Source organism: Populus alba, chromosome 5 (assembly GCF_005239225.2).
Source record: "Populus alba chromosome 5, ASM523922v2, whole genome shotgun sequence".
Classification (NCBI taxonomy): Eukaryota; Viridiplantae; Streptophyta; class Magnoliopsida; order Malpighiales; family Salicaceae; genus Populus; species Populus alba.
Genome location: NC_133288.1, coordinates 7,853,928 through 7,996,950, shown reverse-complemented (window position 1 = coordinate 7,996,950; position 143,023 = coordinate 7,853,928). Strand labels below are relative to the sequence as shown.

Genomic DNA, 143,023 nt, shown 5'->3' with positions numbered 1-143,023 from the left:
ATCATGCTCACTCCATTATTACTTGCGGCATGATTAGGTAATGGATTTGAATTGATGCTGGGCATGTCTTCGAAGGATACCCACCCCCTTTTGATAAGCTCTAACAATCTCCTTTTAAAGGCGTAGCAGGTTTCAATTCCATGCCCCGGATTGCCGGCATGGTATTCGCAAGTTAGTTCGAGCTTGTACCATATGGGAAAGGGTGGTTGGATTGGCGGTAGAAGAACCGGAGCTATTTGTCCAATGCTCAACAGTTTAGCATACAAGTCTTTTAAAGGCATGGGTAGTAGAGGTAATTGTTCTGAAGTGTATCTTGTAAATGGCCTTTGGTGGTTGTTTTAGTTGTTTGATTGATGATTGGGGTTAAAAGGTTTGGTAAGGTTTATGTGATGGGTAGGCATTTGTGGGTTTTGGTGATGCACTTTTTTGCCTTTGTACCCGCCTTCCAAATTGTTGACGTCACCTTCTCTTTTCCTTCCCATAAAACCTTTCTTCTCTAAAGGCTCCGCTATGCGCCCAGCTTTAATTCCTTGCTCTATTCTTTCTGCCACACGTACAACATCGTAGAAATGTTGAGATGAGCTACCCATTAAATGCTCATAGTAGGGTGCCTTGAATGTATTGGCGAACAAAGTCACCATCTCCGTTTCTATCAAAGGGGGTTGCACATGCGTGGCCTCGTCCCTCCATCTTTGCGCATAAGCCCTTACTGATTCTTGGCTTTTCTTTTCCATTGACATAAGGCTTGTTCGATCTGGAGCAATTTCCAAATTGAACTTGTATTGCTTAAGGAAAGCCTCCACTAAATCCTTCCATTTCTTAATCCTGGCATTATCCAGCCTCATATACCAGCTTAGTGCAGAGCCCGATAGACTGTCTTGGAAAAAGTAGATCAGCAGCTTATCGTCATGAATCACCTCAGCCATCTTATTGCAATAAGATCGAAGGTGAGTGTTTGGGCATTCCAACCCAGTGTACCTTATGAACTCCGGTATCCTAAAGTCTTTTGGTACCGTGATGTTTGGTACCAAACATACTTTAGATGCTCGCATGGGGTCAAAACAGTCATTTCCTTCAACTGCTCTCAACCTTTCTTCCAAAGCTGATATCTTGTCGTCGTTCATAAAACCGGTGGACCTATTATCGGAAGGCCCATCTGCGGTTAAATCTACAGTGATGTGAGCTTGAGGGGGCTGAATGGGAATGGCAGGTGCAAAGTGCTGCCCCGTCACTGAATCTGCCCCCAAGTTCTGAGATAACCCCGGGGCATGAGCTGGTGGTGCTCCTATAGGTGGTTGGGTGGACGCTCCCTCCCCGTTCTTGGCTCTTAAAAGTTGCTCTAGCAGATTGGTCATTCGGGCAACTTCATTCTTTACGGATTCCAATTCACTTTGGTAGCGGGATTCTAGGATGGCCCTCTCTTCATTCTCCATTCTTGATCTTAGCCTAGTGTGGTGGACTTTGGAAGGGGGACCTATGTTTCACGATCTGGAACTGGAACAATGTAAATGAATAAATGGTAAAGAACAATGCATGATGCATATGTAATGTGAGTTTGCTTTTTTCAAAAAATCGATTGATGGCCGGCATTTCTTCTTGTGTAATGGGCATGGACTCTTTTTGTCACATTTATTATCAGGAGTAGTTTTGCTCATGTTGCTGCTTTGGTAGGCTTATCCTTACTCTATAGGAGATTTTCTTCCAAAAAAGATGGGTCAAGGCCCCTTTTCATTCATAATATTGGCTAATACAGTCTCTTGAAGGAGGATAAACAAAAAGGAACAAAATACATCAATCTTCATCTTCATCCATATCTCTAGCCACTGGTAGGAAAGCAAGGCCTCGATTCTCAATTTTTTCTAAGAATGCATCTGTCTCAGCCAAGCTTTGTCGATAACGAAAGATGTCTCTCCCCACCCTTCGAGCATTGGCTCTAATGATCCATGCATGAATAGCAGCTTCATCCATTTGCTCGTCTACTTTGGCCATCTTCTCCATAAGCAACATGTTGTTCCGATTCAATGTATTGTTGTTGGTGTCGATCTGTTCTTTATGTTTTTCTGAAGCTTTCAACCTTTCGGTCAACTGCTTTACCTTTTCTCGTTCTTTGTCAAACTTCACCTTCAACATCCTAATTTCATTTTTCTTAGCTACCAAATCTGCCTTATCAAGCTCCTCTTCTTTCCCCTTTCTTTCAAACTCTTGCAGCTCAACTAGCCTACTTTCCATCATCACATATTTCTTGTTTAACTCATCATACCTCTCATTTCGGTCTAACAACTCTGCTTGAACATGCAAGAATTTGTCCTGATTGAACCCAACATTCTCTTGATAGTCGTTGAAGTCGGCTTTCAATGCTTCCAATTCAGAGCTGCTTTGCATCGAATCCAAAATTAGTCTTCCTCTTTCTTTCTCGGACTCTTCTATTACATCCTTTGCTTTGCTCAACTGCAGCTCCAACATCACTATCTTCGCATCTCTAGATTCCACAAATGCGTATTTTCACCCCTATTAAGCCAATATGGCGGTTGTAGGGTTGATATGAGTATTTTCATATTCCACAAATGCAGCAGCAGCTTCTAGACTTATAACCCCTATTAAGCTTGGAAATAACACGAGACCATATATTCCCAAAGCAATTAACCTGTCTCTTTCTAGCATGGACCCGTATTGTTCCTTCTTCTTTTCTAGTTCAACCTCTAGAGATTTCCATTTTAAGCCGCTGCCATTCTTTTCTAAAAATCTGCTCAAATGTGGAATCTTCAACAACTTTGACAACTCAGGAATCACCTTGTCATTTCTCAAAGGAAAATAAACCCTGTGCAGATGTTTGGGAAACTCTGTCAACATTCCATACTCCTCTATAGTGGGACACAAATCCACATTTCCAAAGGAAAAACATCTGTAATCGGGATCCCAAAAGTTTATCAAGGCTTTGATTGTTGGGTTCAATACTTCTATCTTTGCAATTTCTAGCAATCGCCCATATTTTCCGGAAAATGCCGTCTCATCAATGTTCTGGCTATGGACCAATATTCTCTTCTCACATGCTACGCAATTCAGGTCTTTAACTACTGGAAGCTTCCTTGCATCAACTCTAGAGCAATCTCCCTCTGATAATTGTGACAATTCAGAGTTCTGCCCATATTCCACAGTAGTAAATTTGGTAATGATAGCCATCTTATCGTTTTTTTTTGTTAAAAGACCTGAAAATCGGATGCTTTATGGTTAGGATTATGTTTTATGCAAAACACGTTTATGCTTGACAAGGGTAGGTTGGCTATTCAGTCTCTAAAAAGGGTCTCTTGTTGTCCCAGTGATCGCCCTCGTGGAGGCAATATGGGGGCTTGTAGACAACGAGATGGCACGTGTACCAACCATTACCAGTCTAAGCACTCAGCGAAGAGTTGGGGTTTACACAAACTTAAACCTTGACTAAAAGTCGTAAGGTAAGCTGCTAGTCCCCCACTTAACTTAAAGTTTTTCAGTACAAACTCTCATATAAATGATGCATGACACAATCTATAATGCATGAACAAATATATACAAATTTAAAGCATATGAGCAAATAAAAAAATAAAACACATAAATCCAACAAAAAAAAAACTAGACAAAACAATGCTTAGTCCACAAGGTCCCCAGTGGAGTCGCCATTCTGTCGCACGTGTGCGGCGGCGCGGCGATCATCCACTACCAACCCTTCATGATGGTGTGGTGTGTCTATTTGGCGTGAAAAATATGGTGAGACAAGGAGTTCTTTGTCTCTAAGCTAAAAAATGGACTGGGAGTCGCCACCTAGTATTCTGGTTACTAGAAACCCTAACTGGTCTCAGAGATGGGGTACGGAGACTGGTTGCGTAAAGGGAAGGTGTTAGCACCCCAACTACGCCCTACCTAAGGTAGGCTGCATTGTTTTGTCTAATAAAATCTAAGTCACGTTGTGGTTTCCTATTGTCTAGGATATGCATTACATGTAATGTCATACCCCGGGTTCTATTGTCCAAACAAAAAAAGAATTAAATATCCGGAATACGCATTACGTGTAATGTCATACCCCAGGTTTTATTGTCCAAAAAAAAAAAAGAACTAAATATCCGGAATATACATTACGTGTAATGTCATACCCCAGGTTTTATTGTCCAAAAAAAAAATTAAATATCTGGAATATGCATTACGTGTAATGTCATACCCCAGGTTTTATTGTCTAAAAAATAAGAATTAAATATCCGGAATATGCATTACGTGTAATGTCATACTCCAGGTTTTATTGTCCAAAAAATAAAATTTTTGTTGTTTTTGAAATATTGGCCAATATTCTCTTGACTTTAATAAACTGGTTATTAAAGCCAAAATGCATGCTAAAATATATTTTTTTTGTGTATGAAAAATACAATATGAATTTTTAGCTTTGAGACACCTGGCCGTATGCACAAAAACATTTTTTTCTCTTTTTTTTTAATTTTTTTTGTATTTTTGTGAAAGTTTTTGACGAAAACCGGGTATTTGAAAATCAGATTTTTGTATTTTTAACAACATAAAAACAAATATCACCCAATATTAATCAAAATGACATAAAAATTACGCGGAAAAATTATAAAATGCTGAAACAAATATTTTTGATTTTTTTTTTTTGAAATGGGCCGGGTCAGGCCCAAATACATGGGTTGGGCCGAACCTGGCCCAAATGCATGGGCTGGTTACTGTGCACATAGTAACCGGGTTACTGTGCGCACAGTAACTAGAGAATTAATTAGTGTGTATAGTAACCGGGGTTACTGTGCACACAGTAACCCGTGAATTAATTAGCCAGTTACTGTGCACAGCACAGTAACTAGCTAATTAATCTTCATCTGGTGCAGAACGTAAACATTCTGCATGCAGATGAAGCCGAAGCCGAAGCAAAAAAATGGCAGTGGAGAAAGTTACCTGGAACGGTGGCGACGCTGGCGGCAACGAAGGCGGCGGAGGCGTCGGCGGCTGTCCTCTTTCTTTCTCTCCTCTGTTTCTGTTCACCGTCACCTTGGGTCAGTTTTTCTCCGTTATTCCCTCTCTCTGTTCTGCTCCTCTTCTTCCTCTTCGGTTCTGCTGTGGCGGTGGCAGTGTCGATGGTGCAGGATGGCGGTGGCAGCTGTTGTTGCTCTTCTTCTCCAGTACTCCTTTCTTGTCCCTTCCCTTTCTCTTCTCTGTTTCAGTGGCTGGTTTTCCCTTTCTTCCTCTGTCTTCTTCTTCAGTTTCCCTCCTCTTTTCTACAACCCCTCTCTCACGTTGTTCTCATCTTTTTCTTCTCCCTTTCGGTCCCTCTTCAAAAAGCTTAGTTCTCTCTCTCCCTCACGGTTTTCTTTCAACAATACTGCCAGCCCTCCCCTCTGTTTTTTTTTTCTCCCCTTTTCTCCTGCTGTTCTTCCTCCATTTATAGCCCGTGATCATGTGTGTTTCTTTTTTTTCATCGTGGGGTCATGCGGCGGCTGGTTGGGCGTGGTTGTCCAGGCGTGCCTCCCTCAGTTTTGGCGGTGCGGTAGGCGGTCGGCCAATGTCTTCGGTCGGTGGGCTAGAGGGACCGGCGGTCGGTGGGCTGGAGGGACCAACGCCATTAAATATACATCTTTTTTCCTTCTTTACTGCTGTATGTTAGGCGGGGAAGAAAGGGGAACAGTGCCGTTCAAAACGGCACCGTTTAGCCCTTTTCTGTTTTTTTTTTTTTTTTTAAGTATGACACGGTGTCGTTTTGGATAAAACGCGCCGTTTCATTTAAAAATGGCGCCAGAACGCGCTAAATTCCAAATCAGCCCTCAATCATCTTTTTCTTTTCAATTGCGTCCCTACCAATTTCGGTCCCTGCCCCCATAGTTGGCCGCGTTTTTCACTTTGGTCCTTGGCCTCTGATTTATGCAATTTAGCCCTTAATTGATCAATAAACTTCTAATTTCTTCAATTAGGCCCCTGAATCAATTCAATACAGCTCCCTCTATATTCGCGCCTTTTCCAAATTGGTCCCTGGTTTCGGATTTTCGCAATTAAGCCCCTAATTGGCCATTAAACTTCAAAATTCATGCAATTAAGCCCCTGATTTGGCCTAATAAATTCCTACAAAATATATTTTGGCCCCAGAACTTAAATTTCTTCTAATTAAAGCCCAAATTGATTTAAAAATCAATTTTTCTCGCAATCCAAACCCCTAAAAATCCCATTAAAAATCCAATCATGTCCATAAACCTCCAAATTTAGGCTTTTTCCTCAAAATTCAAATTTTCCTTCTAAATAGGACTCTCATCCTTCAAGAATATACTGCCAAAAATCCAATCTTTGTATTTTTAACCTCCTGGACTAATTTTCTGACCATTTTCTGAGCGCTTCCCCCCTTTGTTATTTTTCTAACCTCCTTTGGCTATTTATTTATTTGTTTTTTTTATTTGTTTTTTTGCGGGGGACCCAAAAATGGGTTACAACAAATTTAGTCTCTCTTTATTTTATTAATCTTAAATTAATCATTATTATTTATTTTAGATTTTTTATGCAAGATTAGTAGTCTGAAATAACAATTTTATATTTGGTTGATACTTAAATTTTTTCAAGTGTTTATTTTTAATAGATGTTTAGAAAATCATAAATTTACATTCAGTTTATCTTTACAGATTTTATTTTTATTAAATAAAAATATTTTAAGAAATAAAATAAAAATAATTATAGTACCAGAAAAAAAACATTGTAAACCTTAGCTTCATGTACTTTTATATTATTTTTCACAGTTGACACTCCATAATAAACAAAATGTGATATTTTTTTTTCTTCTCTCCTCTAATTACCTAAAATGAAATCAATTTCATGCCTGACGAGCCTAATCTCTTTGCCCATGAGATAGTTTAGACAAACACATAATACTACAAATGATACGTCTGAGAAGATTAAAGATCAATATAACATATTTTTAAATTAATGAAGGATAATAAATATCATAGGAGTACTCTTTTGTTCTTCATCGAAACAAGACATCGTGTTTTTCATGATCTTCACTAGGATGGTGGCAAGCACAGCATTCATGTGTACCAGACGCCATGGTAAGTAGTGATACACCCCATCAAATCTCTACAATCTAGATTCGCATCTAATTCAAGCATCTTCTATGTACATCGTTTCGTCCTCTTAACCTGTTGACATTAAATTAAATTAGCACTGAACTCGTTTATAGAACTGCTCTATATTATTTATTGAATCGTTTTTTTTTAATATCACAAAAATATTTAAGTTTTAGAGAATTAATTGATTTTGCTATTAAATTAAATTTAATGACTAACTTTGAAATCTTTTGATCCAGGTTTTTGCATCACATGAGATTAAAATATTAGCATGATAAAATTGATAAATATAAAAATAACCCGAATAATCAATTAAAAAGATTAAATAATAAAATTGAAAAAAAAAATAATTATTAACCTAACTTTTTATTTAAATTGTGTTTAAAATTAAATTATATAAAAGTTATATTAATATTAATCTAGTTTATATATACCTGCGTGTTGTGCTACGGATTGAATTAAATTTTGTTGCCTTTTTCAAACACTAACCAGCTAACGTTTTTCTAATTTTGTTACCATATGAACATTAAATTTTCTTGCCTTTTCAAACATTCCACCAGCAAGAACTCACGAAGAAAATAAATACTAACCAGCTAACTTTTTTAATTGTTTTATTAATGAAAGGTACCAGCTAACTTTAGCAGCTATGTAGTGGTCGCAACATAATAAAAAAGGTGAATTTAGGTAAACTATATTGAATGTGTGTTTAATTTTGAGGTTTTGTTATAATTAAATCGATTCAGATTAACATAATAATTATAAAATTCACTAATCAAGTTATATGCATAATCATAAGACGTTAATGTTGCTAGCTAGTTATAACCTTTTTTACTTTTTTTTAGCTGTTTTTCATTTGAGTTCTAGTTGATTTAACTAGGATGAAATACGAGATTAAATTAATAAGGTATTAGAGAATTAAAAATCAAATTGAAAGAAGATGAATTAGGCTGGGGTGAAATGAAATTTAGAACTTATTAATTGAAGATTATTGATTTGAGATTAAAACAAAATAAAAGAAAAGAAAAGGAATTGGTATATGGTATAAACGTGCTGACGTGTGAGCTGGACCCCTATTATTCGGTGGTGGATGTGACAACCTCCAATCTCCAGAATTGGTCATTTTTTTTATATCTGTAGATTCATGTCATTAAAGTTGTAGTCTCAAGTCAAAGCATGGCCAAAAAGGAATCTCGAAGTGGCTCTGACGATCATTTTTCTTTTTTTCTCCCTCATTTTTAATCCGAGTCCCTTAAGTTTTAATTCATTAGAAAACAAGAAATTCTAAGTATTTTGCATAAAATCTAGTTTCAACTGAAAGCTGGAATTTCCTGTGTTACTGAAGAATCTTATATAAGGCAATCAAACCAAAATACCAAATTAAAATTCCATCCCAACCAACTGCTAAAGGACATAATTGAAAAACAAAAGAATATGGTTATGAAAAAATGAGCCAAACAGTAAATCCAAAGTAAATTAAACATTTAAAATGCTTGGCGTATTAGTTTATTTCTTGTAATGGAACATTAAGTTGATTAATCAACGTTACCAACCTTGTAAGCATCGCCTACAATAACTTCATTATCGTGTCCAAGGGCGAGTCCGAGAGGCCAACCTCCAGTGGTAACCCAGTTCTCCACGATATTGTCAGCAACTGAGTCATTAATCGTGACTCGTTTAACCCACCCATCAGCACAGGTAGTGTAAATAACACCTGAATTGCTATCATATGCAATATCTTCGGGTCCAATCAACTGCTTGAAACCCACAAGCTCTGATCCTTGAAGCATGTGATCATTCTTCGTCGAAGCCTTCAATGGTGGCTGAGCCAGCTCGTGGATCGGCAAGTGAGCTGGTTCGAACGAGTCAAGTTGGAAAACGAGTGTAGCTACCAAGACAGGAGATAGAACCGTTAAAAGAACAGTAAGGAAAGGCCATGAGGTCTTTCTTGATGTGGGTTTCGGAGAAGATGATGAGCTTGCAGGTCTAGACTTCGTTGCCATAGCCAAGGGGGGTTGGATAATATTGTTATCTAGATACTGCAGCAAGCATTTAAATTATGAAACAAGTTAATTCCTTCTTGGCTGTAAGTAAAAATTTGAAATCCTTCGGAGATCCGTTTTTTCCTCTTTTTTTTTTTTTGTTTTACAGGCACGAAAACCACAATTAATATACTAATGCCAATTGAGGTACATCGGACTTTGAAAATTTGATTTCCTATAAATACAGGTATCCCGGAATTATTTCTTGTACATGAAGATGCAACGCCCAGAATAGCGACATCCTGGGCCTGTTCTGTTTTTTTTTATTGCTTCTGTTCGTGTTTACAAGAACTTGAAACATGCAACAACGACACACAAATAAACTATATAGCAAAAGCTTCGATAAAGCAATCCAATAATCAAGAAATATTTGTTTTGAACAGGTACAAAAATATCCACTTGATCGGTGATATATATCTATATATGGCCATTTTAATCTATGATGAATCTCACACTATTTGACTTGTAGTAGTTGCATCCTACTTTGAAGGTTTATTCAGGACAAGATCCACATGAAAATTGTAGACCAGGCAGTGAGTGCCAAGGCTGCAACTAAGTATGTCCACAAGAAGAGGACCGAGCACTCTTCTTGTCCCACATCAAACAACTGTGTCATGGTACCTGCACATATGAAGATTATTAGCAATTTTAGCAGCTAAAGTTAGCATCTCCAGATGACATAAAATGCGGTTGAATATCATTGATTACCAATATTCATGGCAGGTGGAAGGGTATACTGAATCATCAGAACATAGTGAAAGAGAGGGTCTGATGGGAGAAAACCAAGATGACCAGCTGCTTTAACAACCCACAGACCAATTGCAGGAAGTATAATGTATCGGACACAAATCACCCCAGCAACGATCCATGATTTGATTTTGGATGCGCGCAAGCCTTTTTATGTAGAATACATTATAGAAGCTTGTCAGAATGTGTTGCCATTTATGTTGGTTTGGAAATTTCGAGCAAGTACTTGAATTTTTTTTTTTACCTTCGGTTAGGTTGCCTCCCAATATGAGAGTTATACAAGGAATGGTTCCATCTCTGCAACGGAGTGTTTTCACTTTTAGATACCTGAAATTGTTGAATTTAAGCGGAACAATTGTAAGTCGAAAGATGGAAATTCATACCCAAGTAATTTGATGGAGTCTTGGATCACTCTTAGAGGGGCTTCTGAACCAATTATCAGGTTTCTCAAAAATGTAGTTGCTCCAAAGAGGAATCCCAAAATCTGAAGGAAGATGGACACAATTAAGCTTGTTAACCATCCAGTATATTTTGATGACCAAAGAGAAAGGTGTTTAGTTCTTGATAAAAAAAAAGTAGGTGAAATGTCGAGGAAACTCACTGCAGCTACAGTTGGGGGTTCCAAGAGCTCCTCTAAAATCTGATGAAGAAATCCTGTTAATTTAGTCCAGGATGATACATTCCCTTTTCCATGTTCTGATTCCTGGGAAACAATCTGAAACCAGAGAGATTCAGAAGTCCAGATATCAGGCCTGTAGATATTAGTGTGCATATAGGAATATAATAGGACAGACTACTGTAGAAGTACTAACAGCATGGCTTTCTGTATCTTCAGCAGACTTGGATGACGCGACAACTATTGCAACATTTTCTTGATGTTGTCCATTTAGCAGGTGAGTTTCCTGGCTAGCGTCTAAATCATTGTTGGGTGCTTTTGAGACCTCTACCACTGCTTGAAGTGCTTTTAACTTTGCAGCCGACCCTCGTATTAGATGGAATGTATAAGTCCAGATGAAGAAACCTCCTAGCTGCATTGGCAAACCAAAACAAAATGAGATTTTACAGAAAACATATGATTTCCTAATGCTTGGCCTCATGGCATTGTTGAGTAATTTCAACTCGAAGATTACCGCCATAGAGAAGGAAGCGTAAGAGAGTCCAACGGAGGAGCAGATGCTACTGTCACCAAATGGACTTCCGTCCTCATTACAGATTGCAGGGACAATTATGAGCAGAAGATTTCCCAAGTTTCCTATTTTAACAAGCACCAAAAGTGCACAACAATCAGGGTTTCAACAGTCCAAGTGCATGAATGCAACAAGTTCAACAGTCCAACCACAACTAACCTGATGAACATGTAGCAATAACAAGGCCCTCTAGGTAAGGCTTTGGTCTCAGTATTTTAACAAGTATCCATCCAAGAATGCCTCCAATTAAGAATGTGAATCCAATGTTAACAGGCATAAACCACCTGAGGAAATGACCAACCAAAGCAGAGCATGAATCAATTTTCCAGCTAAAAGAATCGCACCAATTGGTTCCAAAAGGTGCAGGATTACACCTAATGGCAGCATGTCAAAAGTGAAGAGCTTAAATTTCTGTTAGCCTACCATGAGATAATGTCTTCGAGAGTAACAGTTTTAGCCAGGCTAGCAAACATGAGAGAGGGTGTAAACACCATGAACACGAGCTACATTGGGAAAAAGAATTCTCGTTGTTGTAGAGGGAACAAAGAGCAACCTTAATAAAAACAATGAAATTCTTGATTCTTACCTTATTTAAGGATCTTCTAGCATCCTTAGGGAGAAGATTCAAATACTCAGTTGCCATCAAAGCTCCCAGGAAGCTGATAAGCAGGACTTGTATGATTGGCAAAGATGCCACCTCAAAAAGTGTCCAGAAACCCATCTTCTCTTTTCAAATTCGTTTCAAAAACTTCGCTGGAAAAGGATCAAAGATATGTAAAACGATTCCTTCTCTTCTATCTTCTTTCTTCTGTTGCAGGATTGTACTTCTGTGTCTATCTTGCTGCTTCTGCCCTTCCTTGTATTTTATCTGCTATAGAGAAACAGGAAGGAAAATCACGAGAAGGAACATGAGGAAAAGACAACAGAGAAAGCCCAGTTAAGACTAGCAAAACAAATTCAAAATGCAACAACAGAAATTTGTTGTGACACAATTATGAAAAGCTATATATCGAGCTTTCAAAACAAAACACAAAAAAAATAAAAATAAAAATAAAAACTGTGCATGTGAATCTAAAAGCCTAGCCAAGGGAGGAAAGAACCAAGAAGGTAACAACCCTTTGTCTTCATTAGAGGGTACAGATAGTACCACCATAAACCAGTTTTCCCTCTCTAATTTTGATGATCAAGGTAATTTTAGTTGAATTTTGCTTTTTTTACGGTGGCCATTCACATTCAAAATCATTGGATTCTCTCTCTTTCTCTCCCTTTATTTTTTTTTAACATGAACCAAAGATAGATAAAGTAGAAACAAACTGTAAGGGATGAAATAATTATTATACCTCCGAACAAATAAATAAATAAATTAAGAGTGCTATAATTATTTGGGGTCCCCTCGCATAATTATCTGGGGTCACTAGATGAGATCACCTGACACCACTTTATATATATATATATATATATATATATATATATATATAAAAAGAACGCTACCAAATTAGCTTTCTTATATATTTTCTTCCAGTTCTTTTGGTTAAACAATCGAGTCACGAATTTATTAATTCGGCCATTCGAAACTCTTTGTTGAGGCTGGCTGCATGTGCTCTTTCTACTCGAAAAAATATAAAATTTTTAAAAACTTATTTTTAATATTAACATATTAAAATAATTAAAAAAAAGCAAAAACACAATCTTAGTGCTGAAAGGAGTCACCAATCATAATATTCCTTGGTGTGACTTATTTTTGTGTTTTTTTTTTTTTTTTGTTCCCTCAATGAATAGATATCAATCACCTTATTCTTCCTCAAATAACACAATCTCATACTTAACAATTGAGAATTCTCATGCGACAATTGCATCCATCAATACTGTTCAGATAAATAAAAACATTAATTATTCGAGATCTAAAATAATACATGTTTGCAGAAAATAAGGCAACAAAAGAAGAGGAAAATAAGAATCAAGAATGGATAGACACCAAGTATCTGACATTGTAAGATAGAAAGCTCAACACGTTACGCCGGGAACCAGCATGATACAGAAAGAAAGACGCAAGGTTTCCATGGCTATCTACTGTATTTGAGATATATATAAAAGCTGACAGCTTTGATTGGGAAAAGGCCAAAATGATGGCAACTTGCAAGACGTCTAACTCTGACCGATTTCTTTTCTTATTCTTTGCCACACTTGTACATAATAAAATGGTTGAAATAACCAAAAATATATATAAAATACCATGTATGCACGAGCTGGGTTTAGATGATCGATATTCTTGGAAAAAATTTGTATAACTTGTTTTTTTTATATATATTTTGAAAGTATTTTATTTTATTTATTTTAAATTAATTTTCTTTTATGTTTTCATAAAACAAATTTTTAAAGAATAAATTAAAATATTATTTTTATATATTTATAAACAAAAAATATTTTAAAAAATAACAACTATCACATTCTCAAATCCTTCTTAATCCTACTATATAAGCATTGCTGGGAATATCAGAAATTGTTCAAAAACAATTAATTTCTAAAAATAAAAAAACAAAAGCTCAAATTCAATATTCTCTATAAGATATGCTCTCAACTCTATATGTGATTAAACAAAGTGTGCGAAAAGGGTATATATACTTCATCGAGACGGCGGAAAATATATGATACTACAAGACTAGAAGAGTCGAGATAGAGTTGGATTGGTTTAGAATAGACCAGAAGTGCTTCCACAACAACACAGAGGTAAAAGCGAAAAAGCACCACAATTAACCGAATCTCCACAGCATAAATGATATTAGCCAAGAAAAATTAGGGTTCAAGACAACACCGGAAAACAAAACCAAAGCTTTTGACCAATGGTTGTCTGAAACATGAATAAACACCAGTAGTTCCTCCGTCATTCACCAGAAAAGTAAACATGAAATGATGATACTGAGGCCAAAGGGTCACAGCAAGAACAAGACGGAGAAGGAAAGATACATGTCGAAGCAGGAATGTCAAATGAAAAGAGAGAGAGCGAGGGATCGACAAACTAACCTGCAATCAAGCCTGGGGTGTGAGTAGCGAGTGTAAGAGAAGATTGGCGAGGGAGACTCTGAGTATGAGAGATTGAGACTAAATGAGAGAGAAGCAAAATGCACTAAAATTGACAGGGGAGGTGTATGTGTATGGGAAAGCTTAAATCAAAGTCTATTAAGGGCAAGAAGAAGGAAGAAGCTTTTTTTCCACATGTGTGATGGCCAGAGAAAATCATCCGCTCCTTCTATTTATAGAAAAAACAAAATGGGAAAAGGAGCAAAAATCACATACCACAATAATGAGTGAGTTCATATATGGTGTGGCACTGCCTATTTGATTATTCTAGGGCAACTAAAATAATGAAAGGAGAAGATTGGTGTCATTGAATTCAGACATATCTCATCGTAGCATGACAATTTGAACTTGAATTATAGGCTTGACGGAGCCACCTTTTCTTTTATATTAGCACAGATAAATACTTAAAACAGGTTAGACGAAATTATTTTTTTTTTCCTCTCAGGATGAAATGGACTGGTGGAATGTTGAGCCTTTTAACAAGAACAATTTTTTTTAAAAAAAATTGAAGTCTTTTGACAAAAAAAAAATAAAAATGAAGAACACTATATGTATCGTATCATCAAGGAGAAGGGAAAGAGTTTTATCCTTGGGCCATCCAAGGATGGAACTTACCGTTGTATAGAATGAGCCCTTGCTAATATTATAAAAAAATACAATAATTTCATAAAAAAAGAGAGTAAGAACTGAAAAATATGTAATAGAATAATATCATAAATATATTTTAAAATCATTTAATTTAAATGAATTTAAAACAATATGTAATAATTTTGGAAATGTGGTTATGGTTACTTTTCAAAATACTTTTTGTTCCGAAATGCATCAAAATGATTTTTTAAAAAAAAAAAAAATTATTTTTGAGATCAGCGCAGTGCATCAAAACGATCCAAAACATATAAAAAATTATTTTTTTACAAAAAAAGTTAAATTTTTTGAGAACACGGACGTTCTTTATTCTCTCCTCTTCATTTCTTGGTGACTTTTTTTTTCTCTCAAACCGAGCGAGTGAAATATAAATAAAATAAAATTTTAAATCAAAACATAAAAAATACTCAAGAAACATATATAAAAAATGAAAGAAAAAAAAACTTTAAGGACTAAAATAATAAAAAAAAAAGATGAGAAAAGAGGCTGAATTTTTGTTTTAGTTTCATATTTGATCCTTAAAGTTTCAATTGGTCTGAATTATTAAAATTAATTTTTATTTTATCAAATCAAGAATTAACTCAATGTTGGAACTTGACATAGTAAGAAATATATATCAAGCCAATCAAAATAAAATGATGATGTTCAATCTCAAATCAATTCAATTTAAAAAATTAAATTAAAAATGATAATTAAGTGACCAAAAAATCTAAAGGACCATAAAACTATGATTCAAGATTGAGTCAGGATATACTATTTTCCCAATACTTTTGGATTTCCATCTATCCAGTCATGTAACATGAAATCTTTTACCCCCTTTGTAAGTTAGACTGGCCCTGACTAGACAATCCAATCTGGCAAGTTCCTTGTTAGATTGTGCTTTTTCTTACCTGGCGATGTCCTGCATCCGCGGGGATGGCTAACTATTAAGCTTGCGTGTTTATTTTTTTAGCCGTCTTTTAAGATTTTGACCAATTTTAGGGTTCAACTTTATTTGTGCTCTTGAAATTCTTTTTTCTTCATTTCAGAGCAAAGTGGTGTTTTTTAAAAAAGAATCTTGTCCTCGTCAACATTATAATATTCATATTTAATCCAAAGGATTTTATCAAGGACAGAACTAAAAAAACATGTAGTATTTAACTTAACCTAGATTAGTTCATTAAATTCCAAATGATGACGTCCCTCTAAAAGAATGACGCTAGAACTGCATGAGCTGTCTAATTAGTAATTTAATTAAGTAGTATTAGACTAATTAACCCCTCACGTCATTCAATACGATGAGAAGATTTCCCAAGTGGGCTTCGGAGCTTGACAATTACCCCTTTCTTGACGAATATATATATATATAAATATCATGGCAACTTGTTTGTAATCTTGTGACATGAAGTCATTGATCATGGAAATTAATCTATAAAACGATAGCTAAGGTAGAGAATTCATACATGTAAACCTTAGATTCATGAATTTGAAGCATTTAAGGACTGCTTCACCGTGCATTTTTTTTGTACTTATGCATAATATTGATTATGACATTAATTAGCTCTCAAATAACAAATTAAATTCGAATTTGCCTAATTCTAACCAAGAGACAATAATGGCTTCTTCAAGATTTGAACACGGGTTTTCCAACTTGGAGGTTATTTCAATTTGAAGAATTGAGTAATATTCGAATTTTTTTTATTATTATCTTTATTTATCAAATCGAAAAGATGATCAATGCATGATCTTGATGTGAGAAAATTTAATTGAAGCATGAATTTCTCGTTGAAAAAACATAAAATAAGAGGTCTTGCATTCAAATGCTTTCGGAAGTATTAACATGATTTCAATCCTTTTTTTTTTCTTGGGATGTGTAAACATTAATCCGCTTTATAAGACGACAATCTGTAATTTATATAAGAACAGAAACATTAATTAATTAGCTTTTGATAGACAAATTCAAGTTTGTCCTTCCAAACAATGAGTGAAATGTCTAAAGTCTACACCCATCATGTTCTTGGCTTGACATAGCAGTCGCCCTCCGTTTGTTTTTCTATCTCAAAGATCAGATGCCCACATGTTATATTTAAAATAATATTTATTTGACTTGTGCTTCATGTTAGAAAAAAAAATTAAATACATAAGCTTTTTCGATATATTTTATACCTACAAAAATCTTAAATATAAACTGAAAAGCTCATACACACATATAATTCAATAAACCAAGAATTATATATGTAAATAAATAAAAAGCAAAGTCATTAATAACAACTAAAAATAAAATTAAAAGAAAAAATCAAGAGATGAATATAAATTAAGATATTTGATCTCACAAAATAAATCAGTTGCGTTTAATGGATTTGTTCATTAAAATTAATTTTTTTATTAAATTAAAATATAATAAAAACATAAAAAAATAAAAGTAGAAAAAAAATAATATCGAATGATGATTTTTTTAATAAAAAAATATAGAATGATAAAATCAGAAAATAAAATAAGATAAAAAAAATGTTGACTCATGTTAACTTTTTATACTCATGATCCAGATTATTAGACTAAAAGCATTATACACAAAAAAATCATGAAACCCAATTTTCAGCAAATGAAACGAAGAACAGTGAAATTAAAAAGAAAAATAACTTTAACAAAAACAATTATTAAAAAAATGAGAACTACATTGTAAAAAATAATACATCATAAATTTAGATTGAATGATAAAATTAAAAATTAATAAAAATTTTACAAAAAAATCAAGCAATAAAAAAAGAGATTAAAGTTAAAATATCCATTACAAAAAAGATGATGAACCTGCTATTTATAGGGAAGAAGAGTGAAAAGAAAAAAGAAATTATGATCATCAAATCAGCCAACAACTGCCGACACATGTCTTACCATAAAAAAGAAGACACGGAGATGCATCCAACAACACTGTAAAGGGACAGTCTTGAAGGGTAAAATAATAATTTTATAATAATAATACACAGTAAAAACCACGGGCTATAGGTTTTAGTTAATAATCCGATGTTACTAAGAACTTCCGTCCAATAACGACAGAGAAAATGATGCCTTTGCATATTAGGCTGAGTAAAGCCCACGTACGTATATAAATATCTTTGATTTCTCTCAATAAATTTTAGTTATTGCTTGCAGTGCTTTGGTAACCTCTAAAGACTCTTTAAGATCCCGAGCTCAACATTTTAGATATTTAGGTGCATTAATAATTGATTTTTATTACAAATATGAACCAAAATCCATTATTATTAGTTTACAGGCAGTGCTATGCTGTTGTTCAAGTAAAACGAAATTTGAACGTAACAATCTTTTTTAAAACATAACAAAAAAACATTTAAATTATAGAGAATATCTTACATTGATATTAAACTTCGCTAAACGGATTAATTTTAAAATTTCTTTACTTGACTTCTTAACTAAAACTAATTTAAAATAAAATCATATAAAAATTATCTCAATGTGAATTAATTAACTTGACTTATTTAAAAGTAATCTGGATGGCCAATATAAAGCATAACTTGACTCTAAAAATACTAAAATGATATATATATTTTATTAATATTAAAACAACGACAAATTGAATCCAAACCAAACCTGATTTACTTATTTTATAGTGTTTAGAGAAAAAAAAACTATATTTATTGAAATCCTCTTGAAAAGAAGAACTCATTGACATAAAGATATTCTTTTTTGATATTCAAATTGTGGCTAACTAATAAGTACATTGTATTTTTGTGAATTTCTCCCTCCTCACTCTATTTCGGGGCTGAAAAATAAATAAGATAAACTTTTTTTTTCAGTTATTATTATTATTATTATTGTTGTTATTTTATACAATGGACAGCCCTGGTCCAGTCATGGTCATAGGAAAAATTAAAATTAATGAAAAAGGTGCAGATCTAGGCTGCAATAATGCACCGATATATGAACCTTCCCCAGTTAATTCAACTTTAAAATGGGGTTGTTGATTTCAAAACGACAACCCCAAGCCTATCAACGGACCCCAAGCCAAATTAAATTCCATGTGAAATCTGTGCATGCCATCACAGCACCGATGGAAGGAAGATTCCACCGAGAAAAAGAAATCAGTACTGATTTCTTAGATTTCTTTTTCTCGGTGGACTCTTATATGGTTTTTTTTAATATATATATATATATATATATATATAAATCAAGAATTAAAAAGTTAATGTTTATATCCAATAAAAATTATATATATTAATAAAAACATGTAAGATCTCGAAATAATTTTTAACATAAAAAAATAATAAAACAATGTTGCAATTGCTATATTTAAATAAAAATGTAAAGAAAAAGAAAACTAAAAACATAAAAAAAGGTATAAATAGATGGTGTCGAGTGATAGATATTCAAAGTGTAAAAATAACAAATAATATTTTTTTTCCACAAAAATTTTATAGAGATTATCAGGATTTTAGGCTGCATTCGTAAGTATCCTCCGTTGTCATAATGATTTTCTTTTTACTATATTTTTAAATCTAGCTATGTATGTCAGGTCAATAATGACCCATGAACTTGAACTCTGGACTATATTAAGTTTTAAAATAAAATAGGTGAGATTTGACTTAGTGTAATATTGTCCTTATGACTCAGTCAAAACCTATTTTGATTTAAAAAGAAATACAATGATGTCAATTTTTTTATATATAACAAATTACTAAAATGACAACGTATTGAGTTGATTCATTCAAATTAGATTAACTTGTCTAACCTTGATTTTTGAAGTTTGTTTTTTATTTAATGTAACGATTATAAAAATAGATATTTGCAAGAAAAATAACAAATACAATTATCAAAAAATATATATTTCTTCAACCTAAACTTCTTTTTTTAACCAATACATCTCTTGTTATTTGAACCAAAGCTTTTTTTTTTTTCTTGTATGCAATGTTTTTTAAATGAAAACCTATCATGATCTCAAAACCATATTTTTTAAAAAAAATAAAACAATATCTCAATTTTTTTTATAAGTGATTGAAGAAAAAAAATTATGATAAAATGACCTAAGAAACCCATAAAAAGAATTTAAAGAACATTAATTTTATAATATTATTTGAGAACCATGACAAAACTGAATAAAAAATTTAACATAATGTTAACCTTTTTCTTTCCTCATATTGCATTTCAATGAAAATTAAAAAAATAAAAAATAAATTAAAAGAGACTAAGCGTATTGGCCAACGATTTGGGCCAATGCTTCTACCTTAAGAGAATGAAGGATTGACGCTTGTGGACCTGCAAGACCGAGCTTGTGCGCCTAGCCTTTGAAATTTTTTTTTTACTTAAAGACATGTCATTCTACCTTTATTTTTAAAAACAATATTTGAATCCTAGCCTATTTTTATTTAAAAACACCAAGTGTATCCTATTAGAAAATCAATAAATCAATTTTTGACACAAAACACCATTCAAATTTTTTTAGCAATAGAAAGCTTTAAAACACCTCAATAACATTACTCTCGTTAAGAAACACACGTTGACATCAAATTTAGCTTTTTGGCTCATAAAATTTGGCTAACTAGTCTCTTTCTCTCTTATTCGTTGCTTTTTTATGACTTTCTCTTTTTTTTTTTCAAACTTAGAGACTTAAATATGAATAAAATGAAGTTTTGGATAGAAACGTAAAAATTCCAAACTAAAGGGAAAAAAAATAAAATTGAAAAAATCCCATAGGTAATCTTTTTTTGTTCTTAGATTACTTTGTTGAGCCGTATTTTGTTCATTATGATTTATTCAATTATAAAAAAAAAAGCATAGATTAAATTGTTTAGTTTATCATAACTAAATCATACTTGTGAGAACATATATATACAATGACAAACATGTAACCAACACAAATAAAAAAACATATATAAATATTCTAGCATGCATACCAAGTATAAATAAACTTGCATTTGATATCAAAATAACGTTATAGCATGCATACTAATTAAATAATATATCTATAATTAAATTAAAATATAGAAAGGTACTTGTTGATGTATTTTAAATAGTGAAGTTTTTATTGTTGTCAAGTATTGAATCTTTTGTCCTTAAATCTTTGTTGTTCCTCTATTGGCGCAAAAATTATTTGAAAGAAGTCTCTCAAGATTTCAACATTATCATCTTACTTTATATGCACTTTTAAATAAAATTTTTCAACCAAAATAGATGAACTTAATAATCTTTTAATAAAATGAACCTAAGCTCTAAATTTAAAAGAACTATCAAAGCTTGAAAAATAAGGAGAAAAACATTAAAATTTAAGGTAAGAAAGGGTATGTAGAATCATGAAAAACATCGTCTTGAACTATTCATTCACCCTGTATATAGTTGATTTTAAAAGCTAAAAAGTTGGATAATTAGTTATGATATTAACTAGAATTAACACTTGAGGTCTTGCCCCAGCGGTTGAAGTGACTTGTTCCCTTCCTCTGCATCCTGAGTTCAAACCTCACCGTGCATGCCTGTCACCTCCGCGATGCCTTACATGCTCACTGAGTTTGCAGGATGTTCAGTGAGCCGTGGGATTAGTCGTGGTGCGCGCAAGCTAGCCTGGACACCCGCGTAAATAAATAAATAAAAAAACTAGAATTAATTTTAATATTATCAATTTTTAATTAACTATCATAAACTCATAATAAAACCAGAATTAACTTTTCATATTATCAACTTTCAATTTTGGTAGCATGATAACTATAAGGGCATATTCTTATTAAGGATTAATTAAGGTTAATGTTTTTGTTGTAATTGAGTTTTTGCCGTAATTTTTATAACAGTGAACCTAATATTAAAATTCTTATATGTAAAAATTACCTAGTTTTTTTTTATAAAAATAATGTTAAATAAACTTATATGAACGCTTGGGAAAACAGAAAATGTTAAAAGATAAAGTAAACAAGTCCAAAGAGATTTGTGTGTTTTGATTTATTTAACAATAAAAACCAAAAATTAAAATAAGATCTTAACAAAAATATTAATAATCCGAGACAATGCCCGGGCCCTGCACCCAAGCCCTGAATGTAGCTGCCCTACAGAGGGGCACGATGCATAAGAAAGTGACCAAATGAGACCCCAGTCGGGTCACCAATAATGCAGAAAAGGTTCCAGAAACAACACTCCATCTACTTTATTGACCATACAATGCAGGCTCCGCTTGCGCACGTGATCAATAAATAGTAGACACGACAGTCTGGACCAGCCAAGCATTATTGCAATAATATTGGGTCCCTGACAGCGACATGTTCATGCAGCTACAAAGATTAGTCGTCGTGGCAAGCGTACTTGCCCAATATCTCCGGAACACTAATATATATATATATATATCTTCTCAGGAAATAAATGCTCATTAATTATTATTCATTGTAGTAATATAATTATAAAATTTATTGGAAAAAAACATTATATTATATTTTGGAGGCCAGGTTGTCTTTTTTATCAATATATAATTGTCTTTATTATATTATATAAAGTTAATTTTTTTCTACAGTAAAATTACTACTTCACCCCTAAAATAAAAAATGCAATATCTTTTACTCAGGAGTGTTTTAGTCATTTTATTTATTTTGAAACAATATAATTACTTTGATGTTATCAAAGACAAAAACAATATAACTCTCTCGTATGGGGTTTTTAGTTGTTTTGCATTAGTTTTATTGTAAAATTAGAGGTTGTACAATGATATGATAATAATTCACATATATTAAATATTATTTAAAAAAACTTGTTGGTTCATGCAAACAGTGTATACAACCTCACATTGTTCAATCAATGAATGTGAGGCAGTCCGACAATCAAAATCCATTTTCCAGTGTGACTTTTGAAAGATCTCAGCTCTCCTAACTTTATAAGATGACACATGTTCCAAAATTTATAATGGTTTTGTGTTAGCAACCATTCCCCCCCCTCCCTTCTCTAGATTTTTGCTCTAGCCTCTTAAAAATTTAAGTAGGCTAGGTTTTTTTTTTTATCTTGTTTTTTATGAATTTTTTTGTTGCTCTTGAAAATAACCTGGTTATATCAAGTATTTTTTTTATTGTTTTTTGTTAGGGTTTATTGGTTAATTATTTAAATTTATATTTTTTTCCCGATCTCTTCCTTTAATATTTGAAATGGTCTTTTTAAACAATTATGAGGTTAGAATTTTTTTTCCTATTTAATACCCCTTTATTTTTTTTTCCTTTTGAATTTAGTTTTTTTCATTTCTAATTATTTTATATGAGATAAATTTTTTAAATTGATTTTATTTATTTGTTTTCTATGTGATCTTCTGCTGATTTTGAAAATGACTTGAGTTTTCTTTCTATCTTTTTAATTGTTACTTTTTGTTGGATTTAATTTGGCTAACCAATATATAAATTGGTTATGAATTGAGTTTCTTGATTAAGCTCATGTTTAGTATTTAATAGGTCACTTGTTTGAGACCTTTGCCCAAGTTTAAAAGGTTCACTTGATTTTCTTGGTTTTCTCTTTCTTTCTTTAAAAATAATGTTTTGTTTTTTCTAGTTATATCATTCAACATAAATAACATTAACGATTAGGTTTTTTTATCTCAATCTTTATCTTCTTTCTATATGATTTTTTTTTAATTACTCATTTTTTTTCATTTCCCAAATTTGATTTGATTTGTCCATGTATCAACCTTAATTTAATCATTTAATATTGAGTTAATTGAGAATTAAGTTTCATAGTTATTTTTGTTTGACTCGGTTTGTGTGTTAGGCCAATTGACTTGGGTTTTTTTATCCTATTTTTGTTGACATTTTCAATTTTATCCTTCAATATTGTGTTGATTGATAATTAGACTTCATAATTTATTTTGATTTGTGGCTATAAGATTATTCGATCTCATGACCCGGGTCACATATTTGGTCGATTGACTCAAGTGATTTTTTGTGTCTTTTTTTATATCATCCTTCAACATAGAGTTGATTTGAAATTAAGCTTTATAATTTATTTTGATTTATTTTCTATGGGATTATCCATGTTTCATGATCCAGGTTCGGTCGGTTCACCTGGACAGACTTAGCTTATTTTTTTTAGTTGAATTTTATTTTTAATATTAAGTTGATTGAGAATGAGATTTAACAAACATTTCATTTCTAAGCAAAATACTTATTTTTTAATTTGTTTTTATAAGGTTATTAAAGTCTTGTAATTTAGACAACAAATTTGATAAGTTAATTGAAGTTGATCTAAGTTAATTTAATATGTTATTATTTTAGTATTTTATTAAAAAATAGTAATTTTAGATTTGACAAGTAAGTCAAATCAATCATGGGTATAATTCTTAATTTTATATGCTAAAAAAATACACTAACAAATTCTAAATATTTTTTTTATTTTTTTTGAAAAAAAAAAGAAAGAAGAAAGATCACAATATATATCAAAGACACAAATCTAGTGGCTGTCACTTCCGACAAAGCAAGTGTCCACTGATATGACAAAACATCATATTTTTAGTTGATGAGATTTGTAATATACTATGGATTATGCTATGCTTCCTTGCATATTTTTCAATTAGTTAGCAATTATTTTGGAATACAAGAGAATTATCGATGCATTCAATGACAAAAAAATGAAAATGTTTGGTTCGTAAAGACAAACGAAAATTGAGTGATTTTTTATACCTTGTTTATAAGAAGACATAATGGACAAATAATAACATAAAATTTTACTTCATATTTGTCCTTGTAAACTCATCAAAATTTCAAGCTATAAAATTCACTTATTACTATGGACCGTTCATCTTGCATGGATTATTTCTTTTTACCATTGGATTTAATTTAATAAAGAAAGTGAAATATACCAGTGAAAAAAAAAACAGAGAAACTTAACAAATAAAATAAAAATTATACATAGTTTCATTCTTATAAAATAATATATTATTTTATTTACTATATATTAAATACTTTTATTATTATCATTACCTCGGTCACCATCAATATCACAACTATTGGTGGTAGTGATAACATTTTTTCTAAATAAAATTATTATTATTGTTATTATTATTATTGCACAACTTTTCCACTACCCCACCCACTATCCTCTCATTTACTAATCCATTTTCACTATTACAATCATCTTTATTATTTTTACAGCCACCATTATCAACAAAATCAACTTTTTTACAAATCAAATTTTTTTATATAATTATTATTCATTTTAATATTAAAAATAGGGCACTAGAAATTCTAAATTTCACTCTAATTTCTTATTATTATTCCAAATATAATATTGAAATTAAAACATCATTTTACTTAAGAAGCATAAATAAAAGGGATGGCAATCATAAGCAATCCAAACAGAGCTATTTTTAAGGTGTGTTTGTTTAGTGTTAGTTTTTGTGTTTGCGGTGTAAAAAATGCAATTAGGTATTTTACAATAGACCAAACTGTATTTTATACTACGAGACCCATCTAAAAATTGAGTTTGAAACGCAGTTTTTGTGAAGCAATTTTTACATGTTTTTTTAATTGAGTTTTGTAAAACTTTATTTGTTTTGACATTTCAAAATCATTTTTTCAAAATTTTATTATTTTTTTCTTTACTTCAATTTTTTTTTTTGTATTTTCAGATCATTTTGATGTGCTAATATCAAAAAATTTAAAAAATATATAAAAAATTTATTTTGATGCATTTCCAAGTAAAAAATATTTTTGAAAAACAACCACTACCAAATATTTTATACATGTTTTTGCTATACATAAACTTTGACTATAATTTTTACCAAACACCTATTTAAATCCAACTAACCATATCTAACCAAATTTTTTTTAATTTTGTTTTAAAAAAACTACTTAAAAAACAAACATATTTTTAATACAGGGCAAACATTTTTAATCGCCAGTGATTCCAAAAGCCAAACCCAAAACATCGTCGAAAAAAATTAATAATAGGCCCACAGGTTCATTGATGGACCGCAACATAAACTGTTGAACGTCCTCTAAAATTTTTCAGGCCCAGAAAGATGGACGGTAAACCGTCGGCCAGCTATAGAAGGAGTCAAATTCCTGGCGGGCAACTTTCCAACAATAACAAAGCAAAACTAGAGCATGATGCGGCGAGGTACCGCAGCAACAATGAGAGTATCTGATTATGGATATTGCTTAAAGCAAACTAAATTCAACCACAAAAAAGATAAAGAGCTGAAAAGATTTCACAGAAACAAACCAATAGAGAATAAGATGTTTTGAGCTATAATGGAAGCTTGCGTTGACATTTCGACAGACATTTTCTTGTATGGAAGCTTGGATCTCATCAGAAGCCACTGCAACTCCACCGGCCACCGGGGGCATCTTCTGGATGCAGCTGAGCGGAAACCTCATCTACAGCAGAGCTCAGCTGTGTCAGTAAGAACTTGGCGGGTCCTCTGTTATCAAAACATGAAAACCAGAGAAATTTCAATGCAAATCGTGAACAAGAATGGAAAATAAAATAAAATAAAATAAGAGGAAGGTAACATGCAGCCTGCAGGAGCATTATAGGACAATTTACAGACTTGGAACACGAGCGCCCACACGCAGGCAACAAGTTCTTAGATGATGGGATGGCTGACTTATTTCTCTTCCCCTAGCCACAGCTACCACGAAGAACCATTTAAAAGTCTCAACTGTTACTAACCATGATTTACATCAATCATAAACGAGAGAGCAGACTCCCACCTCCAAAGCTTTATCCTCATCATATATGAACTTAGGCAGCTTCCTCATCAAATCTTTCCTGTGTCAGCTCCAGCTAGTGCCTTGCTTCTCTGCAATACAAGTAAACATCAAATCAGCCACACCTCACTTACCATTTTAATGCTAAAGGTTTTTAAGGAAAATTATTTTTGCTTACTTAATTTTATCTTTTATATTTAGTTTAGAAAATTAAATATTATGCTTGTTGAAAATAATATAATATGAGGCATAAACTATTAGTTAACCAATCTTTATATATATATATATATATATATATATATATATATATATATATAGAGAGAGAGAGAGAGAGAGAGAGAGAGATGTATAATAATTAATGTAAAAATTACAGCACAAGAATAAAAAACCTTATTTTTTAAATTCTCAAATATAATTTATATTATTTTTTATTATTGTAAAATCCATATACATTCTACATGGCATTGCACATTGCATATTATTGAACAACAACTTGTTTGTTTTTTGAGTTTTAAAAATATTTTTTAAAACATTAGTTTTATTTATTTATTTATAATTAATATATTTTTAATATTTTAAAAATATTTTAAAAAAACAATTATTATTATACTCTCAAATAATCTAAATAAACCTAGTGGCTGCTGATGGAATGCCCGGCGGATAGGAATGATGGTGCTACAATTAGAGAGGATCAAATAGGCAAAACCCCAATTGAGAATCCCAGATTTGGTGATTAGATGGTGACCACCAGGAGACCATGCTGTAATTTTAGACTAATAGCAAGCAACAGGCTTGTTCCTCTTGCTGATAACAGGGTTGGACCGACCACACCAAGCCCAGCCCGCAAGAAACATCCAACACCATACAAATCTAGAAAATGTGTTTGAGATAGTAGTAATATTTGTTTTTTAAAGTATTTTTTTATTGAAAATATTTAAAATAATATTTTTTTTATTGAATTTTTTTTTTACAACAATATATCAAAAAACAATAAAAAATAATTGTTTTAAAAACTCACGTGTTAAATACCTCCATAAACAACCCGGGAGCAGGTCATTACAGTAGCATGAGTGAAGCCCAAAAAGTCTACAAATACAGCACGTAATAAAGGATCTGATTTGGGCTTTTCAGTTGGAGATCCAACTCAATCTCCAGCCACTACTCACTCCTATCCAGTTTTGCAAGCAGGCCTATATCATCCTAGCATACCTATCCATGTGGAGCAAGGCCTTTCCTTTTTTTTTTAAAAAAAAAATAAAATAAAAATAAATAGCGATTAAAATCACCAAACATGAATGAGCCGCACAGCTGCCCGAAGATGGCATGGATTATTTGCTTTCGAGAAACTTGGATAATCCACTCTAGTGGCTATTGAAGTTTTTTTTAATATCGTTAAATTTATTTTGTTAAGATTTTTTTTAAAAGATATTGATGTTGTTATCATTAAACTTGTATTTCAAGAAAAAGCAAAAAAAAAATAAAAATTAAATACATACCAATCAATACAATTAAAAAGATTTTAATAATATCGCAAACATTGATTGAAATGACCCCACAAGTTATCCGAGAAGAATTAAGAGGTTTATTATGGACATAGCATGATGCTTGTTGTGGTGGATGAATCCACACATGGGTACCTTATCAACCTGTGCCGTTTTATTTGGACACATACATCTGGAATTTTTTTTATTAAAATGGATGTCTGGAACAACTTGTGTGTATTTCAATTAATTTTATAGGTCCTAAAATTAATGACCATATAAGCCTTCACTGGCCATCATATTAGTTGAAAGTTTGAAAAATATTATACCAACCAATTTTTCTAATGATAAACAAATACAAGAAAATTTAAAAATAATTTTCAGAAAATCATTTTTTATAAAACAAATAAACTTAATTATTATTTCTTAATAACTAATACCTTAATGTTGTTTTGCTATATTTATTATGTATTAATAATCACATACTTCATACTTCATATAGAATTTAAAGTTATGAGAATATTGCATGTCATTTTTAGTTATTTTGTTATTAATAGTACTTTAAAATGTAATTTTAATTAAATATTTTTTGAATTATTTTTTATTAAACAAAAAAATTTTTTAAAAAAATTTAACACGCTTTTTTTTTTTTTTTTTTTTTTTTAAATTATAACCGCAAAACCTCCATCAATACGAAATATTCATATCATGTGCTTCAAATGGTGTACAAGGCTTGATTCATTTGTTAGAGCCAACATATTAGACCGAGCAGCAAGATTGAACGGGACGCACTACACAGCCTTCGGGACACCATCTGACCAAAGATAATAACAACAACAATAATAATAATGTGTCGGGAGATGTGGATCCCCCAGAGAAGCATAAGTCAAAATAATGGACAGCCTTTTCTGGGACATTAATTAGTGTCCTCAATTCTACACATGGGGTTATTGCCACAAGATTTACAAGAAAACATAGAGATGGTTTGGGAGTAGGATTGTTTTTTAAATAATATTTTGTATTAAAATAAATATTAATAATATATTTTTTTATTTTTTAAAAATTATTTTTGATATTAGTATATTAAAATAATTTTAAAATATATTAATTTGAAGTTAATAAAAAAATAAAAAAATTTAAATTTTTTTTAAAAATATTTTTGAAACACAAAAACAAATAGTCTCTTTTCAAACAAGTATTTGTTTGATATATTTAGATAAACTTAATAATTTTTTTTTATAGGTATTATCCCAAAACCTAAACTTATAAATATGAAATATATCTCTTTCTTTAATAACTAAACTAAGTTGAATCATTTAAGATTGATTTTTTTTTTCCTGAATATTTTGAGACTAAACAAAATTCAAATGGCATTTTGGTGTTATAAATTTATTTTTCTTAATTATTTCCTTTCATTTTCACACTTTTATTTCTTTTTTCCAAAATTCATTTTTTAATATCAATCATCTAAGAAAAAAATTGTCGGTTCTCCTACTAACCACAAAAAAACTGCATTCATTCTATTTTTCTATTTTAATGGTACATATCTTCAAAGTAGTTTTTTTAAATTGAAATTAAATTATTTCATTTCAGATTTTGGACAAGTTATCCATCCGTATTGATATTATATTTACCAAAAAAAAAAAATCATTATTCCAAGTCATTAATTAATCGTAACCAATAGTTCAGATTTTCTCTTTCATGTATTGAAATATCAAAGATGATAAACTAATTAATTCTTCAGATGGAATCATTAAATGCTTTGCTTTACCCATGGTCGTGGTCTATTTAGGCTGATTTGATTATTTCAGGAAGAAGAGCGCGATGATTGCTCCCGAGACGGGTCCAAAAACTGAGTGGAATCGGACAAAAAGTAGCTGTGCACTATGGATGCACAGAAGCCATCGGTTAGTCCAATAAAAAAATCCAAGTTATCAACAATAAAAGGTGGTCAAAACATGATAATCTCAGCAGCTGTTTTGTTATCTCCATGGTAAATCAAACCGTGTTTGTTTGAATTGCCTTGGCTGCGCTGAACCTCCCTGGATCCAAAGTTCTTTAGCTATATATGCTCTCTGTTCTGACACAAGCTTTCATTTTCATTTCAGACAGAAGAACACATCGTTTTTATCTGGCCTTTTCACTCGTTTCTCCGCTCTTTTTACGTATCTTTCCACTGTTTTGGTCTTAAAATGAAAGTGTTGTTAGGCCTGTCCTTATGGACTGTTTATGGAGGCGTTGTAGTGGTTGGGGCAGCAAGTGAGAGTAGTGATACAACGAGGAAGCTTGATCAAACACCAACGTGGGCTGTTGCTGGTGTTTGTGCTGTTATCATCATCATTTCTATTCTCTTGGAAAAATTTCTTCACAAAGTCGGAACAGTAAGTTTTCTTTTGTGTCTTTAATGCTTTTCTTTAATTTTTCTGAGTTATACTTGATGTTCTTTTACTGTTTTGCCTTCTTCGTAGCAGAGTTTGTTGGATACTAACATCACCAAATTCTTTAACTTCCTGCTTCTTTAATTCGCTTCACTTCTTCTTCATTGTTGCTGTTTTTTTTTTTTTTTTTTTGGGGGGGGGGGTTGAAACCATTAATGCTATGTCTGTTTTATATTATTTAAAAAAGAATTAAGAACTCGGGGTGGGGGGGGGGGGTGAAACCATTAATGCTATGTCTGTTTTATATTATTTTAAAAAGAATTAAGAACTCTTTAAGTCATGAATAAAACTGTGCATATTTCTTTTCCATTTTTTTTTTGCCGCTTGAATCTTGTTCAATTTTCCCACTACTGCTATGATAAAAATGATTTTTTTTTGTTTTCCTTTAATCTTGTTTCTTCTAATGTATAATTGTTTTTCTTTCTGTCAAATTTATGATTTTTTTTTATTTGAGTCTTTAATTCTTAATTCCTAACTCGATGATTTTCTTCCTTTTTTTCTTTTCAATTCAGTGGCTTACAGAAAAGCATAAGAAAGCTTTGTTTGAAGCCTTGGAGAAGGTTAAAGCTGGTAAAGAACTAAGCTTTATTTACTAATGCTAATGATCATGATTCTCTCCTTTAGCCTTGACTTTTTTTCTTAATGCTTTTTTATGTACTCCTTTAGTGGGATTGTTATGAGGAAATTCTGAGTTTGGAATGATTATTGCAGAGCTGATGATTCTAGGGTTCATATCACTGCTCCTGACTTTTGCGCAGAGTTATATTGCAAAAATCTGTGTTCCCGAAGATGTTGTAGGCACCATGTTGCCTTGTAAGAAAGAAGGCAGTGAAAAAAGTAGCAGCACCGAAGCGGAACATCGCAGGGCACTTTTGTGGTTTGATCGTAGATTTCTAGCTGGTGCTGAGAGTGCAGTGAAATGCAAAGATGTAAGTGTATATGCTGCAAAACTTGTTCTTCATGGTTGATAATTTAAGATTTTCTAATCGCTAGCATGCAAGTTTTGTGTGCTGTAAATGTATCAGTAATAGTCTTGTATAAAAGAAGGGTTGGAAAGTGTTTGAATGACAACCAATTAAAAGCATCATTTTACTGGAAACAACTAAAAGAATGCTTTCTAAATAATTCCTTTTGGATAGTGGATGGTGGGGGAGTAGGTGCTGGCATGCCAAAGCTAAATTATATGATATTTGATGCTTTTATATGTATTTGCATAAGTTCACCTAGTTTAGTTGCATGATTAGAAGTGCCACAAAAAGAAGAAGAAAAACCCAATGCCAGCAAACATATGTGAGGCATGCCAAATTAGACACACAGGTTTTTTGGAATGAAATAGAGTTGTTCTGATGTTGAGAGTAACGTGAAATGCATTTTGATTCTTGCAATAAGATTTCCAGAAGTTAATTGGTTGGTATTTGATGCATTTTGAGATAATTACCTTCACAACTTAGGCCATGACATTTCAGAACTAACATTGAAGGAACAGAGTGATAAATATGGTAGAAAATGTGGGGGGAAGATGATCGAAGTGACACATTCTAGTGTTTAATGGGATTGATGATTGATGCTGTTGGGTATAGTGCAGAACTAACATTGAACAGGCTTTCTGGAACTAGTGATCTTAGAACATGCCAAGTTTGATTAAAAACAATGTACATGCTTTTGCGGGATCTTGAATAAATCTACAGCAACAGAAGAAGCTGCTCGCTGCTAAATGATATTAGCTCCTGGTATTGAAATTTAATGTTATCTAACATTTAGGCATCTTATAGGGAGCTGCATGATAAGTTGTGAGAATAGAAACCGTGGTTTATCCAATTCTGAAGATCCTTTTTTCCTTTTATGAAATATTTGAAGGTACCATTGCTTCATGCTTTTGAACAATAACTTAAGTGTTGTAACTAGATAACCATTCCACTAGTCAGTGCCATACTTCTGTAATCTTCTTGGTGTTGCTTGCTTTAGAGTAATTAATTTTTATACTAACTTTTATTTACTCACATTGATCTGGTAGGATCCTAAAATTTATCTTTGTTATTATGAGAGAATAACATTGAAACATGTCTTGCTCAAAATGATAACCGTTTTGATATTTTCCTGCAGGGGTATGAACAGCTCATATCTGTTGATGGATTGCATCAATTACACATCCTTGTATTCTTTCTAGCAATTTTTCATGTGTTATTTAGTGTTATTACCGTGACACTTGGGCGACTGAAGGTATGGAAATGTTCTTTTTATAATACTTTGTTTTGCTATGCCATTTTACAAACATCTAATTGCCTGAATTGGTTATGTGCGTTACTGGAAAATAAGATCTATAGTAATGACTAAACCAGGAAAAAAATTTAATGTCTAAATCTAGGTAGACAAGCCAGTTGACAAACTATCTTTCCCCTGACCTACAATGTGATGTACCAGGTCAAATTCTTAGCTAGTATTAATTAGTTACTTTTTACAGAGTCGTGCCTGGAAGCGGTGGGAGCTGGAGACTTTGTCACATGATTATGAGTTCTCAAATGGTATGCTGTCTTATCTTAAAAGGCTAGATTCCACCTTTATATTCTAGCTTTAACTTTTCTTCATTAAATCCAAACATCATATTTGCTTATCTGGGTTTGTATGCTATATTGGATGTTATCTTATGCATAGATCCTTCAAGATTCAGGCTTGCTCACGAGACATCTTTTGTGAGAGCACACACCAGTTTCTGGAGTAGAATTCCGTTCTTCTTTTACATTGTAAGAAATATATCAATTAACTAGCACCAAGTTCTTCCTCTTCCTTGTGTGTGTGTGTGTGTGTCTATATATATATGTTTGGTGTGTTCAGTAGCACTGTATGGTCTAAATTTGTCTGTATATATTGCAGGGATGCTTCTTTCAACAATTTTTCAGGTCTGTTAGCAGGTCTGACTACTTGACATTGCGTAATGGATTTATCGCAGTGAGTCTTCATACACACAGATTCATTTTTCAAGTGCTGCATTGCCACTTTATTTTTGACAGTGCCATGTTTATGTAGGTCCATTTAGCTCCTGGAAGTAAGTTTAACTTCCGTAAGTACCTCAAACGGTCATTGGAAGATGACTTCACGTTAGTTGTGGGAGTAAGGTAATGGTTCAACTCTCTCTCTCTCTCTTCATGTTATATTTCTTTGATTTTTCACAAGATTTCAAATATTTATATATCCTGATTTATTTTGATGTTTTGGCAGTCCTGTTCTGTGGGCATCCTTTGTTATTTTCTTGCTCCTGAATGTTTATGGTAAGTTCCTCTTCTTTGGAAATTTTTGGAGCATGAAGCACTTTCAAGTTGAATTTGAGGACAGTCTAATATGTTGACGTGCCGTGTCCCTTTCAGGATGGCAATCTTTGTTCTGGGCTTCAATAATACCTGTGATTGTAAGAAATCTATTCTCAGTGATCAATTTTCCTGGTTGAGAGCAAACATCATTGTTCTTACCATTCATTTTTACAGATTATCCTAGCAGTTGGGACAAAACTTCAGGTCATTATGATGAAGATGGCTCTTGAAATCAAGGACAGACATGCAGTAGTCCAAGGGATGCCACTTGTGCAAGGCTCAGACAGATATTTTTGGTTTGGTCGACCTCAGTTGCTTCTTCATCTTATCCATTTTGCTTTATTTCAGGTACTGTATGGCGTCCTCCACAGATACTAAACCTTACATAACCTATAATTACATCGGAATTGTTAGCTTAAGATTCTTTGAATATCAAGGTTCTTTGCTTTATTCATAGTAATTAACTGTAAGTATGCTAATTGCCATTTTCTTTATTTCATGGTGGGTGCAGAATGCATTCCAGATAACATATTTCTTGTGGATATGGGTAATTCACTCCTTTCAGCAACTCTGTTATGCAATAATGTATTGTCTGCTCCTGTTCTTTACTCCTTACATGTATGTTTACATTTGCAGTATTCATTTGGGTTGAAATCTTGCTTCCATGACAATTTCGATATTGTTATAGCCAAAGTTGCTTTGGGGTAAGCTTTTGTAATTTCAACAGATGGCCATTTCTAGTGATAAATCCATTACAAACATGTTACAAACATTAGAAATGAACTGATAGACTAAATTTCCATGACCTTGCAGGGTTGGAGCTCTATTTCTGTGCAGCTACATCACACTTCCTCTGTATGCCCTTGTAACTCAGGTACCTTCAACTCCCTCTGGTATCTTTAGAAGCTTGAGATGGAACAAACATAATCAAGTACAATCTTACAAAAGAAACTTCTAATTTCAAATTGTTTATTTGTTCCCAAAAGCAAGCCTTTGATCAACCAACAAATCATGTCCCCATTACTAGAAACGATGGTGTTTGTTTCAATATCACTCGAAACTTGAAAGATGCTGGAACTAAAATGCTTTCATCCCCTGAAAACCTGTATCGTTATTCGTAGATAAACTCTGTACCGTTATGTGCTAGTTCTGTTTCCCGACGCTTATTTCTCGAAGTTTTCTATGGTTTCCTGGAGACTAATCTTTATCATTGGCCGCCTCTCAGATGGGTTCGCGGATGAAGAAATCAGTCTTCGACGAACAAACATCCAAGGCTCTTAAGAAGTGGCACATGGCTGTGAAGAAGAGGCATGGGAAAGGAGGAAAGACTCCTGCTCGGATGTTGGGAGGTGTGAGCCCGACTGTGTCTACCGTCTCTTCCTCACGCACGTTGCAACGTTTCAAAACAACCGGGCACTCAACCCGGTCATCGTACTCTTATGATGATCAAGACGTGTCCGATTTAGAAGCTGAGGCATCGTCACCCACAACAGCAACTACCAGCTTAATCATAAGAGTGGATGATGATGATCATGATGATGTTCACCCAACTGAAGTTGACGAACCGCAATATGAGGAAGAAGAAACCAGAAATGAAGACGATTTCTCTTTTGTCAAGCCTGCCCCTCCAAAAGAACCGTAGTTTGCATAAACTGATGAATCATCCTCTTGTGTATCAATTTCTGAGGGAAAATTGTAGATTGGGATAGTGAGAATTTAATTGTTAAATAATATATTTATTTTGTTTTATTATTAAGGGTAGGATAATATTTTTAGCTTAGCCTATATATAATCTCTTTGATTTTGGTTAAACAATTTATTTTTAGCATAAACAAATTATGCTAAAAACAAATTAAGGAGAATTCTAATCTATTCTCATTTGGTTTGTGATAATTGAATTACTTTAATGTTAATTCCTTTCTTTCTTTTTGTATATTTATATAATTGATTGGTATTTTCTTCTTTCTTTAACTTGGCTTAAACCGACTAATATAGGATTTCCTGTCAATTTTAAATATATTAAAAAGAAGACAATAATATTATAAATTTAGTTTTGATATCATAAAATTTGTTAAATGAAAAATGAAAATATGATGTATTTATTTAATATGATGAATTAAAAATATATTAACTATTAAATTAAAAAAATATATAAAAATGTTAATTGAAAATTAAAATGAAAAGTTTATTTTTCATAAGTAAAAGATAAATACAAATACAAATATTTTTTTCTTATATATATATGTATATGAATTTGTTTATATAAATACATAATATAAATACAACTAATCTATTTTAAATATAAAAAAGAATAAAATCAAAGATAAAGTATAATAAAATTTAATCTCAATCAAATAATATTTTTTTTATCCTAACTTAAATTTAAATTTTAAATAACATATCGATTAATTAATAAATTTCATAGTTCTAGGAGTATAAAGGTTTAATTATATAATAAAATTATAAGAACTATCCAAAAGATCTATTATCATTTTAAAAAAAAATTAAATTAAACAATTTAAAAAATAAAAAAGTAGATATTAATTAAAAATCCAATTTAAAAAATAAAAAATATATATAAAAAAATGATTGAGTCTAGGCCCAGCCTAAAAGGCCAAAGCCTCTACATGTTCGCCTAGTTCCTTCTCTGTATTTTTTTTTAACGGGCAAATAACACATTATCCGTCCAAATATCTTTTTTAATTGATTGGATGATGAGTCGTCCATCTAGATAGACCACAAGTCATCCATTATTATTTTTTTTTGATAATTGAAAGTGACCAGAAAAACATGATTTGAGTTTTTGAATTAAAAAAATATATATTTTAATTGCTTTTCACTTTAAAAACATCCATGAAACCATTATAAAAACTTCAATAAATTTATTTTCAATAATAATAATAATAATAAAAACACACTCTCTACTCACTTTAAAAACTCAAACCCAACACACACACCAGTAAATTAAAAAAAAAAACATAAAATATTTAGGATTAGAATTAGCCAATTAAAAAAAAAAACATAAAATATTTAGGATTAGAATTAGCCAAGATGCACATCTCAAACATTTGGGTTACAAAATAATAATAATAATAATAATAATAATTTGCAATGCATCATTCATTTAAAAAATGAGTCATTTGTCATTGTTTTCTACGAGCTCTTAACCGTTTTTGGATTTATTAATGGATTTTTGTTATCTTATTAATCATTTAGATAAACTTTATTTTATTTTTTATAAAAAAAAAGACATGTAAACAATCCACTCAATATTATAAACACAAATTTAACATCAAAAGCCACTTTTAAACAACTAATCAACATACAAATTTAATCTTAAATTTTTAAATCTAGAAATTTAAGTCCTCTTACCACTCAAATTCAACAATAAAAATCTAGATTAGGTATCTATGAACAGTTTATGTGAAAACTTTCATTAGATGGTGATCATATTAGGTATTTTGACCGGATTCAATTTAGTTGATATTTTCTCTCTTCTTACTCTCTCTCTTTTATTTATGTTTATTATATATATTTATGGTGTTCACTTTTATTGTTTTTAATTCTCAGATTTAACAATAAAAATTAATTTAATTAAAATAAATTATTCAAATATAAATATAAGGATAAAGATTAAAATTATGAATGGTTTAAAAAAACATTTGTGAACAAAAAGTTTATTTGGTTATGTCTATGTTTCTATTCTTTCTGACCACAATTGTTTTTCTATCAAACAAATAAAATAATTAGAAACCAAAATTTATTTGCATTCAATTAATAATATGTAGACGAGCATCACGATCAAAATTAGAACCTTTAAAAAGGGAGACAGAGAAAGCCAAGAACTACCATAACCCGGCCCTTCCATAAACTGGCCAAAGTGTATTAAGCAAGGAGTCGGCCTGTGATGAAGATGGTTTGAAGGGTTTGTTTGGCACTGTGTTTTAAAAGTTTTTTAAAAAAATTTTAATTTTTTTTATTTTAAATTAATATATTTTTGATATTTTTTAAATTATTTTGATATACTGGTTTCAAAAATAATTTTTAAAAAATAAAAATAATTATTATTAATATATTTTATAAATAAAAAAATATTTTAAAAAACGATCACGTGTGGCTTTTAGGATCCGGTGTATACAGACGGTATCATGATGTTCACAGTTATCGTTCTCCTCGCTACCGTTGAAAATCAAACGAATGCGTCCAAGCAAAAAATTCCGTCCGAGTTTCCTTTATCCATAATTTACAGAGGGCGGGTTGCTAATATCTCGAAATCCCATTATGTTTAATATTTTTTATCATCACCGCCATATACCCATTGAGAGCTTGAGACTGAAATTGCCTACCAAACCTTGAGCTCTTGGAAGCCCTTCTTTTTGTTTCCATGGATATACATAGCTCGACAAGAACACAGGGAGAGGAGGAGAAGAATAAAAAAGAAAACGAAGAGGGGAGAAAATTGAACTAAGCACCGAACACGCATCTTTTATTTAAGATCGAAATTCTAATACATTTGCTTGTGCTGTGAGGCTTGCATGTGATAACATGATGAAGCCAACTAATTAAATTAAAAGTGATTTAGTCCGAGAGGCAAGTAGAGAGGTGGAAAAGCTCGCCCCGTGTTTTCTTCCTCCGGAGCTGGAGGTGGAGGAGGAACCCCCTGCTTCCCATTTCCTTTCTGCCTCCTGCTCACTCGATCTGCAAATTGATGCCGTTAAATCAGATTTCTTACAAAGCTCTTCTGTTGAGACTACAGACAAATTGCATGACCAACCCCGTGATATATATCAAGAAAGCTTAATTAATTTACAGCTTATATATCAAGAAATCAAGGATATTCTTCCCGATCGAGACCCACTAAGATTTGAAATCAAGGTATTGAAAACAAAAGTAGAAGGAGAGCAGCAGCAGCTTATTTATCAGAATATTCTTCCCGATCGAGACCCACTAAGATCCCACCTTTGCATTAATACAAAGGATAATTTTGTGAGGTGACTTGAGAAAGAACTATACATGATTGCAGGTCATTGAATGAATCTCGAAGAACTAACCTGCGTGGAAGATATAATATTGTCGTAAGAGAAATGCCGCGGCGGTGAGGATGAGGATCACGAAATAGTTGACGGTGAGGAAAAACATTGCTTCTTTTAGCTAGAAATCACGTTTGCTTGTGAATCCCAACCATCTTAGCTTGGTTTATATAGACAGGGAGTCATTAGGATTCACAGCACTTCTTTTAATTACTCGGACGTCACCCACATGTTCGGGTCGTACATGATTTTAAAAATATTTTTTTAAAAAATTAATTTTTATTTTATTTTTAAATTAATATTTTTTGTGTTTTTTAAATTATTTTTATGTACTGATATTAAAAATATTTTTTAATAAATAAAAATATATTATTTTGATATATTTTCAAACAAAAAATACTTTGAAAATCACTTCTACTATACTCTCAAATATATATATATATATATATATATAAACAAAATATAACTCAGTTCTCTCCACAATAAAACAATGTTTTTTCTTTGTTATTTATTTATTTATTAGTGTTGGTTTACACATGGCTTAATTGACCACCCAACTTTCATAAATTTTATAAAATTAATTGATTTTTATTAAATTAATACTTTTTATATTTAACTTTAAAATTAACCGTGTCAGAATTTAAATGATAAATTTCCTAGATTAATTTATCAAATAAATAAGGTTTAATTAGTATTGTCTTTTAAAAAAAAAATTAGCAAGGGCATATTACAATATCTATACTTAAAATATTATCGTTCATAATTAAAAAAATATTAATTTAAACTTTTTTAAAAAAAAATTCATAAAACATGTCTAAAAAGAAAAAAAAGCGCATCTAAGCAATATTTTTTCAAACTTTGCGGTCACACGCGTACGAGATTTTTAAGTGGCTGTTTGGTATTGTGGCTGCGGGTAAACCACAAATTTTTTTGTTTGGTAATATTTCCACCACAGTTTTTTAATGGTGGACCCCACCATTAATTATGGTTGCACCGCAGGTACCAAGAAGCAGCTCTCGGCTGCTTCTTGAAATGGAAAAATGGATGAACAGTGGAGCATGGCTCCACTGTTCATCCATTTTCTTCTAACAGTGGAGCATGGCTCCACTGTTCACATGAACAGTGGAGCCATGCTCCACTATTCACCCATTTTTTTCTATCAATAGTAAAATTGATCTGGTCGAACCGGTCCGGTTCAAAGTTAAAAATACATTGAATCAGGTTCGATCCAAGAAAATAATTTTTTTTTTATTTTTAATTGTGTTTTATTCAAAAAACTAGTGTTAAACATTATTTAATGACTATATAAATTAGACGGAGATCGCTTGATGACGCTGCATTTATAGAATTTGACTGCAATCTCAATTTCATACGTGATGGAATTGTAGATAATTTAATGGAATAATAAAAAATATTTTATATAAAATATGATTTATTTTATGATGTAATAGCAATAGTTAAATCCATAATATTTAAATTAAAAACCATCAATATTAATATATATTTTTTAAAATTATTTTATAACTTAAATTTCAAAAGCATTCTTAACCAAACACATTAGCGTGTTTGGCAGTGTGGTAGTGGTTGCTTTTCAAATAGCTTTTCGTGCCGAAATACATGCCAATGATGTTTTTTCATTTTTAAAAAATTATTTTTGACATCAGCACATCAAAACGATCCAAAAACTACAAACCGAACTTAATTTTAGCAAAATAAAAAAAAATAAATTTGAATTTGGGCAAAACACCGTTTGGAACGCAATGTCAAACGGTGTATTAAAACTACTTTTTCTTCAACCTTAATTTTAACTACAGTTTTAACCAAACACCTATTTTTTCAAACCAGCCTCAATTAAAAGTACTTTTTATAAAACAATTTTTTTCAAACCACAACCACAACAGCTACCACAATATCAAACAGACCCTAAAAAAGGTTGACATTAAGAAGCAACGACCACCTAGGTAGTGTGCTAACATCTTTTTCTTTTCTTTTCTTACCCAACTAATTCCTTTCAATCGTTAAGCTTAAATTAGCCTGGTAGGATTTTCCCATAAGTGAAAATCATAGGCATTTTTTGTTGGAATTTTAGGTTGGAATCTTACTTTTATCAAAATTATATTAAAGTTAAAAAAACTAATTAAAAAAAACTAATTTCTCTTTAACCTTACATAAAAATTCAGTTAAGCCAATCATATCTAAAAATTTAGGTTCTGACAACAATGTACCATTTTTTGCAAATTGATAACACATTCTGCTTTATTTATTTGTGTGGTAGGTGAATGGTCTAGATACACTAATCGGCCCTAGATTTATATTATAAAATAAAAACTTGATATTAAAATATTTAATTTTTTTTAAAAAAAATTTTAATAAAAAAAATATATATTTTTTTCATATATATTTTATAAAAATAATAAAATTATATTTTTATCATGTTTTAAAAATACAAAATGAATATTATAAATCAGTTTATGATTATTTATTAGAGTTGCTTCAATAAATGTGAGTCTATTAGTAGAAAGAAATAACAATTTCAAGATAAATTTCAAGATAATCAGTTTATGATTTAAACCCGTTAGATTCTTGATTCTTCTTCTAAAGAAATTTTCTACATTACAAAGTAACTAATAACTATACTACACCATATTAGAAAAAAATGCACGAGAAGTAAAAAATGAAAAAATATACCAGATCATATCATGACCTATTAGTAGAGGTAATATATACAAGATCCTTTGTCTTCATTGAACTGGGATATCCATGATGAGCTCAATCGCTCTAGGTCTATAGATAATTACAAATAGAACAAAATAAACTTCAAGAAAGAAAATGAAGATTAAGCACATGTTCTTGTTCTTTCTCCTTTTTTTTTTTACTCAATTGAAGACACTCTTTTCCAAGTAGCAGACAGTGAGTCGATCATGTTTTTGTAAGCGACAGAGAGGAGGTTTTGTTCCTTAACTTTTAGTTTATCAACATTTGTGTTGGGTGACCTGATATACGAGGGGCGCTATCTTGCCGGAATGTTTCAGAGAGATGGAGTTGCTGTAATTCTAATTCAAAAAATAAGATGAATTGAGAAGAGGAGAGTGTTAGAGAATAATATAAATCATATTTTGGGATCTCACCTAACAGCTTAAGCTTTTGGGTTGAGATGGTTATTTGACATGGTATCAGAGCTTTAATGACCAAGTGGTCACGAGTTCAAATCTCACCATCCCTATTTATTTGATAAAAATTAAGCACAAGATAATGTGGGTCTGTGCAAGTTTCAAGCCCAAAGGGCTTTTACTTGAGGGGGTGTGTTAGAGAATAATATAAATCATATTCTGGGACCTCACCTAACAGCTTAAGCTTTTGGGTTGAGATGGTTCTTTGATAGGGAGAAGTGACGGGTTTTAATTCATCTTAATATTTTTTGATGGAATTTATTAACGTGTTGAAATACCGATGGAATTATTAATAATATTTTTATTTGATATTTTGTTGTAATTTTCATAAAAAAAAAACCGATGAAAAATATCTCATTGCTATTGCTATTGATAATTATCAATTGGACTTTTCCGCTGCTATTTCCATCAATAATTATTAACAAAAAAATTTATGGTCAAAATTTCCGTCGTTGTATATCAATTTTCTAGCCACGATTGTTTGAGAGGAGGCTGCACAGGAGAAGTAAAAATGAAAATACCATGTCAATTTTGATCAGAAAAAGAGGCGGGTCATGGCCGTGGTTTCGTGGAAGTCAACGCTTGTCATTATCACAAAGTCTTGTCGACAATACAAGCAAGAAAAAATAAATCAAATCCTGTTTATCATGCTTTTACACTTTGAAAATTGCGTTTCCACCAATCAGAAAAATCCAGTTTCGGCATTACATACGTGAAGATATATTTAATGTTTGGAAACGTGGTATCAATTATTTTTTAAATAATTTTTTAAGTTGAAATGTATGTTAATAATATTTTTTTTATTTTTTAAAAATTATTTTTGATATCAGCATATCAAAATGATCCCAAACATATAAATTATATTAAATTTTAACATAAAAAAAATTAAAATTTTTAAAAATATAGTTTGCAAAGTGTTTCCAAATTGTTTTATATACAAAAATTCGGTGATAGCCCACTGTCTCTCTTTTCTTTTTCTTTTTCATTCCCATTATGATTTCTCAGATAATGGATTAAATGATTGAATTTAAACCTTTAGACAAATCTCAATTGCGAGGAATTATAAATAAGATTTATGAAAAGAAAAAAAAGCCTGTCTATTAGGCATATATTAAACAAACTTTATACTGCTGCTTGTTCATGAGAATCATCATATGGGATTCTATCTTTACATTATTTTATAAAAAAATATATATTACTTTGAAATAACTACCAATGGTGTGTGTGTGTATAATTGCTCTCATTAGAAATGCCAACTGCCAACTGCCAACTGCCAACTGCATGGTTTCTTTAAATACGCAAGAGAAGGATAGGTTGACGGTGCTTACCAAAAAAAAGGATAGGTTGACGGCGTAAATCAAGCCTGACGGAAGCTGAGAGGGAAGTTTTTTTCTGGTTAAAAAAATCACCAAGGTCAATGTCACTTTGATCATTAAGAGTTTTGTTTTCATTCAATTATTATTATTTTTTATATAATTTTTCGTGTTAAAATATATATTAATAAATATTTTTTATTTAAAAATAAATATTTTTAATATTAAAATAATTTAAAAACACTAAAAATATATTAATTTAAAATTAAAAAATTTAAATTTTTTTAAAACATAACAACAAACAGGTGAAACTAGGATTTTTATAATCGGTGGAAACGCAATTTTCAAAGTGTAAAAAAGCATGATAAACAAGATTTGATTTATTTTTTCTTGCTTGTATTGTCGACAAGACTTTGTGATGATGACAAGAGTTGACTTCCACGAAACCACCGCCATTGACATGATATTCCTAAAACTCCAATTGATAATACTGTTTTTTAGAGCCCGTTTGGCATTGCTGCCAAACCGGTGTTTTGACAAAATTCAAAATTTTTTTTTTTTTTTTTTTAAATTGAGTTATGGTTGTACTTTTTGGATCGTTTTGATGTGCTGATATCAAAAATGATTTTTAAAAAAATGAAAAAAACATCATTTGTATGTATTTTGGCACGAAAAAGCTATTTGAAAAGCAACCGCTACCACACTGCCAAACACGCTCTTAAGTGCTAAGTTCTTACTAGAGAGGTAATCTGTACTGTAGGCGGGTTATTTTTTTTTATATAAAAAAAATACTCAGACCAATAATAGTATTTTTTTTTTAAATAGTTTGATTAGTTATCTGAGTATTGCATATAGGAAAAGAAGAATCAATGAAATATACTAAATATTAGCCAAACTATTCATCTATGCTAAAAATGCAAAACTATCCTCTTTTATCTAGTTGACTGCTTGACCGTTACTGCAATATTCTAGTACTCTCATCTCCCTTTATTAACAAATAATAAAAAAAAAAAGTGAATTACTTGTTTTTTTAATCCCTGTAACCTAAAAATAGAACCAACATGAAGAAGACCCATGCATGGTGTGGGTTTTGTTTTAAAAAACAAATGGTATGGCAACCATGGCATAAGCACATCATCGGAGAGGGAATTTGCGATAGGAAAACACTACTGTTCTCCCTTTTGCTTTGACCTTTTTTCTCAGTGTGAAATACAAGGCAGAGAAAGTGGCCAATATTGACATTAGATTAGAGAAGAAGAGGATAAGAGGTTGCCCGAAAGAGACAGAGAGTTGAATCGCAACACTGAGACACAAGAATTAATTAGGTATTTTTAGAGGCACATATATAAATATCAGACTTTATTTGTCCTGGAAAGATAGCCATGCTTGCAAGTGGTAACTAACGTTTGAAATGGTAATAATATATATATATATTTTTAAGGATGTTGGTAGTGTTAAAAGTAATTAATCATTGGAGCATCTCGAAGTCATGTACCTTCTTGTCCATTATCCCAAAGTCAGATCTTATCACAATCCTTAACAAAAATTTCCCTCCATCACTTTCAAGTCAGACTTTGGGATTATGGGAGCGAGTCAACGAGCAGTAGGTACGTAGAAGCTACATTCACGTCAATTATCCCAGACTCAGATCATATTGAGTCCTTCAAAGAGAGAGAGAGAGAGACAGAGAGAGAGTTGAGTTAGATAAAATAAATTATAAAACAAACGAGAAGCAGCAGCAGCAGCAGACAATGAATTGAAGGATATATTTTAATGTTTTGAACTGAAAAATCACATAAAAAAAAAGTTGAATCTCATTTGATTGAAATATTGGAAATGTCCCATTTCTTGGGGGGTTAAGCAAGGCCAAAAAGATTATGCGACAATGTGATGCTTCCTAGCTAGAGGATCTGTAAACAAGTTCTGGAGAATGTTGCCTTCATGTCCATTATCGATCATCGTCTCTTAATTATGAGCAGATGAAGATTTAAAGCTCAAAATATTGTTATCATTACAAGTCTCAGAAACTTCAGCATGACAGGCCTGCTGCTGCTTCCAGATCAATAATCTAATCAAAACCATCGTAATTGAGATCAAACACAAAAAGGAGGCTAGAATTCTGAATAAACTGTATATTATGAATGCATAGGCTTAACCTAATTACAAATAAAGTATATATAGGTTAAACTGAAAGTACTATTCTACCCTTAATAAATAAGACAACATAAATATTATTTAACATCTCCCCTCAAACTCACGATGCGGCAGCTACAAGCATCGAGAGTTTGCCAACTAGAAAACAAAAACGAGATATGGAATGCGCCTTGGTAAAGAAATCTGCAATCTGCAATGAAGAAGGAACAAAGGGCAAAGTAATGGTTCCATGCTTGAGATGATGACGAGTAAGATGACAATCGATTTCAATGTGCTTAGTCCGCTCATGAAAAACCGAGTTGTGAGCAATCTGAATAGAACTCTGGTTGTCACAATACATAGGAGTAGGATGGGAAAAGGAAACTCCCATATCAGCAAGTAACCAACGTAACCAAATAATCTCTTTGGTAGTAGATGCCATGGCACGATATTCTGCTTCGGTGGATGATTGAGAAATAATAGATTGTTTCTTACTCTTCCAAGAAATAGGAGAATCACCTAAAAAGATACAAAACCCGGTAACAGACTTGCGATCTGTGGGATCACTACCATGATCAGCATCAGAGTATGCACGTAACTCCAAGGAAGAGGTGGATGAAAGTAAAAGACTTTGAAAAACTGTACCCCGAAGATATTGCAAAATACGAAGAACAGCTGCCCAATGAACAGTAGTAGGAGAAGCAACAAACTGACTAACAACATGAACAACATATGCAATATCTGGACGAGTAATGGTGAGATATACCAAACTCCCAACAATAGTGCGGTATAAAGTAGGATCTATTAAAGGTAAACCATCAGAAGAAGAGTACCTTGCGTTAACCTCAATAGGAGTATCCACAGTCTTGTTATCAGTAAGTCTAGCCCGCTCAAGAATATCTGCAACATATTTCGACTGAGAAAGAAGGTAACCTCTAGGTGAGTATGCTACCTCAATACCCAGGAAATATCGAAGATAACCCAAATCCTTCATCTCAAATCGTCTAGCCAACTCTGTTTTCAAAACTGAAATACCATCAATGTCATCACCAGTAATAATCATGTCATCAACATATAAAGACAGAATGATACGACCTGCATCAGTGCACTTAATAAAAAGAGCAGAATCATGACTGCTAGAAACAAAGCCAAGTGACGAGATCACAATAGAGAATTTCTCAAACCAAGCACGGGGTGCTTGTTTGAGACCATATAATGCTTTCTTAAGCTTACAAACATATCCAGAGTCATGTGAAATACCAGGAGGGGGTGCCATATAAACTTCTTCTTGAAGATCTCCATTCAAGAAGGCATTTTTAACATCAAGTTGAGAAATATGCCATTGACGAATCGAAGCTACGGCAATAAGAGTACGAATAGTAGTCATTTTTGCAACCGGAGCAAATGTCTCCTCATAGTCCATACCATACTGTTGAGAGTATCCTTTGGCAACCAACCTAGCTTTATATCGCTCAATAGACCCATCAGAATTAGTCTTGATCTTATACACCCAACGACAACCAACAACACTCTTACCAGGAGGTAGAGGAACCAGATCCCAAGTATCTGTCTTATGCAATGCAGAAAGTTCCTCATCCATAGCTTGCTGCCAAAGCGGATCAAGAATTGCCTCTTTATAGGAAGAGGGCTCAACAAGACAATGAATAGAGGCTAAAAAGGAAGTAAATGATGAAGAATAACAAGAATAAGCAAAATCTGGTAGTTTTGTGGACTTACGAATACGGATGGACTGACGTGGAGGTGGATCCACAATCTCAGATGAAGCTTGAGGGGCTGTAGATGAGAATGGAGCTTCAGGTGTGCCAGAGAGTAAAGTACCAGTACTTGCAGAGTTATAAGTACAAATTGATCGAACATGGGGAGAGCTATCATTACCAGAATCCTCAGAAAATGGATCTATACTAATAAGATCAGATTTAGTCAGGTTATGAGTAGTTGATGGAATAGAAAAGAAAGGTATATGCTCAAAGAAGACAACATGACGAGACACATAAAGTTTCTGAGTGATTGGATCAAAACAACGATAACCCTTTTTACCTTCACCATAGCCCAAAAAGACACAAATAGCGGATCGAGAGGATAGCTTACTTCGTTCTACATGAGGACGAAGAACGAAACAAGTACAACCAAAGACTCTAAATGAGGAATAATCAGGGACATACCCATATAACTTTTCAAAAGGAGATAGACCCGAACTATGAGAAGATGGAATTGTATTAATCAAGCTTACAGCAGTAAGAACAGCTTCTCCCCAAAACTCACTAGGAACAAAAGCAGACAACAAGAGAGAACGAGCAGTTTCAACAATGTGCCTATGTTTTCTTTCAGCAACACCATTTTGCTCAGGAGTATCTGTACATGAAGTTTGGTGGATGGTTCCATCTAGGGCAAGCAATTGGCAAAATTTATTAGAAGTGTATTCCCCACCTAAATCACACCTAAAGCATTTGATCACAGTAGAATATTGAGTTTTGATAAGAGCTCGAAAAGCTGCATATATCTCAAAGAATTCAGAACGATGTTTCATTAAATAAACCCAACAATAACGAGTATGATCATCAATAAAAGAGACATAATATCGAGACCCTCCTTTTATGGCAACAGGAGAAGGTCCCCATACATCAGAATGAATCAAATCAAATGGTGAAGAAGAAACAGAAATACTTCGATTAAAAGGTAAGGCGGAAAATTTTGCCAATTTACATCCACTACAATCAGAAATGTCACAAGTTTTCAAATTTTCTAAAGCTCCTGTGGATGCCAAAAATCTCAAACGAGAAGACGAAACATGACCTAGACGGGAATGCCATAAATAAAAACTAGAAGATGAAATACTTAAACGAAAGGAAGACAAATCAACTGTAGTAGTAGCAGCGGCAGCAGCAGCAACTGGCACTTTTAACTCATCCAAAATATATAGTCCATTCTCCCTACGGCCTGTCCCAATCAGCTTCTGAGACTGCAGATCCTGTATACAACAAAAGGAACCAGACAACATGACTAAATAATCACCAGAATCACATATTTGACCAACAGACGCAAGATTCAATTTGAGTTGTGGAATAAGATAAACATTAGGGAGAGACATGTGAGGTGTGACAACAGAACCAACACCTGCTAAGGGCATTTGAGTGCCATCAGCAGTCATAACAGGAATGGAGGATAAAGGGGATATAGAGGTAAAAGATGAGGAATCTGGAGACATATGATGAGAAGCACCAGAATCCAAGACCCATTCAGAATGTGACATACCTGAGGAACTATGAGGCAACTGACCTATGGAAGAAGAAGCGGACATTGCTTGTGGCTGCAAGGAGAGAAACTTCTGAAATTGCTCAGCCAAAATATTAGGATCGGTAATAGAACTCGAGGAAGCTACTGCTGCAGTATTGTGGTGTTGTGGTTTATAACCCTGAGGTGGTCTATGAGCATTAGATTGTGACTGATTTTCAGGCTTCCAAGCTTGATTCTGATGTCTCAACTTAGGACACTGAGCCTTCCAATGACCTTTCTGCTTACAGAAGCTGCACTCATCGAAGCCAACCCTTGTGTGAGACTTATTCTGATGATTAGAGAATGACCTAGAAGGTACTGCTAGTACTGAAGGATTTGAAGCAGAAAGAATTCCTTTTTCAGAATAAGACTGAAAACGTATTTCTTCAGCCAATAACTCACTGACAACAGAGTCAACAGAAGGCAGTGGAGAACGATGCAGAATTGAACCTCTAAGTCCTTCGAAATCACTGCGAAGTGCTGTTAAAAACTGTACCAATCTTTGCTGCTCTCTACGCTCAATATAGGCACCACATGCCTTTAATTCTGTCGATTCAGTAAGAGCCAATTGATCCCAAAGATCTGTCATAGCAGAATAAAACTCTTGAATACTCATATTCTTCTGATGAAGAGCTCGTATGTCATTCTCTAATTGATACTGTTTTGCAAAATTTGATTGTGTGAATAACCTTTGCAGATGATCCCAAACCTCTTTTGCTGTCTCATATTTCGCCAACTGCGTACCTATTGAATGCTCAACAGAATTGTTGATCCAAGTAATGATCTTTGCATTATTTGCTTCCCATGTATCTATCAAACCAGCATCCCCCTCCTCAATATTCTTAGGTATCACATAAGTTCCACTAACATACCCCCACATCTTCTTACCCTTAAGGAAATTTCTTATTACATAACTCCAATATGAATAGTTCTTCCCATCCAACCTCACACTCACAGACTGAAGCGAATCATCTCTTTCAGTAGCCATAATCAACAATCACAAATAACCAGAATGCAAAAGCAGCGGAAGACAAAATACTCAATTGCAGAAACTAAACAAATATCTTCTCGAAATTATACGATTACTCCCAAAACACAAAACAAATTTGCAAAAACTGAACGCAGATACCAAATTGCAGAAGCTGAAGGGAAGACGAAATACCAAAATAATTGCAGAAACTGTCGAAATACCAAAATAATTGCAGAGACTGTCGAAATACCTAATTTTGCAGAAGCGGAAGACAAAATATCACTCCAAAAAAAATTGGATCCGCGAAGCTGTATTTGGGATTAAGCTTCGTTCCATAAAACCAGCTCTGATACCATGTTAAACTAATTGAGATCAAACATAAAAAGGAGGCTAGAATTCTGAATAAACTGTATATTATGAATGCATAGGCTTAACCTAATTACAAATAAAGTATATATAGGTTAAACTGAAAGTACTATTCTACCCTTAATAAATAAGACAACATAAATATTATTTAACATTAGCATCATCAGGTAGATTTTTACTAAGATTTCATGATTTCATCAACATTGGCCATCCTGTTTGAGAGTGTGAAAATATTAATTTAAAGTAAAAAAAAAATTAAATTTTTTCAAGATTGGAGACTGGGTGCGATCATGAATCAACTTACGACAATTGGGAACAGGAAAGAAAAGCTATTGTATACGCAGCTGCTTCCTTGTCATGCAAAACAATCAAAAGAACATATGGTTCTTTCTTAAAATTAATTTTATACGTATGATGGTCAATATCACATTTAGTATCCATTGAATTCATCTCCAAATTTAATTCGTATATATGGCGTTCATATCCATTTGGGCCCTAAGAGATTTTGGGTCCAACCTTTTTCTTGTAATCGAAACAAACAAATAATTATTTTTTTCTTAGAGATGCAAGAGATAGCATTGCCTGTAATCTAAAATGCTTGGGCTAAATATTGGGTACACATAACACTGTTCATTCTCTCCAGTTTTTTTGTAGATATATTGTTTAAAATTCTTTGTTTTTTTCAATTTAATTCTTTTACGTGATTGACAAAAAGTAAAATTGAAAGATAAAGCATCAAAATAGAAAAAACATTATAAATGGGTGATGGTTTTACAATTCACACAAAATATTTACTTTAGTCCTCAAAATTACAATCGATATATATTCAATCCCTCAATATTTTTTCAATTCAACATTTGTGTAAAAAAAAATTTTATTTATTTTTCAGTTCCTGATTTTATAAATGAGAGAGATGATTCATGTTTTGGGATCAAATATCTTGATCTACATTTGCCTCTCAACTTCTTCATATATATATTATTAATGATATTTTTTTACTAACACAAATTATTCTTGATTTATTTAATTAGATGTGTTCATAAGATTTTTTTATTTACGCTTAATATTTTTATATGTAAAAAAAGCATGTTGGAAAAGGTTGCATATTCAAAATATCTATTTTTCAGATAATATTTGTAATGTGTAACCTTTCATAATATTTTTTAGCCTCTTATTTTATTTAATCAATTTCATGTATGTCTATTTTATTATCATTTAGTTAAATAAAAAATCAAAATTGTGAACAATTTCTATTTGTTATTAATGAATTTTATTTTTATTTATCATTAATAATTTTTTATTTATTAGTAACACATATAGTTTTCAATTTCTTTTGTTGGATGTATACATAAGGTTTTTTTATCTTGATTTTTTATATAAAAAATACTGTAAAGAAAACTTAAATTTTCTTTTTTTTAGAAAAAAAAATCCAAGGAAGTCAAATAACTAGTCAAAACCATAACTTGATTTCATTAAAAAAAAAACAAGAAGAAAAAAGTAAATGAGTTAAGCCCGTGGGTATAAAAGTCATTAAGCCTAGAGTTATAAGAAGCTTTACCATAACTTGCAAAAACCTATATTCAGCCCAAGTCTATAAAAGCCTTTGGGATCACAAACTGGAGACCCGCATGATCAGGGATGGAGGCCTCGGGGGGCAGAAGGAGGCTAATGCCACCCCTGGGCCCAAATAGTTATGTTTGCTAGCAGTTTTCCTTTTTTTTTTTTTTTTTTTAACACTGTAGACCCATGGTTTTGTTATGTCCAAATAATTTTTTTTACAGTGTATAAGTTTATGGACATGGTTCCATTTCTTTTAAATTTCTTTTTCTTTTTTTTAATTTTACTCCTTTCACTTTTACTAATCTCATATTCTCTCCTTTTATTACGCCTATTTTCCTTCTTCTTCTTCTTCTTCTTCTTTTTTTTTCCTCTGTCTTGATTTAAAAACTACATGTGTGCTAGGTCACAATTTAGTTTATTACTAGATTGAGTGCCCATTTTTCTCCGCGGCCGAATCAATTTCTTTGCAACTTAAAAAAATAATGCTAAAGCGCTATCATTATATTTTAAATAACAAAAAAAATTTCAACAACTCGAGATAATAGAAAGATAATTAAAAAATAATCATCATCAAAACTCGGGAATCAAACTATATAATGATAAAATTGAGAAAATAATCGATAAAAAAAGGTAGCAATGTTTGCTAGTGGTAATTAACGTTTGGAATGGTAATAATATATATTTTTTAAGGATGTTGGTAGTGTTAAAAGTAATTAATCATTGGAGCATCTCAAAGTCATGTACCTTCTTGTCCATTATCCCAAAGTCAGATCTTCTCACAATCCTTAACAAAAACAACTCGAGATAATAGAAAGATAATTAAAAAATAATAATCATCAAAACTCGGGAATCAAACTATATAATGATAAAATTGAGAAAACAATCGATAAAAAAAGGTATTAAAATACAAAGCACTAATAAAACTAAGTGAGGTCGTTAAAACCCATGAGTTGTATCATGTGGACATGATAATCTAATAAAGAAAAAAAACAAAGTTTAATTTTAAATAGAACTGAATTTTGAATGACAAAATAATATATATATATATATATATATATAAAGACTTCTAAAAAAACCGTGGGCACCTGGATAAATTTCTTACCTAGATAATGAGATAGGAATAACCTGATTGAAAAGAAAACTAAAGTAAATAACAAAGTTTATTTTTTAAAACAAACAATTTTGAATGATATAATTGGGAAAGGAAATGACGTTAACCCGTATTAATTTTTTAAACTCGTGATCTTAGATAGTAACTAAATTGGAAGCACTGTATTTGGAAAGTAAATATTTGAAAAATCTAAAGTTTTGGTTAACTCGGGTAAAATTCAGTTAAAACTTGTTTACTATTTTCTTTTTTTTTTTAAAAAATAATATCATTTTTTTTAATAAAACAAAAAGATATAGTTGACTTGGGTTCATTTGAGTCAACCCACTCGACCCATGACCCTATAATTGTCTCGGATTGACTCTTGAGTAGGGTCTATACACTGGGAAAAATTAAGGAGACCAAATCCCAATAACAAAAATATCAAATTATAAAATAAAAAAAATAAAGGATAAAAAATAGCAATTAAGAGAATAAAAACCTCATTTGAAAAAACAAATTGAGAGGATAAAATAAAATTTTGAATTGAAGGGAAAAATTAAAAAAATATTAATTAACAAATGAATTGAAAATAAAAAAAAAATAAAAATCAAGAGAATGAGGACCACATTAAAAAAAAAAACATAAAAAATAAAGATTATGGATCTAAGAATGAAATTGAAAATAAATTAAAATTTGATAAACAAGCTAAGAATCAAAATTGAAAATCAAAATATTGAGGGCTAAACCTTAAATATATAAAAAAAATATTGAATTGGACGGAAAAAATTTAAAAGAAACATCAAATTCACAAAAAAAATCCAAAAAAAAAAACTAAAAAAACTAATTTCCCATTAACTCAATGATGATTGATGAAATTTTTAAAAATAACTGAAGCCAACCCAATCCAACCTTCAGAATTTGTAACACGGATTATAAGGCCATATCGCAACATAAATGGCAAACCCAAAAAAATAAAAATATAAAATTCTAAACCAACTAAAATAGTTAGGGATAAACTTGAAAAAAAACAAAAATGATTTAAAAAATATAGATTTGGAAGAAAAAGGAACCAAATATGACACATAAAAATTAAAACCAAATCATAAGAGATGAAAATTAAAAACAATTTCAATCAATAAAAGGATAAGAACAACTAAAACTAATAATCAAATAATCAAAGGGTCAACTATATTTGATATAAAAATAAAATGTCAATGGATGAAATCAAAAGACAAATTAATTTAATAAATGATTCAAGACCAAAAACATCACAATTAAAAAAATAAAGACAAAATCTAATATAAAAACAAAATGTAAATGGATGAAATTGAAAAACATTAACTTAATAAACGATCCTAGACTAAATACATTGCACTTAAAAGAATGAAAACTAAAGCTAATATAAAAATAAAGTATCAACATATGAAATTAAAAAAACAAATTAACTCAATAGATGTTTTAAGACAAAATACATTGCAATAAAAAGAATAAAGACCTAATTTAACTTAACAAACAAATAACTAGATTTTCTTGTTATTTTACAATGGCCAGATTTCTAGGAGGAGAGAGGAAAAAGAAGGAGGAAGGGAAAAACTCCTTGATTAAGCTCCTCCACATGCTGTCGGAGAACACATGCCTCATCACCATGATAGAGGGTAGTGAATTGCATTGAATGTCGCCTTGAAAGGCGGTATTCGGTGTTGTGTAGCGCACGTGTCATCTATAGAGCGTGGGCGATGCCAGCCACTTTTGAATTTTAATACACACAAGCTAAATCATCCTTAACTCCACATGAGAATTACAAAAAAAAAAAAAAAAAAAAACCCATAGCATAAAACCTGAAATGACCTTATATTCATAATAAAAAGAGTTTATTTTTTAGAGGCATTTAAATAATTGACATGCACAAAAATAAATATAAAAAACCTGAAAAGTCCCTGAACCAAAAAAAAAACTTTTTTTTAATAGTCATTTGTTAATTATACTGTAAAAAAATATAAAAGTAATAATTAACATAATTATTAACAAGCCTCATGAAAAAAAAACTCATATACCGCTAAACCAAGCTTGCCCACTGAGAACATTATACTAGTTTTAATATGGATTGTACCGTGTAGAATCTACAATAAAACGCTGATATGTTTTAATTTTTTTTTTTTGGTAATTCATGTCTTCGCGTATCAATCACAATTCATAACTCTCTTTATATATATATTAAAAAATTACAAACAAAAGTGCTTTTACCACGCTACGCTAGACAAGACTGTCTGATCACTATCCCCTATAATCCTAAAGCTGAACTCAATTGATCTGAGCCGCATTTTCTTTTCCTTTTTCTTTACTTGTATTATAATCCTTCACCAATAATTAGAACATGACAGCCCATGTTCCCTCTACTTTATTAAGTTTTTTTTTAAAGACTTCTCAATCCATGTTCACAGATGGTACGGTTCTATGGTACTTTCTGTATTTCTTCTCTAACCAAATAGAAAAAATTATTCTTTCTGTTTTACATTAGATATTACACATAATTTTAGTTGAAATTTTAAATTTGTAAGAATAAAACGCTACCAAATAAATAAATGTTAGCAAGAATCTTGAGGAATAATAGCTCTTTAAAGTTTATATAATTATTAATTTCAGTATAATTAATAAAAAAAAAGTAAATATAAGCTCATGTGAACACCAGATTAATTAAAAAAATAAAAGTTAGTATCTGTTTTGAGGGTACCGTACCATAGGATTTAATTCCAAGATGACAAGACACAAACTAATCAGCTTTTACCTTCCACAGACGGAACTGGGGGTGCTATTTCAAATTTATAAAGCTACTTACTATCTTTTGAATCGATATGCACGTGGCAGCCGTTACCTATCAAGATGGTATTGGTCATGTCACACACTAAGGTCTCTTGCATCCTTGTCAATTTTTGACTTGACATCCACCTTAATTATGAGCATAATTACTGTTATTTTTTTTTATTTACAAATATATTATAATAATATATTTTTTTTATTTTTTAAAATTTAATTTTTACACCAACAAATCAAAACCATCTAAAAACATTTATCAATTGAAAAAACAAACAGAGCAACATCTTTATTAAATTAATATATATATAAAAAAGAGATTCTTCAAATAATCAATATATTCATATCACCACAAGATATATAGCAAGGCGATACTGACCTGATCACGACTCTTCATTAGAAGTGCGTGTTTGAGGTACAGACATAGTTATTATTTTTTTTATAATATAATTTATTTAAAGCATAAATCACAGCTATCTAAAAATAAAGATACATGTTTTTTTATTGTTTATTTTTGTGTGTTCTAACAATAAAAACCCAACCGCACCTCTGTCGTAAACAAACCTCCGCCAATAATTATGAAGTTTTGGCACATGTTCTTACCATGATATCCACCGACTATTGTTTGCTAGACATTGCACATGTTTAGCAAGGCTATTTCTGGCAGTAGCCTTGAACTTTAACATTATCCGTTTTCTTTCAATCTCATTAATTGAATGCCAGAAGAAACCAGGAAATAACTGTGCTTCTTCGGTCCTAAAATTAGGTATAATTAGAAGACCTCATTGCCTTCTTTTTTATTATGAAAAATATTTACTTTGCATTTCTCATGCTTTCTTTATTGTTTTGAGCCTACACTCCACCCCATGAAATCAAAGTTTTTTAAAATAAAGTAGTCTAGTAATAAAAATTTAAAATTAAAAAAATTATTTTTTCTATAATCTCAAGTTTGAACCCTACAATGGTTAATATGATAACTATTAGAGGTTTATATGATCATTAATTTCAAGACCTATAAAATTACTCGAGATGCATATAAGCTAATTCGAACATCCATGTTATTAAAAAAAACTTTAAAAACACAATTAGATAGGGCTCTCCCAACACCTTAAACTAATTAAATAAGGATGCATGGATTTTCTATCAAGAGATTGGCTGATAGATACATTTGCTTTTTTGGGATTAATGAGAATTCCTTCACCAAAGTAATGTGAATGCAGAATTGCATTAGTAATCTTTAGGACTTTCCCCCCTTTTCTTTTCTTTGAATAAGGATCATATGATTCACTGACTGCCTGTTAATGTGTTATAATTTTGATTACATTATACCTTTTTAACTTAAAATAGTAGAAGTGGAAGGGTATTTGGAGTGGCGTTCCAACTGAAGTTTTTTTTTTTTTTTTTTTTTTTTAAATATATATTTTTTTCAGATTAATTTTATGTTTTTTGAATCATTGATGTGTTAATATTAAAATAGATTTTAAAAAATTAAAAATATATTTTAATACACTTTCAAACCAAAAATATTTTGAAAATAACTATTATCTCTAACACCCAAAAAAAAAAATCAAAAAGAAAAATAGCTGCTAATATGTATCAGTTTAATATGTATCAGTTAACCGAAACAACATTTTACATTTTCGGCTCATTTAACCTTATCTGCAAAGATAAAATTTTTCTTCTAATGGCAAGATTAAATTTAGGCTTTTTCTTGTTAAAAGTAAGATAATTCCAGTGATCAACAACAGCAACAATGACATTAATAAAATAATGTCATATGCTCCTCAATATAAAAAATCATCTTCATTGCAATTAGTGAAAAACAAGCTAACTACATCATAATTATAAAAATTAAAAAATACTGATTTTTTTTAATCTCCCCCCCCTAAAAAAAAATAAAAAAAGAATTTAACAACCTCTCCCACGCTATACTTAAAATTTACTTACTTAAATTAACTATATGAAATCCTCCTCCTCATCATCATCATCGAGCTTTTTACTCCTTAAACTTACTTCATAATATATGAATTATCCTCCAATATTTCATTTAGAGCTTAAATGAATTTTTATTCTTGTATTACAATCTATTTTTTTAAATAATTTTTAAAATTGTTTTTTGTTTGAAAAAAATATTAAATTAATATATTTTTTTAGATAATTTAATATAATTTTAATATACTAAAATAAAAAAATATATATTTTAAAAAATACTCTATACTCCAATACTAAACCAACATTAGATTTAAACAGAAAATGAAATGAAAAATTTGAGATGTATCAATTCAATTGAATTAAAATTAGACTATAATTGAAAATCAAACAATATTCCAACAATTAAAACAAACAAAAAAGAAGAAAATCTTAATGACTTAAATTATTATGATTATTATTATTATAAGGGATAAAACAAATTGGTCCAACCAAGAAATTGCAGGGTATCTTATCCATAATAATAATAATAATAATAATAATAATAATAATAATAAGAAGGAGGACCTGCCCACTACTTTCCATTGACTCTGTAATTACTCCCATCCCCCCTTTCATTACATTCTCTACTCTCCCCATGGGAACTGAAACTGCCTACCAATCTTTGAATCTCTTAAAAACCCCAGCCCACCCCTCTCTTTGTTTATAAAAACAAGAACCTCCTCCAAGAATTCAATTCTTGATATCTCCATTTACTTCATCAACATTCCAACAACTCAACATCCCGATCCTTGCTCTGCTCCACTGCAATCATTCATGCCTCGCTTTACCAGAATACTCAACACCAAGGCGGCTGAGCCACCAGCGGCGGCGAACCTGGAGTCCGACTTTGTCGTTATATTAGCAGCTCTTTTATGTGCATTGATATGTGTGGTGGGCCTCATAGCGGCGGCTCGCTGTGCCTGGCTCCGCCGTGTCACCGGTGGCGCCTCCAGGGGGCCACCTCCTCAGGCCAAAGCTAACAAGGGTGTGAAGAAGAAGAACCTCCAGCTTCTCCCCAGGTTCACTTACTCTGCCGGAGGTGGTGGCGCCGCCGCCACCAGTTTTGGAACAACAGAGTGTGCAATCTGCTTAGGTGAGTTTGTTGAAGGAGATGAAGTGAGGGTTTTGCCTCAGTGTGGACATGGATTCCATGTTGGATGCATTGACAGATGGCTCGGGTCTCATTCCTCTTGCCCCTCTTGCCGTCAAATTTTGGTGGTGGCTAGGTGTCAGAAATGTGGTCAGTTTCCTGCTTCCACCTCCTCCTCCTCTTGTGGTGGTGGAAATGCCACTGAGGTTGAGTTGAGCACTAGAGAAGATTGCAATGCCAATAATAGTAATATAAATTGTGCCCATGATGCAGGCGCCTTCTTGCCTTGACAAATAGAGAGAACAACTTAGGGTTGTACTGTGAAGCTGCTTAGCATAACCAAATTACAGATCGTAAGCTCTGTGTGTGTGTGTGTGTGTATATATCAGCGAATTTTAATTTGCTATATCATTTAGTGCCTTTTTTGAATTTGAAGGCTAATTTATCTCTCTCCATGTCTCCATTTTTAGCATTGAATATATATATATATGAAGTCTCCAGTTTGAACCTCCGGGCCAGTTGTTGCACAACAGGATTAAGCTCTTACCAGGTTAGATCTTAAGCATGGCTGGTTTCAGGATTAGGTTCTGGGCATTGTCATCCGTATCGAGGCCGATGAGACACCGATTTGATTTTGGACTAAACATTCGTTAGTTTTATAATCTCTCATTAGCTCTTTAATCACCCTTTTGATTGTCTTTGCGGCTGGATCTGAACTTCCACTGGCAATGAAGGAGAGGCACTTTAAAGTCAATTTTTTCACACTTTAGCTTTTGAAGATTCATTTTCTATCAAGAAAACTTACAAGGGGTCATTGACATTTGATACCCACCCTCCACTTCTGCTTAAATTATAGCATAAATCAAGATTCGAGCTTGTTCAATCATCCAGCATCTACATATTCTTTTTGAATAATGTTCTCTTTGCGTTGTAATTTCTAAACCTTGCAGTAATCGCAATTTCTTTATAAATTATTTCCCTCTCGATCCATTACCTGTTTGCCATCTATTTTGAATTCCAATTTCTTCAACTCCCAACTCGGTTTCTCTGCGTATGGCATCACATCACAAAAATAGTAAATTAGCACGCAAGAAAAATCAGGAGAAGAGAGAGAGAGCATAAAAATAGATGCCTTGGCCATTATCTTTGAGTCTTATCCAATCTAATGAATCCAAGGTTGGAAAGTGGTGATATTCCAAAAGAGGATCGAGAAGGGTGACTGTTCTTTATCCTACAGAAAGCACACCATTTACAATAAATCCGAGGTTATCCTTGTAGGAAAAGGATTGTAAATATCTCATACATCAGAGTTGAAAGGGATAAGCAATGTCTTTTTTTTTTTTTCCGCCCAAGCATAATTGCAAAGCACTAAAGGGACAAGCAACAGCCGCCTAGACAATGAAGCGAGCATGGAAGGATACAGTGAACTCACTTGCTTATGCCACCAGCCTTCCACATCTGTATAGTTTCCGCTTTTTTGGCTCCATTTTGAATGTGTGTAAAAGTGGGATAAATGTTTTTTAAAATATTTTTTGTTTAGATATTTATCAAAATAATATATAATTTTATTTTTTAAAATTTATTTTTAACTTCAAGATGATAAAAAAACATAAAAAATAATTTAAAACTATTTTTTTAAAGCACAATTAAACCGTAATGCCAAATAAAATCTTAATAACTATATAAACTTACCTTAATTTTCCCTAAAATCTATCCAAATAAGAAAATGCCATCTCTTCATGCAACTTCTCACTGGCTTGCCTTCCTTATTGAGTGCGAATAAGCTTCTAACTTTTAAACGTCTCAACACAAATTTCAGCCTAACATAGGTATGATATGCAAATGAAATTGAAGGAGTTGAAGTGAACTTGTTCCATGGTCAAAAAGTTAGTCTCCATCAACAAAATAAAGAGTTCCATTCCTAGAATAACAAGACTTCTACAACTATGCGGAGATCATCTAATATTCAACATCTAAACCGAGGTTGTCAATTCTATTATGATTAGTGTTCTATTTTTTCTTATTCCAGTTTTAGAGCATTTCAATATTCTATTATGAGATCTTGTGTTGTGTGTGGGACACACACACAATTCAAAATACTAATTCAACATACATTATTGTAATTCAAATATAAAAATAAATTAACTTCAAATTATACAATACAAACATAATGTAAACATCTAAACATAATTTTTAATTTTAAAACATTTCTAAATAGTCAAGATTAAAAAAGAACTTTAACTTAAAATAATTCAACATTAATAAAATGCCAAAATATTGAGAAATTAAAATGTTTTAACACAAAAGAAGTATAAATCAAATATTATCTCCATCATTAACATAGAAATAAGGATCTTGATCTTGTGGTGGTATGTAGGGAAAATCATTAAATAGACATTCTAGCAAATGGTCATTTCCACTCAGTTCATCACACCATCAAAATGTATATATTTATCCTCTAAAGTCAAAATAAATAAAGGTGCCTCAATAGTCTCCTAACTAAAATCCTCCCCATCAAGAAGGTTAGGTTATTCACAAATTCACTCATTCAATAATTCAATGTTATCAAGGCTAAGAAAATCCAAAACATCTTTTATTTTGCTCAAATTCCCACAAGGTACAAACATGAAAGAAAATAACATGAATATAACTATATATATATTAATGATAAATTCAATTTTTTAAAAAAATAATTCCAATGCTAATGAAAATACTAATAATTATTTTTAATATTATTTATACGAATCAGTGAGCATCCCCAAAGTATCCATTAAAAGGCACCAATATGCATATTATAAGGTCTGAAACTAAGAGGATTCAAGAGGGATTGATTATGGATATTTGGGTTAACAAGTTACAAATTTTCTAGACTATACCTTTATGTATTGTTTAGACCATATCTTGACCTATAAGTGAAATTTTTCTACAATTCTAGTTGAGTTAGAAACTAAACATCTCAAGATTTCTATGCATTTATGATAATCCCAATAATTCATTCAAATGAGAAAAAAACGACATGTTTGAAGTTAGGTCAAAAGTTGTTGTATATATTTTTGCTATTTGTTTTCTTATGATTTGTGAACTTCTTATTTAGTAAGAATTTTTTTTCTATAAAAAAAATATAGGTGGAGACAATTGGGATTATTTTAGTAAGGGTTTCCATGTCAACAACTTGTATTTTCTTTTGTTTTGTAGATTTTCCTCATTGACAAGGTATATGCATCATTTAAGGACATTAAAGGCGGTTTTGGACTTATATTCTCCAATGCATAATTTTACTCTTAAAAGTATATTTTTTTATCCAACTATTGGATCGAGCTAAATTTTTTTTAAATAGTTTTAAAAGCCTGTTTTTATATAGAGTTAAAATTTCATAGTAATCGAACATTGAGAAGACCTTATGATAATGTCTAGAAGCTATTATGTGAGAGTTGTATTAGTTTTCTAGTTAATTTATGATTCTTTTTTCTATTTTATTTAGAACTCTTTTATTATTTTTGTCAACATTATTTAGGGTGTTTTTACTTATTATAAATAGAGTTATTTATCTTGTATTTAATTTTTATTTAATTTTTATTTTTACAGAATTTGATTTCAAAATAATCTATTGTGTGATTATGAAAGGATTCTCTTAATTTAGTTCTTCATTGAGCTACTCTGACTTATCAAAGAATTAACCAAGCTTCGTGGTGTCTTTTAAACTTCTCGTTTACATCTCTTTATAGGCATTGTGTGGGGGCTTAATTTCTATAGTTCTTGTGCCTCAATACAGATAATCCTTATATCAAACTCAATCACAAGCCTGAATGTAGCTTACTTAGAAAAAATAGATTTGACTTTGGGTTTTTGGATCTTTATATCCTTGAGGTTCACATCAAATGGTATTAGAGCGAGGCTTTAAATCATGTTATATCCCTTTTATCTTCAGTTTTTCACATAGTTTATTGTTACAGAGTTCTTTATTTTTTTAAAAAACTAGTTGCAGCATCAAGTTAAAAAAAAATTATTTGTGATCTTGATTAAATAAAGTTTTATAAAAGAAAGAATAAAGAAAAATCACAAGAAAAATAAATTTTTAGGGTTTGTCGCAAATCTTGATTTAAGAAATATAGAATTCAACCACTTTTGATTTAAATCTAAAAGCAATATTAATTCTTGGGGTTTGTTGGAGATAAATTTTGATTTGAGATATTTAAGTTTATTTGGTTGGTCTTTCTTGAATTTTTTTTTTTAAAAGGTAGTTTTTGCATTTTTTTTTTAGTTTCCGCTATATATATATATAATGCTTTTGTTATTTTTATATACACCATTAGTTTCTTAATTTTCATAATCTTTTTTTTTTATGTCTTCATATCATTTATATTTTGCACGAATTCTTATTGATATTTTTTATTTCATATTCCTAGTTTTGTATTGATAGTTTTTATTTTTTATTGTTTATTGAGTCTTTATATTATTTGATTACGCCATTAAGATATTAATTTTATTTTTTTGTGAACTAGTTCTTTAAATAACTAAAATCTTTAGACTTAAGTGGTAAAAGATGAATGTGAGCATATTAGAGTGAAAATCCAAAGATTTACGTGAAATATGAGAGAAGTAAGATCTATTGAGTATAAACACATGAGGGAGTGTGTATATGTGTGTGTGTTGCTACTAACTTATTTTTTAACTCTTGACGATGTCAACTAAGAGTAGATCACCATCACTAAAAGATAGGAATAATCATGAACGAGGTTATTTGACCATGCAATAATAATTGGAGTTAATTCACTTAAGTGGGATGACTGGTTTGAAAACTTAAGTGGCTAGTCTTTAAGATGGGTACTCAGACCAAAGAGGTTTGAAAGGAAGAAGATCTATGAGATGAGTTAATTTACATTTATAAGAATCTATAACAAAAAATACAGATGAAAATGTCAAGAATTTTGATGATAACTATGTTGCTAGGTTTCGGCCATTTAGAAACCAAAGTCCCAGGATAGTTCGGTCACTTGAGCAATTCAACAATAGAAATGCAGACATGAAAAATAGATTTTAGGATGGTTTTGATAGAGATTTGGGTTTGCATTACTCTAGGGTAAAGAAATGGAGTTGATTTTTTACTATCAACATTACTCTAGGGTAAAGAAAATAAACTTGTTATTGAGTTTACCAACTATATTATTATTTCATGGGATCAACGTGTATTGAAGAAAAAAAAAGTAATAGAAAAGGACCTATGAAGATTTGGGATGAAATAAAAGCAATTATGATAAAAAAGTTTTTCCCCGGTTATTATTATAATGAACTATATCAAATATTATAGAGTTTGTGTCAAGATCTAGGGGAGTGATGAATTATCACAAGAAAATAGAGATGGTTATAATTAGAGCTAATACCATGGATGATAAAGAAGATACAATGGCAAGGTTATTAATGAATAGAAAGATACTAATGGCATAGATTGTGAAGACACCAGCAAGTGTGAAAACCTACATCAGCAAGTGATTTACTCAATTGGGAAAACGAAAATTTTTCCTTTTGCTGTAGTGCCTATTATAGAAATTTGATTTACTCTCCTCTCCTCTGCTAGACTGCCATACTAGCCACTGCTGAACCAGCATCAGCAAGTGCCCCACATTAAAAATGACAAAAAAAAAAAAAAAAACAAAAACAGGGAATCATTCCAGTAGAACAGCAGTGAGATTTGATCTCTAGCAGGATGCTCAGGTCAATCATTCTTGGAACCCACAGCAAAGAACTCGGTGATGACTTCAAGGGGCATGGCCTTTGTCTCAGGAACCTTCAAGAAAACAAAAATCCATGACACCGTGCATCCAATGGCATAGATTGTGAAGACACCAGAAAGGCCAAAGAAGTTTAGCATAACAGGAAGCGAGTACGTGATCGTGATGTTTCCAATCCAGTATGTCAGAGAACATATTGTGATGCAAATGCCACGAACACGAGTCGGGAAGATTTCAGCACAGAGGATGTTTGGAATTACTCCGAAGCCCATGACGAAACAGCTCAAATAGATCATAACACTGCCAGTAGAGATCACTGCTTTCAAAGACGAGTCCATGGTGACAATACTGCCAAGGACAAAAGCAAGTAGCGATGCTACCAAGATAGGAATGGTGTACAGCAAAATTGACCTGAAGGAAGCAAAAGAGTCTGTTGGCAGATGTGGCTCTCAACTAGAAATGTCAAGAACTCATAGTTTCTAAATGAGCAAAACCAAAAATTCTTAACTAGAAGAAACTGACCTTCTGCCAGAGACATCCATTAGTCTCATGGCAAGAAATATGCATGGAAGCATCAAGAATGTAGTGAGAATACTCATCAAGTAAGATGCAGAAGCTGAACTCAAGCCCAGACTTGATAGAAGAACTACCACCCCTGCTTGCTCAAGAATCTGGGGTGTGTAGTAGAGAACACCATTTATGCCAGCAACCTGTAGAAACAAGAAGATTACACATGAGGCATAAATAAGAAGAAAGATGGAACATTTAATAATCTACGTTTAATATTATAATCGATGATTGATAAAACAAGAACTAGTTCATTGATGAACGACAAGATGTTATGCATCAGAGCAGGTGAAGGATTATTGTTGAATTGCGTTCTTCAGCCAAATGATAAAACCAAATAAAACCGATGTTTTCATTCTCAAACAAAGCAGTCAGCTAAGAGAGTTATGAAATTCAAAGATCGGTTGTTGAAACCCAGAAAGAGCAGAATTTGCTACAAGGAACAATCTCATATAAACAACTCGTGTTGCAAAATGTCCTGATATACCTGCTGGAGTATTTGAAGCCCTACTCCAACAATCAAGGCACGCTTAACTCCTGGTTCAAAGAGGTCACCGCAGCTTGGACCTTTAGCAGCAATTTCTGATGGGTGAATAGCTGCTAGACCTTGTGATGGTTGACCCAGTATGTCCTTAGAACAAACAGCAGGTTGGCTAACCAGAGCAGCAGCTTGTACAAACTCATCTTCATGAATGTCAATTCCAGCAGAGGAAGCAACTGAATGCTTCTGAGAACCAATCGTACCTTCCTGGTGCAAATATATCCTCTGAAGCCCTCCTTCCTTTCTACCATCTTTACCTATCTTCTCAGACCATTTATATGCCAGCTGCCATCCGCCACCAATACCCATAGCACCTTCTTCCCCAGAATTTACGAGGCTGCTATTGCGCCAATGACTGATGCCCTTCTCCATGCTAGAATGTTGGTGTGATAGTAACGGGCTTCGCAAATTGTCATCAGAATCAGCTCTAGAACCTTCTGGATAAGAGTCCTCGCCATCCTTGTCGCCCTCTTCGTCCCACTGTTCATTTCTACCTTGATTTTCTCCAACACTCACCATGCTTGCAGTGTTTGGAAAAAGGAAGCTGCGTGTGCTTCCCGTTGTAGGCATGTTCTCATGCACACTTCCAAATAGAGTGACAAGTGGATCCATCAAAGGCACGGTTTGGTTTGCCAAACTGCCGTTGCGGGACAGCATCCCTAAACTACTGAATCCAGCGGTGACGGGTTTGGCAATCCACGAGACACCTTCCTCGGGCCCATATAATGTAACTTGTTCTTTCGCATCAGTTTCACCAGTGATCTCGTTGGCTGGGCCAATAATGTACTCTTCTATTGTTGTTTCGGTCCCAACACCAAGACCTTCAAGTAGCAAAGCCAGCTCACCTGCAGATCAAAGGAGCTTTAGAATTGCCACCAAAAAATCTCAACCACATGGAAGAAATAGAAGAGTTCAACTGAGAATGCAAGCTTATAGACAAACCTGAAACGTCTTCCCTACCACGAAGTCTCTGCAAAACCTGTTTAGCTTCGATCATCTTTCCTTTACTCACAAGCCACCTTGGAGATTCAGGCAAGAAAAAAAGCGTCAATGCTAGATAAATGACAGCGGGGATTGACAGAGTCCCAAGCATCAGCCGCCAGCTTGGTGAATCCATCATTGACATGAAAAACACCATGCAATATGACAAAAACATTCCTCCTGAACCCATAAACTGTGGAAGTGTATTTAATTGCCCCCTCATCTCAGATGGAGCCGTTTCAGATATATATAAAGGGACAAGAGTGACAGCAAGACCAACTCCAAAACCATCAAGTAGTCTCGCCAAAAGTAGGACATAAACATTGGAAGCCCATAGTATAATTATGCTGCTTAGAAGATAAAGAATTGACGACATTATCAGCATCGGACGTCTTCCGAAGATATCTGATACTGTTCCAGAAAATGTTGTGATAGTAGTGCCACCGATAATTGACATGGCTACAATCAGCCCTTCTACTGCTGGTTGAGACTGCAAATTTAACTCCTTCTTGATGTAAGGAATGGATCCTGAAAACAGAAGGCCACAATATTTAGTTCCACAACGCAAATTGATACGAAGCCATGTTTTTTTTCCCTTCTTCCGAATCTTATATAGACTTTACTTTCATTACTGTAAATCAAAAGCCTTGTGATGCACCTAAAGTTGAGATTTCCATTAACTCTATGGACTCAAAACTTCTATGTCCTTTAATATCTTCATATTCTCAGCAACCAAAGAAAGAGTTGAGGATAAGAAAAACCAAAAATACCAGCTTGCTCATGAATCAAGAATCACAGCATGGATTGCAAACGACCAGAATGCAACTTTGACAATAAATAATGCAATGAACAAAAAAGATATTTGATTTCTATATTATACGAAAATAATGGTATACTGGCATGTAAATACCTGCAATGGTTGAATTATCCCATCCTTGTAACAGATTCCCCACTGTAGCAGCAAGTGCTACAAGAACAGCTCCCCTCATCTTTACAACCGATGAACAACCCTCCTTTCCCTGGAATAGAGTTTATATCAGAGGAGAAGGGATTGCTGTCAAGCTTTTCAGATCAAACACTTATATGGGCTGTCTCAAAAGTATAGGATTCACCAAGCCTGCATAAAAAAATGTCAAGAAATTAATACCAATACCAACTATATATATGTTGTGAAAAAAATCACTGCCAAATCGACGACAAGAACTCACGATCCATTTGACGGCATTGAATCTATACTAATGCATGCTCATGAAAATAAGTTAAGAAGCAATTAAATTTTGGGTTTGGTTTGCACATTTAGTAATTTTCCTAAAACATTGAATCTTTCTCTGTAACTTTGGAGAGAGAGAAGGTACCTGCCAAGAATGTCCAAAAGACATGGTTGAAAAAATGTCTATGATCATATATTACCAGTTCAAAATCCAAACACAAAAAGAAACCAAACAGACAATGACATGAGGCCATGTCAGCATGCTAATGTTAGTAAAATAACTAATTTTTCATATCCAGGTTCTTCCTTTTTTAAGCAATTCAAATGATAGACATTGTCTTGTGTGGCACAAGGAGTATAAATCATAGCTTCTTATTTCCCAAGTGGGAGACAGGCAATCACCATCTATTAATTCCCTCCTAGCAATCCTATTCATCACCAGTGAATTGTCTAAACAACACCAACCATTTAACGATTAGTGTCTGAAATTTATTGGTTAAGTCCACCGTCAATACTCTACAAATTGATTCCAAATGAATAGCCTTATTACTCTGAAATAGAAAAGGAAAAAAAAAAAAACAAAGAAAGAAAGTCCCGATGATACGTCAATGAATTGGATAAATGATCACTTGTATAATCACATACTGCTAGCAAACACATCCCCATCGATAAAATTAAATTTGCCACCTGCCAAAATGGATTGATACACTTCCATCTAGACTTCCCCTCACCATAAATATGCAATCCAACACACAGTAATCAACAACCAATAACAAGCACAAAAAGAAAACAGCATAAACACGGAGCATCAGAGTTCAGAAATGAGGCCAGTCGAGCGGAATATTTCATAAATTCACTACTGTCAGCTTGGATGACATACCTTTAATTGAACGGAATGATGGAGTTGAGTCTTCATATTTGCAGGTATCTATGGAATAACACGTAATGATTAAAAAAAAGAAAAAAAAAAAGCATGATCAGTAGTCCTACTTTGTTTTATTCTTCTGCTTTGAAAGATGAATTTAAGCCAAATGTTAGTGTTTCTACCGCATGTTTTGTCCCTTAATTGTCGCTTTGCATTCCTAAAGAATTGTAAGGTTTCCATGTATATGACTATTTGAATGACAAGACACAATACAAAATCAAATGATGTTGTCTATTGTGGCGTCCTCGGTGAAGGTGTAGTGGCATGCAAGGTTGTTTTTCTACGAAGCCTAGTCGTTGAAAGCCCATGATGGAAAGCAGAATGCCCAAGATCTAAGCTTAGGCTTGTGGTCATCCAATTTGGGTCTCTTTGCTCGGTTGATTGATGTTCTTTTTACTCTTACTTTTTTTTTTTCTTTCCTTTTTATTTACCTTAAAGGTATTCTCAAGTTAATATTTGTAAAATAAGGTCCTTTTTTTTCCTTATCTTTAAGAGTTTTGAAAGAAATACTAACAAATAATCTTTCCAACAATCTTGACATGATTGTGATTTTGCTTTTTCTATTATATTTATTTTCAATTCAAATTTAATAAAAAGTGGAAGAAGAAAATTTATGTGAATATTATGATTTGATTATATATAGTTTATTAAAAACAAAAAAAAAGAAGATTTATTGTTAATATATGAAGAATAACAAATTATACATGCTCCACCCTTTTTAATTATTATCTAATAGCCAAGAAATGATTTTGCAATAATAAATATATAATATGATAAATAACACAATCAAGTAGTATGATTGGATTGATCATTTAAAAAATATAAAAAGAGAGAACTAACGTTTTAAGTTAGCCTTTGTTGTGCACATCTTAAGTAATATTTAACGTGGCTCGTCGGAATGTGTGAGTTTCTTGGGTTGTGGGGGTCATATTTACATAATTTCTTTTAAATTAGACAAGAAATTAAAACATATCAAGTTTGGTGATGCATATAAAGAAAATGTTTTTTTGTTTAGGTTGGCAACTCAAATAAATAAAAATCCACAACATCTTAGGCCTCGATCTAATCATAGGACCAATCCTAGACAATTTCCTAAAAATTCCACCTAAATGCAAATTAAGACATCCAAGAAAAATTAGAATAGCACCATGTTATTTTGTGTTTATGCATGAACTATTAAAACCATGTTTTCTTTTCTTAGTCATTATTTTCTTTCATTAACCCTTTTTTTAGAGGGACTCTACCAATCTTGCTAATAACTATCTCCCACCAACCTATCTTCTCAAGGGGCACCGGTTTTTCATGTCAATCACTTTTGAGTGTTAGCTTTTTCACCAATGACACCATAAGACACAATGAACAATAACTCATCTTTTTAGGTTACCTATAAGAAAAAATAATTATTCTCCATTATTACTTCACTCTTCATGAGGTGAGCTCACGTGCTCGAGATGTATAAACAAACAAACAAACCCATTTGCAAGTTCAATCAAGAAAAACAATCATACATATAGTTCATATACTCTTCATCATCCTTTTATTTCTTATGCACTTATTTCCCCTTTTATATTTACTAACTTAAGTATTAGAGGGTCCCATATTCTAATATGAAACTTGGTTTTTAGGAGAGTGTGGAACAACCAAGTTTAGTCACATTTAAGCTCATTTTCTAGTGGCCAAGTCTAGTCACCCAGTCAGCATATTAACCAGTGGCGAAGTCCAGTTACCCTAGTTAGCCCATCAAGCAAATGCATAGAAACCCATATCCAATTAAAAAAAAATTGACTTCATTAATAGCATTGTTCGTGAAAATCTGAAAAAAAAAAAAAAAGCTAATTTATTCTCATCTCATACCCCATCATCAAAAGTTCTTTTAATTGTTGATCACTTAGAAAATCCAAGGCATAAAAGAATAATTGACCTCCTCACCATAATTACTCTAACTCTTTCAGATCTTCAACAACTTTCTCATCAAATGAAAGTGTTCACTAAAGTCATTCTAGCTACACAACAACAGGTTTGCACTCTTCCTTGACATGTGGCACAATATCTAGCTTCATTATACACATTGATAACAGGGCCTAATCCTCACTTTTGAAATACAAGGGTTGGATCCGGGAGGATGGTAAATGATATATTAAGCTTTGGTTCGTCTTATTTGTTCATGTTCGAAATGAGCTCGAAAGCCACTCACACTCAATAAGTTGATGTGGTGAATTTTTAAAATCTTTTAAAAAGACTTTGGAAATGTTGAAAATAATGTAAATAATCAAAAATATATTTTTTGGATTTTTTTTTCTTTGCTATTTTTGGATTTTATGGAAAAGTTTTGAGAAAATAGAGTTATAATAGTTATTTTGCTTTTTTATGTGATGTTGAGAAACCATGGCTGGAAAAGAGCTAGGCAATCCTTGGTGTTTGTTTTTCTTTATTGTGTGTTGCAAAACAACCATGGTTGGAAAAGGTTACAGAATGTGCTTATATAAGAAGGGATGAAAAAGGTTTCCCAATAGATAAAGACATCTAGAAAATAATGTGTTGTTTTTTTCTACATCGATTGTTGTTATATGAAATCCTAGTTATAAGATCTATGATGTAGCAACCTGCACAAATATGTTGTGTTAAGTATTTATGATAGGACGACCCACACAAATATTTTGTGTTAAGGCCTATAGTGAGGTAGTTTGCATAAAGGTGTTACTCTCGATGAGGTGGCTCATACTCAAAAGGATGTTCTTGATAGAAGATAAACTGAAACATAAACTCGATGATGAGTTCCTTTCAATCTAGAGAGAGTGATGTAGGAGAATATTTATAAAAATAGATATTTTTCATAGTTATTTTTATCTCTTTCTATTTTTATTTGTCTATTCTTTATTATGATACTTTTCTTGTTTTTTTTCTTATTTGAATATAATTTTTTCTAGTTTATTTTTATATTTAGTATAATTAGGGTTTTTTAGTTTTTTTTTTTCTTATATAAAGGATTGTAATAGTCTTTTGGCAATTGAAGACATGAAGGAATAAAATTAAGTATTTTGATAATGTTCTTATACATATGGTGTTATTGGTCTTTCAGATTTGTAACAAACTCTTTATCACTAGTTTCATCTGCATCAAAAGAATAAAATATGAAAAAATCTATTTTATTTTTAATATGTATTAATATCAAATTTACACCGATAAAAAAATATCTAGATATTATTTTTTTACTTTAATTTGTATTCAATATTGAAATTAATAACAACATAATAACTTTAATTATAAAATATAGACCAACCTAATGAGCCAACTTGGGCCTAGTTGGCTCGAGAACTTGACCAATTCATGAGAAAATATTGATCTGATTTGACCTAACCCAATCAAAAAACTCAGGTCGATTCATGACCTAGTGTAAACTCCGGAGCAAACACCCATTGAATAAAAAAAAAAACAAAATTAGTCAAAACGATGTTATTTTGATCGACGTAAATCAATCTAAATTGACTCTCTAAACCCTTGCTTCAATTTTAAAACTATAATAAAAATTATTTTTATTTTTCTTGTCTTTAGTTGGATAATATTAAAATTAAGAATTTTTTATTTAGATATTTTAAAAATAAAAAAAATATTGTCTTCATAAATATGTTTTTTTATCTCTATTTTAGAAAAAAAAAAATTACTCCAAAAATATAAAAATAAATTCTTTAATAAACATGTATTTATTGTTTTTGTACCTTATAGGATGAGAGAGTATGAAACACTAAGAAACTGTTTGCCACCGCGTTTTCAAAAAAATTTAAAATTTTTTTTTTATTAAAATTTAATATGATTTGTATATTTTGAATCGCTTTAATGTGCTAATGTCAAAAATAGTTTTTAAAAAAATAAAAAAAATATTATTGACATACATTTTGATATAAAAAATTATTTAAAAAAAAACTACTACTACCACACTGCCAAACATAATCTAACTTAGATTAAAAAGAAAAAAAAAAAAGAAGAAGGAAGCTAACACAGCATAAATTAGGCAAGGCATAAACCCTTGTAAATTCTTGCAGAGTTGCTGTCAGATTCTCCATGAAATTAACAACATCTGCCCTGTAAAATCCGATATAACTTTCAGACAGAAATCATGATTCTGTGAAAGAGAAATTATAATAGGTTTTTGTTTGTGAATGTCTTAACAATTGAAGACAAGTAAAGAACAAGAGAGCTGCTGACATGGTTATGGAGAAAGATCAGAGGAGACTGAAAGCACAAGACGGCAGAGCAGCAACAGGATACTATGCGCTTTGTGCTGTTAGTGGAATGTTAAGTGCTGGAACCACCCATCTTGCAATTACGCCTCTTGATGTCTTAAAAGTAAACATGCAGGTGAATATCTTGCTTAATTATGTTGTGGAATCTATTATTTGTGTTTTTTTTATAGAAGGTTGGATTTTTATCATAGAATGATGTTCTTCGGTGATCCCCATCAAGTGAATAAGTTGTATTTAGGCCTTTTGTTTATTACTTAATTTAATTGTCTTTTGGAGGGCATCGAACAAATAATATTCATGTTTTTGTTAATTTTGATTTGTAGGTGAACCCCGTCAAGTATTATAGCATATACTCATGTTTTACTACTTTATTGAGAGAGCAAGGGCCTTCTGCTTTTTGGAGAGGGTGGGCAGGGAAGTTCTTTGGTTATGGTGCTCAAGGTGGTTGTCGATTTGGTTTATATGAATATTTCAAGACCCTTTACTCCAACGTGTTGGTTGATAGCAACAGGAGTTTTATTTTCTTTATGAGCAGTGCCTCTGCTGAAGTTTTTGCCAATTTGGCTCTCTGCCCTTTCGAAGCTGTTAAAGTTAGAGTTCAAGCACAGCCTCATTTTGCTAAAGGATTGGCTGATGGGTTTCCAAAGGTTTATAGAACAGAAGGGTTTCTTGGGTAAGGAATTCATAACCTATGCCTTCATTCTTTTGGGTCCTTTTGGTGTCATTATGTGTGTGCTTCAAGGTTAAATTTTATTCTCTATTGCAGTTTTTACAGAGGGCTTGTTCCGCTTTGGGGTCGAAACCTTCCATGTAATTGCACAAGCCTTAAACTTCAATTGCTCTAAATTACAGTTCAACTAAATGTTCATCACACCATGTACTGCATCCAACTTTAAGTGTTCCCTTTTATGTATTTTATCTCTTTCAAGATCACTTGAATTTGAAATATGAAGGACTCGATAGTCTGAAATATGTGACCTTGATAGTTTCTCAATGCATGAGTACTGACACTTGTGACAACTTTTTCCACAGTCTCTATGGTTATGTTCTCAACATTTGAGCATTCCGTAGACTTTCTTTACTGTAATGTTATTAAAAGAAGGAAAGAGGATTGCTCGAAAGCTCAACAGCTTGGGGTGACATGTTTAGCTGGATACACTGCTGGCTCTGTTGGTAGCTTTATTTCTAATCCAGCTGATAACATTGTTGCTTCTCTTTACAGCAAAAAGGCTGATAGCCTCATTCTGGTATTATCCGCTATTCAATTTGTGTTTTAGGATACTTCTCTATACTGTTAAAGAACATGACCTAGACAACTTTCTTTCACATAAGCAGGCTGTGAGGAAAATTGGGTTTTCCAACTTATTTACAAGAAGCCTTCCTATAAGGATAATGCTTGTTGGACCTGTTGTGACTCTGCAATGGCTATTCTATGACACCATCAAAGTTTTAAGTGGACTGTAAGTGCACTTTTCCTGACCCTAAATTATTGCTGTCTGTAAGATTGTATTGACAATCAATTATAAATAACCTTCACAATAAAATAGCCAGGCTACAATTTTTCAAAGGCGAAAGGAACTTCTCTAGAAGGATAACTTCAGAATAAATGAACCTCACAGAGCAACCTTCTAATCTGGTTTAATGACCCTAATCTGAATATGAAATACCATTTGACCTCAGTAAATGAGCCACCAAAATCTCATAGTGATCCACATTCTGTAATAGAATAAAATTGAGTTTGGAAAAACAGAAGTCATGTTCTCTAAGGAAAAATGCCAAAGTGGAGAAGGGATGTAGAGTTTGACCCTTAAATGAATGAAATCATATGCTGTGTTCATTCATAGTCTCCAGGCTCTGAGTAATTAGATCCTTTAGACTGTTTACGAAATCCAAGCGTCCAACAATTTGCATTTTGTTGCTTCTGTACACTATGCACAGTGATAGCACATATCTGGAGAGGTTTCTGGTCTAGGGTATCCTAGATATGTCTTATTAGAGGAATGCTTATGGTATCAAACACAGCTGAGGCTTGGACTTGTGTTTTGCCAGGATAAGGTGTGTGCACAGATTGACCTAAAAATGACGTATAACATGTGATCTCATGTGCTCTCTGTCTTTTATTTGAGGTGTCTATTTTCTCTTGAATCTATCTCCTATACATGAGCTGATTGGCCTCTTCATTATAGACTGTTGGTCATTTAGGTCCCCCCAAATCAACTCTCCAAGATGTGACAGCTAATCTGCAGATTTTTCATTTAGATAAGCACTCACACACTCTCATGCATTAGATAAATAGAGTATAAAAGTTTTTGGCTAAATACACCTCGGGGTTGATGATACCAGAGTTAGAATTGTATTCCAATTCAAGTTGAAATCCAGTTGCTACCTAATCAGCCAAGTTGCTGAGACCATGTTTGGAAGCAAGCATGAAGAGTATGATATCATTCGAACTTTCTTTGTTTCTGGCCATTATTTGAATTTTGAACTGAAATCTTCCAGGCCTACCAGCGGAGAAGTTAGGACTGACGTAAAAGTAGATGGAGCAGATAAGGTTAATGAAGTGAGATGATGCAACTACCATATGCCTATTTAACTACAGTCTACAGATAGTTTCCCCATTCAAACAAACAGAGAAGCACCGAATCTGTTTTACCTTCGTGGTTGAACTCAAAACTTTTGGATGGCAGCATTTTGAAGCGCTGCCATCGAATTTTTGGCTGCAGAAAATTATTTAATAATATAGCTTGAGCAACTGCTTTTTTTGTTCTAAGGTTTTGCAAGCTTTAATTCAACTTCTGCTGGCAACCTAGCATCATAAAGTTACAATCTATAATGTATGCCAGTCCTACCATTGTTTGTAGAAAGTTGAATATATTTCTGCCATTGTATGTCGATACTGTGTTTCTTTTTGTCTAGTGACAGTGTCTGCAAGAAAATGAAATAAATAGAAGAGCTTTGTGTTTCTATGTTTCGAGCCCTTGGAAGGGCTTTATTCAACCAAGCACCAAGTCTCTTTGTTTTTAGGCATCAAACATTGTCACAATAGCTTCTTGATTTCTGTTGTGTACTTTGGACCGAGTCCTTTATTCTATCTAGGCGATCTGTCTTTTTACCCACATCAATGAATTTCACATCTTTGTCAGAAAATAAAGGAGAAAACAGGATGAATATCACGGTAAAAAATAAAAAATAAAAAACATCGGGCCAGTAGCCCACAAGGTTTGGTAGCCCCACTGCATGCATTTTTAGGCAAAGGAAACAACATATTTGAGTAAATGGAAATGCCATCAATCGAAATTTTTTCTGCTGCTGTTGAAAAAAAAAAATGGTATATAGCTAATTTAAAGCAACATGAAGAGTCAAAATTCTCATGCATCAACTAACTAGACCAGCTCAGAATAAGGCGGCTTCCAAAATTAAATCATTGATCAGCTAAAATTGCCAGTCCTTAATTAATAAAACTACCATTCCAAAAAGCTAAAGCTTGTGATACGCAGCTTCAGATTTGACCACAACCTTGCTACAGCATATAGCATGCTGCAAGCATACAAGGCAAAAATCTCAAATGGTCGGCGTTAAGTTGGAAAACAAATTAACAGAGTTGAGGCATGTATCTTAGCAAGACAGCAATATTGATGATACAAAACCAGCAACAGCAAGCCAACTTCCATTGTCCATTTTTTGTTCTCCATAGCTATGAAGAACTATAATGAAACAACAGAGCTTCTCCTTGTTTCATTAGTGAAAAATAGTATTTCAAACAAAATCTTTCATAATAAAACATGTGATGTCGAGCATCAACATACTTTCAACACGGACTATCAAGCGATTCAACCTTTTAGGGCAAGATAGCCCCATTAATATTTTTGACAGTAGGCCCACATTAATGGCTCATACATAGCTGTCAATCAATGAGCTTCTCATCTCATTCGCTATAGCATTTGGCTGAGCTTCCCTCAACTTGAAAACACTCTCAATGACAGAAAGTTCAGTAGCAGTAGTGTCTGACCCACAAAATGCAGTCCAATCATTCACTGTCAGGCCAGCAGCTATCACTTCACTGCCACGGTTTATGGTTCCAGCCACTAAAGGCACCTGAAGGAGGGTTGAAAGTTCATCCAAGTCTTCAATGGATGTGTGGGGATGGACCTGCAACACAAAGTGATCGGTTCAGAAGCATACTTGGATATTTCACATCTAGTTGTTGCCTGCATAAGCATCAGCCAAGTATATTAAACATCTTACCAAGCCACCTTTGTTGGAGAAAGCACAGTAGCTGCCCACAAGAACATTACCAGCAATTGTCTGCCTAAAAACTTCTACTCCAAGAACATCGGCAATCATTTCCTCTGTTCCCTGATCAAAACAGTCAAGAAAAGGCATATCAACATCTAGAAAGTACTTGTAATTACAGAAAAATTACAAGAAGCTGAGAGCATCAAAAACACATAAATAGGGAATAAAGAATGAATTCAAAGGAAGAGCTCAAAATACCTTGTCAAGATCAGTGTGTGTTAGAGCAACATGGTCATTGCAAGCTACACAATTTCCCAAGGCAGATAACCTCTCATCAACTCTCTGAACCACAACTTGATCAGGTAGACTGTTTCTCAAGTGTTGAAGTTCTAAAACAACAACGATTTGTTAAACCACCAATTCGGCATCTTATACAACTACCCCAAACACCATTTTCACAACTGTATTACTCACCTTGATCGGTAGTAGTATGCGGCACAAGGAGTCCATTTTTGTTTCCTACCATTAAAACCAAAACCAATAACACAAGTCAGAATTTCTTTGTAACACATCGTAAGGCTGCAAAATAACAAAGATAAAAGGCCTTTACCTGCACAAAGTCTACCGATGATTCTAGTGCCTCCAATGGAAGTTTTAACAACAGGAATAGCGTCTGCTAACTCGGCTTCAAATGTGCTGTACACAACACAATATGTAATAGAATCACATTACCAATCATAAAAACAAAATCATTTTACTTATATTCTTTCCTTTTAACTATCTTTAATTAACTAAATGCACATATAAAAGAAAACCGTTTAAAAGAAATTACCTATAAAAGCTCTCAGAACCTCCAATGGCAACCAAACAATAAGCATTGGTGAGCTTTGAAAAGACACCAACATCACATGAATTCTCAAACATGAGCCCTAACACACATCAAGAAACCACACAAAACACATGAATAAATAATCAATTCATTAAAACATTAAAGAAGAATTGATCGGGGTTCAAATATTAAAAGCTAAAAGGCATGAGCTCTTTTGAGAAAATTAAGAAGGGAACTTACTTGCTGCCATGATTGCAATAAACTTGATATTGTTGTACGTTTTTTTATTTTTTTTAGTTGTAGAGAGGAAGACGAGGAAGAGGCTACTTGGTTAGAGAGAAATATACCGTTAATTCGCTAGGAGAGAATTTTTGACATTTAGGGTTTTTATACTGAGTGTTTACTGTTTATCTTTATTTTAAGGTCGGTTTGTGGTTATACTTGGTGTGCAAGTGTCCAATGTTCCAACCAAGTCCCTTTCTGTCCTTTTGTTTTTCTTGCCCAGGCAGGCTCCCAGGTGGGTTTGTTTGACTTGTATTCTTGGTGCCCAAGTATCAAATCTTCCAACCAAGTACCTTCCTTCCTTTCTTTCTTTTCTTTTTCAAAGCTGAAAGAGTGAAAGAATATTCAAGTCTCGCAATAAGCAAAGCAAACATACATGAGCAATTAGATGAAGAGTATATCATAAGTTAAGTTAGTTCATGTTTTTTTTTTTTTTTTCTAAAACACTGCATACAAAATATTTTATCTACACTGGATTGCTCCATATTTGAATACAACTAGGTATTTGGAATTGAGTTTAAACCTGTTTTTGTCACAAAAAAAATTAAATTCTTTTACTTCACAATAATTTTTTTAGTGTTTTTTTTATTTTTTTAATTTGTTGATATCAAAAATAAATTTTAAAAAATAAAAAAATTATTTTAATATAAAAAATACTTTAAAAATTAATAACCATCACCACGTTTTTAAACATTTCAAAACTAAAAATTGGAAGTGCCATGGCCCATTGATGAAGTCTTTGACTTAGCTTTTTCATTTTGAGAGCTAAAGGCCCAACAAGTTTCTTCCAACCCGATCTGAAGAGTGTGTTATCATCCTTTCCTTAGTGCCCCTAATCAACCATTTCTCCAATATTTGACACCAATTATTGAGGAGATTTTTGAGCATGGACTATCCAATAAAAATAAATTTCTTTTATCCTTTTTATTTTTTTTTCATTCCAAGTACAAGCAGGATTTAATTCAAATCGCTTGATACTTAATGATGATTTCACTAGTTAAATTAATTGAAGTAGCAAAATCAATCAAATTATAGTTTTTAGACTCAACCCGGTTTAAGATCCGGGTTTCGAATTTTGATCGAGTCATCAGGTTAGCTTTTTTTTAATAAAAAAAACAAAAATCAATGGGTTGCAACTGAGTTTTGGATCGGGTCTTGCCAGATCGTTAGGTTAGTCGGGTTATATCGAGTTTTTTTTTTCTTATTTTTTCTTTAACCCAGTTCAATTCTAGTCCTGAATTGACCTATCAAGTTAGACCAGATTTTTTTTTCAACCCAGCTGGTTTCGATTCCAAATCGCCAGGTCTCAAGTAAATCTGTAGTACTGTACCGAGTTCTAAAACTATGAACAAAACTACTCTATGACAAGTTGTGCAATCAACTTATTGCATCTCTATTTCCTAGGATTCGGTTTGCCTCAATATCTCATACTTTTGAAATGGTAGTATAGTCCATCAACTTTTGTGATGTTTGAGTTGGTCCCTACCAGTTACCATTAAGTCATTAACACTAACTACTAACCATTCCACTTGTAACAAAAAATAACAAATCATTTGAATTCAAAGCCTTAGAATTAAAACTCGAAGTTTAAACTACAGGTGTGTCTTCTTAGCTAGGAATCATGTGCCACTATTTCATGCCACAGAGGTATTAGTCTCTGGAACAGGAACAGCGAGACAAGCTCGGCCATGTTTCAAATGCAAGATTAGCACCATCATTCTACGTTGATCGCAGTCACATTAGTGATCGACAAAGCAATCCATCTATGCAAATTAATGTTGTAGAATGGTTCCCAGACAAATAAAAAGGTGTTTGAAGGGATTGATCTGGGAAGAAACAAGAATATAAAGCAATATGAACTTAGAGATGTCAAAGTATAGTATATATGCTAATCATACAAGACGAGAAAGGGAGTGTGCATCTGGATTACAACGCCAAGCTGTTAGCTTGTCCATACCTAAAAGCAAAAGATCGAGTCCTATAATACTCAACCTCCTCCTGCTGCCACCTTCCGTCATCGAAGTTCTTTGTATAACTACACATATCATAGTTCAAAAACACATGCCTTTCGTTGCTGCTTCTGTTTTTCGCATTCAAGATCCTGCAAACCTTCCTCTTTAGCTCCACAACACAAGCCAAGACCACCCTCCTCCCCATCCCCACCACTAGCTTTATCTTTCTTCTCGTGAATCTTCTAGCCACCCTTTCAATGGATTCCCGTGCCCTCATTGTCACGTCGGCATGTTCCTTATTCCTCTCTTCCCTGTAATGATCTTCATCATTGGAAGACAACAACCTGCTGCAAGGAGAGTCTGTTATTACCATCTAACTTTCTTGGTTCTCTGGTAAATGTCTCTGCATGCCTTGTCTGTTAATGGAGGTACGTTTATATTGACTAGGCGCGCGATTTGATTGTTTTTTGTTCAGAAGTCAGAATCAAGGACATGAACATTATTGTATATAATTTTGTTGCAGCGTGAGAATGGCTGTTGCCTTAATACTATATATGCAAGGGGAGATAGATTTGGTCACTTTGACCTAGCAAAGAGGCACCACTCGTGAAGAATCCAATGCTTCTCTTTTTAATCGTTGAGATTAATAATTCTATTATTAACCAAGATTTCATGTATTTCGACTAGATCATTTCACATGTACTTGGTAAATTATACAAATTTTATTTTCCTGGTCTTCTATTATATTTAAATCTCAGATAATAACATTAACATGTATATATCCACTTGGCAACCATATCAACATTTCAAGCGTTGGAGAATATCCAATGTTTAGGGTCTTAAAACTTTGCTAATATATGGATCGTGGAGAGCCCCCCTTTCAAGAAACCAGGAATGCCCCTTAATTGGTGGCAAATTGAAGGGCAACTAGGGCATTGTAATGTGATATAATGAGTTAGTGTATTTCTAGATAAGGGTGTGCGCTATGCCGCGAACTGACACGAGTATTTTTTCAACTTAAAACAAATACTAAGCGATGCAAGTGTTTCCAAAAAGTTTTAAAAATTAATATTTGTATTATTTACTCGAATGTATTTAATAAACTTGGTTAATTTAAATAATACAAATAAAAAATTGCAACAACAATAAATAAACTGGAAAAAAAATTGACAATGTAAAATAGATCAAAAAACCCGGCTTGAGCCTATCTGGGATGCATGCCAAATCTACAGCTTGGTCGTGATTTCAGGGTTACCATGTCAAAAGCATACTAAATAAAACTATGGGGCTCAATTATCAAACAATTCAATGTTGAATGGTAAAAATTAAAAAAAAATTTATAAAAAGCAAAGAAAAAAAGATATCTAAGCTAACCGGGTTAACTCACTAACCTTATGATCATAGGCACAAGATTGAGATAATCCTATAAAAAGAAAATTAAAAAAAAAACACGAAGATCAATTACTAGTAAATAAAATGTTGAAGATTAATGATTTGAAAAAGAAAAACATTAAAAAAAAACTAGAAAAATATCAAAGTCAACTTATGGTAACTTTTGAAGCTTGTGATACTGGTAATGAGGTTAGAACTAACTCGTATAATGAAAATCCTAAAAAATAATGAAACAAAATTCTAAATCATCAAAATAATAAGGGATGAAATTAAAAAAAAATATATAATAAAAAAGGATCCAAAACAAAAGAAATGACAATTAAAAAAATGATAATTAAATTTGATATTAAAATTATTTGAAATCAAATGCTGATGATGAAATTGAAAATATAATTCAATTAAAAAAATGATAAAAAAAAAAACAATCAAAAGAATAAGAACTAAATTTAATTTAGAGATTAAATAAAATCAAATAATGAGGGGCAAACTGAAAAAAAAATCAATCCAAAAAAAATTTAAAAAAACAACAATAAGAAAAAGATGATCAAATTAGATACAATAAAAAAAAAATAACACATTTATATTTTGGCAAGACGAGGGAGAAAAAAGAAAGGTGAAAAAAAAATTTCACTGGAACCTAACCCTCATTTTGTTGTGTACCCTCACATTATTGTGTACATGCGCCACATCATCGTCCTAGAAGGTGATGTCTTGATGTGGGATGACACAACAAGCACCGCTCGAAGGGCATGTGTATCGTATATGCTAGCTACTTTTTATTTTAACAAATATTTATATTAATCAAAAAACCAAATCATTTCTATCAACTTTTTTATTACAAAAAAAAAAAAAAAACAATTTGAAAATATGAAAAAGGCCTTTGGATGCAAGTTTAATATTTTTTGCTTCTAAAAGTAATATAATCTTTATATTATGTTTTTTAAAACATATAAAGAATGAATTGTCCCTTTTTCATCTTTTTTTTTTAAATTATGTTTTAGAGTAATATAGTCATTATGTATTTAAAAAATAAAAAAGAATGAATTATTCTCTATCAATCTATTGACCCTAAGAAAAAAATCATTTTACTCCTAATAACAAATTGATTGATTTTTTTTTATTATTGAAAGAGTACTATTGCAATGAAAAATAATTCATGCTCTATATGCATAATGAATTCACCGTGGCTTTCAGTTTTTTTATTAATTTAATTTTAATATTTTATTGGTCATGGGATGATCGTTGAATAGAGAGGTGGTTGCATTCCGAGATGCTATTGTCACTATCAGTTCTGGTTGTGGTTATAGAAACATCTACATTGGCCTACGAAACCACCACCATTATTCATTTATGATCTATGCCCTCTACAAACCATGCTGCCCTTATAGCATGTGAACCACCGCATATTTGTCAACGAGGCCATTGTTATAAGTTGTACCACTCTAATCCCTGTAATAAAAAAAAAAGTTTAAGATGATCCTTGATTCATAAGAAATAAATTTATAAAAATATTTAGCAAAGTCATGAAAACTTGTTAGCAAGTAGCTTAGTAGTAGGTGGGATTATTTGGAACATCTTCTTTATGTTCTAGAGGGGTGTTGTAACATTATAAATGTTTTTTTACTTGAAAATATATTAAAATACTCATATTATTTTTTTTATGTTTTTAAGGGGATGTGATAGCGGTTGTTTTTTAAAATATTTTTGCTCGGAAATATATTAAAATAATTTTTTTTTATTTTTAAAAAAATTATTTTTGATATTATCACATGAAAACACCCAAAAATAATTTAAAGTAAAATAAATAAAAAATATTTTTTAAAAAAATACTTTTAAAACATAAAAATTAAGAAAAGAGAATGATCATCCAGTGATTGGAAGGAGCTGTGTTCAATTAATTGAGGATGTTACAATGCACCAACCAGATCTAACCTGATTTCTATTTTGGATCGTCCTGGATTTTAGCATTATCTCCTGGCTTTTCCTACCCCTCTAGCTTTATATCATGAATGGCCAAATTAATAATCAATCATATTGTTTGTCCCTGTATGTATTCTGGGCGAGGCCTTCGAGTTTTTTTTATGCCTACAGCTGCTGGCTTCCCTTTTCTCCCTAAAAAGCTTCTTGTTTAAAGGAGAGGTCACTTCAATATAATAATAAGATTCCATCACTACTTACTGTGTATAACCCACCATCTTTTGTCTATGATTATGTAATGATGCATGTATGGCATTGCACAAACCAAAATCAAGCAGCTAACAACAATTCCAAGCTGAGTGCAAATCTATATTAGTGAGAGCTGAATTCATATCGGAAACATCAAATTTTTGTCACCACTTTGGTCAAGTTGTCAAGATTCAGGGCCTGTGTGGTATCAGAGGCTTGGATTCTGTACCAGTTTTCATAGCAATAGTTGACAGATAAGTACTTGACAGATAACACACAGGATGGATTTCAAATCCAAGCTTGCCAGCTCTAATCTAGACTGATCATGTGAAGTTGTAAAGAGCCCAGGAAATTATCAACTTCTTTGCCACAAAATCCTGCGATGCCTCCCTACCAACTGAGCCAATCAGGCCACTGATGTTCCCTTCCGAAGTGGGGATAGATAGGTGTCTCCCTCACAGATCACAGGTCATGAAATGTGGTTTTCGGATGCATTCTCTTGGAGAATACACCTCCAACCCCTTTGATGAGCTGTAAAGGAGACAAACAGGGTAAAGATATACTCAATTGGCTCACGGTATTCATGGGCATGGAGCTCAATATGATGGTATTGTTAGCTCTGATTCTAGCATAATAGCCAGAGGTAATGAACTGCCGTTCATTGTTTTCTTTTCTTTCGGTGTTTTCACCATATGTGGTCGTTATTTCGAAGGAGTCCAAGTACAACTATAATATCACAAATACCAAGCAAGAAAATGATTAACTAAAGGCTAAAATGAACTTCAAACAATGTCATTTCTGTGAAATTGACATGTTAATATGTATCCGTTGTAAGCATGCTAAAAATAAAGATGCTCATCTTCCAACTTGTTGATTTAATCAGTCATCATTCAACAATTAATTTCTAGATAATCGGAAACATGAGAGGCAGTGTACGTAAGCTCTTTTGTCTACGATCTTCTGTAAAGAGTAGCAAATACAAATAAACAAACTATATCGAAGTAGACTGCCGTTGAAGAAACACATGCATGTGCAGCTAGGTCAACTACATATTAAGTAAAACAAAATCAAGAGAGCTAACGATAAGCAACTTATTGAGTGCATGATTTCGTTTGCACACAAGAAATTACGGCATAGCATTAATTAATTAATTATAATCTCAGTAAGAAATCATCAGGCACCGAGGCACGTGAAAAAATGGCCATATAGCTATAAAAATGTTGGTTTATTAAATGTTTGGCAAGAACGGCAGATGTTAATGTTTCCTAGAAATGCAACAAAAGCATTAGACAAAAGCAATTTTAAATTCTATTGAATCTAAAATAGAGAAACATATTCTATTACATGTGGTAGAGGTAAGGTTAAACTTCTTCGTACAATTATGAATACACAGCATAGTATTTTCCTCGCCCTCCTATCTGCCGGCTGAATTGTACACCTCATTACGGTAAAAGGACAACAGATACAGATGGAATAAAATGAAAAGAGCCAACTATAAAAACAAAACAATAATGAAAATCTGCAATTTGAGGATCAAGAGTGAGAACCGTTTTATGAACTGAGTCCCCTGTTTGATGTGTGGATTTGTTGCACTGACATTTCTGCTTTCCAAACTGCTAAAAGCTCTGCAAGATGAGAAACAAAACCTTGAATCAGTCATTCTGTAAGAATGCCACTTAATTAAAATCTGCAGCTTTATAACTGCCACCATCAATTCAAAATGAAACAACAAAGGCACAATCTGCAGCGTGAATTTATCAAAATCTGCCTTAGAAGAACTCTTCATTTTTATTGCATGCCAACCCCCTCCTCTTTGAAGTTAAAGCGAGCACACGCACTGGCAGTGATCAAAAAAGGTCTCAGCCATGGTTTCAGTCCACTGATAGAAGTACATGATGCTGAAGATGATTCAAAAACTTACCCGACATAAAGATCGTGTTGTTTTTCATGTTACAATTGTTTTGATTCAGGCTTTCACATAGTCTAGGCCATTGCGCTTCCTTTTGTTAGACTTTGAAAAGAAGCAAATTTGAGCCCAACTCTTTTTCTGCTTTACAGGTTGTAATTTGACATCCCTCTTTTCAACAAGTTCAACCATGTATTGAACAGCAGCCTGAGAAAACAAAGAAGAAAAAAGAAGTAAGCGAATTAGGCCTTACAATAGAGATCAGATCCTACGTAAACATCAAATGCAAGAGAATATAAATTACCTGAGCACCCTTTTCAGCTATATGTCTTGGTGGAACTTCCAAAGGATTTTCTTCTGCACGTAAGATACGTAGTCGTGTTAGCATCCTAAAGGAGTCTGGAAGGGCGTGTATCTGGTTATTGCTAATATCCAGCTCTTCAAGATTCTCGAGGTTCCCAATAGACCTTGGTAGGGATTGCATATCAGCAAAATTATTTCCTATATTCATCTTGACAAGCGAGGTAGCAAAACACAAGCTCTCAGGCACTGACTCAAGCTCGTTGAAACTTACATCGAGCTCCTTCAAGCTTAATAGAGATGACATTGTTGTGGGCAACTGTTTGATATTATTGTACCGAACAGAAAGAACCTCCAAAGTCTCTATCTTTCCAACAGCTTCGGGGAGTGCCTTGAGCCTGTTATAGTCTACACGAAGCTCCTTTAGTAAGGAACACTTTCCGATAGTATGTGGGATTTCTTCAATATCGTTTGTCTCCACATTTAATTTCTTCAGACTAACAAGTGATCCTATTGTATCAGGGAGTGAAGAGAGCCTATTTGAGCTCAGATCAAGATCCTGAAGTCGTACCAATCTGCCAATTGTGGCAGGCAGAGAGGATAACTGGTTACCCCTCACATCCAGAGCAACCAAACTAAGAAGATCCCCAATAGATCCTGGGAGTTCGCCAATTCTATTGGAATGCAAATCCAACTTCGTCAATGATGAAAGACCTCCAATAGTTTCTGGCAACGCCACAATCCTGTTCTCAGACAAGTCCAGTGTAACCAAACTCGATAGCTTGCCTATCGAATCCGGTAGCCAATCAACTTGATCCATCAACTTGTTTTGTAGATTAAGCTCTTTAGTTCCTTTTTTCGCAGACACTTCAATCAAACTCGCAAGCTTAATTAGACTCAACTTCTCCCCATCTTGACCTGCACAATTCACAAAACAAAATCAACCTTAACATCACAAACACTATACACTTGGAAATTTTCAAAAAAACTAAAAAAATGCCCATAATTTATCAAAATCCTATAAATCCATTCAGCAACACAAACCATGACTACTATTAAAAATTACAGGTAACACGTTATCATTGAGATAAATCTGGGAGATTAAGACAAGCAAAACCCTTTAAAGAATTAACACAAAAAACAAGGAATTGAAGCTTACTTGAGCTGATTGAACTAGCTTTTAAAGTGGAATCCACAATCTGCGGCGTAGAAGAAACACCAATCCCATCAGAATATAACGAAGATTTCGCCTTCTTCACATAACTATCATCTCTAGTAAACAATTCAGCACTCCTCGTCGGCTCTTTCTCTGCATAATACAATCTGGACGTGGTAGCCATAGATGATCTATCAATCGAAGAAGAACCCGCCGCAGCAGCAGCAGCAGCGCTCCCCTTAAACGAGCTACTGCCCCCATTAGCATAATTGGAAGAAGAACCAAACCCAGAAACAGAAGTAGGAGAAGAGGAAGTAGGAGGAGGCCAAGAGAGGCATTTGGAAGCTCTTTGGATGAATTCATCGAACAGGTTATGAACATTTTCAAGATCAAGCAATTTTACAGCCTCCCACTTTTGTTCTTTGGTTTGAAAAAAGCTCAACTGTTTTTGCATTTCTTGCAGGATCATGAACAACTCTTGAGGAACATCTGGGGTCTTTGTCTGCTTCGAAATCGCTTCCATTCTCGCTTGCTCTTCCTTTTCGACATTCCGAATCAATGTCTTTGCAGCTTCTACTTCCTCGATCCCTGGTCTTGTCGGTAAAGATCTATGAATCCTCATAATTTCCTCCACCGCTTGATCAACAGATTTCACATTCGTTATTTCCATGGTTGCTGTCTCAAGCCAAAAGGATAAAAAAATTTTGATGTATTTCAAGAAATTGGAGGGGAAAGAATGGAGGGTTTTGGAGGGAAGGAGAAGAGTAGTGTAGGTAATTCGACGAAGGTGGAGCTTTCTAGCGTCGTGTTGTTAGAAATCCAGCTATTTCCTTCCATGCTCTGCGTGTTCTCTGCTGGTATTTTTGGGCGGATTCTGTGGTTTTTATTAATATTTGTTGGGATTTTAAAAATTATAATCAAGATTTTATTTTTTTATTGATTGAAAATGGATGATAATGTGATAGAAAAAATTGATTAATGAGTAGAGAGTTTGATCGGTTATCAATGGGATAATTGATCTGCTGCTGCTAATTGTTAGTTAGTTGCCCTTTTTATTTGTCTCATTCCACTTTTCTTTATTTGTTTTCCATTTTTGCCCCTCGGTTCATCATTATGTTGTGTGTCCAAAAATAGGCGCCGCCGTGTGGGAAAGAATAAAATTTTAATTTTTTTAAAATAAAATGTTATATTTTTAGATAATTTTAATATATTAATATTAAAAATAAATTTTAAAAAATAAAAATATATTATTTTAATATATTTTTAAATAAAAAATATTTTAAAAAACAATATCTATCATCAAACCAACCACTTAATTAGTTATGTACTGTGTTTTCCTCAGTGGTATAAAGACAAGGTGCTGCAAAAGGAGCTCCCCGTGACAAGGGCAGGATGGATGTTAGGGACGAAAAACTTAGGACTGTAAATAGGAGGGCAGAAGGGTAAATAGGAGGGGACGTCCTTTTCTAAAAGCAGTTGGGGTATGCCAAAAACAATTAAAAAAAAAAAAGAGGCAAAAATAGTGAAGGGAAGCGAACTGACAGCAGGGAGGAAGAAGAAGCAGCTGTGGGGGTGGAGTGAATGCAGTGTCCACTTGTCCGCCAAGTAATTGTGGACACGTGTGCTGTTCTTGAATTATTATAAAGTTAAGAAAAAAAAAAGGAAAAAGTGTCTCTCTCTCTCATTAATTTCACTATACAACTGTTACCAGCTGGCATAGCTCCAAAGCAAAGCTACACAAGAGCCATGAACGTGCTTTTTTTTTTTCTTTGTTCTTCCCTTTTCTATAATCTTTCTTACTTTCTTTTTCAGATTTCAGTAATTTTATGAAAATGAAACAACAACATCAAGTAATTGACATGAGTGTGATGGAGCCAAGTATCTTAATTAATCTTTAAAATTTTGTTTAAGGAGTAAAGGAAATCTACATCAACTATCTTATTCTACTTCAAAATAACATTTTGCTTGAAATTGTTAATAATAAATATATTTTTAACGGGTCTAAAAAATTCTTATAACTCCTCTTTTTTTTTTTTTGGACATACTCAAGGGAAGAAACATGTCTAGAGTAGAGGCTTGGCAATATGTTAAATTCAACCACGAAAAGGCTTAGTAGTATGTCAAGTCTAGAGCACACTACGTTTGACGTTAGCCAGACTCAATCACAATTGAGCTTGACAGTGTGTCCAATCCTAGCATGCTTAGTAGTGTGCCAAGCTATGAGTACATTAGGTTTTAGTAGTATGCTAAGCCCTAAAATAGCTATGGAAATAGACATCTTTTATAAAAAGCTGGTTATATTCTAGACTGATCAAAATAATAATAATAATAATAATAATAACAATTATTTTTATCCTTATATGTTTTTATTGGATAATTTTGAAATTGAGAGTTTTTTATAATTATATTTTAAAAATAAAAACACAATAAATATTAATCTTTGAAAACATGTTCTCTTTACCTTCTATTTAAAAAATGTAGGAATTTAGTACAAAATTATTGTAAAAATATAATTGTATCCAAATATATCTTTATCTCTCATGCTTTGTTTTTGTTTCTTTAATCAAATATATCTTTATTTTTCCTGTCTTAAATTTGTATCCAAATAGTAGTTAGGTTTTTAAAAAACACGTAATATTGCAATTTTTTTTATTTGTTATACAATTTCAATACAGGTTTTTCTCATGTTTTTTGATAATTTTTTAGTTCATCTTTCTTGCAATTTAATTTTTGAGTTATTCACAACTTTATGTTTTATTTTTATGCAATTTATTTTCTTAATTTTTTTTTACAATTGTTATCTTTATTGCTTTATTTACATGTTTTCTTTCATATGCCTTTGATTTGTTTTTCGCTTTTATTACAATTTAATATTTTCCCTGATCTTTAATACCAGCACATTCTACGTGAACTTGTGCGGTTTAGATTTTCTTTTACATCGTTTCTAAGTTAATTTTAACTCATAGCTTACGTGAATAGTCATGGTTTCTTCACGATTAATTTGCATGATACTTAGTAAACTTTATGATTTCTTCAATGAATCAATATGTACTAGTATATAAATTATTATTTTTTCGGGACGTTTAATAAAGGGTCAGAAAATCAAATTTAAAAAATAATCACTCATGCTTGAATCAACACATTTATGGCGACAGTTGTTTCTGGGCAACCCTTCTTGTATTTGTATCCAAGATAATGATATAGCATGAGCAAACATGCATGTGCATTGCATCAACTACGCAACTTAAACAAGTAATTACCCGTTTATTACCCTTTTTTATAATTTGTGAAACCTAGTGATAGATAAATTATGAGACAGACAGCCTCACGTTCTATGCTTCTTCCCTGTCTGTGTGAAGTCTTACAGCTTTTATGATGAGAGTCTTTTCAGATTGATGTTGACGAGGACTGCTGCATCATATGATTCTTGAGGATGCTTCTTCTTACGACGTCGCCATGCAACATTGTTTTCTTAAAAAATCAATCTTGTTCTTATCCTCTGTCATATCACTTTACCTAATTATTATCAGGTGCCTGCCTAGATGATTTTATATCTAGAAAACTGTAAAACTTCTGAAGTTATTTCTCACTGCAGAAAACAATGTTAATAGCTCGAGTTCTGAATTCCGATGGGCGGGATAAAGCTTATGATTTCTCACCAATCCTCCTCCTGTTCTAACCTTAACTTTTTTTTGCAGATATGTAAGATGTAATGGAGAGATTTTTCATTAATTTTTAGTTTTGATATCAATATCTTGCTTTTAATTGGATGACAAAACTGAGGATTTCGGATAAAATAATAACTGAAATTTAACAAGACTGATACTGCATTAACAAGGCACGAAAATAATATGGTTTAACAGGATGTGTAAATGATTTGATTAAGAATTTAACCTTAGCATAGAAAATCTAAACCGAGAAAATCCTTCATTTAAAAAAAATATATATGTTAATATAATTTGATTGGAGAAACTGTAACATGGGCCACGTTAATTTTTAATTTTTATTTTTATTTTTTTTTAATTCCACCCGAAGATGTTGGAGGACTTGCCATTTAAAATTATTATTTTTTAATAAATAAAAAGGTTTAAACTTGAGACTGCTTATCATAATAACAGAAAATAATGCATACTAAACTATAAATATCTGACACTTGATATTCGAGTTAGGAGATTAAAAAAAAATAAAAGAGGAGAGAGTTTTTCAATATCCTTTCTCACATAATATTATTTATTATAATAGTTATTTTTCTCCATCTTTAGTTTTTATATATATAATCTATGATTTTTTTAATTTAAATTTTATCACTCAACATTAAATTTTTCAGATATAAGACTTTATATTTTTTTTAATTTACTTTTTATGAGGTTATCCTAGTCTTATGATTCGGACCGTAAATTTAACGGGTTAACTTTTTTGACTCAAGTATTTTTTTTCTCATTTTCTAATTGATTTTTTTCTTTAATTTCATCATTCATCATTGATTTTATTAGGAATTATGCTTTGTGGTTATTTTTTTTGTTTGATTCTAAGTTGATGACTCATATCGGATCAATCTTACACGGTTTTTTTTTTTTTTACTAGAAAAAATATTAGTAATGCCTAGATATTTTTTTTTATAATAACAATATTTTAATTTGACCCATAACATTGCGTGGGCCAATAAATACTATTCAATGAAATAATGTTTTGACAAATTTACCCCTGTCTAAAAAACACTAGGATTTGGGAGCAAGATGACCATTTTACCATGATTTAATATCATTTTCAAATTGTTTAGGGGGGGGGGTAGATTAATCTTTTAATTTTTTAGAACAATTAAATTACTTAAATACTGCTAGAACAAGAAAAAGGATGGCTTAAGCCTAAGGGTTTTTATGTTTTTTTTTTTTTATTAAAATTAAATTACTTAATTGCCTCTAGATTCAAAATTAACAAAACTATCCTCCAGTAGTGTTTAGATCTTTTCCACATGGTTTTTATATCAGTGTCAAGTTAACCCATATGCATTTTTGTATTTTAATAAATGTGTAATATTAAAAAAAACATAACGCACGCCAACAAGTGAGTTGCCCACATGCATTTCAAGAAGCTCATACGGGGTTGTCCAATCACCAAACAATACCATTTTATAGCAGCGTTTGAAACACCTCGACGCCTTTTTTTGTATTGGGTTAGCATGTGTGCCAAACTTACCTCTTGTTTGGCGCTAACAACCATATCATTTTTTTCCTTTTCTTTTCTCTATCCACCGTAAATTATGTTTTGCCCCTTCAATTTCCCTCCTTAACATTTGATTTTTATCTTTTTTATTACTATTTTTTCTATTTTGAATAATCAATAAAATTAGAATTTTTTTTTAATTTAACCATCTTTTATTTTTAATCTTTCAAATTTGGTCTCTATTCTTTTAATTGTTGTTTTTTTTTTGTTGGAAACATTTTTATTTTTTTTTTCAATTTCATCCTTCTTAAGTTTTTCCTTCTATCAATTTTGATCTTTGTTCTTTTGATTGTTTTTTTTATACTTTGATAAAATTTTTTAAATTGATTTTTTTTTCACAATTTAATCCTTAGACATTAAGTTGGTTGAGAGTTAAGCTTCTTGATTGAATCTAGATCTAGAATTTCACGGGTTGCTAGTTTTAGAGATTAAATCAAGTTCAGGATGTTTCACAAGTTTTTCTTGGTTTTATTTTCCTTTGTTTAAGCTTTTTTTTTTTTTTGATGTTATCATTTATTTAATTGGAAACCAAGTCTTGTTCTTTTTATTTATTTGCTTTATGTATAGGTTTCTTGTTGGTTTTGAAAATGACCCTGGTTTTTTTGCTAATTCCTTAAATTGATATTTTTTCTAATTTCATCTTTCACTATTTGGAATAATTTTAAAAAAATTATAAAATTAAAATTTTTTTTCAATTTCATTCCCCTTTAATAATTTAATCTTTTGAATTTAATTTTCATTCATTTGGCTATGAGTTTGAGACCTTAGCTCGAGTGTAGAAGGTTCACATGTGTTTACTTGGTTTATTGTTTTTTAAGGTTATTTTTTTAATTTTATTATTTATCATTTATATCATTAGCAATTAGGCTTTGTTCCTTCTATATGATTTTTTTATGATTTTTCAAAGCAACCCGGTTTATTTTGGATTTTTTTTATTTGATGTTCTTTTATAGGTTTCTCTTTTTTTTTTTCTCGGTCAAGTTTTACAACCCAAGTCTTATTTTTTTAAAACAAAATTTAAAATATTTTTGCATCATCTAAGCATCTTTTTTTACCGATAAAAAAAGATATTTTGGCACAACGCAATGCAGAACACAAATCTAATAACTTACTATATTTGTTGTGTGTGAACTTTGTTTCCAAAATATCACTATATTAATTTACATAGGGATTTATAGGTGATATCTTAATTTCCCTCCAAATTATGAAATCAACAAACAAATCTAATTAATGAGCACTAGTCTGGATGAATAATGAATATAACTCAATTGCATGACGTGAAATCTTTTTCCTTTTTTATTTCTTTTCTATGACAATGAATGCAACAAGATTTGGATGCATAAAAACTTAATTGTTGTCAACAAAAACGAGTGACATAACTACATAAAAACAGTGGTCATATATCATATATATATATATATATATATATATATATATATTATCATAAATCACAACATGATTCATTATCCAGCGTAACTAGTTTTGCAATCTGCACATCTCAACTTGAAACAACCTGTTTCATGCATTTCAGTATAATTGGTTGAGTTGGGGCCTGATAAGGTATGGCATAACCTAACTTCTAGGGATTTTTTACTGCCCATCCACGGCCAATAGCTAGCTCAATTTTGTCTGCAGATACCTTGGCAAAAGCTGCTTCTACTCTTTAATTCATATATCTTTGTTGTAACTATTTTTAGGTCCTGCATAAAAAAAAAAATACAAAAAAATATAATAAGAAGAAATCTGAAAAACAATAGTAGTGAAAAGAAAATGCCAGAGCACCTAGAAAATGACTAAAATTTGGTTGAGAAGGTTCAAAAATACAAAGATTAAAATTTAACAGTATATCGTTAACCAATGAAGAGCCCTGCTTGATGAAGAAATTTGATTCGAGGAAGTCTAAAATTAGATGTTGATGGACTTAATTAAATTTTATTGAAGGTTTAATTGAATTTATGAAGGGTTTGATTGTAATAAAATTGATTTTAAAGTCAATTTAGGCTTTAATTGAAAGAAATTAAAATTCAATGGTCAAATTATAATTTTTAAGAGTTGATTTGGTCAAATCAGGGGCCTAATTGTATAAATAGTGAAGTTAGATGGTCAATTAGGGACTTGATTGAAGAAATCCAAAACCAAGGACTAAACTGAAAAGTCACGCAAATTGAAGGATTGATTTGAAATATAACGCGTTTTGGTGTCAATTTCCATTTAAATGAAACAACACGTTTTGAAAAACACAGCGTCGTTTCATGCATTATCACTATTCATAAATAAAAAAAAACCCAAACGATGCCATTTTGAACGGCATCATGTGGCTTCTTCTTCCCCTACATCCTCCTTTATAGCAGTTGTATCTCTCCCCTCAATTGCCAAAAAAACATGACACATCCCATACCATGCCACCATTAAATGCAACCATGTACACCCTCACTCGCCATCATGTAAAAAGAGAGAAAGAAGGGCATACCCTGTAGTGGTACGCCCACCGGCATTACACCTTGACAAGACAGGGCAGGGTGCCTCCATCTCCTCTGCTTATAAATAGAGAAGAGAGAAACCGGGGGGGGAGACAGAGAATATAAAAGGGGGGAGGTGATTTATTTGAGAGACAGAGGAGAGAAATGGAAGACAATAGAGAGAAATGAGGGAAGAATAGAAAACATGGGGGAGGATTTTTGGTTTTAAAAAACAAACGAACAAGCAAACGGAGGATGAGAGTTTTCGGAGTAAAACAAAAGGGAAATTTTGAGAAGAAAGCCTGTGAGACTTGAGAGAATCAGTGAGGAAGATCGTTTTGAGAATTGAAAAAACAAAGGAGAGAAAGAAGGAGAGGAGGAAGGGAGAAATATAAACAGAACTGAGAGAAGGAAAAAAAAATAGAAATGCAGAGAGACATGGGAGAAGAAGAAGAAGAAGAATAAACGAGGAAAAACAGAACAAACGAGGGGGAGGGGGAGGGATAACAGAAGGTAGCGGGAACAAAAAAAAACCGAAACAATAGCATCACCGCCTGGAACAAACGCCTGCCTACCACCACAAGCCGTCGTCAGCCCAGCTACTAGAACATCTCAATTTTATGTACTGCTATTCTCTTTCTTAATAATTTTGAAAAAAAAAAAACTAGACTATTAAACTATGGAGTCTATAACCCGATTTGTGAGTTTGACGAAATAACCTTAGTTGCCCCTATCTGTGAGTTTAGTGGGGTATCTTTTCTTTTTTTAATTGAACTCGATTATGTGATTGTCTATACATGTTATTAAACTTTAGAAAGTTCACGGGCCTGTTGATGTGTATGTTAGTTGAACTTTTGTTTTATATAAATTTATTCTTTTAAATTTTATCTTTAATATTAGATTGATTGAAGATTGAGTTTATAATTTGTTTCATTTTATTTTCTATAAGGTTATCATAATTTTAAAAACAAGTCTCAGTATTGGTTTTACGCTCGATTTTGTGAATCATCTATTTTTGTTATTTTAAATAAACAATAATTTAGAAAGAAAAAAAAACAAGTTATTAATCTCAATAGAATCCATTACCCTGTTTGCGGATTTGACATGTTGACTCGGGTTACCTAATTCACGAGGTTTAATGGATTTACCCATTAGAACCTTATATGTTTTTTTTTTAGTTTCTGGTCCTTTAGTTTTTCTAATTGTTTAATTTTATTTCACTCTTATTCAATATTGGATTGGTTGAAAAATAGAATTCATGGTTTATTTTTTTTTCTATATTCTATAAAGGTTATCACAATTTCAAATAAATATTTTTTTAGAGTTGATGCTTAATTTTTAAAAGCATCTAATGTTATGATAAAATTAAATAAAAATAATTTATAAAAATAACAAAGTTATTAAACCTATTGAAGTTCATGACTCAGGTTACAAAGTTGACTGAGGTTGATCAAATCTAGCATTGTTTCAATATAAAAAGATTGATATCTTAAAGTTTTTTTTTTTTTTTTTTTAAGTTAAGCCATGTTTTTACCGGTTATCTAAGTTATATTTTAACTTATTAAATTTAATAATTCATTGTGGGTTAGCTTCTATACAATTTAATTTAAAATTTAAGTTAGAAAAAGAGTCAAATTGATAGATTTTAAGATCGAAACTATTTAATTGAATTTAATGATATTAAAAAAAAATAATTTTATGCTTAATATTTTTTTAATTTTTTTAAAAATTAATCCAACTCGAAACGAAGTGTAGATAAATGTGTACTAGGCGGTGCTAATTGCTGAAGTGTTAATAGTCTTCCCTTGTAAAGTTATATGCACTCTGATCTTATTTACAAACATGGTGTGAATTTGTAAATAACCAAAAATATGTAACTAAATTACGAAAACAAAGAGTTTTGGTGGTCAATATAAAAATAAAAGAAATATGGTCGCCTCACACGGTCACACCACATAAAATCCCTTGGGGCAGCAAAACCCTGAATTTTGCTACTCTTCTTTTCTTAGCAGCCGAAACGCAAAACACAAACTCATATACAAAGAAGAGCCAGCCGCCCCCTTCATAAATTCACCGCCACGGCTTCACCGTCGGCTCGTCACTGCTCCACACTACTAATCCAAACACAGAGAAGAGAAAGCTATATACCAAGCTAAAAAAACCCGCCTTCTGTAAGTTCTTTTTTTGTTGCTTTTTTATAAATGGTTTTTTGCTTGTGCTTCTTGGTTTCGAAATATGATGCCTTTTGTTGTTTTTATTGATTGGTATTGTTTTTTCAGGTTAAGTGGGGATTAACAGATGGGTGTTGAGTTAACCCATCAATATACAGAATATAGAGCAATGGAGGATCAAGAGGAGGTGGAGGAAGGTGTTAGTATTACTGATTGGGATTTAGTTTATCATGTTAGAGATGCCCTTTTATCTGTCAAAACGGTAAGCTGTTTTCTGTTTTTGAATTTTATTTTTGATAGTTAATGATAAGTAGTTTAAGGAGAAATTGTTTAAATTCTTGAAACTTTGATCCCTTTTCTGGTAAGAAACAGTAGAGTTGAATTCACATTGCTATAGGAATTGCATATAGGCGGGGATGTTGAGTGGCTTGGTTAGGTTGATTAAACCAAGCTAACTTGGTGACCCTGTAGTTATGAACTGTTTCAGGGTTATGGTAGGTTTTATGGTGGGTTTGGGATTCACACTGTACTTCATCTTTTGGATTCTCAGTCTAGGAGAGGTGCTCATCGTTTGAAAGAACTGGGATTCGTTGTTTAAATAATTTAGGATTCGAATAGGAATGGAAGTTAGATTGAGAGAGAAGTGTTGTGTTTGTAATTGGTTGTGGAGTTGCAGAGACAAAGGCTTGTCTACATTTATGGTGCATGCTGCACCATTTTTGTATTTCACTTGATTATGCACCTGCCTCCCTACTTTCTTGGGCTGATCATTTATTTATTTTTACATTTTCTTGAAGGTTCATCTTTTACTTTTTGCTTGAAATTATTCTTTTGAATGCTAAAAAAAAAATTGAGCGAACTAGAAGCTCTCGGGTTGACCGATCCATTTGTTCACTCTTTGAGCAGGAGTCCTCAACCCTAATACAAAAACAAACTAAACTGATATTTTTCAGTTTGGTTTTCATTTTGGTCTTTCTTGAAGAACAGTCCGATTCCAGTCCTCAAAGTTATTTGGTTTTGGGTTTGACTCTGACCTTACTCAAAACCAACCAGTGAACACTAGTAAGGGTCAGAAGGTAGTTTTTCTAGCTAGTTGTTTCCAAAATAATAATAATGATGATAATTTTCTCACACAGGCTTGCTTGAATTCTTATTCAATTCATCTGTTCATTCAAGCATTTTGTTTTCCAATTCTTTGTTGCATTTTTGTAAGCAAGTAATAGAATGCTGATATTTTTTTGGGTGTGCTCAGGGTGACAGGAGCAGTTACCACCAGCTTGTTGGGGTTTTGCATCACAGAGATCGTTCTGCTCCTGATAAAGTGGCTTTGCTTTTGGTGGGTTTTTTTCTCTGAATCAAAACTATATTTAGTTTCGCTTTGCTTTTTTGAAAGTTGGGATTAATGGAGTTGTCAATTCAGCATTTGCATGTCAAGCCTACTATAGTCAACTAACTATTCCTTGACTTGATAATATTGTTTGTGCTCACTTTGCAGACGAGTCTAAAGGCACTATCTGGGGCAGTTTCTTACATAAACGACGATGACCATGTCTCTCTTCTTCAATCTGTAAGTTGGTTTTGTTTGGATTTGTTATTTTCTAATTCCTGTGTCATTGGATTTTTCTTTCTAATAAGTAGTTCTCTTGCCAGATTTTTGGAATGAGCATGTGGAACTGTGTGCCTGATGTGATGGATGCACTGCTTGAACTTATAATATGCTTGGTATGTAGTCTTAATTTTTTTTGCTTGCAACTGTATTTCTAGAGTGTGAGGCAACCATCATTTATTTATATATTTTTGGTCTTACAGGCTGCTTCAAATGGAAAATATGTTGATTTATGTCTTGATATGCTTGTAAACAATTTTATGCCACCGATGGAATCAGATATGCTCCGGCATCCACGTGGTCAGGCAAAAAAGGACCAAGTTCTTCCTCGTGTGCATACTGGTCTAGAAGTTATTGTTGATTTGGTGCCTTTGGCAGCCTTGAAATTGTCTACAACTGTTGTACAAAAGAGGCCTATGTTCTTCAGGAAGGATTTCAACATGGATCGTCTAAAATGTCGCGTGAGTTCAATTTTCTGTTATGTTTTGGATTCTTTTTCTCTCGTTGTATGTGCTTGAGCTATCTAGGAATAGATGTTAGTTGGGTTGGGGAAATTTATATTAAAGTTCTTATTTGTAATTGCTGTTAACCTGGCCAGCAATGTCCTATAGATAATCTATCCTGAAATAGGGTTCTTTAAATACTGCCTGACAGCTTTTGCCTAGGATTATTGTTTAGAGTTTGTTCTTATTATTAATTTGCTTTTTACAGATGGAGATATATTTGAAGAATATGTTAATGTTGGAGGGTGGTGCTATTAGAGAATTTGTTGGGAACAGTATGCTTGTGGAAGTGGTGAATATGATGCTAGAATTGGATGTAAGTGGTTGTAATAAGTTGTGTCCTAGAATGTTTCTTATTTTTGCATCACCTTTAATGTTCAGTGGTTTTCCCTACAGGTTGCAATTGGTTGGGATGAATTGTTAAGGGATGATCCTAGTAAAGGCATCTTTACAATGGAGTTAGAAGATGAGGAAGAAGAAGCTGATGATGATGGTCAGGCAAATGATGGTGAGGTATGATTGTGATGCAGATTCCACGAATGATGATTATAGAGTTTTATTAATTTCTGGAACAGACAAAAACAGGTGGAGGGTACCCATTCCCTATCCCCTGCAGTCCGTGTGCATGTTGATGATAGTCCAGTGAACTAATTACATGACCATTTCATACCTGAGAGCTCTTTGAATGTTTCACCATCTTCAAATTTTGTGAATGGTTGATGGTTGTCCTGTAAACTAAATACATGTCTTCATTACAAGTGCTTCAAAGCGTGGGAATTTCTTGACACCAATGCTAGTGCTTGGGTGTATTTTACACTCGTGTAAAACAATTTACCTTACTGTGAATCTACTGATAAGCTTGTAGAAGATCGCCAGTCATTAGTCATTTGCACATACATGCTATTGAACCTGTCTGCACACTTGCAATTCTGATGTATTTTATGTGGACGTAGAAGAGTTACAAAAAAACTTGAAAATTCTGCACCATCAAGCTGTTTGGTGACAGCTTCAATGTAATTGTTTATAAAAATCATGTTGTCAGCCTCTACTTCTTGGTTTTAATTCTTGATGGTGCTCTTGTGCACCTTAATTGTGAGGTGAATATCACCATCTGCATCGATATTCAAGATATAGTCTCAACAAGTGAATGTGTTAAACAATTCTCATTCCTTGATGGTTTTAATGTGTTTTATTTTTAAGTGTATTGGTCAGCACACATGATAGTTCCAAGTTGTATTTCTACCTGCTTCTTTTGCTGTCCTAAGGGAAACTAATATTCTTGTTATTTGCCCAGCTTCCAAGCACGTTAACTCTCAGGAATTTAGGTAAAAATGTCACTGCTGACTTGCTGGATAGCTTGATGATACAATTTCTCGAGCACCTTGAAGCCTGTGCAGACAAGAAGCGTTTGAGTGAGGTATTATCTGAAGTTATATTCATCACGTCTGTATTTCATTAGGTTGCTTCATAAAAAAAAATTTCCCTTGATGTTATAGGTATTTGAAACTCTTTTATCTTCATTCATGGCAACTATTTTGAACACGTACAAGTCAAAGTTTTCTCAGGTAAGCCCTTGTTCTTGCTTTCATGCTTATGTAAATGGTTGGGGTATGTTAAGACTGCTTTGATGTTCATTAGATGCATGGCTGTTCCCTAGATCAACTAGTAGGGTCCTGAAGGAAGACTGAAAAAGAGAGGGGGGTGCGGGAGTGTAGAAAGAGGGCTGTCTGTTTGCATTTTTAATAGTGGGCTATATGTTTTGCATTTGAGGAAGAGTGCTGTTCTTATTTGTTTTTTTGTTGTTTGTGCTTACAGTTCACGATTTTCTATGCCTGTGCACTTGATCCTGAAAATTGTGGTGTGAAATTTGCTCAAACACTCGCGGATTTGTTCATATCTACTTGCAACCCACCGGTTACGAGGTAATGTGGTTTTGGAAGACATGGAGATTAGGTGGCCGGTATTTTTATGCATTAATTTTGACAGGGTTGTTCACTCCTGAGTGATATTCTTTTGAGGCACTTAGTGTCTCCAAACCTTTTTCCCTTGTGCAATGCAGTCCATGCTTTCTTTTACCTTCGACATTAAGTTTTAAAATAATGTTAATTGTTGCATGGGACACGATTGCGATGTTGACTACTGAGTTTTAGTTTTAAATGAATATTTTGCATGTTTGATACAGGATGAGTGCTGTGGCTTATCTTTCTAGTTATTTGGCTCGTGGGAAGTTTCTATCTGCTGCCTTCGTCATGAACATGTTGAAAAGGTTAAGAGACATGCTTAAAATTCTGTTTTTGAACTACAAATATCAAGTCAATATTTTTGTTAGTGGTATTTTTGCAACAACTCTATATAAAGGAAAATAATTGAAGATAATTTATTTAATCTGCTGCTTGTGTTTATGGTGTTTCAGGCTGGTGGATTGGTGTTTGAGATATTGTGAAGAGCAGGATAGTGGCATGAATCCAAAAGCACATCAAGTTTTCTATTCTGCATGCCAGGTATATGGTGCTTTGGCAATAGGTTCAAAAGTTGTCTTGACATGGCTGGCTGATGTGTTTTTTTGATATGATCTATTTTCCTTTTTTGGAAATATAAGCATGGACTATGTTACTTTTAAAATGTGGGTTCATGATATCATGTAATAGATCTATTTTTTTTTTTTTTTACTTCTATTATACGAGGACGTTCCATCCTATAGACATTTTATTACATGTCACCATCACCATCACTGCTTCAGCTACCAAAAGGGAAGGTGTTAACACTGAAAACTGAACTGCTTCCTTTGCCTTGAGGCAGCTTCACCCGAACCACCACATTTTCCACTTTATAGTGCTTATCTCTCTGTAGTTCATCGCTACTTGGTAGCCCTGCCGCTCCCACAGCTACTTCTCATTTGTTGCTCCATTATTGTTGCAATGTTTAATTTGTTTGAAATTGCACATGTTGGAGTCCTAAACCTTTTCTTTCTATCATTGCAAAATCTATTCTGCATATTCTAATAGGAGGTTCTTAATTTATGATATGATAGATTCTTCCTGGTGGATGAAGTTGTAAAGCTGATTTATTGATTTTTTTTTTTCTTACCGCAGGGAATTATGTATGTGCTCTGTTTTCATATGAAATCAATAATGAATGTTCCTACCCTCAAATCACAGCTCCTCCTCATGCCTATAGAGCCAATATTGAAGCACAAATTGGGGCCATTGGAGGTGAGTGGTGTTGCCTTAAAAATAACCACCACGTCATCCCCCAACTACATTTTGGAAAAAAAAAACCCTTGTGTTAGTAAGTTCTAAGCTTGTATTGGTTTTCTTGGATTAATAGGTCTGCTTGCCATCAATTGTAAATGAGTTTCTCAGACAAGCTAAAGCAGCCCATCTGTTCACCATCTCCAAAGCATTCATCTTCGAAGATTTGCTGGAATCGGATCTTTCTAGGGATTTTGGTGGGCTGGAGAGGCTGGACATGTTCTTCCCATTTGACCCGTGTTTGCTGAAGAAATGTGACAGGTTTGTATTTTACCTATTGCATGGACTTTTCTTTCAAGTCTCTGTGACATGTTCTTCCCATTATTCAACAGATTTGTAAGTCAAGTCACTATAACAACGTAAATTATGACAAGTAAAATATTCAGGGGCATGAAGGAAGCGATTTTTGGCATAAAAAATAGATATCGCCATCCCTTTAACATAATTTGCTGAGAAGTTTCATTTTGTTTGTCCTTGCAATTATGTCAGAGGTTTCATCCGGCCAAACTTTATATACTGGAACCATGTCAAAACTACTTATGATGATGACGATGAAGATAGCAGTGATGAAGACATAGCTGATGATTTTGGGGTTCTGAATGAGGAGAATTTCATGGAAGAAGGGATGGCAAGGAGTTATGATCAAGATATCGATCTTGATGAATTTGACTACGTCATGAACAAGATGTCCATCACACCTAAGAACACGTCAGGTTTCCACTTTGGTGGTGAACGAATGCCTTCAAAGTTAAGACCCTCAACAAGTCCAGAATCCTTGTGAAACGCCTGAAAACATAGAAAAGGAAAACTGCATCTCACAAGTTAATGAAAAGATTATTTTGCTTAGTTGCTCGGTTCACCAAGTTTGGGGTTGAGCAGTAGTTTTGAATTTTGATGGTGCTGTAATCTATTCTTTGTCCAACTTTCTCGAACATTTTGTAAACTTATCGTATCAGGTTACAAATTTTGTGTCAATTCTCTCTTATGTGCATTGATTTTCAGTCTGAACATAAAAAGAATAGGGAAGAATGTTGTTGCCAAGAAAAATTAGAGAACGAACGAGCTACTATCTTAAGCTTCGCAGGGAAACAGCTTATGATGTTCAATATGTAAACACTGCAGTGACCTATTCGTCTAAATTTCCTGTTCTAAAGACTGGCATAGGAAACGTAATTCAAATGATGAGCGGAAAGAAACAAAATTTAAATGGATAATAAAGCTGGCTGCAATTAGCTATCAAATTCATAAGTGAAAGCAAATTTAAAGGATGTGGGGACTCGGGAAAATAATGTAGACAAGGTGTGTTTTGACGTTTTTTGAAACAGTAAAATAATGCTTTTGCTCATCAAGAAAATCAAAAAAACCCAATGGCCTTTGAGGTTATGTATTCTTTTTATATGTTATATTAAGCATTATAAAATTGACAGGGGCAGCTAATTTTTTTTTTTATAACAAAAATGCATAGTATAATTACTTAATTACTTTTTTAAAAAAGTATTTAACTTGGGTTTAGAGCTTTTATAATATTTCACTCACAGCACAATAAAATGACTTTATTTTTTTTAAAATCAAAATTTCAGTCTTGGTTTTACTTGGTCTTTTTTTTTTTTTTTGTGATTATCAAGTAGTCTTGCGGGCAATCTGATATTTTTATAAATATATATTAAAAAAAATATTTGGCACATGCGTTGAATACGCCAATAAGTAAGTCACGTTATCATGCTTAAGCGACACATACAAAGGCTAATGGTGGCTAAAAACCAGCTTCAACCGTGTCGTTAAAGTTGTTGTTGCATCCTCCTCCTTTTAAGACAACACATCACGATGTTGGAGTGGCAATGCGATGCCAGTGGTTTTTTTTCTTTTTCTCCACGCAAAAAATACACCAGTCATTTAAAATTTTAGAATTGTCATGTTATTTATTTAGATGTCAGCTCTAGTCCTTCTTTTGATTTTTAATTTTTGTTCTTGACCCTTTCATAACATTTTGATATGTTTTCAATTTCATCCTCCAATTCTAATTTAATATGTTATTTTTTTCAATTTGGTCCTCATTAGTTTGATTTTTTTTGTCCTTTTGATAATTGATTTTTATTTTGATACCCTTCAATAAAAAATTACTTTTATTTTTTATTTCAATTTTCATTCTTTTGATTATTTTTTATCCTTTTATTAAATTGACTTTTCTTTTTAATTTCACCATTCAATCCAAAATAAAAAAAAAATATTTTTTTTATTTTAACTTTGATCCTCATTTTTTTAATTGCTTTGTTTTTTGCTTTAAATCCTTTTAATAATTGAAAATCTTTTTTCACTTTTATCTTTCAACATTTGATTGATTGTGAATTGAGTTTTGTGGTTTTTTCAGTGAAGGTGCTTTCAGTCTAATGACACAAGTTATGGATTTAAAAAGTTAACGTGGGTTGACATTATTATTATTATTATTATTATTATTATTATTATTATTATTATTATTATTTTCTTTTCAGCTTTCAGCTTTTAGCTTTCAACTTTCATCATTCAACATTGTGTTTTTTTTTTTTTAAATGAGTTTTGTGATTTTCTTCGTTTTCTTTCCTATTAGATATTCTAATCTCATGACTTAGGCCGCAAATTTGGCGAATTAACCTGAATTGACTCGACCCTTGTTACTCGGTTTACAAGTTTAGCGTGTTAACTAGGGTTAACTCAGATCCTTTTGTTAATCCACTTTCATCATTTCCTATTTAATAGGTCAATTATTGAGCTACATTTTTTTTTTCTTATCGTGATCATTTTTTTCTTTCTAATTTGGTTCATATGTTGTTTCTGCCTTTTTTTTTTATTATCTAATTAAAATAAAACTAACTTATTTGATTCGAGTTTATAACACAAGTTATGACATTTTTTTTTAAAAATGCATTTGAGGCATCTGAACATCATTTTTATATAAAAAAATAATTATACGCTTTGGTTAAGAGGGAATCTAGGCAGACCAAATGATTGATTAAGAATTCCACGGGATGCCGAGCTTCCAACTGCTGATGATCCTGGAACAAGATTTGGTGAAGTAGACAAATTTTGAAGTTTATTTCTTAGCTTGGAATCTTTCTCATCTTCTGAATCTGCAGTAAAACTAGCAACAATAAGCTACGAACACAGCCAAATCTTAATGTCTCAGGAATAGAATGCTTTGAGAGTTGTGGCAATAACAAATTAATACATCTAAAGAAAAAAAAAATATATTGATCGGTATTAAGATGAGATATTCTGAAACTTTTTTTTCTCTTACATTTTTTTTATTTGAAGGTGGCATTCTTGAGCTAGCTTGCATGGATCGTGTTGAGACAGACCATCCAATAATTTGGCATTCCTTTTATTGTGTGCTGCTAGACCATTCGTGTTGAGACCTGAGACTGGAGCATCCAATAATTTTCAAGTAATAGACTTACTCTCTATCTGTCAAGAGGGGAAAAAGCAGTTGGATGCCTTGTTGGGTTCCTTGATGAGGCAGAGAACAAGCTTGCGATTCTAAGTCCAGTACAATTGGATCTAGGAAAAAAAGAATACAATTAAATGCGCCATGAATGGAACAATTTTGCATGGATTTCTTACTGGGTAGAAAAGACAAGAACAACAGTTTGACCTGAATAGGAGAGGCAGCTCTTAGAAACCACCAGCTGACCTAGCTAATGCAACACGTAAACCACCAGTTCTGTGGTGCTGACCATTGATCTCTGAAAAGGAAAGAGGATTCAGAAAGTGACTAGATTTCGAAAAATCCTAGCAGCACAGCCAATAAAAGGAAAGTTCTAGGATGCTTAAGAGAAAAACTCTTGCATGAATCAAAATTCAGAATCACAAGTGTTGACTTGTAGTAAAAAGGTTGATTTTCTTTTTTCTTTTTTAAAATTAAATAGGTGAGTGATGAGGTTCACATAAAACCCCACATGATCAAGTTCTTTTCTCGACCGATAGGTGAATTAAGAGATTGGAACTTTTGGACTTGGGTTGCATGAACACCTACAAAACAAGTCCTCTTTGTAGACTGTGGAGGCCTTCTAATGATTAAGTCCGTAAGCAAACAATTTTTTTTTGGAGCCAAGATGGACTGTGTTCATAGAAGATGTAAGATAGAGATGGTAAGAAGTTGAAGAAGATGCCTTTTGCCCTAGTATTGTCTTGCTGAGCTCTATGTCCACATCGTTTGTCCATTTTAGAGATGAGCTTCATGAGCTTGTTGGGTCAATTAGGGCTTTTAAGGAATTAAGCTATCGCTCCCCAGTTCAAGGGAGAAATGGGTCACATGGGCCCAAAAGAAAATGACACGTGTCTGGTTTTAATGACGCATTAGGGTTTTGATCTTGTATGTTTTATGGGTGTTTTATGTATAGTTCGGAGTAAATCCCGAGCCCATCAGCACGATTATTGTTTCTTTGGTCAAGGGTAATGGGGAATCGAAAGAAGGAAAAACGAAAGGAAACCTCGAGGCAATGAACAAGCATCGGCTTGTAGTAAAGGCTAATTAACGGGCCTGCACTAAGGCCCATATAGTGACTTGTTGACTCCATGGAAGCATCATGAATAGCATTGAAGGCAGGGAACCATCTTTATACGAGGAGAAGATTATTTAACCAAAAAAGAATTTGATTCCAAACAACACGAGGAAAGTATAATGAAAGTGGCGTATGGTGTTGTAGAGTAGTCAAAAAGTAACAGCCCACCATCCCTTCAAACAAAGGGAAGCTAATGAACACAAAAGGTAAAGAATCTCAACATAGCTTTGAAAAAATGAGATCACGTTCGATTATAAACAATCTGATTTTGTGTTGATTATCAAGCTCACTAAACAATGTTCAAGATGGGGAGCACATCATCAAAGACAGAGGTCATGAAGCCATTATTCCTAAAAGCTGGCATACCTCTGGTTCTTTCTGTTGCTGGTTTTGCTTATGCCAGGATTGTTCTAAGAAGAAGTACAATAGCTAAACCTTTTTCATTGCAGACCACAGTAAGTCCTGTATTAGATACCATTGATTCTAACGATGATTTTATAGATGAAGCAAGCGTTCATAGTCTCCAGTCTACATCTTCACCCATCAAAGATGATGACCAGGAGCACATGATCACAAGCTCCCAGGTTTGTAGTTCCACAGTAGCTTCACATATTCATTTTGAAGAGGAGATATTAGGTCTAAGAAACGAAATTGAAGAGCTCCAAAAGAGAGAACACAGCTTGGGGATACAGTTTCTTCGCTATCGTGTTATGAAAGAGCAGGATTCTGTGCTTGAGGAGCTTAAGAACATGTTGTTATTGGAGACTGCTCACGTCAGTTTCTTGGATAGGGAGATTTCATTAATAGAAGCTCAGACACAAGGGTTTGAGAATTTCATGGTGGAGTGTCGTAGAGTTCTTGAACAGATTGAATTTGCTAAAAAGGAAAATCGGTTGCTTGAAAGAAAGGTAAAGAAGCTTTCGAGAAGAACACGAGAGCAATCACGCGTTATAGGTGAAAAGAACGCAAGGATTAATGGTTTAGAAGCAGAAATAACGAGATTCTGTGATGCGCTAGAGATGAGGACCGATGCTGTCAAGAAATTGGATGATGAAGTTAGGGAATTTGAAGCTGTTGTCAATCGACTACAGGAGGAGAAGAATGATCTTCTGGTGAAGCTTGACGCAGCAGAAAGTCCAGCTTCATTGATCTCAAAGGTCGATTTTTATCTTTTCCTTGTACTCTGTATAAGTAGAACTAATATATAACTAGTAGTCTAGATTTCTACGACTTATGTGACTGATCTATATGAATGCCATTGAATTATACTGAAAATTGACGTAAAGGTAGGTGTCTTTTGCTGATTTTTCTTGGCTATCGTATTCTCAGATTTTTCAGCTCTCTCAATCTGCAGATTGAAGCAGAAGGAATAGGAATGGAAGATTATAAGAGGCTTGTAAATGAGCTAGAACAACTACACAAGGACAGAGCAACTGAAACTACAGAGCTTATTTACTTAAGATGGTCAAATGCATGCTTAAGGCACGAGTTGATGAGAAGTCATGGACAACAACAACAGCTACAGCTACAGATCGAGGACAAGAAAAACTACTTGGAATTAGAACTAGTAGGTCGAGAAATTGCAGACTGTGACTTGGAGCAGCAGCAGCATCATGAGGAACCTTGCTTAGGTGTGGCCAGCAGTAGTAAGACGTATCCAAAGAGGAAAAAGTTGCTAAAAAAGCTTAAGAAATGGGTGGAAGGGGGTGATGAAGGCATGCAATCAAACATGGATGAAAAAGGAAAGCATGAAATCAATTGCTTTGGAAGGCATTCTGTTTCAGAAGGGGCCGAGGAAGACCACCTGATGTATTCAAGGAGGTCTTGTTCTAGTGCATGAAAACTACTTCCATAACAAGCTGTCTTGCTTGGAGAATGTTGTTCTAACCATATGGAGATAACCCATCATGTTTAATGAATTGAACAGACTCAATGTGGTTGCTGTGGTGTTCATTATATTATATTACATTATCTTGCTTTGATGTGGGTGGTGTTCTAACCTTTTTTGAGGGAGGATTTAATATTGGACAAAAAGAAAGCAGAAACGGGAAAATGGAAATTTTCTCCAATTATATCATTACATGGGATTTCAAGAATTGAGAAAATATGAGAAAAAATAATGAAAAACAAGGTGGGAGCTGTTTTCAATGAAGAAAATTATTGTAAGATTAGGGATTTTGAATTTTTATATTTTAAAATCGTAACTCCTTTCTTGTTTTTGTTTGCACGACGCTCTCTTCTTGTGGGCTTCGTTTGCCTAAATATCTATAGCAATGGGGAAATTAAATTAGCTTCCATTCCTCGACAATTGTCAGGTAAGAAAAAAAAGTTGCTTATTTCATTGAACTGTCCTAAGACTTGAGTTTGAGCTGTTGGTATTTTCGTAGGTTTTATTTTTTTTTACTTGAAAATATATAAAATTAATATTTTTTATTTTTTTAAATTCAATTTTTACATCAAAACAATCCAAAATATTATAAACAATCAATTTAAAGTTAAAAATCTTTTAAAAAAAATTGATTGGACTATGGGGTGGGCTAGCATCAATTTGTTTTAGGTCATTTAAATGAATGGGCTAGCAATTTTGAAAAGCCCATTTAATTGTTAATAGGATTCTCTTAACACAATCCAAATTTCGAAAACCTAAAAAATAGAAAGCACATGTTGCTGAAGAAGAAAATAAAAACAAATAAGGAATCAAACCCAAGTCCTTGTAAAAAATAGTATGGCATATAATTATTGATATCCAAAGGAAACATATATGAAATCTGTGCTGCCCTTTCCATGAAATAATTTGCTCCATCGTTGGGTGGTGTTGCCTTCAATGCAACATAATCAATTTATTAGTATAAAAACCTTTTTGTAAGAAGCAAGTAATAAACACATAATAAATGAGTCAATTATAATTAATTAATCCATGGAGTACAAAAAACAATTAAATAGTATTTTGACCGGATGTTTAATGTAATAATATTTTGTTTAAAAAACGCTTTTTTTTTTTTTTTGTCAATCTTTCTATGCCATCTACTTGTTTTTTGACCTTTTGTATTTTTTAACATAAAAAAGGAAAAAAAAGGTGAAATGAATGAAGAAAATTAAGTTATAAGAGAATATAAAAATATAAAAACTAAACATGTAGTTTTCTGAAACTATGAGGATTGATTAAATATTTTTGCTAAAATACAATCACTCCTGGATAATCATCTATCTCTTTCATGTGATCACAGCAAGGCAGAGGGTGCTCACAAGAACAAAGAAAGACCCAACGGCCAACACCCAAGAACACACGTCCCCTGGCTCTTGGGAGATGGGACTAAACTTTTAAGTAGTAAGCAAACGCGCATCCCTTCCCACTTCCAAACCCTAAAAACTACCTCCTCTCTTCTCCAGCAAAACCTCTCTCTCTCTAACTCAACCTCTAGATCTCAATCAACTCACAAAACCCAACTCACCTTTCATTTCCTTCAAATGTAACACATCCGAGAAACACACAAGAAAAGGGTGTCTTTTTAAGATTTACTACAACATGGCCTCAGCTTGTGTTAACAACATGGGCATGTCCCCTGAAAATTTCCCACCCAAAACTTACCAATCTTATGGCTGGTTAAGCCCGAGAATCTCTTTTAGCCGTGAAGAGGATAGTAATAACACAACCACCTCTAAAACTACCTCCGCCAAATCATCATCATCATCATCAGCAGCTGCAGCTGCTGCAGCCTCCTCAGCTCCTCTAACCCCACCTCATCCACAGCAACTAGATCCACCGGAGACCACGGACTCTGTCGACTTTGAGTTCCGATTAGACAACTCCTTCACCATGCTCCCTGCAGATGAGCTGTTTTCTGATGGGAAATTAATGCCATTACAAATCAATACTGGTAACGGCAAACCATCCTTGCCACCATCTACTTCTACCTCGGTCAACGAGTTGACCGAGGCGGTAAGGCTGCCGGAGCCCGGGAGGGAGCCGGTGAAGTCTTGCCGGAGATTGGAGATGGAGATTTCCGGGACCGATCCATACTTGTTTTCCCCCAAAGCTCCCAGATGTTCGAGCCGGTGGAAGGAGCTTCTGGGGTTAAAGAAATTACACCAAAACCCTAAGCCTGAAACTCAAAAACCATCAACCAGGACGGCATTGTTTTCTTCGTCCTCGTCGAATCCCAAGTCCCTTAAACATATCTTGCACAGGAACTCAAAAACCTGCAATTGCAACACATCGTCCTCAAGCTCCTCCTTCTCCTACACCTTATTAGATCATTCATCGAGTCTCCCACTGCTAAGAGATTTGGATTGCGAATCGCTCTCCATTTCTTCTTCTCGCTTATCGCTGTCATCTTCATCTTCATCCCACGAGCACGAAGATCTCCCAAGATTGTCCCTCGACTCTGATAAACCAAGCACCAACCTCAACTTAATGCAAAACCCGGGTCCGAATCCATTCATTCTCAACCGAAATCAAAACCAAAACCCACCAAGAATGAGAATGGTGAAGCCATTGTCAGAGAATGGAAACAACAATAGCGGCACCTCTTCAACCGCAAGGTTAGGGAGGAGCCCAATGCGGAGGGCAGCGGGGGAGTCGAGTGAGGTTTCAATAAGTAGTGGGGTTTCAGTGGATAGCCCAAGAATGAATTCATCAGGGAAAATAGTATTTCAAAGCTTGGAAAGAAGTTCAAGTAGTCCAAGTAGTTTTAATGGAGGGCCAAGATTTAAACATAGAGGAATGGAGAGATCTTATTCTGCTAATGTTAGAGTGACTCCAGTTCTTAACGTTCCTGTTTGTTCCCTTAGAGGGAGTTCAAGGTCAGGTTTTGGGTTCGGTCAGTTGTTTTCTTCTTCACCGCAAAAAAGAGATGGCTTTAGCAAAGGGTATCAGCAGCAGCAGAATATTACCAGCAGCAGCAGCAAGTACAGGTCTGAGAGAGGTTAACAGAGAAGAGAAGAAGAGAGGCATAGAGAGAAGGGTAACAACAACAACATTTTAGTGTTTTTTTCTTTTTTGAATTTATGTTATTATGGTTTTGTTTTAAGAAAAAAAAAAATACCACATGACATTGATGCTTTAGGTGATTTGTATATACGAGGGAAGGGGTTCCTCTTTGCTTCTGTTATCGTTGTTTCTTGTTAATGTTTGTTCGTAGGAAGTATCAAAAGTGTAGCTGTTCTTGTTCTATTGAGGTAAAGCTAACCAACCCAGATGCTCAAAATGCAGAACCAAATCAATATATGTGTTGAGATTGTTGTTGAAGGTCTATTTTCTAAATCTCTTTTTTTCCTCCCTCTCCTTTGTCTCCTCGAGAATCGGCGAGATGTCAATATCCCCCCATTAAACCACAAATCGGCTCTGTTATTTTGATCCGATCAAATATTGCTCCAGCCATCTATCTACACTCTGTCAAATATTGTGGGCTCTTCGTTTTCTTGATTGAAAGATATGGAATCTATGACTCTGTCCCTGCAGATGTTTCTTTTGAGAGACATTTGAGGGATGGGACTTGGAATTGGGAATTGTGCGTTTGAAATGCACTCTCTCTAGGGCAAGTGGGAGACTTCTTTGAATCCCCTTCCGGGCTTTGGAGATTTTTCAAGCTTATCTAACCTGTCTCTGTCCGAGAAATATTTTATAATATATTTCAGTCGTTTGTTGTTTTGTGGGAGAGTTTGGGAAATGATGCGAAGATTCAAACAGAGGCGCCAGCTCTGCTGATTAATCTGTTCACGTCAGTCTGATCCCAAAACCTCTCTGCCTAATTGGGGTGTCATGCACGGGATTTTACCATTCCAGCATTATTTATTTGTTAAAAATTTTAGAAAAATAAATATAGATTAAAAAGATATTTTAAAAATAACATAATTTTAACTTAATAATATTTTGTAGCTATCACTATTTTTAAAAGCGGGATGTTTAGTCAGGAGGTAAAAACATATCTCAAGTAAGTAAAAAAGTTAATAAATTTTTTTATGAATATTAAATAGTCAAAAAATAAGATTTAATATTCTATAATAGTTAATAAAAAGATGAGAAATAAACTGATGTAGCAGGTGAAAATTTTTTAAAAAAGAAAAAAAAAGAATGGGTCATTAACAACAAGGACTAATTTAACCTCATTCCAAATAAAGATTCTAATTATTTACGATGCTGTTTAGTGGTCATTTAGAATTGTGAATTGTCTTAGATTTGTCATAAACAGATTTCTAGTGTGTTCGAACTCAATTTTTTTTTCTCGTCACATTAGCTTATCAGTTTTTTATGAGGGGAGTTCTTTGGCCTTAATTTTTTTTTGAGAAAGTAGATTTGGTTTTAGAATTTTTTGGATTCAGTTTATTCTCAGTTTTTTTAACTGACTTTTTTGGTGATTTGAAACCACAAATGAGTTTATTTAGGTTGAGTTTATTTAGGTTTTTATGGTGTTTTTCAAATGTTTTAGGATAAGAAATAGTATGAAATGGATTTTATGGTCCAAAAATCACCTTTGATTTTTTTTTGGCACCTCCATGATTGGTTAGATTTTAGATTGCAAAAGACGCCTGTCTACATCTATTTTTAAAAAAAAAAGAATAGATGGGTGACATATTTTTTCACGAGGAAAAAAAAATAGATGTAGAAGCATGGGTTGGTTGGCTTATACACCTAATTTTTTTTAAAAAAATAATCATAGCATGCTAGGCCCCCTACGACTAGCCATCCCAACTTTTTTTTTTTTGATATATTTTTTTAAAATTACATCATTTAATATTGAATTTTTATTGGTTATTTTATGGATTTTTTTTTCAATTTTATCTTGTAACATTTGGTTGATTTCGAATCATTATTTGCAATATGTTTCAGTTTTTATTTTGTAGGATTATCACAGTCTCACATGAATATTTGATTATTTGGTTGGTGTCCAATTTTGCGAGAGTATATCTTTGTTTTTGTATGATTAAAATAAAAAAATAATTTACAAAAATATTATTGAACCTGGTGAGGTGCATAACCTAATCCGCGAGTTTAACATGTTAACTTAGGTTCAATCGGGTCTTTTTTGTTTCTTTTTAATTGAATATTTTATTTTTAATTTCATTCTTTTATATTTAGTTAATTGTAAATTGAGCTGCATAATTTATTTTGATTTGTTTTCAATTAAGGGTTATCACAGGTCTCGTAACTTAGATTATGGATTTAGAAGGTTAATCCAAACCAATTAATATACAATCGTCTCAATACTTGAAAAAATAATCGTCCAACTAATCACTAACTTAATATTTTTTTTAAAAAAATAATATCTAATATTCATCAAATTCTGAATTCATATCTAATGGAAAACATGTTAATAAAATCTAATTTTTTATATATAAAAAAAAACAATCTACCCAGTGATCCGGATCAGTTATCCGGTTCGAGCCAGCTTGTAGCGGAGGAACAAGGCATGTGGTAGCCGGGATTGCATTAAGATCCAATCTGGAGGTAAGATTTGGGAGGAGGGGGGGAAAATATGTGGCTAGAATGTTTCCGAGAGGGTATTAAAAGAGAGAACCCGAAGAGGCAGGCAGCGGAGGGGGCAACAGGCACTCACGGTAGTATCCGGGGTGGCCCACAAGATTTGCCTGATTTTTAAAACGACGGAGTCCCATGTGCTAAATTTCCATAGTGGTGAGAGTGACGGAGAAAACATATAAAAAACAGAGGCATCTCTGGTTTTACCAGATTTCACGTTGTCGTTGTCCAGTGGGGCCCATCATCATGCCCCATTCTGGCAAGATAACAATTAACAAGACTCTGCCTGCTCCTTGCTTTGTCCAATACAGCTACTTCTTTTATTTTATGTTTTTACGAGAACGCTACTGTGCACTCCAATAATTAAGTTAAAATTAAACGGGATTGTCTTTTTATTATAGATAGGTACATAAACAAATGCAACGAGGATTTTTCTAGGACTCCTTTTCTTTTTTCTGAGAATTTTTTTTAAACTTTTTTTTAATTCTCTAATATGAGGTTTATAATTCATTTTGTTTTGTTTTCTTATCTTATTTTTATTATTTAAATTACAAATTTTATGTACAGATTAGTCGTGTTAACTTAAATTATTTTTTTATTTATTTTTTTTCAATTCATCCTTTAACATTAAATTGATTTGGAATCAAACTTTTATAATTTTTTTATTCACTTTTTATGGAGTTTTTCTAATTTTTTGATCCAGATTTGACAAGTTAACCTGCATTGACCTGGGTTATTTTTTTTTGTATTTTTTTTACTTTTTTTTTCAATTTAATTCTTCAAAATCAGTTTGTTTGAGAATCATGGTTTATATATATATATATATATATATATATATATATATATATATATATATATATATATATATATATATTCCTATTGGGTTATTATGATCTAAGTTACGGGTTAAGCTTATTGACTAAGGTATTTTTTTTGTCCTTCTTAGTTGATTTTTTTTTAATTTTATTATTTAATATTAGGTGATTGAGAATTAAGGTTTATAATGTGTTTTTGGTTTGCATTCTATGAAGTTATCACAGTTTCTTGACCCGGGTTATGAGTTTTGATCAATTAACTAGAGTTGACTTGGGTTGTTATTTTTTTCCCTTTTCTAATTGATTTTTTTTTAATCTCACCTTTCAACATTGAGTTGATTGAGAATCAAGTTTTATAATTTTGCTTCAATTTGTTTTCTATATTGTTATCATGGTCTTATGATCTATATTTGACAGATTAGCCTGAATTTGTTGATTGATTCATTTTTATAGTTGAATTTTATTTTTAATTTCATTATTTAACATTGAGTTGATTGAGAAATGAGTTTAATAATTTTTTATTTGCTTTCTATAGGATTTGCTTGGGGACTAAAATCCATTTAATATGTCACTGTCTCAATAGTTTTTTTTGTAAAAAAATTATTATTTTAAAATTTTATTAAAAGCAAAGTCATGTTTTTTTTAACCAGTTATCAATATTACATTAATTTTTATAAATAAAATCAACAATTTAATTTGATTTAACTCCCATAAAAATTTATTTTGAAATTCAAATGAGGTAGATTACAAAGATTTTAAAATTGATGTAGTAAAAAAAAACCTTCACACCTTTAACCTCTTTTTTTAATATTTCAAAAAATTTATCCAAGATATTGCGAGATGGGGATCAAGAGGCTAGTTGTTCTTTAGTATTATATTCATTTCTTATCGTCTCTTATAATGATTTGGTGTTTGACCAGTCTTCTAAGGCCAAACCAATTTTTGTCCAATGGTGTTTTGGTCTGTGACAACATGAAAGCAAGAAGCAGTCCACTTGTTTCTGGTTTATACTTTAATGCATGTCTAACCACCATGTTCTCCTTTTTGTTATACATGAGGGATTTTTGGGGTGAAATTCCGTACTATAATTGTGTTCGTTCAAATATTACTTTATATATATATATATATATATATATTATATATATGTTTCTTGTTTAGTTATAATGGTTAAAAGAGGGATTGGCAGTTTGAAATTGTATTAACTTTTTCAAAAAAATATTGTTTAAAAATAATTTTTTCGGATTGTTTATGATATGTTAAAAATACGTACTTCAAAAATAACCGCTGCACTCTTAGAAAGCAGGATTATCATGGAGCGAACTCTTCACGCAAAAAAAAAGGTTCAAATCTGTAGTTCAGGTAAATCTAATTTAAAATAAATCTCTATGAGCATAATGATGACGATAAATGCACATAAATCCACGAGGTGCGATGAAAACTAGAAAACTCCGATCAGAAAGGGACTTTCTGAAGCCGGAAAGATCAGCTAATCTCATCCATGCAAGGTTTAGAGGCTTAATTTGAATTCTAATTAATGATCAGGCGCTGAGATGATACATGGGCTAATCATGCATTTATGGACGACAAGACGTGGGGTGTCCTTCCATTCCTCATCAAACATTTCATCAAAGCTATCAAGACATTTGCAGTCTGTTCGAAGAGGTCAAATGTATGTGATGTAAGAAGCCAGAGCTCTCACCAATCTGGTGTTGCCAAACGAGTTGACAGGGAGGGAGGAAGAGCGGTAGATGGTAACGCTATTCTACGTGAATGCTTATATTATTATGTCACAATAAAGTTTCTTGTTTGTCGCTCCTGGTGTTCATCTGCAGAGAAATGGGGTGGGAAATTCCTAGCTACTTGTAAATGCTACGAGGCACACTATGCAGCACAGAGGGTTTATTGTATGTATATTCATATTAATTTATTAAGAGTATTTCTGAGACACCTAATGTTAGGCCATCAATTTCTATGGCTGCTGGATCGGTGAGATCTCTCTCTCTCTCTCTCTCCCTCCCTCCCTCTCTCTCTCTCTCTCTCTCTCTGTGTGAGTAAGTAGGCTCCTGAAAAGGCTGGAAACGAGGGCATCAATGAATGGAAGAACGTGCTCATCTTCTGAAGAGATTCCCTGGTCTCCAATCTCTTTACCTTTCTATCATGCGCTCCTCTTTCAATTCATACAGTAGATTTTGGGTTTTTTATTTATTTATTTGAATATTCCTTTTCTCCTTTCCCTTTTTTTTATGTTGTTACTTGAAGAGGAAATACAAGAATGATGAATTATTTGGAATTCAGTGCGATGAAGTTATGTGATTAAAATTATCTTGATCAATTATTTAAAGTGAAATTAATTTCCTTTTCAGTTCATCATATTCGATTTCATTATGTTGAACTAGTTAAACATATAAGCTAAGTCTAAGAACATTTACATTTTAGTTGCTAGCAATCCTCAATGTATCGAGCTCTCTATTTATTCCTAAACTAATATATTTCTATGAACTTTTTCTCGCAGAGTTTTTTACTCGAATCTAATATAATTATACAAGTAACAAACCTAACCATCACTCCAATGGTTTGGTTTTTCTTGAAGTTGATGAATATCCTTCACATTGAGTTTCTAATCTCCCTTCACAACTACGTAATCTCGTGTTTTTGCGTTGGACTTCTTCTGGGATCTGCGGCGAATGAATGGTTAAGAAAAAAAACCCTAAAAACTTCAAATTAATTAACAAAGATTAAAATTAATATACAGCCATGGAAGGGGCGAGGTGACGCTCGGAAAATATTCCTGAACCTCCTTATCTCCTTATCGTCAATCAAAATTTCCTCAGAATAAATCTATCCATCTCAGTGTATATTGGAGGTACAGTGTGGTGGCATGTGAGCAACTTGAGTCCCATCATGTTATCTGGATGGTAGTATGCTTTTCATGAAAATTATCTGCTGCCATTAGCAATTTTGTCAGTTCCATCCCTACATCTCTGATTTACAACCCAGTTTTCTGTTTCCAATGCCTCCTCTCTTCTTTTCCCGCCATGATCTGAGCCACAGAGGGGTCATCGACAGGTGTCATTATTACCAGTTTGAACAAGGTTAACATTGTATGCTGTAATTTCCTTTTTTCCTTTTTTTTTTTTTGAACATCCTTGTCTGAAATAGATCATGCCCGACGTGAGTGTCATCCACTTCTCTCTTTGCCAGTATTAGTCTTTATTTTGTAATGATTTGGCTCAAGCGCAGGCTCCCTGCAAACCTCATTAAACTTGAGTCAGAAATTGAAGATCATTAAACTTAGATGATGACCAGCGACAACTAATGAATTATACCTCAGCCGACATTCATCCACTCCTCTTCCAAGAGATTTGAGATTCATGATCTGCCGTTTCAAGAGATTTAATTAAGTTTCTTTTCAAATTAAATTGGAGACTATTGGAAGCTTTTCTTGGTTTTGCAGGAATGGTTTTCTTGTGTTGATTATATTATTGCTTTCTTAGTTTATTTCTGATGTTTTAGTCTATTTCTGATGTTTTGTTTTTTTTATTTGGACTTTGTTTCGATTGGCAGTTCCTGCAAAATTAATATACGGCAAGCTTTGTAATTTTTTGTCCCGCCAGACTATGGCGTTTAATGAATCCATATACTTCTAAAAAAAATTAAGTTTCTTTTAAAAAACAAAAACCGAATAGCACATACTAGTTTCTTTTCTCTCGCATGATGCCCGCATAATCATTCTCGAAAACCTCTTTTTACTTAATTTTATAACTATTAAAAACTATTACTTTGAAGACTATCAATGATTTAAATTATAAATAAAAAAAAAATGTATTTATCCAGTTAAAATCATGTCTTTTTATTTATGTGTTTTTTTAAATGTAAATACTATCGAAAAATTGATAAAATATTTTGTTATTATTTAGATAAAATTTCATCGATTTTAAAAATCATAGACAAATATGTTGTCATTGAAAAGTTGATCATTAATATTTTTATTCTGTTAAAAATTTCATTAGTGATTTTTAATATTAATAAAATCATCGAAGAAATAGCCCTAATTAATTAGTTTTTATTTGCTCATTTTTTTTATTGGACAATCTGGTAGCATTTGAAAGTGACGACGGAATAAACACCAAATGGAAAGAATATCCTGTTAGCATTTACTATTTTTTTTTTTGTTACATCTCACAATCAACACAAAAAAGAAAATTCTTCATCTTTTTCATAGATTAACATCTCACAATCAAAACAAGAGAAAAATCAACACAAAAGAATAATATGTATACATGTAAAACTTGCAATAAAAGCTAATAGTTGGGTGGATGCCATGTTCTGTACAAAATTTTAAATTGTTTGATGGTAAACAATCTCTTCTCTCCCAATCCCACATATTAGCAAGTCCCAACTCCCAACCAATCTTGGAAACTGTATATAAACAAAAGCACTGAGAATTTATACTTCTAGAACTTTTTTCTCTGTTCAATATTATGTACAAAAGAATGATATACAGAACTTAGGAACTCAATCTAGATAAAAAAAAAAAAAAAATGTTTCTGTTCACCTGTTCTTGTTGACATACTTGTAAGAAAACAACAATTCAAAAGAAGCGAAACAAATCCTACAACAATATCAAAATTTCAAGAAGATGATCATCAACATGCATGCTGCTTGAAAACTATTAGTTGTAGCAATCAAAACAATCATAATTTTAATAATTAGTCATTGATGAACAATTGGTACCAATCCATATCATGACAAGTTGCCACATTGCTTGCTTGTGCAGTATCCATATGAAAAGTCTCCACGGTGCACCAATTCCGCTCCTGAATTTCAGCTATAATTGAAATTTCACATCAAGCTACCTGGAAGCATGGATATCATTCAGAAATCAAAGGGGAAGTGTGATAATAATATATCGACACGATCATGTCTGCTATAGCATAAATAAATTACCAAGTCATTGAGCACACAAATCCTAGAACAAGAAACATCTTCATTTATGCATTAAGAGCTCCCAGAGAAAGATTATACCACCATCACCAACAATCCACAAGCCTGAAGTTTGGATAATAAACATGCAGTTTGCTGATCAGCAAAAGCTTACACAAATCACCAAAAAATATTAAAAAAAAACCCATAAAAAAGAAATAAAAAAAATGAAATATTAAGACCTTTTGTATTCAAAGAGTTTTTTTTCTAATTTTTTTGTAATGAAACTAATAGCAATATGTAATAATTAAAATTAATTAAATTTAGGAGAAATAATGTATTCCTTTCTATAAAACTCTCTTTATGTTATTCACACTTTTTAAAATAACAATTTGATCAACAATATTTTTTTTTTAGGAGGGGAGATAATTTTTCCTCATAATTTTCATCAATAAAAAAAGCGATGAAATGTTTTTGTTGTTTTTTTTTCTAATTTTTTTTTTTTATCATATTAAAAGGATAAAATAACAATCATTGAACTATTTTCTTCAAGACAAACACATTAATACCCAAGTTGATTATTATTTTAGGCAATCATTGAACCTAAAGACTAAAACTTGATAAAAATAAAAATTAGGACTAAAATGTAAAAAACATAAATTCAGGAGACAAAATTGAAAAAAATAAAAACTTCAAGTATCAAAGAGAATTTTTAGGCATTGTTATCTTACATTACAGTCCATTGTGTCTCTGGGTGCAGAACTTAATAAAAAATAGGTTGAGAATCACTACCACGTGTTTTTATATATATAAAAAATTGCGTTTATAATTAAGAAATGAAATTTAAACTTAAGAAAACATATTCTTATCTATAATCTAAAATATTAATATACTTTTTATTCCGATTATAATTTAATAAAAATAGGTTTTGAGAATCTGCAACTCTGGCATAAAGCCAGGCGGTTCTAACAATAACTAGAAAAGTGATTTTTTTTTGTTTTTTTGTTTTTTTATTAACTTGTTTGACCGTGTTCATGCACGATGATGCCTCCTGATGTGATAATTTGAGCAACAAACATGGCTGATGCATTATTTATACTACTTTATGAGCTAGCTGGGCCCTAGCTCCAAGCTTACTTGCTAAAAATCAAAGCATCCATGCTACATGATTGAGACTTTTACGTGGAGTCTTGCCAAACCCTATTACAGAGCTTCGCTATAAAATATAAATCACTTTATAATCCCTTCACGTGCCTGATGAACAGTAGCATTTGTGACCTGTAGCCTGGAAGGAAAGCCTACAAATTTAGGCTCAGGCCGGAGATTAAAAAGCTAGTCGGGGGAGGCTAAGACCTAGAGGACAAGGGGGCTAAGTCTTCAAGTTTTTTAAATAGTTGCAGAAGATAATCCAATTCGTACCTCTCGTTACGTTTTTGGAATCCGGGAAAACCCCAAGACAACACAGTTCATAGCCATGTTCCTTCAATTTTCTTGCTCACTTGGATCTTCCACAGTACCTTTTGTATTCAAGAGTTTTATCGCCTCATGACCTTTCAATTCTCCTCCTCATGGCAGATGGATGCTCTATCTAACAATATATTACACGGCTGGATCATCATTTATCCATACGTTTGCGTCATGAACCAGCGATGATCTTAACTGGTTTTTTCTATGTTCTTACAAGATTTGAACCAGATGTAATTTTCACCTTTAAGAAGTTAGTGGATTGAGAATTTGAAAACTAGTTATATCTAAATCGTTGGCGATTCACATGAGGAACAACACGAACCGAATAATCATCCAATCACTCCCATCGTTTGAAAACAAAGGCCCAGAATAGTCTCGCCAAGTTCTGCTGTTGCGCTACCGATTTGATTTGATTATTAAGAATATTTGTCTTTTAGAGATAAAAAATGATAATGTCACTAAAACACAATTACTCTGATTATTGCACGACAGGGTGACAGGGGTGGATAGAGACGGTGTAGTGTGTAGAGAAATGTCACTATATATTTATGTTTTGGAATTTTGTGGTTTTTTCTTCTCAGTTCACAGTCTCACCCTAACTCTCTGTTGAGTGGGGAAATCTGCAGTGCTTGTTTTGACCTTATTTAAGGAAATGAGTGAGGGTTTCGATCATACCTTTTATTTTTATTATTTTTTTTAAGGCCAAATCTTGACAGTTTTGCAAATTGAAAAAACAAAGTAGATGGTGTGCATTGTAAGCAGAGATTCTATGGATTTAGATGGTGTCTTGGCCGTTTTGTTCTTCATTTCACTTAATAATTGCAGCAAGGGTAAAGTCATCTTTGTCAGAGAATCCAAATACCATTTATTAATTGATGGACACAATTTAATCATTTAATTTTTTTAAAAAGTATAGTGAAAATACTTTGTTGCCCTTCAAAGCTAAAAAAATTGGTCTTTTATAAGGGGGCTTTTGTGTCCTTTCCTATTTATTTGTACATAATATTAGTACCCTTCAAGGCTTAAAAGAATTGATCCTGCAATGAGGGTTTTTTTATCCCTACACTTTTTTATATAATAAAATGACATATTTAACCTTTGATTTAAAAATATCTAAGACTGGCTTGAAATAACGTTTTCATCTTTACAATATAGTTTTTCTATCGTATTCATACGTCTTTAGGACTCATTTAGTTATTTACATTATTAAAATTTTAATAAATCAATTAAAAGGTCTAATGATTGTTATATATGTGTTAGCGCATCAACATCCCACGCATTAGAAAAGTATCCTGGTAATCACAAATTACCAATTGCTATCTCATTCGATATGTAATATGATAGCAAGGTTGTTGGGGTGACACATATGGTCAGGAAGGCGGTGATTCAGTGGTTATAGAGCTTTTTTATTCTCCTTTTTTTTTCTCTTTTCTAAACCTAGGTGTTCATATTGAGCCTTTAAAAATTCATTTGTGTTCTTTAAGTTTGTATTTGTTTTGAATTTGATCTTTATTCTTTTGATTTTTTTTATTTAAATGCTTCTTGAAGGTTTTTTTTTTAATTTCATCACATTATTTAATTCCATTTGATTTTTCTATTTAATTTGATTCTTATTCTTTTGATTGTTATTTTTTTATTCTTTGCATTTTTATTTTTTTTTGTTTTCGATTTTGATCCTCATTTTTTCGTTGCATTTTTTTAATACCTTTTCTTCATTTATTTTATCTTTTAATTTAATCTCTATTTAGTTTCTTTCAAATATTTTTGTGTGTGCAAGGTTTAGTCCTCATTTTTTTTAAAATTTTTTTTATGATTTAGAATTTTTTTTGTAATTTTTCATGTTTGTCTTTTACAAGGTAATCTCAGTCTCATGACCCAGTCCACTAATTTCGATGATTAACCCAATTTAAGTTTGGAGTGTTGTAATTTTTTCCATTTTCTTTTATGCAGGGTTATCAAAGGTGTTGGGTGGTCATGTTAACACGTGTTACCTCGTTTGTTTATCATTTTTTTTTTACTTCGGTCTTTTTTCTAGTACTTTTTTTTTTAATTTTATTTTTAGATCCTAATTTTATATTGCATTTGGCAGGTTTGTAAAGTTAACTCGACTTGACTCGGACATTTTTCTTCAATGTATCTTTTTTTTTTTTTTTACTTTGTCAATATTGATTTGTTTTTTACTTTCATCATTTGACATTAGGTTATTGGACATTGAGATTTGTGTTTTTTTTTTGTTTTTTTTCAAAGAGTTATCCCGATCTTATAGCTCGGGTTATGTATTGGTCAAATTAACTTGGATTGACTTTATCATTGTCTAGACATGTTTATTTATTTTATAAAAAAAATTGATCTGACCCACAGTGTAGCGGGGATCACCACTCTAGTGTTATCTGAAATCTACTCATACTTTATAATAAAACGTTATCAATACTAGCTAAAAGTTACGAGGTTGTTTTAACTATTCACACAAACAATGAATCATGTTAATATATATTTGTAGTTGTTTTATAATAAATCCGCATTATACTTGGATTGACTTATAGCTCGGGTTACGTGTTGGTCAAATTAACTTGGATTGACTTTATTATTGTCTAGACATGTTTATTTATTTTATAAAAAAAAAAATTGATCTGACCCACAGCGTAGCGGGGATCACCACTCTAGTGTTATCTGAAATCTACTCATACTTTATAATAAAACGTTATCAATACTAGCTAAAAGTTACGAGGTTGTTTTAACTATTCACACAAACAATGAATCATGTTAATATATATTTGTAGTTGTTTTATAATAAATCCGCATTATAGTTGAGTTAGTTGACACGTGTTGAATGAAGATGAGGCTGTGAGTTCGAAACTAGAGGATGTAATTTTTGTTTTTAGGAGATAAACCATCGTATCATCGGCTCAAGCTCTCTCTCTCTCTCTCTAGATATTTTTATATTTAACTCTGGTCTTTTTATTTTTTGCTTTGTCTCTCTATTTATAGATAAGGATAAAGGTTTTGGAACTCTTATTGGTGGTATGATCATGGTTATTGGTCTCTCTAGATTAATCTCCACCTTCCATCATAGTTTGACTCTTTGGTTGATATGCTTGATTTTCCCCTTACACAAGTTTTTACAGTGTTCTAGAGGGTTGGAGCTGAATTTCTTGGGTTGAGCATGTAGTGAACATGCATGTGAGGAGAGTGGTGTGTCTTAGGCTAAGTGCGAGGAGTGAGAGAGATAAACAAGAGACCAAAACTATAAGAAAAAGAAAAACAAACAAAGATGCACGAAAGCCACGGGGAAGAAGAAAGCGTTATTTGAGCCATGCATCAAAGCAACATCTTTTGTTTGTTTTTTTTTGTTTTTTGTTTTTATATAAAAATTAATAACTCACTATTTTATTAACCCTTCTTCTTTTTGTTTTTGGAATTCAAAACAATGTCATTTAAGTTTGGTGTATTTTCAAGTTTGGTTCTTGTATCTTTAATTATTTTATTTTTTTGGTAAATTTCAATACTTTTATCTATATTTCTTTTAATTTCAATCTTGATTTCATTAAAAATAGTTCCTCAATATTGGCACCTTTTTTAATTTCTAATTTTAGCCAATTTCAGTTATTTCCCCTTAATTTCACACATGATTGTAGTAAAAATTCCCCTCAACTTCTTTGTCTTTTCCAATTAGTTCATTTCAACCCTTCTCAATATTTCTTTTCAATTTCATTCTCTGATTTTATTTTTTTCAAAATATTTTTAAATCCCTCCCTTTTTGTTTCTTTTTAAATATATTTCCACTTTTTTTTTCTGATTGGAATATTTTTATGGGATATATATTGGAGAGGGGTAAAAAATAATGTTATGACAATACTATTCTTTCTTGATTTAATGGGTGTTTTTCAATTCTTATTGTATGAGAAATCTTTTCCATGTCAAATTAGCGTTTTCTTTTTAAATTATGTTAGGAAAATAATTTCATCTTGATGTATCATAATGAACTTTTACATAATGATTTATACACATAAGCCAATATATTTTCATAATTTTTTTTGAATAATTGAATAAATATTATTCATTGATTGAAATAGAAATATGAAGGGCAGCAGCTTGTTATATATAATACAAACGTGGCAAATAAATTCTTGATATCTTTAAAAAAGAATGCTCAGTTTTGATTGATATATGGATTGGGCAATGACTCTTTCGGCCCACTTTATTAAAAGGAAAAAAAAAAAGGAAAACAATCACAAGGCCCGATGGTCACCAATAGAAAAAACAACTTAGACCCAATCATCTTCTTGGGCCTACCTTTTAGATGGGCTTGGTAGGTGCTGCTCTGGGCCCTCCATTGTTGTTAGTGATATTCTCCTTAACTCATTTTTTTTTTCCCTGCAAGGTAATAAATCTGTTTCCTCTCTCCCTTACAGATAACCCAATGCTTAGATAACTACTGTAATCCAACCCTTAACTTTCAGAGACAACGTCATCAAGCATTCACATTTTGTAACAAATTTCTTGGCTCATCTTTAATAAAATATATGTTTTCAAAATAAAGTAAAATATATAATTATCTAATGGGAAAACATGAGTAAGCAATGCATCATCCTGTTATCTCCTGCAATTTATTTCTGCTTAAAGGGAGCATTTAGTGCATTTTAGGAAACCACGAAGAAATTGCTCAAATGGTATCTTTTCTTAGTTGAGGTTAGTTATTAATATATTATTTTATGATTTATTTTGTTTATTTTTTATTATGTTAATTTAGCTTTATGATTGAGGATTAACAGGTTACTGTATATTATGAATGCATAGTCTTAACCTAATTACAAATAAAGTATATATAGGTTAAACTGAAAGTACTATTCTACCCTTAATAAATAAGACAACATAAATATTATTTAACATCTCCCCTCAAACTCACGATGCGGCAGCTACAAGCATCGAAAGTTTGCCAACTAGAAAACGAAAACGAGATATGGAATGCGCCTTGGTAAAGAAATCTGCAATGAAGAAGGAACAAAGGGCAAAGTAATGGTTCCATGCTTGAGATGATGACGAGTAAGATGACAATCGATTTCAATGTGCTTAGTCCGCTCATGAAAAACCGAGTTGTGAGCAATCTGAATAGAACTCTGGTTGTCACAATACATAGGAGTAGGATGGGAAAAGGAAACTCCCATATCAGCAAGTAACCAACGTAACCAAATAATCTCTTTGGTAGTAGATGCCATGGCACGATATTCTGCTTCGGTGGATGATTGAGAAACAATAGATTGTTTCTTACTCTTTCAAGAAATAAGAGAATCACCTAAAAAGATACAAAACCCGGTAACAGACTTGCGATCTGTGGGATCACTACCATGATCAGCATCAGAGTATGCACGTAACTCCAAGGAAGAGGTGGATGAAAGTAAAAGACTTTGAAAAATTGTACCCCGAAGATATCGCAAAATACGAAGAACAGCTGCCCAATGAACAGTAGTAGGAGAAGCAACAAACTGACTAACAACATGAACAACATATGCAATATCTGGACGAGTAATGGTGAGATATACCAAACTCCCAACAATAGTGCGGTATAAAGTAGGATCTATCAAAGGTAAACCATCAGAAGAAGAGTATCTTGCGTTAACCTCAATAGGAGTATCCACAGTCTTGTTATCAGTAAGTCTAGCCCGCTCAAGAATATCTGCAACATATTTCAACTGAGAAAGAAGGTAACCTCTAGGTGAGTATGCTACCTCAATACCCAGGAAATATCGAAGATAACCCAAATCCTTCATCTCAAATCGTCTAGCCAACTCTGTCTTCAAAACTGAAATACCATCAATGTCATCACCAGTAATAATCATGTCATCAACATATAAAGACAGAATGATACGACCTGCATCAGTGCACTTAATAAAAAGAGCAGAATCATGACTGCTAGAAATAAAGCCAAGTGACGAGATCACAATAGAGAATTTCTCAAACCAAGCACGGGGTGCTTGTTTGAGACCATATAATGCTTTCTTAAGCTTACAAACATATCCAGAGTCATGTGAAATACCAGGAGGAGGTGCCATATAAACGTCTTCTTGAAGATCTCCATTCAAGAAGGCATTTTTAACATCAAGTTGAGAAATATGCCATTGACGAATCGAAGCTACGGCAATAAGAGTACGAATAGTAGTCATTTTTGCAACCAGAGCAAATGTCTCCTCATAGTCCATACCATACTGTTGAGAGTATCCTTTGGCAACCAACCTAGCTTTATATCGCTCAATAGACCCATCAGAATTAGTCTTGATCTTATACACCCAACGACAACCAACAACACTCTTACCAGGAGGTAGAGGAACCAGATCCCAAGTATATGTCTTATGCAATGCAGAAAGTTCCTCATCCATAGCTTGCTGCCAAAGCGGATCAAGAATTGCCTCTTTATAGGAAGAGGGCTCAACAAGACAATGAATAGAGGCTAAAAAGGAAGTAAATGATGAAGAATAACAAGAATAAGCAAAATCTAGTAGTTTTGTGGACTTACGAATACGGATGGACTGACGTGAAGGTGGATCCACAATCTCAGATGAAGCTTGAGGGGCTGTAGATGAGAATGGAGCTTCAGGTGTGCCAGAGAGTAAAGTACCAGTACCTGCAGAGTTATGAGTACAAATTGATCGAACATGGGGAGAGCTATCATTACCAGAATCCTCAAAAAATGGATCTATACTAATAAGATCAGATTTAGTCAGGTTATGAGTAGTGGATGAAATAGAAAAGAAAGGTATATGCTCAAGGAAGACAACATGACGAGACACATAAAGTTTCTGAGTGATTGGATCAAAACAACGATAACCCTTTTTACCTTCACCATAGCCCAAAAAGACACAAATAGCGGATCAAGAGGATAGCTTACTTCGTTCTACATGAGGACGAAGAACGAAACAAGTACAACCAAAGACTCTAAATGAGGAATAATCAGGGACATACCCATATAACTTTTCAAAAGGAGATAGACCCGAACTATGAGAAGATGGAATTGTATTAATCAAGCTTACAGCAGTAAGAACAGCTTCTCCCCAAAACTCACTAGGAACAAAAGCAGACAACAAGAGAGAACGAGCAGTTTTAACAATGTGCCTATGTTTTCTTTCAGCAACACCATTTTGCTCAGGAGTATCTGTACATGAAGTTTGGTGGATGATTCCATCTAGGGCAAACAATTGGCAAAATTTATTAGAAGTGTATTCCCCACCTAAATCACACCTAAAACATTTGATCACAGTAGAATATTGAGTTTTGATAAGAGCTCGAAAAGCTGCATATATCTCAAAGAATTCAGAACGATGTTTCATTAAATAAACCCAACAATAACGAGTATGATCATCAATAAAAGAGACATAATATCGAGACCCTCCTTTTATGGCAACAAGAGAAGGTCCCCATACATCAGAATGAATCAAATCAAATGGTGAAGAAGAAACATAAATACTTCGATTAAAAGGTAAGGCGGAAAATTTTGCCAATTTACATCCACTACAATCAGAAATGTCACAAGTTTTCAAATTTCCTAAAGCTCCTGTGGATGCCAAAAATCTCAAACGAGAAGACGAAACATGACCTAGACGGGAATGCCATAAATAAAAACTAGAAGATGAAATACTAAAACGAAAGGAAGACAAATCAACTGTAGTAGTAGCAGCGGCAGCAGCAGCAACTGACACTTTTAACTCATCCAAAATATATAGTCCATTCTCCCTACGGCCTGTCCCAATCAGCTTCTGAGACTGCAGATCCTGTATACAACAAAAGGAACCAGAAAACATGACTAAATAATCACCAGAATCACATATTTGACCAACAGACGCAAGATTCAATTTGAGTTGTGGAATAAGATAAACATTAGGGAGAGACATGTGAGGTGTGACAACAGAACCAACACCTGTTAAGGGCATTTGAGTGCCATCAGCAGTCATAACAAGAATGGAGGATAAAGGGGATATAGAGGTAAAAGATGAGGAATCTGGAGACATATGATGAGAAGCACCAGAATCCAAGACCCATTCAGAATGTGACATACCTGAGGAACTATGAGGCAACTGACCTATGGAAGAAGAAGCGGACATTGCTTGTGGCTGCAAGGAGAGAAACTTCTGAAATTGCTCAGCCAAAATATTAGGATCGGTAATAGAACTCGAGGAAGCTACTACTGCAGTATTGTGGTTTATAACCCTAAGGTGGTCTATGAGCATTAGATTGTGACTGATTTCCAGGCTTCCAAGCTTGATTCTGATGTCTCAACTTAGGACACTGAGCCTTCCAATGACCTTTCTGCTTACAGAAGCTGCACTCATCGAAGCCAACCCTTGTGTGAGACTTATTCTGATGATTAGAGAATGACCTAGAAGGTACTACTAGTACTGAAGGATTTGAAGCATAAAGAATTCTTTTTTCATAATAAGACTGAAAACATATTTCTTCAGCCAATAACTCACTGACAACAGAGTCAACAGAAGGCAGTGGAGAACGATGCAGAATTGAACCTCTAAGTCCTTCGAAATCACTGCGAAGTGCTGTTAAAAACTGTACCAATCTTTGCTGCTCTCTACGCTCAATATAGGCACCACATGCCTTTAATTCTGTCGATTCAGTAAGAGCCAATTGATCCCAAAGATCTGTCATAGCATAATAAAACTCTTGAATACTCATATTCTTCTGATGAAGAGCTCGTATGTCATTCTCTAATTGATACTGTTTTGCAAAATTTGATTGTGTGAATAACCTTTGCAGATGATCCCAAACCTCTTTTGCTGTCTCATATTTCGCCAACTGCGTACCTATTGAATGCTCAACAGAATTGTTGATCCAAGTAATGATCTTTGCATTATTTGCTTCCCATGTATCTATCAAACCAGCATCCCCCTCCTCAATATTCTTAGGTATAACATAAGTTCCACTAACATACCCCCACATCTTCTTACCCTTAAGGAAATTTCTCATTACATAACTCCAATATGAATAGTTCTTCCCATCCAACCTCACACTCACAGACTGAAGCGAATCATCTCTTTCAGTAGCCATAATCAACAATCACAAATAACCAGAATGCAAAAGCAGCGGAAGACAAAATACTCAATTGCAGAAACTAAACAAATATCTTCTCGAAATTATACGATTACTCCCAAAACACAAAACAAATTTGTAAAAACTGAACGCAGATACCAAATTGCAGAAGCTGAAGGGAAGACGAAATACCAAAATAATTGCAGAAACTGTCGAAATACCAAAATAATTGCAGAGACTGTCGAAATACCTAATTTTGCAGAAGTTGGATCCGCGAAGCTGTATTTGGGATTAAGCTTCGTTCCATAAAACCAGCTCTGATACCATGTTAAACTAATTGAGATCAAACACAAAAAGGAGGCTAGAATTCTGAATAAACTGTATATTATGAATGCATAGTCTTAACCTAATTACAAATAAAGTATATATAGGTTAAACTGAAAGTACTATTCTACCCTTAATAAATAAGACAACATAAATATTATTTAACAAACTTGAGCTGATTCGAGTTTTTTTTTGTAATTTTTTTAATTGATTTTTTAAGTATTTTATTATTCAACGTTGGGTTTGTTAGGAATTAAACTTAATAATCTTTTTTTTTTATGAGGATATCTTGGTTTTACGATCAAGGTTATGGGTTTTGGCATTTTAACCTCAGTTAAGTCGAGTGTTTTTTTTTCTTTTCTTTCTAAGAGGTTATCTTGATCTCATGATCCGGGTCATGGGTCTTTAAACATTGGGTTTGCTTTTTATTAGGTTGTTCTCATCTCATGATCCGGGTTGCAGGTTTGACGGATTAACCCGATTGACTAAGTTATTTTTCTTTTTTTTTAATTGACTTTTTCCCCCCAATTTCATCATTTAATATTATGTTTGATTGAGGATTAGACTTCATGATTTATTTAGGTTTTCTTTTTAATATGTTATCATAACCTCATGACCTAATAATAATGCTTAATGGGTTAGCCCAGGTTAACTTGACTCACTTTATGTTTCATTTTTTAATTAGAATTTTTATAAATTTCATCGTTCAACATGAAGTCCGATAAAGGCGATTGAAAATTAAGTTTTAAAATTTATTTTGATTTTTTTTATGGGGTTATCTTAGTCTCATAACTAAAATTGAGGATTTGACAAGTTAATATGGGTTAAATCAAGTTATTTTTTTTTATTTTCTTTTTATGAGGTTATCTCAGTCTAATGAATCAGGTTATGGGTTTAACAAATTAACTCAGATTGTTTTTTTTTTCTCTATATGGTTATCCAATCTTAAGACTAATGTCATGAATTTGATAGGTTAACTTTTGGGTTAAATTAGGTCATTTTTTTATGAGATTATTTCAGTCTAATGACCCTGGTTATGGGCTTAGCGGATTGACTCATGTCATTTTTTTTTAATTTTATCCTTAAATATTGGGCTGATTAAATATTGTAATTCATAATTTATCTTAATTTGCTTTCCATTTGGTTATTTTAGTCTTATGACTCGGGTCGCGGTTTTAAAAGGTTAACTTGTGTCACCTTTTTAGGTTATTTTTTAATTTTTTTCCCCTTAATTTCATCATTTCAACATGAAGTTGATTGTGAATAATGATTCATAATGTATTTTGATTTGTTTTCTATGAGGATATCATAGTCTCATAATTTAGGTCACAAATTTGACTTGTTAACCTGGATTAACCCAAATTCATTTAATATATTGTTATCTTAATATTAAAAAATATAATCTTGAAATTTTTTTTAGTCAAACTATGTTTTTATAAGTTATTTTTTAACTAATAAAATTAATTAAGTTACAATGGGTCAACTCTTACACAATTATAAATTTATTTTTACTAAAAAAACAACAATTACTAATATTTAAATATTTTTTTATATTGAAGAAAAATTTAAACCAGCAATCCTCAGCATAGCACTGGTTTATGATGAAAGTGAGATAGCTAAATGAGATGCATAAGGCCACTTGAAATTGTTCATCACGAATTCACGACAAAGTAACGTGCCTCAATGCACAGAAGAAGCTAGACTGTATAAAAGATGACAATTATTTGGCCATTAATGGATAATATTGGAGAAATAAATTGAGAAGGAAACTGAGACATCAAAGGAAGCGTACGGCGGGCGTTTATGACAGACAAGACGGCAACAATTATCATAAGTTGACAACAGATGAGAGAGATGGAGAGGTTTCTTGGGCTTGGCTGTTTTCAATGCAAACCTCCTCCTCTTTCTTCTTCTTCTCTCTTGTTTTTTTTTCCACCTTTCCAGTGCAAGACAATTACTTGAAAAATAAATATCCTATGAGTTGTCCCTTTTCTACTCACTGCCCTCTAGGCTGTTTCCAACTGGATATTTCTCGTGAATTACAAGTTACTCTTTGATGGAAATGGTATTTTACTGTAGTCTCTATTTTTTTTTAATGTATAGATGAAAAATTTATAATTTTTTGTTTTTTTAACAAAACAGGATTTTCTTATAATTGTTTTTGTTTATATTTGATATTTTATCATTTGATATTTGATTTATTTATTATTATTTATATTTTTAATTTTTTATAATATTTTTTTAGTTTTTTTAAATATTATATTTTAATACAATTTCAATAGTCTTTTTATTTCATTCTTGTTGTTCTTATCTTAATTTTTTATAATTTGTTTTTTTTATTTTTTATTTTCCTTTCTCTACACTTTTTTTTTTGAAAAATTAGTATATAAAGACTAAGAAAATGATATTTAAAAAACTTTATATATTTATATTTTTTGCTAAAGAATTTTCTTGAGATGAAATATTAAAATAACTTAATAAAAATTTTCAGCTCAATCAAGAAATTAATGATGATAAAAAACTGCAATGATTTTAGTGTGATTAAGAATATAATTGTGATTGTTTTTTAAAATATTTTTTATTTAAAAATATATTAATTTTATAAAAAAAATTTATTTATTTTTAAAATACTTTTAAAACGTATTGCCAATCAGGCTTGAAACGTCCTACTGCCCATCATACACCTGTTTGTGTACGAAGTTAATTATTTATGTGATGAGGACTTTTCTACTTGCTGCGATTATTTCTAGTTCTTATGAGATGTGGAATATGGAGCAATTATAGGTCTCCCCCTTCAGTGGGACCATAATTGGGATTAACCTTTATGGAAAAGTTAAAATCTTTTGTTTTTTAGCTGAAGCATTGAGGTTGATTTCCATGATATTGATGTTTGTTCTTTGTACAATTATGCGCCTATAAGTTTTATACATTTCCCACATCATAAAATAAAATAAAAATGATGCATGTTCATGGAGAGAAAGTGATCATATTTATAATGCTAGCAATATATTCATAACAGTGCCCATCGTTAATTAGATGCCATTGATGGCAGGTGATGTCATTTAATAGAAATCCCTCTGGGCAATGTTTTTTTTTTTTTTTTTTTTTGTGGGTTAAATACTTTTTTAAATAAAAAATAAAAGTATGCTGAATTTTTTGAAACTGTTATTAATTAATTTTGAAATCTCGTAATTGAGAAAGTGACATATTTGATTGATCTCAGTCCCCAAACAAATTGTGTCACAGACTCTATTTAGTTTAATAATTTAGTTTTTATAAAATATTTCTTTTAATTATATGATAAAAATATATGGTCACAAAATGAAGTATCAATCTAAAAATAAAAATGTATTTAAGATAGTGATAACCCTAGAGAAAACAAAAATTAAAACAAAAAATCAAGTAGATTATTTCCTAACCAATCCGATATTAAATGATAAAATCAAGATAAAAAATATACTATCACAGAATAAAACATCAATAAAATACTGAGATGTTAAAAATAATAATAAATGAAGATTAAAATATTTACCTTGTTGTGTTTAATGAATCTCTTTATCAAAATAAATTTGTAATGGAATAACACATAAAATTTATAATAGAAACCGACACACATATAGATTTATTGAATACAAATAAAAGAAAATGTAAGTATGAACAAATGAAAAATTTTATAAAAAAATATAAAAAAAAACAAATTTAATATATAAAATTAAAAAAAAATCATAGATGAATCATACTTTCTTATTTAAAAACTAAACACACCAAATATAATTAAAAAACTCACCACAAACTAATTACAATATAAACCCAAGATTTATATTTATCTGAAAAAATATTAACTAATATATTATTTTATTAAAAAAAATAACGAGGTTTACTGGGTTAGGTGCTAGGTGCCTGACCCAATTAAAAAATAGCCCACACACGCGCTTATATTTTTTTTTAAGTTTAATGGGGTAGATAACATGTTATTAGCAAAATGAATAAAAAAAAAAATTGAGAAGTTGCTTGTAATTGTTTTTCTAAAAAATATTATTTTAATATATTTTTTTTATTAAAAAACAAAAAAAATTCATTTTAAGATATTTTTAATTGAAAAAACAAATATAATGTAAAGCACCAATTTATTTGACACTTGTAGTCCATTCATTGCAAAAGAACGCATCATGCTCCTTGAGAGCTGAAGTTCCTGTTTGGCACTGCAGTCCAACCGGTTTTTTAAAAAATTTTTAATTTTTTTTTGTTAAAATTAAGTGTGATTTATACTTTTTGAATCATTTTGATGTGTTGATATCAAAAATAATTTTTAAAAAATAAAAAAAACATTATTAACATGCTTTTTAACATGAAAAACTATTTAAAAAATAATAATTACCACACTTTCAAACACTCTCTCGACAGCAAGAGTGATGTGCTCTGAAAGACCTTTGGATTCTATTTTCACTGGTCCTGTTCATCCCTTGTACGTCCAAGTATGCCCAATTATGGGACCCAATCCATCGTTTTATAAATGAATAAGTACAACGTCTTCTAAGCATCACCAATCCCTTGGAAATCGTTAAAAGATTATTTGTCTACCTAAGAAAATATGCACACATAAAACCTATAAACAGGTTCTTGACGACAAGCAGTGGCTATGACCGATGATGGCTTCTGCTACAGTACTTGTTGCTCGATCTGTTTATATGGAAATCATATATTGATCTTAGGTGAGTAAATTCAGTTTGGTTTGGTTTTTATTAAAAAAAACCGAAACCGAACCGAAACCGGTTCGAATCGACCGGTTTCGGTTCGGTTCAGTTCGATTTTTTAAGGGAAAAAACCGGTTCAAACTGGGTTGGCTCGATTTTTCCGGTTTTGGCTCGGTTTTTTCTGGTTTTGGTTCGGTTTTCTCAGTTTGGCTCGGTTTTTTCAGTTTGGCTCGGTTTTTTTTTCCGGTTTGGCTTGGTTTTTTTCGGTTCGGTTCGGTTTGATTTTATAAGCCTATAACCAATACCGAACCAAACCAGTCAGTTTTTTTAAAAATTTTAATTGATTTAATCGGTTTTTTTTTTTCAGTTTGGTTTTTTTAGTTATTTTTTTTTCTTGGTTTTCTCGGTTTTTTTGCTCACCCCTAATTGATCTCATGAGTTTCTTTTCCAAACTAAGTGTGTGTGTGTATATATATATATATATATATAGACACACACACACACACCATGAAATGGTGCCCATCGACTTACATGCAGGCTGTTGCACCTAATTTTGATCAATTAGTTTTATTGCTATCTAATTTTTGACCCATATTTTATTAAGTTTTCAGAAAAATTTAAAAATAGAGAAAAACAATAAAAATTCAAAAATATGCTTTTTAAAATATATTTGCATCATTTTTATAATTTTTAGCATCGTCTTAAAATAATTAAAATTTTTAAAGATCATGGAAATGCGTTTGACTTTTAACATGTTATTTTTTAAAATCACCGATTTTCCTCACTCGAGATGATGTTGATAAGAAAAAATTCAAAAAAATAAGAAAAAAATCAAAATTTACAAAGAAAAGAAGTTGAGGGACCAATTTTGAGGCCCAAGCAACATTTTGCCTATAAATATTTGAGCTGTCCCCACCATCCATAGATCCTAGATCAGTCCGCCTTCTTCCTTTAGCAGTAGCACACACATAGCGGCGCCGACGAACCTAGTTCCATTTCCAACCAAACTGGTAGACCAGACAACTCCCACCTACTTAATAGGATCGACCAAAACACCAGGCCAAAGCTAGCCCTGTTTGCGTCTGTCGTGACTGGCCAATTGAAGAAGATAGAAAGAACAACAAACCAAAAGAAAGAAGACAACAGAGAACAAATCTAACAAGGAAGAAAAGAAAAGAAAAAAGAACAAAAATAAAATCGACTATTTGTGTGTTTTTTCCCTTTGTTACAGGTGGGGATGACCCTCATCGCCGGCGTATGGAGACAGAGGAGAGGAAGACGTTCCCGATTCATCAATTGTGCCACCTTCATAGGCGGCGATGCTTGGAACAACGCGCCGCCACTGTTATAATGGTTCTAAAAGGCTTCACAGCCCTATTATGGATTTTTTAGGGTCTATTTTGTAATTTTAAATTGTTTGATGTAATTTTTTTGTTTAGTATTGAATTTTTATTATTTGTAGTGTGGATGTAACAAAAAAAGAAAAGAAAAGAAAAGAAAAGAAAAAAAAATAGTGAAAGTATGTGTGTGTTTGTATTTTTTTTTTTTTATGGATGTTGTTTTTATTTATGATAAAATTACAAAAGTAAAGAAGAATTTAATATTTTGATTTGCTCACGGTCAATAATTATTAATTTATATGTAAATTGTATTTCTAATATCCGATGAAAAGATAAAATTTTTAAAACTTCTTTCACACGTTAAAGCCACGAAGCAGCTTACCCAGGTAGGTTGTGATAGGGGTGCTAATACCTTTACTAACCATAACCAGTTCCTTACCTGCGAATCTCTGACAAGACCAATACATCCAGGTTTCTTAGTAGCTCTTAATTAAATACTAGATGACAACTCCCAACAAATCAAAGCAAATAGCATAACGAAAAAAATCACCAGCCTCAAGCCGCGCGGGAGAGTTGCGACAGGCTTCATTGAATTCCTGCATTTCTCACGTCATTGTTCCTTTTCCCTTGATTTCTGGGTGGAGAGTGGAGAAGAAAGTCACTGAAAGAGAAGATACAGATTACTTTAAGGAACTTCTAAATGATACTTATTGCTGTGTTTATTACCTGTTGACTTTAGGTTTGATATAGAAACGTCACTGAAAGAGAAGATATAGATTAATTTGGATGTTCTCCGCTTTAGATGTCTCCGTTAACTGGCTGGAATGAAAGCGAAATTTGCTTGCATTCAATTCTTACTGTGCGTATCTTGGCCTTCTCAAGGAATTTTCTTCATCTAATAAATCCAAGAGATTGAAAAACTTTCTAAATGCCAATCTGACATCTTTAGATAGTATTTTGTTTAGAAACTACATTATTTCACATAATTATATGAATATTGATGTAATGTTTAGATAGATGCTGGCGATTCATAGCTTGTAAAGTCAATTATTATCATTCCAAGTAGTATGACAAAAATTTGTTCAGGTTTAAAGCTGGAAGATTGCAAATCTTAGAGACTTATTTTAAACATTTACGATGGATATATATTGTGACTATATAATTGTATCCGTCTTTGCATATATTAGCTACATTATAATGTTCCCTACAACAATTCAATATATATATTCTTTGTTTTTAATATCTTTCTGTAGGTTCCCGAGAAGTAAAAAATTATCGTGATATTAAATTGGTGTTTAATTTGGCAAGATGGAATTTAATTTTATTGATTAAAAAATTTAAACTTTAAGGACCGAAATTGACAAAAGAAAAAATGGCCTATTTTTCTTTTTAACTATACTTTAGGCGGCTTTTTAAACTTTGGCTCTCAAAATTTTTTATTTTTTGAAGTTTGATAACTTTTTGAGTTTTTCTTTGTCCAAAACTTTATTTTATTCACATTTCAGTTATAAATTTAAAAAATAAAAGAGTTGTAAAAAAAGAAAAAGAGAGAAAATGTTAATGATTGTCCATATTCCATCAATAAAAGACTCATTCTTGATGTTAATGAACTCCATTTGACAAGGAGAGTTCTATTAAGGTGTTTTTTCATCTTTTATTTTACTATGTTCTAAGAGTGTTTTTTTTTAGATGTTTTAAAGATAAAATGGGTTGAAAATAAATTTTTAAGTAAAAAAACCTATCCTGACTTTCTAGCAACCTCTTGGTCACTAGTTTCTGTACTATTAGATAATGAGTCTCAACTAGACAAATAATGTGTCATCCACATTGTCTTGTTTTAAGAAAAAAAATCTAAAGTCGGACGATGTATCATCCATTCTTAACATAAATAAAAAAAAGAGTTTAACCTTATTTTTTATGGGCTAAGTACTCGGAGTCATAAAAAGTTAACTCAAGTTAACCAAGTGAATTTAAAAATCTATCATCTAAGTATATAAAATGAAGGGTTAAAATATCATCATTTTAAGATTTGTTTCCATAGATCATAACAGTTTTTACTTGATCATATTAGATAAGCTCTCACCTTGTTCAATTTGAAAGCCGAGCTAGGAAAATGCTTGTCTCTAGGTTAACAAAATAATGTAAAGATTATTTTTTACACAGGTTATATTTTTTTATTGAAAAAAATCAGGAAAAAAAGTGATTATATTAGCAAATCATTTTGTTTAAATGAAATTTTAATAATTCTCTCTTTCTTTAAAAAAGTAAAAAAAAAAAAAATAGAAAAAACTTTCCGCTGTTAATCTATATTTATATATGTTTTGGTTTCCCACATTATTAACTCTTCTAAATATTTTATGATGCCTTGAATCCTCTACATATTGATCATGTGAGTGTATTAAATTTTAAATCCACAATAAAAATGTTTTTTTTTTTTTTATGGTAAAAAACACACACTTGACAATAAAAATATTTTTTTTTTATTACATTGAAAGAACTATTAATCAAATCAACAGCTCACCGACTGCTTTAGATTCTATTTAGGTATATGTATATATATATAAACATGGATAAACATGACCGAACAGTCATGCTACTGGACGAGAGAGTGACCCTAAAATTCCTTGCAGATTCTGCATAGAAATGCGTGGTGGGGTGTGTGCTTATGACAATTAGATTTGTCGAATAGTTGAACGAGGCAAAGAATGAAATCGTCACATCAGATATCGTTGTTCGAGCCTCAAATTGTGATCCCCACTCGTGTTGGAATTAGCCACGCTGTGGTTTGAATATTTTTTTGTCATTTTAGACACCTGGTTTGTTCTTACTTGTCTCCAGTCTTTGGTGGTTCGTGGTGACACACAGCTTTTGAATTTAAGAGATAATATACCTTACTGCTCATCGGCAAAGGACAAGAAACATTGCCATCACCGAATGCTCATATCTTTCAAACGTGTATGGATAAGGATTTAGCAAATAGCAGCCATTCTTTTGTTCCCTCTCTTACTGTTGTCGTCGATCAATCGCAAAAATTATTGAAAGATGCAGTTACTTGAACGAGAGTTGAACAGTGAGGTAGTTTTTGTTCTTGAATGCTTTTTAAAGATGTGTTAAGATTTTAACTGTTTTTTCTACTTATCTTAATATGCTCTTTTGTTAGGTAAGATTTTATCTCTGTATAAACGGTTAATGCATTTACAAATAAAAAATACTTAATAAAAAATACTTTTTATCACAATATTAAACACACAAAAATGAATTGAATTTTGACTTATTGGATTTTGTATTATAGTTTATCACTAGCGAGGACCAGTGCAACTTAGTACAATTATAATTATAGTTATAAGAAAAACTAAAATATTTTGTGAAATCACTATTCACACGTACATATTTTTTTGGCTACTCAAGTTTTTTTGTCTCTTCAATTTTATCATTTTAAATTGGGATGAATTGAGATTAGACTTGATAGTTTGCTTTAATTAGCTTCACGTAGGGTTCTCATGTTTTTTTTTTTTTTTGCACTCAATTTTTTTTCTTTCAATTTGATCCTTAACAATGAATTTATTTGGGATTAGACTTAACAATGTTTCTTGGTTTTCCAAACATAGTGATCCTACGATGTCGAGAAAAAAAATTCTGACATGTGGTTGGTTGATGATCGACTTTGCAAAATAAAGATCAATTTTATTGATCTAAAATAATTAAGGTTTGAGTAACAACAATTATATAGACTAGGGCCAACATGAACTAATAAAGAGGTTGGCACATGCATCACATGCGCCAGTGTGTGAAGGACATTACCTCAAGTGATGCATGCGACGTTTTTCAATGTCTTAATGCCACCTTTTGTGGCGTTGGATGCTTCTCGGCAAGCCTTTGCCGATGGTGTAGCATGTGTATATGATGGTCCATTTTTTCTTCTTTTCCTCTCTTCTTTACACGAGTTTTGCACAAATTCTTTAAAAAACCAAGGTGTCTTGTTATTTTAATTTTATGTCAAATTTAAGCATCATTATTTTGATTGCTACTTGTTTTGTTTTAGAATTTCTTTTTAATTGAATTGATTTTTTTCAATCTTGTCCCTTAGCATAAGGTTGATTAGGTTTCATAATTTTTTTTTCTATGAGGTAATCCTAAACTCATAACTCTGGTTATGAGTTTGAAAAATTAGATCGGGTTGCCTTATGTCTTTTTTAGTTTTTTTTTTACTTGATTTTTTTTTTCAGTTTGATCCTTCAACACTAGGTTTGTTAGGGCTTGGACTTTGTAATTTTTTTGGGTGGATTACCAGGGTTGACCTAGTATTTTTTTTTCATAGCTTTTTTTTTTTTTTTGCAACCTCACCTTTTCGAACATTGGGTTGATTTGAGAATTGAGCTGTTATTATTTTTTTGAGTTGTTTCTATGAATTTATCTCAGTCTCATATGTCAAGGTTTCGAGTTTGACAAGTGGACTTTGGTTGACTGAGTTTGTTTTTTAAAATTTGATTCTCCCACATTAGGTTGGATGAAGGTTGAACTTTTTTTTTTTTTTTTCTATGAGGTTATCATCTTTTCATGATCCAAATACTGTGTTTGATTATTTAACCATGATTAATTCCATGAAAATCCAATATATCACCTTCTAAATATTTTAGAAAATAAATACCATTCAATATGATCAAGGGTTAGCAATCCCTTATTTGATTATTTTAACCATGGTAAACATGCATTGATTTTTTTTTTCCCAATTAGAAAACATGTTAGCAATCCCTTTATATATATATATATATATATATGATCCGTTGCGTAACATAAGCCAAATGTAATTTGAAACTATAATCTCTGGTCAATCCCTTGCTACATAACAAAGAGATAGCTCCAAGAGGGTTACGTCAATGTCATTTTCCAAACCTCTTATCTACTTACCTACTCTATATATCTGCCCTGTATTGGTAGTGACACTAAAGGAGGAGCCCCGTGGCTACTAGAAAAGCAACTCTGATTCTCCAACAAGAAGTCATGGAGAAGCAAGGAAAGTTAAGTTCCTTTGTGGAAGTTGCCATCTAATTATCAAGGTGATAATAAACTGTGAAGAAGAACTCTGCTTTTCTAATGCCATCAGAATTCTCCAATATTGCTTTGCAAACACTATCGATCGAAAGTCAAAGCACTATCATATTTGCTAGATATGAGAATTGAAGACAACACACACACACACACACACACATATAGTATATGTACATGTAGGAAGGGCTTTGCCAAGGTTTGAGAATATTTATGTTTACCCATGTTGGGGCCAAATAATGTTTTTCATTATCCACAAAACAAATATTTGTGAAGATCATGGGTGAATTACTTGACATCATGTACCAAGTTAGTACGCTTCACTTCACAAAAATAAAGCTACAGTTACGTGCTTGGTTGGCTGTATTTAATACTCTTTTATGTATTTCTTTATGTGGTTATATAATATTTGAAGATCTATGCTTATATGATATACTCTCATTTTTCATAATATGGAGGCATAATAACCTTTAGGGTTTGGCTCATATAGTAAGTAGATTACTCCCATCATTTCCAAGCCCCATCGCTTGGGAATAAATGCTTCCCTAGCTGCTTGCCGGAGAAAAACGAAGCCTTAAAAATTTGAAATTCATCCCTCCAAGCGGATAAAGGCTTAAACCTGTTCATCTATCCCTCCATATAGTTCATTTTTGATTGCTCCCCTCTCAAACTGAAGAGAGACTTGTCGGAAATCGCCATCACCATTTCAGGCTCTTATCCAAGAGGAGGTCACCGAACCAAAAACGTTTTTATCTGTGGATGTGTTAATTAGTCCTGACAAGGTCCGAGCTAGGACTTCAGAAATGAGGATGCTAAAATGAAAGTTCTAGGATACATTTAAAAATAACATAAACTAAAATGGCTATAGAAGATAATGAGTTTTTTGGGTGAAAGAAATAGATATTCTCTGAAAATAAGCCTTAAATTCAAGGGTATATTTAAAGAGTTTGGGAGGTTTAGAACTAATAAGAAAACTTTGTTAAAGGTTTTTCCTTTGAGTCTTGATGTGTGCAAGATGATCCATCAATACTAAAAGTGATAAAAAAAATAGAGTAATATGTTGTGGAGGTCTTCTTAAATGAATTTTCCGTGAATTTATTCAGATCGGAAAGGGATTTAGTTTTCAGTGGTAAGGGTTGGTATACGAGAATATCAGGGGGGGAGGGAGAGGGAAAGGGAGGGAGGAATTGTAGGTTGATGAATCATCAACGTTGTTTTCATCTCCTTAATTTTGAGGTGGCAAAAAGGAGAGGTATTGAATTTTTCCCATGGACAATCTCCAATAATTACAAGCAAGATGAACT

General features: G+C 32.5%; 12 protein-coding genes, 2 long non-coding RNA genes and 1 other non-coding gene across 23 annotated transcripts in view; 8 read left to right on the top strand and 7 right to left on the bottom strand.

The window, feature by feature from the left end:
* Positions 1 to 281, bottom strand: part of LOC118057864 (uncharacterized) — a 2,133-nt gene extending 1,852 nt beyond the window's left edge. Inside the window, exon 1 of the mRNA XM_035070582.1 lies at positions 1 to 281. This exon is cut by the window's left edge and continues 529 nt beyond it. Coding sequence (XP_034926473.1) covers positions 1 to 281 — 281 coding nt within the window.
* Positions 282 to 6,761: 6,480 nt separating this feature from the next.
* On the bottom strand, positions 6,762 to 9,073 carry LOC118057862 (protein STRICTOSIDINE SYNTHASE-LIKE 4). Its single transcript, XM_035070581.2, has 2 exons — positions 8,624 to 9,073; positions 6,762 to 7,145 (listed from the first exon to the last, which is right to left on the bottom strand). The coding sequence occupies exons 1-2, from the start codon at positions 9,071 to 9,073 to the stop codon at positions 7,119 to 7,121; spliced, it is 477 nt and encodes a 158-aa protein (XP_034926472.1). The 3' UTR covers positions 6,762 to 7,118.
* On the top strand, positions 9,044 to 9,988 carry LOC118057863 (uncharacterized). Its single transcript, XR_004689045.2, has 2 exons — positions 9,044 to 9,156; positions 9,300 to 9,988. It is a non-coding gene; the product is annotated as an uncharacterized lncRNA (long non-coding RNA).
* On the bottom strand, positions 9,441 to 14,323 carry LOC118057861 (protein PIN-LIKES 7). 5 transcript variants are annotated; one of them, XM_035070576.2, is made up of 11 exons: positions 14,068 to 14,323; positions 11,633 to 11,917; positions 11,470 to 11,549; positions 11,206 to 11,330; positions 10,990 to 11,111; positions 10,672 to 10,887; positions 10,461 to 10,574; positions 10,243 to 10,343; positions 10,104 to 10,156; positions 9,821 to 10,006; positions 9,441 to 9,733 (listed from the first exon to the last, which is right to left on the bottom strand). In XM_035070576.2, the coding sequence occupies exons 2-11, from the start codon at positions 11,765 to 11,767 to the stop codon at positions 9,609 to 9,611; spliced, it is 1,257 nt and encodes a 418-aa protein (XP_034926467.1). In that variant the 5' UTR covers positions 11,768 to 11,917; positions 14,068 to 14,323; the 3' UTR covers positions 9,441 to 9,608. The 5 variants fall into 5 exon arrangements, with proteins under 5 accessions (XP_034926467.1, XP_034926468.1, XP_034926469.1 ...); XM_035070577.2 differs by having other exon boundaries at positions 11,633 to 11,914; XM_035070578.2 differs by lacking the exon at positions 14,068 to 14,323 and adding an exon at positions 12,162 to 12,430.
* A 15,307-nt stretch (positions 14,324 to 29,630) lies between these two features.
* Positions 29,631 to 35,419, top strand: LOC118057866 (MLO-like protein 10). Of its 2 annotated transcripts, none has more exons than XM_073409605.1 (16): positions 29,631 to 29,808; positions 30,010 to 30,282; positions 30,852 to 30,909; positions 31,051 to 31,268; positions 32,443 to 32,559; positions 32,801 to 32,861; positions 32,992 to 33,080; positions 33,211 to 33,285; positions 33,364 to 33,452; positions 33,556 to 33,605; positions 33,702 to 33,742; positions 33,819 to 33,992; positions 34,156 to 34,191; positions 34,281 to 34,348; positions 34,458 to 34,518; positions 34,870 to 35,419. In XM_073409605.1, the coding sequence occupies exons 1-16, from the start codon at positions 29,788 to 29,790 to the stop codon at positions 35,284 to 35,286; spliced, it is 1,848 nt and encodes a 615-aa protein (XP_073265706.1). In that variant the 5' UTR covers positions 29,631 to 29,787; the 3' UTR covers positions 35,287 to 35,419. The 2 variants fall into 2 exon arrangements, with proteins under 2 accessions (XP_073265706.1, XP_034926477.1); XM_035070586.2 differs by having other exon boundaries at positions 29,639 to 29,894.
* A 2,690-nt stretch (positions 35,420 to 38,109) lies between these two features.
* Positions 38,110 to 38,895, bottom strand: LOC118057853 (uncharacterized). Its single transcript, XR_004689043.2, has 2 exons — positions 38,696 to 38,895; positions 38,110 to 38,342 (listed from the first exon to the last, which is right to left on the bottom strand). It is a non-coding gene; the product is annotated as an uncharacterized lncRNA (long non-coding RNA).
* An 18,985-nt stretch (positions 38,896 to 57,880) lies between these two features.
* LOC118057854 (RING-H2 finger protein ATL8) lies at positions 57,881 to 58,891 on the top strand. Its single transcript, XM_035070568.2, has one exon. It carries the CDS (start codon positions 58,127 to 58,129, stop codon positions 58,730 to 58,732), a length of 606 nt encoding a protein of 201 aa, XP_034926459.1. The 5' UTR covers positions 57,881 to 58,126; the 3' UTR covers positions 58,733 to 58,891.
* A 4,945-nt stretch (positions 58,892 to 63,836) lies between these two features.
* On the bottom strand, positions 63,837 to 68,566 carry LOC118057855 (monosaccharide-sensing protein 2). Its single transcript, XM_035070569.2, has 6 exons — positions 68,351 to 68,566; positions 67,171 to 67,377; positions 66,222 to 66,788; positions 65,226 to 66,124; positions 64,694 to 64,881; positions 63,837 to 64,582 (listed from the first exon to the last, which is right to left on the bottom strand). Exons 2-6 carry the CDS (start codon positions 67,247 to 67,249, stop codon positions 64,156 to 64,158), a joined length of 2,160 nt encoding a protein of 719 aa, XP_034926460.1. The 5' UTR covers positions 67,250 to 67,377; positions 68,351 to 68,566; the 3' UTR covers positions 63,837 to 64,155.
* A 3,797-nt stretch (positions 68,567 to 72,363) lies between these two features.
* On the top strand, positions 72,364 to 75,600 carry LOC118057856 (mitochondrial phosphate carrier protein 1, mitochondrial). Its single transcript, XM_035070570.2, has 6 exons — positions 72,364 to 72,751; positions 72,960 to 73,309; positions 73,403 to 73,446; positions 73,669 to 73,883; positions 73,972 to 74,096; positions 75,136 to 75,600. Exons 1-6 carry the CDS (start codon positions 72,599 to 72,601, stop codon positions 75,203 to 75,205), a joined length of 957 nt encoding a protein of 318 aa, XP_034926461.1. The 5' UTR covers positions 72,364 to 72,598; the 3' UTR covers positions 75,206 to 75,600.
* Positions 75,601 to 76,060: 460 nt separating this feature from the next.
* LOC118057857 (eukaryotic translation initiation factor 6-2) lies at positions 76,061 to 78,096 on the bottom strand. Its single transcript, XM_035070571.1, has 7 exons — positions 77,942 to 78,096; positions 77,705 to 77,801; positions 77,483 to 77,568; positions 77,347 to 77,391; positions 77,131 to 77,261; positions 76,882 to 76,992; positions 76,061 to 76,785 (listed from the first exon to the last, which is right to left on the bottom strand). Exons 1-7 carry the CDS (start codon positions 77,949 to 77,951, stop codon positions 76,528 to 76,530), a joined length of 738 nt encoding a protein of 245 aa, XP_034926462.1. The 5' UTR covers positions 77,952 to 78,096; the 3' UTR covers positions 76,061 to 76,527.
* Positions 78,097 to 84,778: 6,682 nt separating this feature from the next.
* Positions 84,779 to 87,877, bottom strand: LOC118057859 (plant intracellular Ras-group-related LRR protein 4). Of its 2 annotated transcripts, none has more exons than XM_035070572.2 (4): positions 86,859 to 87,877; positions 85,704 to 86,617; positions 85,415 to 85,606; positions 84,779 to 85,118 (listed from the first exon to the last, which is right to left on the bottom strand). In XM_035070572.2, the coding sequence occupies exons 1-3, from the start codon at positions 87,523 to 87,525 to the stop codon at positions 85,460 to 85,462; spliced, it is 1,728 nt and encodes a 575-aa protein (XP_034926463.1). In that variant the 5' UTR covers positions 87,526 to 87,877; the 3' UTR covers positions 84,779 to 85,118; positions 85,415 to 85,459. The 2 variants fall into 2 exon arrangements, with proteins under 2 accessions (XP_034926463.1, XP_034926464.1); XM_035070573.2 differs by lacking the exon at positions 84,779 to 85,118 and adding an exon at positions 85,125 to 85,330.
* An 8,620-nt stretch (positions 87,878 to 96,497) lies between these two features.
* On the top strand, positions 96,498 to 103,043 carry LOC118057865 (uncharacterized). 2 transcript variants are annotated; one of them, XM_035070584.2, is made up of 16 exons: positions 96,498 to 96,708; positions 96,817 to 96,970; positions 97,961 to 98,044; positions 98,204 to 98,275; positions 98,359 to 98,430; positions 98,518 to 98,775; positions 99,026 to 99,133; positions 99,214 to 99,330; positions 100,112 to 100,234; positions 100,314 to 100,382; positions 100,633 to 100,739; positions 101,000 to 101,083; positions 101,231 to 101,318; positions 101,910 to 102,029; positions 102,145 to 102,329; positions 102,558 to 103,043. In XM_035070584.2, exons 2-16 carry the CDS (start codon positions 96,836 to 96,838, stop codon positions 102,847 to 102,849), a joined length of 1,914 nt encoding a protein of 637 aa, XP_034926475.1. In that variant the 5' UTR covers positions 96,498 to 96,708; positions 96,817 to 96,835; the 3' UTR covers positions 102,850 to 103,043. The 2 variants fall into 2 exon arrangements, with proteins under 2 accessions (XP_034926475.1, XP_034926476.1); XM_035070585.2 differs by lacking the exon at positions 96,498 to 96,708 and adding an exon at positions 97,615 to 97,784 and having other exon boundaries at positions 96,830 to 96,970.
* Positions 103,044 to 106,709: 3,666 nt separating this feature from the next.
* On the top strand, positions 106,710 to 108,585 carry LOC118057869 (protein CHUP1, chloroplastic). Of its 2 annotated transcripts, XM_035070590.2 has the most exons (3): positions 106,710 to 106,809; positions 106,889 to 107,760; positions 107,958 to 108,585. In XM_035070590.2, the coding sequence occupies exons 2-3, from the start codon at positions 106,900 to 106,902 to the stop codon at positions 108,441 to 108,443; spliced, it is 1,347 nt and encodes a 448-aa protein (XP_034926481.1). In that variant the 5' UTR covers positions 106,710 to 106,809; positions 106,889 to 106,899; the 3' UTR covers positions 108,444 to 108,585. The 2 variants fall into 2 exon arrangements, with proteins under 2 accessions (XP_034926481.1, XP_034926483.1); XM_035070592.2 differs by having other exon boundaries at positions 106,714 to 107,760.
* A 1,377-nt stretch (positions 108,586 to 109,962) lies between these two features.
* LOC118057868 (uncharacterized) lies at positions 109,963 to 111,780 on the top strand. Its single transcript, XM_035070589.2, has one exon. It carries the CDS (start codon positions 110,130 to 110,132, stop codon positions 111,531 to 111,533), a length of 1,404 nt encoding a protein of 467 aa, XP_034926480.1. The 5' UTR covers positions 109,963 to 110,129; the 3' UTR covers positions 111,534 to 111,780.
* Positions 111,781 to 112,263: 483 nt separating this feature from the next.
* On the top strand, positions 112,264 to 112,340 carry LOC118057870 (small nucleolar RNA Z122). The gene has a single exon (XR_004689046.1). It is a non-coding gene; the product is annotated as a small nucleolar RNA Z122 (small nucleolar RNA).
* The last annotated feature ends 30,683 nt before the right edge of the window (positions 112,341 to 143,023 follow it).

Excerpts from the sequence above, each read along its gene's own strand:
- LOC118057862 (XM_035070581.2), bottom strand. The coding sequence starts at position 9,073 with ATGGCAACGAAGTCTAGACCTGCAAGCTCATCATCTTCTCCGAAACCC. Across the intron at positions 7,146-8,623 it reads TTGTAGGCGATGCTTACAAG|GTTAAGAGGACGAAACGATG; the intron begins GTTGGTAACGTT and ends TAATGTCAACAG.
- LOC118057861 (XM_035070576.2), bottom strand. The coding sequence starts at position 11,767 with ATGGGTTTCTGGACACTTTTTGAGGTGGCATCTTTGCCAATCATACAA. Across the intron at positions 10,344-10,460 it reads AACCCCCAACTGTAGCTGCA|ATTTTGGGATTCCTCTTTGG; the intron begins GTGAGTTTCCTC and ends ATCTTCCTTCAG. Across the intron at positions 9,734-9,820 it reads TCCACCTGCCATGAATATTG|GTACCATGACACAGTTGTTT; the intron begins GTAATCAATGAT and ends TCATATGTGCAG.
- LOC118057866 (XM_073409605.1), top strand. The coding sequence starts at position 29,788 with ATGGATGCACAGAAGCCATCG. Across the intron at positions 30,283-30,851 it reads TTCTTCACAAAGTCGGAACA|TGGCTTACAGAAAAGCATAA; the intron begins GTAAGTTTTCTT and ends TTTTCAATTCAG. Across the intron at positions 31,269-32,442 it reads GTGCAGTGAAATGCAAAGAT|GGGTATGAACAGCTCATATC; the intron begins GTAAGTGTATAT and ends ATTTTCCTGCAG.
- LOC118057854 (XM_035070568.2), top strand. The coding sequence starts at position 58,127 with ATGCCTCGCTTTACCAGAATACTCAACACCAAGGCGGCTGAGCCACCA.
- LOC118057855 (XM_035070569.2), bottom strand. The coding sequence starts at position 67,249 with ATGAGGGGAGCTGTTCTTGTAGCACTTGCTGCTACAGTGGGGAATCTG. Across the intron at positions 66,789-67,170 it reads GGATAATTCAACCATTGCAG|GATCCATTCCTTACATCAAG; the intron begins GTATTTACATGC and ends TTCTGTTTTCAG. Across the intron at positions 64,882-65,225 it reads GGCTTCAAATACTCCAGCAG|GTTGCTGGCATAAATGGTGT; the intron begins GTATATCAGGAC and ends TTGTTTCTACAG.
- LOC118057856 (XM_035070570.2), top strand. The coding sequence starts at position 72,599 with ATGGTTATGGAGAAAGATCAGAGGAGACTGAAAGCACAAGACGGCAGA. Across the intron at positions 72,752-72,959 it reads TCTTAAAAGTAAACATGCAG|GTGAACCCCGTCAAGTATTA; the intron begins GTGAATATCTTG and ends TTTGATTTGTAG. Across the intron at positions 73,447-73,668 it reads TTGGGGTCGAAACCTTCCAT|TCTCTATGGTTATGTTCTCA; the intron begins GTAATTGCACAA and ends CTTTTTCCACAG.
- LOC118057857 (XM_035070571.1), bottom strand. Across the intron at positions 77,569-77,704 it reads GGTTCTGAGAGCTTTTATAG|CACATTTGAAGCCGAGTTAG; the intron begins GTAATTTCTTTT and ends TGTTGTGTACAG. Across the intron at positions 76,786-76,881 it reads TCTCCAACAAAGGTGGCTTG|GTCCATCCCCACACATCCAT; the intron begins GTAAGATGTTTA and ends TTTGTGTTGCAG.
- LOC118057859 (XM_035070572.2), bottom strand. The coding sequence starts at position 87,525 with ATGGAAATAACGAATGTGAAATCTGTTGATCAAGCGGTGGAGGAAATT. Across the intron at positions 86,618-86,858 it reads AGCTAGTTCAATCAGCTCAA|GTCAAGATGGGGAGAAGTTG; the intron begins GTAAGCTTCAAT and ends TGAATTGTGCAG. Across the intron at positions 85,607-85,703 it reads TAGCTGAAAAGGGTGCTCAG|GCTGCTGTTCAATACATGGT; the intron begins GTAATTTATATT and ends TTGTTTTCTCAG.
- LOC118057865 (XM_035070584.2), top strand. The coding sequence starts at position 96,836 with ATGGGTGTTGAGTTAACCCATCAATATACAGAATATAGAGCAATGGAG. Across the intron at positions 98,045-98,203 it reads ATAAAGTGGCTTTGCTTTTG|ACGAGTCTAAAGGCACTATC; the intron begins GTGGGTTTTTTT and ends CTCACTTTGCAG. Across the intron at positions 102,030-102,144 it reads ACAAATTGGGGCCATTGGAG|GTCTGCTTGCCATCAATTGT; the intron begins GTGAGTGGTGTT and ends TTGGATTAATAG.
- LOC118057869 (XM_035070590.2), top strand. The coding sequence starts at position 106,900 with ATGTTCAAGATGGGGAGCACATCATCAAAGACAGAGGTCATGAAGCCA. Across the intron at positions 107,761-107,957 it reads CAGCTTCATTGATCTCAAAG|ATTGAAGCAGAAGGAATAGG; the intron begins GTCGATTTTTAT and ends CTCAATCTGCAG.
- LOC118057868 (XM_035070589.2), top strand. The coding sequence starts at position 110,130 with ATGGCCTCAGCTTGTGTTAACAACATGGGCATGTCCCCTGAAAATTTC.